This window comes from Nyctereutes procyonoides, unplaced genomic scaffold (genome assembly GCF_905146905.1).
Source record: "Nyctereutes procyonoides isolate TBG_1078 unplaced genomic scaffold, NYPRO_anot_genome, whole genome shotgun sequence".
Taxonomy (NCBI): Eukaryota; Metazoa; Chordata; class Mammalia; order Carnivora; family Canidae; genus Nyctereutes; species Nyctereutes procyonoides.
In genome coordinates this window covers 3,188,080-3,332,258 of record NW_026575118.1, presented here as the reverse complement: position 1 = coordinate 3,332,258, position 144,179 = coordinate 3,188,080, and the positions used below count along the sequence as shown (strand labels likewise).

Genomic DNA, 144,179 nt, shown 5'->3' with positions numbered 1-144,179 from the left:
GCATGGTAGGTGGTCAGCTTTTCTTGCAGGCTGTAGTTTCAACACTTTAAAAAGTTTTGTATAAAGGCAAACTTCTCCATGCCCTCCATTACTTGCAGCCTGGGGGAAGAGGGGCTTTCAACGTAAAAGCTTATAGTAAGAGAGCATTCCAACTAATTTAAATATTTTTCTTTATAGCTCAACAGTGATGTCACAACCCCACCTTTAGAATGCATTTACTAGCAGCCAATTCCTTCCAGTCATCAACTCTTTGTCACAGATAGAGCAGATATACTCATTCCATTTTACAAATAAAGGGGAAGCCCAAAGAGATCCAGTGACCTAAATCACATAGCCATGTTATTGAGTGGAGGTGAGATTTATATTTGGGTCCCTCCAGCTTCTGTGGCCAAGAGCATAACCATTGCTCTACTGAGCTCTTTCTTAATCAGTGAGATCAGAACTTGGTATAAGCTATTTATCAGCAGCAGAGCAAGGACTAAGGAAAAATCAGAAAGCATCACAGTTCCACTGGGATAAAGGGAGAATGCATTTAAATGCATATTCCCAGATCTCATGCACATTCCCAGATAACATTCCATGGTAGAGCCAAAGAACTTGAGGAGCCACAAGCCAGGCATTGGTGGTAGCAGCCCATAACACAAAGCCCCATGGTACTGGGGTAGAGAGAAGTGGGAATTCCAAAGGAGGAGTCAAGGGCAACTGTGAAGGTGTGTTTTCATTATTCTTAACCCTCACTCTCTCCTAGGCCAGATGAACCTAGACCAAAGCATGGTTCTTGAGCTTTAAAGTAAGATTTCAGGGGTGGGGTGGGTGGGTGATGCTTATTAAAACACAGATTCCATGTTCTACCTATTCCTATGAATCAAAATCCATGAAAGTGAGATCTAGGAATGTGCATTTAACAAGCTTCCCAGAGAGTCTGACCACTCTTGGAGAAGTATGGGCCAGATTGCAGGGGAAGGTCTGCAGGTGTGTGTGGCTTCCTGCAACTGAGACAACTCTGCATTGAATGAGAGTAGAAGAGCAAGAGAAAGTTTTTGCATGAACTGAAATAGGAAAAGACAGTTATTATAAGAAGTGTGCAAATCCAATGGTAAAATGTCCCAACCTTTCCCGGAGAAGCTCTAGCACTGCAGAGGCATAAGCATGTGAGATTAGAGGGAAGACTTGGCTACCTGGACATCTACTACCAAACCCAGGCTGTGGACCAATGGACAAGATCCTGCTGTATGGGGAGGAGAAAAGACTTTTTAAAATTTAAATTCAATTAATTAACATAAAGTGTATTATTAGTTTCAGAGGTAGAGGTCAGCGATTCATCAGTTTTATATAACACCCAGTGCTCATTACATCACATGCCCTCCTTAAACATCCATCATTCAGTTACCCTATCTCCCCACCCCTCTCTCGTTGAGCAACCCTAGGTTTGTTTCCTATGATTAAGAGTCTCTTATGGTTTGTCTCCCTCTCCAATTTCATCTTGTTTTAGTTTTCTCTCCCTTCCCCTATCATCCTGTTTTGTTTTTTAAATTCCACATAAGTAAGATCATATGATAATTGTCTTTCTCTGATTGATTTATTTCACTTAGCATAATACCTTCTAGTTCCATCTATGTCATCGCAAATGGCAAGATTTCTTTTCTTTTCTTTTTTTTTTTTTTGATGGCTGAGCAGTATTTCACTGTATAAATATGACACCTTCTTTATCCATTCATTTGTTGATGGATATCTGGGCTCTTCCCATAGTTTGGCTATTGTGAACATTGCTGCTGATAAACATTGGGGTGCAGGTGGCCCTTCAGATCACTACATTTGTATCTTTGGGGTAAGTCCCTAGTAGTGCAATTGCTGGATCATAGGATAGCTCTATTTTCAACTTTTTGAGGAACCTCCATACTGTTTTCCAGAGTGGCTGCACCAGCTTGCATTCCCACCAATAGTATAAGAGGATTCCCCTTTCTCTGCATCCTTGCCAACATCTGTCATTTCCTGGATGTTAATCTTTGCCATTCTGACACATGTGAGGTGGTATTTCATTGTAGTTTTGATTTGTATTTCCTTGATGCCAATTGATGTTGACCATTTTTTTCATGTCTGCTAGCCATTGGTATGTCTTCTCCGGAGAAATATCTAGTCATGTGTTCTGCCCATTTCTCAATTGGGTTATTTGTTCTTTGGGTGTTGAGTTTGATAAGTTCTTTATAGATTGTGAATACTAGCCCTTTATCTGATAAGACATTTACAAATATCTTCTCCCATTCTATCAGTTGTCTTTTGGTTTTGTCAGCTATTTCCCTTGCTGTGCAAAAACTTTTTTTTTTTTTTTAAGATTTTATTTACTTATCCATGAGAGACACAGAGAGAGAGGCAGAGACACAGGCAGAGGGAGAAGTGGGCTCCCTGCAAGGAGCCGGATGCGGGACTCAATCCTGGACCCCGGGGATCACACCCTGAGCCAAAGGCAGATGCTCAACCACTGAGACACCCAGGCATCCCTGGGAAAAAGCTTTTTATCTTGATGAAGTCCCAATAGTTCATTTTTGCCTTTGTTTCCCTTGCATTTGGAGATGTGTCTAGCAAGAAGTTGTTGTGGCAGAGGTCGCAGACGTTGGTGCCTGTGTTCTCTAGGATTTTGGTAGATTCCTGTTTCACATTTAGGTCTTTTATCCATTTTGTATCTATTTTTGTGTATGGTGTAAGAAAGGGGTCCAGTTTCATACTTCTGCATGTGGCTGTCCAGTTTTCTCAACACCATTTGTTGAAGAGATTGTCTTTTTTTCCATTGGATATTCTTTCTTGCTTTGTCAAAGTTTAGTTGACCATAGAGTTGAGGGTCCATTTCAGGGTTCTCTATTCTATTCCATTGATTTATATGTCTGTTTTTGTGCCAGTGCCATATTGTCATGATAATTACATCCTTGTAATAGAGCTTGAAGACCAGAATTGTGATGCCACCAACTTTGGTTTTCTTTTTCGACATTCCTTTGGCTATCCGGGGTGTTTTCTGGTTTCATACAAATTTTAGGATTATTTGTTCTAGCTCTTTGAAAAAAGCTGACGGTATTTTGATAGGGATTGTATTGAATGTATAGACTGCTCTCGGTAGCATAGACATTTTAACAATATTTGTTCCTCCAATCCATGAGCATAGAACGTTTTTCCATTTCTTTGTGTCTTCCTTAATTTCTTTCATAAGTGTTCTGAGTGCAAATCTTTGCTTCTTGGTTAGTTTATTCCGAGGTATCCTATGGTTTTGGTGCAATTGTAAATGTAATTGACTCCTTAATTTCTCTTTCTTATGTCTCAGTGTATAGAAATGCAATTGATTTCCGTGCATTGATTTTATATCCTGCCACATTGCTGAATTCCTGTATGAGTTCTAACAATTTTGGGGTGGAGTCTTTTGAGTTTTCCACATAGAGTATCATGTCATCTGCAAAGAGTGAGAGTTTGACTTCTTTGCCAATTCAGATGCCTTTTATTCCTTTTTGTTGTCTGATTGCTGAGGCTATGACTTCTAGTACTATGTTGAACAACAGTGGTGATAGTGGACATTGTGTTCCTAACCTTAGGGGAAAAACTCTCAGTTTTTACCCATTGAGAATGATATTTGCTGTGGGTTTTTATGGCTTTTATGATATTGATGTATGTTCCCTCTATCCCTACACTGTGAAGAGTTTAAATCAAGAAAGGATGCTGTACTTTGTCAGATGCTTTTTCTACATCTGTTGAAAGGATCATATGGTTCTTGTCCTTTCCTTTATTAATGTAGTGTATCACACTGATTGATTTGTGGATATTCAACCACTCTTGTAGCCCAGGAATAAATCCCACTTGGTCATGGTGAATAATCTTTTTAATGTACTGTTGGATCCTATTGGCTAGTATCTTAGTGAGAAATTCTGCATCCATGTTCATCATGGATATCGGTCTGTATTCTCCTTTTTGGTAATGTTGGTCTCATAGAAAGATTTTGGAAGTCTTCCTTCCATTTCTATTTTTTGCAACAGTTTCAGAAGAATAAGTATTAAGTTCTCTTTAAATGTTTGGATGAATTCCCCTGGGAAACCATACATTTGTCGTGAGATTTTTAATTACTGCTTCAATTTCCTTGCTGGTTATAGGTTTGTTCAGGTTTTCTATTTCTTTCTGTTTCAGTTCTGGTAGTTTATACATTTCTAGGAATGCATTCATTTCTTCCGGATTGCCTAAATTTTTGACATATAGTTGCTCATAATATATTCTTAAAATTATTTGTATTTCCTTGGTGTTGCTTATGATCTCTCCTCTTTCATTCATGATTTTATCTGGGTCCCTTCTCTCTCTCTCTCTCTCTCTCTCTTTTTGATTCATCTGGCCAGTTTATTAATCTAATCAATTCTTTCAAAGAACCAGCTCCTAGTTTTGTTGGATCTGTTCTACAGTTCTTTTGGTTTCTATCTCATTGATTTCTGCTCTAATCTTTATTAATTCTCTTCTCCTGCTGGGTTTAGGCTTTATTTGCTGTTCTTTCCCTAGCTCTTTTAGGTGTAAGATTAGGTTGTATATTTGAGATCTCTCTTGTTTCTTGAGAAAGACTTGTATTGCTATATAATTTCCCCTTAAGACCCCCTTTGCTGTATCTCAAAGGTTTTAAACAGTTGTGTTTTCATTTTCATTCATTGCCATGAAAATTTTAAAATCCTCTTTAATTTCCTGGTTGACCCATTCATTCTTTGTAGAATGTTCTTTAACCATCATGTATTTGAGTTCTTTCCAAATTTCCTCTTGTGATTAAGTTCAAGTTTCAAAGCATTATGGTCTGAAAATGTGCAGGGAATGATCCCATCTTTTGGTACCAGTTGAGATCTGATTTATGACCCAGTATGTGATCTATTCGGGAGAATGTTCCATGTGCACTTGAGAAGAATGTGCATTCTGTTGCTTTAGGATGTAACTCTCTGAATATATCTGAAGTCTATCTGGTGCAGTATATCATTCAAAGACCTTGTTTCCTTGTTGATCTTCTGCTTAAATTATCTGTCCATTGCAGCAAGTGGGGTGTTAAAGTCCCCTACTATTATTGTATTATTATCGATGTGTTTCTTTAATTGGTTTATACAATTGGCTACTCCCATGTTAGGGGCATAAATATTTACAATTGTTAGATTTTCTTGTTTGATAGACCCTTTGATTATGATATAGTGTCCTTCTTCATATCTTATTATAGTCTTTGGTTTAAAATCTAATTTGTCTGATACAAAGATTGCTACCCCAGCTTTCTTTTGCTGCCCCTTAACGTGATAAATGGTTTTCCACCCCTTCATTTTCAATCAGGAGGTGTCTTTGAGTCTAAAATGAGTCTCTTGCAGACAGCATATCAGTGGGTCTTGCTTTTTTATCTAATCTGATACCCTGTGTCTTTTGATTGGGGCATTTAGCCCATTTATATTCAGAGTAACTATATGAATTTAGTGCCCTTGGATTTCCTGTGAAGTCACTGTTTCTGTATATTGTCTCTCTTCCTTTCTGGTCTATGTTATTTTTGGGATCTCTCTTTGCTTAAAGGATCCCCTTTAATATTTCTTGCAGGACTCATTTAGTGGTTACAAATTCTTTCAGTTTCTGTTTGTCTTATAAACTTTTTATTTCTCCTATTTTGAATGACAACCTTTCTGGATAAAATAGTCTTGGCTGCATATTTTTCTTACTTAGCACCCTGAATATATCATGCCAGCACTTTCTGGCCTGCCAGGTCTCTGTGGATAGGTCTGCGGCCAGTCTAATGTTTCTACCTTTCAAGACCTCTTGTCCTGAGCTCCTTTCAGGATTTTCTCTTTGTATCTGAGATTTGTAAATTGCACTGTTATATGTCAATGTGTTGACTAATTTTTTATTAATCTTGATGGGAGTTCTCTGTACGTTCTGGACCTGAATGCCTGTTTCCTTCCTCAGATTAGAGAACTTCTCTGTTATAATTTGCTCCAATATACCTTCTGCCCTCTTCTCTCTTTTTCCTCTACTTCTGGGATCCCAATTATTCTAATACGGTTTAATTTTATGGTGTCACATATCTCTTGAATTCTCCCCTCATGATCCAATAGTTGTTGATCTCTTTCTCTCAGCCTCTTTATTCTCTGTCATTTTGTCTTCTATATTACTAATCTCACTTCTTTTTTATCCTAGCAGTTAGAGACTCCATTTTTTATTGCATCTCATTAATAGCCTTTTTAAAATTTCAATTCCATTAAATTTCAGTTCTTTTATTTCTCCAGAAAGGGATTCTCTAGTGTCTCCTATGTTTTCAAGCCCAGCTAGTATCTTTATAATCATTATTCTGAACTCTAGTTCCCAACTGAGTTCCCATACTGATTAGATCTCTGGCAGTCAGTACTGCCTCTTGTCCTCTTTTTTGAGGTGAATTTTTCCATCTTGTCATTCTAATATTCTGCCCCATTTTGTTACTTAAGACCCTTTCAGGCAGGGATGTTCCTCACCCAAGCAGACTTCTAAAAGTTCCAATTTTGCAATCTGATTCTATATCACTTTCAGGTAGCCAGCTTATGGAGAGACTCCCTTCCCCCACAGTTTATCTTCTGATATATTGCCTCGGATTCACTTCTCCATACCTCCTGCCTTGCAGAAAGTGGTCACTTTTCTATCTGTAGAATTGCAGCAATTCTTTTCTTAGCTCTCCGGTTGAGTTCATGGGTGTTCAGAATGATTTGATAGCTATCTAGCTGAATTCCTCTGACTAGACAACACTAAAGTTTCCTACTCCTCTACCATCTTGTAAAGTCCTCCAAGAAAGAGACTTTTTATGTATTTCATACCTCAGCTTTCATTCTAACTGCTACTCACACAAACACACAAATCATTTAAAAAAAAACTTAACAGGAGCAACAGAAGCCTTCACACTTTAGGAAAGAATAAGCAAATTCAAAGAAAGGATATACATGTGTTATTTTTTGTTGAAACAGGTAAGCAATGACAAAGCTCAGCCTTAGGAAGTAAAGAAAGATGTTTGTAAGGCAGGATGAAGACAGTAGGGATTATTTTGGAAAATTAAAAGAAGATAAGACTAAAATTGATATCTTACATGCCCTCAATAAACCTCAGATCCCTCATCTGTAAAATGAGAATAATAATAACTTTTGACATAGCGTTGTTGAAAGAATTAAATGAGATAATGACAAGTTTAACAGCTTAGTAGACATATAGTGAGTGCTGGCTATTATAGCTTATATCATAGGATTGTTAAGTGGACTAAGTAAGAAAATGAAAGCAAAACTCATGGCACAACACCTGCATATAGTAAGTAAAGTATAACTAAAAACACTATTGTAAATTGTAAAATAACATTAGATAATGGAAGACAAAAATAGGAACAAAGAATAAGGGCAATTAGTATAAAATAGTAATAAATAAAATAATGTAACTATATCAGTAATCAATTTAAACATCAATGCTATAAATATATAAATGGAAAGACAGAGACCATCAGAGTAAATCGAAATACAAGACCCAACTAAGTGTTGTCTACAAGAAACCCACTTTAAATATAAAGACACAAATAGAGTTAGAATAAATGGATCAAGAAAAATATACTTCACTAACACTAATAAGCAGAAGTAGCTATATTAATTTCAGACAGAGCAGACTTCAATGCAAGAAAATTTATCAGAGATAAAGAAGGGTATTTATAATACCCTTATTATTCTGTAATATTACTTTATTTTTTTTTTTAAATTTTTTTTTATTATTATTTATGATAGTCACAGAGAGAGAGAGAGAGAGAGAGAGAGAGAGAGAGAGGCAGAGACACAGGCAGAGGGAGAAGCAGGCTCCATGCACCGGGAGCCTGACGTGGGACTCGATCCCTGGTCTCCAGGATCGCGCCCTGGGCCAAAGGCAGGCGCTAAACCGCTGCGCCATCCAGGGATCCCCTGTAATATTACTTTAATATTCTGTAATATTATTTTTACATAAGAGGGTCAATTCTCAAAGACATAAAAATCCTTAATGTGTATGCATCTAACACCCTAACATCCATTTAAATGAGACAAAAATTAATAGAATTGCATGAAGAAACAGATAAATCCACTACCATAATTACAGAGTTTAATACTCCTCTATCAGAAATGGACAGACTCAGCAGGCAGAAAATCAATATGGACATTGTGAACTTAACATCATCAATCAACTGTATATAAAAAACATCTATAGACTACCTCACTGAATAACAGCAGAATACACATTCTTCTCAAGATCATATAGAACATTCACCAAAATAGACCACATTCTGGGCCATAAAGCATACTTTAACAGATTTCAAAGAAGAGAAATCATACAATGTCTGCTCTCAGATGATGGAACTAAACTAGAAAAGAACAACAGAAAGATAATTGAAAAATCCAAAATACTTGCAGATTAAACAACACAATTCTAAATAACACACGGGTCAAAAAATCTGATGAGAAATTAAAATAATTTTTCTAACTGAATAAAAATGAAAATACATTTTATTAAAATTTGTAGGATGAGGGGCAGCCCAGGGGCTCAGTGGTTTTGCGCAGCCTTCGGCCCAGGGCATGATCCTGGAGACTCGGGATGGAGTCCCACGTTGGGCTCCCTGCATGGAGCCTGCTTCTCCCTCTGCCTGTGTCTCTGCCTCTCTCTCTCTCTCTCTGTGTGTCTCATGAATAAATAAATAAAATCTTTAAAAAAAATTTGTGGGATGTAGTGAAAGCAGTGCTTGATGGGAAATTTATAGCATTGAATGCACATATTTAAAAAGAATATTAGAAAATCAATAATCTAAGTTTCCACTTAAGGAAACTAGGAAAAGAAGAGCAAATTGAATCCAAGTTAATCAGAAGAAAATAAATAATAAGAATTAGAACAGAAATCAGTGAAATAGAAAATAGGAAATCAACGGAGAAAATCAATGAACCCAAAAGCTAGTTCTTTGAAAAGATCAAAACCCCCTAAGCCTTTAGCCAGACTAACTAAAAGAAAAAGAAAGGACACAAATTACTAATGCCACAAATGAAAGAGAGGACATTGCTACAGATTCCATGGGAATTAAAAAGATAATAAAAGAATATTATAAACAATTCTATGCCCACACATTTGATAGCCTAGATGAAATGAATCAATTCCTTGAAAAACACAACCTGATAAAACTCACACAAGAAAAAATAGTCAATCTGAACAGGTCTATATCTATTTTTTAAAGTGAATAAATAGTTAATAATATTCCAAAACAAAGTGCCAAGCTCAGATGGGCCCACTGGTGAATTCTACCAAAAATTTAACAAAGAAATTATATCAATTTTCTATCCTCTTTCAAAGAACATCATCCTTCAGAGGATGGAAACAGAGAGAATACTTCTGAACTCGCTCTATGAAGCTGATATTTCCCTAATATCAGATAAAAATACCACAAGAAAAGAAAACATCAGATCAGTATGTCTCATGAACATGGATGCAAAACTCCTCAAGAAAATTTACGAAATTGAATCCAACAATAAAAGGAATTATACATCATAACCAAGTGAGATTTGTCCCAGGTATTCCAGACTGGGTCACCATTCAAAAATCAACTTAAAAAATCAATTAATATAATCTATCACAACAACAGGCTAAAGAGGAAAAATCACATGATCATATCAATAGATACAGGAAAAGCATTTGACAAAATTCAACACCAATTCATGATAAAAAAAAATCTCTTAGTAAAGTAGGAGGATAACTTCCTCAACTTAATAAAGAATAAGCACAAAAAACTTACAACAAACATCATACTTAATGGTAAGAAACTTAAAGGTCTCCCACTAATCAAGAACAAGGCAAAAATGTCCCCTATCACCATTTTTTTTAAACATCATACTAGACGTTCTAGATAATGCAATAAGACAAGAAAATGAAATGAAAGATATACTGACTGGGAAGGAAGAAATAAAATTATTTTTGTTCAAAGATGATATGATCATCATAGAAAATCTGAAAGGACTGACAAAAATCTCCCATAAATAATAAGTGATTATAGCAAGATTGCAGAATTTAAGTTTAATATACAAAACCAATCACTTCCCTATATATCATCAGTGAATAATTTGGGATTTGAAATTTTTTTTTAATTTTTATTTATTTATGATAGTCACACAGAATGAGAGAGAGAGGCAGAGACACAGGCAGAGGGAGAAGCAGGCTCCATGCACCGGGAGCCCGATGTGGGACTTGATCCCGGGTCTCCAGGATCACGCCCCGGGCCAAAGACAGGCGCCAAACCGCTGCGCCACCCAGGGATCCCGGGATTTGAAATTTTAAAAACATAATACCATTTACATTATCACCCCCTAAAATGAAATGTTTAGGTATAAATCTAACAAAATATGTACAAGATATATACAAGAGGAAAACTACAAAACTCTTATGAATATCAAAGAATTAAATGAATGGAGAAATATTTCAGGTTCATTCATAGACTTGGAATTGTTAAGATGTCAGTTCTTCTCAACCTTATTTATAAACTTAAAAAAAATAAAAATAATAAATAAATAAACTTAAGTCATTCTTCATCAAAATCCCAGTAGGTTATTTTGTGGATTTTGATACACTGATATTAAAGTTATATGTAGAGGCAAAAGACCCAAAATAGCCAACACAATACCAAAGGAGAAGAACAAAGTTGGAGAACTGGCAATAGCCAACTTTAAGTATTACTATAAAGCTGCTGTAATCAAGACAGTGTAGTATTGACAAAATAGCAGACAAATAAATCAATGGAGAGAATAGAATCAAGAAATAGACCCCCCAAAAATAAATAAATAAAATAAAAAATAAAAAAAGAAATAAGCTTACATAAATATAGTGAACAATCTTTAACAAAGAAGGCAAGAAAATACAATGGAGCAAAAATAGTCCTTTCAATAAATGCTGATGGAACAATTGGACTTCCAACCACATGCAAAATAATGACTCTAGACACAGATATTATACCCTTTGAATTAACTTAAAGTGCATCATAGACCCAAATGTAAAACATAAAACTTGGAAAATAACATAGGAGAAAACCTAGATGATTTTGGGTATGATTATAACTTTTTAGGTACAACTCTAAAGGCGTGATCCAGGGCACGTAGGTGGCTCAGTCAGTTAAATGACTATCTTCAGTTGGGTCATGATCTCCAGGTCCTTATGATCTTCAAGACCTGGGATCAAGCTCCTCACATGCTGGCTACCTGCTTCTCCTTTTGCCTCTGCCCCTCCCCCACGCTGGTACTTTTTCTCACTCTCTCTCTCAAAAAAATACATAAAATCTTAAAAAAAAAAATAAAGGTGTGATCCATGAAAGAAAGAATTTATAAACTGGACTTCATTAAAAGTAAAAAGTTTTGCTCTATGAAAGACAACATCAAGAGAATGAGAAAACAAGTCACAAAGTGGAAGAAAATATTTGCAAAAGACATATGTGACAAAGAACTGTTGGGACACCTGGGTGGCTCAGAGGTTGAGCATCTGCCTTCGGCCCAGGGCGTGATCCTGGAGTCCCTGGATGGAGTCCCTGCATGGAGCCTGCTTCTCCCTCTGCCTATGTCTTTGCATCTCTCTCTGTGACTTTCATGAATAAATAAATAAAATCTTTTAAAAAAGAACTGTTGTCCAGGGGCAGCTGGGGGCTCAGTGGTTGAGCGTCTGCCTTTGGCTTAAGTCCTGATTCCAGGGTCTTGGGAGCCTGGATCGAGCTTGCCACAGAGAGCCTGCTTATCCATCTGCCTAGTCTCTGCCTCATTCTCTGTGTCTTTCATGAATAAGTAAATAAAATCTTAAAAAAAAAAAAAACTGTTGTCCAAAATAACACAAAGAACTTTTAAAACTCAACAGCAATAAATTAACAATCTTACACTGTGAAGAGCATAGCATAATGTATTGAAAAGTTAAATCACTGTTTTACCTGTGAAACTAATGTAACATCATGTGTCAACTATACTCAAATTTTCAAAAATTAACAACTTGATTAATAAATGGGCAAAAGATCTGAACACATCATTAGAGAAGATATACAGATGGCAAATAAGCATATGAAAAGATACTCAGTATCTTAGGTCATTAGGGAATTGCAAATTAAAACAATGAGACACCACTACATACCTTTTTGAATGGTCAGAATCCAAAACACTAATACTACCAAATGCTGGCAAGGACATGGAGCAAAAGGAACTCTTGGACACCTGGCTGGCTCAGACAGTAGAGCATGTGACTCTTGATCTCAAGGTTGTGAGTTCAAGCCCTGTGTTGGGTGTAGAGATTACTTAAAAATAAAAAAAATAAAAAACAACTTTAGGGTGTCTGGATGGCTCAGTCAAAGTGTCCAACTCTTGATCTCAGCTCAGATCTCAATCTCAGGGTCATTGATTTGAGCCCTGCATTGGGCTGCATGCTGGGCATGGAGCCTACTTTAAAAATAAATAAATAGGGGATCCCTGGGTGGCGCAGCGGTTTGGCGCCTGCCTTTGGCCCAGGGCACGATCCTGGAGACCTGGGATCGAATCCCACGTCGGGCTCCCGGTGCATGGGGCCTGCTTCTCCCTCTGCCTGTGTCTCTGCCTCTCTCTCTCTCTCTGTGACTATCATAAATAAATAAATTGAAAATAATAATAATAATAAATAAATAAATAAATATTTAAGAAAAAAAACAACAACAGGAACTCTCATTCATTGCTAGTGGAAATGCAAAATGATACAGACACTTTGGAAGACAGTTTGGCAGTTTCTTACAAAACGAAACATGTTTCTACCACATGATCCAGCCATTGTGTTCCTTGGTATTTACCCAGATAAGTTGAAAACGTATGTCCACACAAAAACCTGCATATGAATGTTTATAGCAGCTTTATTCATAACTGCCAAAACTTGGAAGCCACTGAGATTTCCTTCACTAGGTGAATGGATAAACTGTGGTACATGCAGGCAATGAAATAGTATTCAGCACTAAAAAGAAATAAGCAATTGGGGAGGTTATGCCTGTGTGGGGGTAAGGGGTTTACTTGAGATCTCAGTACCTTCCATTCAATTTTTCTATGAACCAAAAATTGATCTACAAAATAAAGTCTTTTTATAAATAGATAAAATGTCATAATTATTACACCATACCTGGTCTCCCAAAATGCTTTCAAATTTATACTGAAGATTTTTAAATATCCACATGGTGACCATGTTATTAAAGGGACATTAAAAGACCAGTAATCTTAACTTTAGTGCCCAAGAAAAAAATGAGGAAAAAATTAATAAACCAATTTTCAAACCCCAAAAGAGAACAAAGTACACAATACTCATTTTATTAAGAAAATTCTGGTCAGGGGTACCTTGGTGGTTCAATCAGGTAAGCATCCAACTCTTGGTTTCAGCTCAGATCATGATCTCAGGGTCATGAGATAAGCCCCAAATCAGGCTCTGCACTCAGCACAGAGTCTGCTTGAGTCTCTCTCTTCTCCCTCTCCCTCTCCTTTGCCCCTCCCCTACTCATGCATGTATGCACTCTCTTTCTCTCTCTTAAAATAAATAAATAAATAATAAAATATTTTTAAAAAAGGAAAAAATTCAGGTCAGGCAAAGAAGTCATATTACAGCATAGCAGCAGAGCAGAATTGATCTGACTAATTATAGTGAGACTTTTGTCCCACATCCTTAGGCTTCCTAAAAGGTTAGGAAATAGGAGTTTGGTGACATTGTTCTCGGTTGGAAAGGCAAATATTCTCGTTGAATTAAACTGAGGAGAGTTTGGAGAGGTCAGTCGTGGATCTAACGGCATTTAAAGGGTCCATGGGGAAGAGTCCTTAATACAGGAAGAAGGAAGAACACTGCCAAGGTTGTGAGTTAGAGGGAACAGATATGCTAACAGGCACCTCACTTTGGCAGATCTTAAGCAGAAGTCCATGAGAATTTCTTCTGAGAAGCTTGTCCCAGCTGGAGAAACACTGGTCTGGAATGTTCTGACCTTGTTGAAGGTTCTGACCATATGAAGCAGAAACAAAGACCAGATATGTACTTCTCTTGCTTCCCCAAATAGTCATTCATTTACCCTTCCCTTTTTTAATATATATTGATAGAGTACCTCCCATATTCTAGGCTGTATACTAGATGTTGAGGATGCAGAGTAACTAAAACAGAGTCCTTGCTTTCATGGAGGGAGATGCAGACAATAAAAAAATAAAAATGTAATAACATGTCAGTATATGAGAGGTGCTAGGAAGAAAAATGAGGCAGGTAAAGGAACAGAGTGACAAAGTATTGGGGTATTATTTTTATTATTTTTTAAAAGCTTTGATTTATTTATTTGATAGGGAGCACATGAGAGAACAAGAGAGAGCATGATCAGCGGTAGGTACAGAGGGAGAGGGAGAAGCAGCCTCCCTGCTGAGCAGGGAGCCCTACACAGGGCTTGATCCCAGAACCCTGGGTCATGACCTGAGCCAAAGTCAGATGCTTAACCGTCTGAGCCACCCAAGCACCCCTGGAGTTTATTTTAGATGAGGCTTCTCTGATGGGGTGATTTCTGGGCAGAGACTGACTGAAGGGGTTTTTAAAGAAATCCACAGGAACATGATGAAATGTTTCTGTAGGTTTCTCAAATATGAACCAAAAAGGTGAAAATGTGGTACCCAACTGAAAACAAGACGCTGGGACAAGGAGATTAGAATGACATGCAGAAGAGGATGGTGAATTTTGGAATCAGACAAACCTGGCTGGGTTTAATCCCTGCCCTGCTATGACCTTTATGAAGTTATTTAATATCTTCAAGTCAACCCCAATTTTGCTGTCTGTAAAACAAGGACCAACTAAAGTATCAACTTTCCTGGGTTATAATAAGACTTATAAAAATTCAATGAGATGATATATTTAAGACTATCAAGCCCAATGCCATATTGTACCGTAGGAGTTTTTTAAATGATAGCTATTATTATTTACCAGAATGTGACAAATTGGTTAGTTTCACTTTCTTGTCAAAAGAATTTTGTTTTATTTATTTTATTTTATTTTTTAAAGATTTATTTACTTATTTATGATAGACATAGAGAGAGAGGCAGAGATACAGGCAGAGGGAGAAGCAGGCTCCATGCCGGGAGCCCGACACGGGACTCGATCCCAGGACTCCAGGACACCCTGGGCCAAAGGCAGGCGCCAAACCGCTGAGCCACCCAGGGATCCCCACCAAAAGAATTTTAAAACAAAGACTAACATGCTTAAAAGAAAACAGGGGTTTTAATCTAGAATCCATGGATCTGTATATTGAGGATGGAGTGTCCATGGATTGGTTTTTAAGATGTCTATAAATCCCAGAAACTGTGTGCAAAATATGTGTATTTTTCTGAGAAGACGGCAGTTAGCTTTCGTCATATTCTCAAAGTAGACAATGACCTCGGCAGTTAAGAGCTACTGCTTTTCAAGCCAGCATTTCACTGTCTTTGTTGTTTGCTCATTTTTTTTTCCATTTCCGGTTATTCTGGTTTTCTGATCACAGAGTATCCAGAACAATGGAAGTTTAAAAATGAATAAAAATATTTAAAGTTCTTGCTTTCCCGTTACCATCTTATTAAAGACATTATCTATTGGTGATAGCATTCTCTTTTATTCTTTTTTTTTATGATAGTCACACACAGAGAGAGAGGCAGAGACACAGGCAGAGGGAGAAACAGGCTCCATGCACGGGGAGCCTGACGTGGGATTCGATCCCGGGTCTCCAGGATCGCGCCCTGGGCCAAAGGCAGGCGCCAAACCGCTGCGCCACCCAGGGACCCCTCTTTTATTCTTTTCATTTGCTAGAGCTAGAAAGTGAGTTCTTATTCACTTTAATATTCTCCTTGGGTTGACTTTCTGATTCTATGCTTAAAAGAGAGTGGTGTTTTGTCATACTCCTTACTTATGTAGCCTAATTTCCATTTATTCCAATGTAATTTTATTTATCATTTGTGAGTACAGCTGAAACCCAAGTTGTATGAGCGATACACTCCTTTAAAAGAATAGAGAAAGGGGGATCCCTGGGTGGCGCAGCGGTTTGGCGCCTGCCTTTGGCCCAGGGCGCGATCCTGGAGACCCGGGATCGAATCCCACATCGGGCTCCCGGTGCATGGAGCCTGCTTCTGCCTCTGCCTATGTCTCTGCCTCTCTCTCTTTCTCTCTCTGTGACTATCATAAATAAATAAAAATTAAAAAAAAAAAAAGAAAAGAATAGAGAAAGGAAAAGAAAAGAAAAGGAAAAAATTATTCAATCTGAGTCTATGTAATAGAAAGCTTCACAATTATGGATAGATTTGGGATGCCTGGATGGCTCAGCAGTTGAGTGTCTGCCTTCGGCTCAGGGCATGATCCCGGGAGTCTGTTTCTCTCTTTGCCTGTGTCCCTGCCTGTGTCTCTGCCTCTCTCTCTCTCTCTCTCTCTCTCTCTCTCTCTCATAAATAAATAAATAAATCTTTTAAAAAATTATGGACTAGATTTAGAATGCACAATTATATTACAGTGAAATTTACAAATTTATCAAAAACTAATACATATCAATTGCAACTTGAGGAAATGGCACATTGTTTTTATACTTGTGTACAGTTTGCTAGGTCATTTGCTACACTGGCTATATAATAGACTGTCATGGGCTCCCTCAGGTTGCCTGGTTAATTCTTTAGTGAGAAGTTAACAATATCTGAAAAGTCTGGGCCTCCTGAGAGAAGAGACTCTCTGAGTATACTATTTGTTGAGACTCTTGATGGCAAAATCCACATCCTGTGTGCATATGTGGACTAGGCACACAGAAGGAATTCATGGGCTGGAGCAACTAAAAAGTCTATTCTAGTCAAATTCTAGATATAAACTTAACTTGACCAGAGTCCCATACTATCAAGCCCTCTCTCCATCTGACCTCTGTATCTTAAAAAACAAACAAACAAAAAAAAAAACACAACCCATGCCTGCAGGGGTCCTGGTAGATCAAGACTTAAGTTGCCTTACAGCCAGTGCTCCCAGCAAGAAGGCTTCACTTCCTCAATAACTCCAGTGGAGCTTCTTCCAGGAATTAGGGGCATCCTGCCTGTCCTCCCTACACATGGCTTGTGAATGGGAATGCTCCATCTGATCCACATGGGCTGAACATGAGAGAAAGTGGGTTCCCCAAAGGAAAATGGAGGTTCCATAGCAGATACTGTCCACTGCCACTCAACATACATTTCCCCCTTTCCCTGCACAGAATTCTAATGATTCAGGTAGAACAGAGATCTTGATCAAAAGGAGAGTTTGCTCTTATCCTCACCGCCAGGATGAATTATTAGAAATTTTATTCCTGGACCTGGGGAGCCCCGCGCTGCAGCAAGCCAGGCCCTCCGCCGACATGAAGCCATGGGGCGAGTGCAGGAGCTTCCTGGCTCCCGGCTTGCTGCAGCACCAGCTGGCCATCGTCACTGGCAGGGCCACGGGCATCGAGAAGGCCATCGCCACTGAGCTCCTGCACCTGGGATGTAATGTGGTCATTGCATCTCGTAATTTTGATCGATTAAAATCTACTGCAGATGAACTGAGGGCCAGCCTACCCCCGACCAACCAGGCTCAGGTCACTCCCATAAAATGCAACATTTGCAAAGAAGAGGTGAACAATTTGGTCAGATCCACCTTAGAGATTTATGGTAAAATCAACTTTTTGGTAAACAATGGAGGAGGCCAGTTCATGGCTTCTATGGAAAACATTAATGCAAAGGGATGGCATGCTGTGATTGAAACCAACCTGACAGGCACCTTCTACATGTGCAAAGCAGTTTACAACTCCTGGATGAAAGAGCATGGAGGATCTATTATCAATATTATTATCCTTACTAGAAATGGATATCCAGGATTTACGCATAGTGAAGCTGCCAGAGCAGGGGTTTACAAGCTCACCAAATCCATAGGGGTGGAATGGGCCAACAGTGGAATAAGGATCAACTGTGTTGCCCCTGGAACCATTTATTCCCCGAGTGCTGTTGACAACTATGGTCCTTTGGCAGAAAACGTATTTGCAGGGTACTTTGAGAAAATCCCAGCTAAGTGAATTGGAGTGCCTGAGGAGATCTCCTTGGTGGTCTGCTTCCTGCTGTCCCCTGCAGCTTCCTTCATCACTGGACAGTTGGTGAACGTGGACGGGGGCCAATCTCTGTATACGCACATATTTGACGTACCAGATCATGACAACTGGCCTGATGGAGCAGGGGACATTTCCTTTGTCAAACATTTGAAGAATACTTTCATGAGTAAAAGCAAGCTCTAAGATAAGGAAACTATAGAGGTGTCTCTTGTCTCCAAATGCCTTAATATATCAAGAATGCACCTTGGTACTTTACAGGAGCTAATAATTTGTATGCAGCAATCACTATCTGCCTTTTTAACATTATCAAATTGTGCTTATGCAAAAACTATTCCCAAAATAAGTGCATTTTTAAGCCCCAACCAACACCATGTGATTAAAGATTTCTTTTTTAGGAATGGTGCTTAGCATACATTGTGATTGTGTCTTTTATTTCTAAGAAAGATATTTGAAAAATGAAAAATGAAACAATTTCAAATTGATAATAGAGGTATCATGATCTCCCAAAAGGTTTTAGTATTTAATTGTAGAGGTGGGAAGTAAATCTAAATTGTGGCATCATGATGATTCTTCAAACTAAAGATATACAGTGACTCATATTTCATAGTAGATATTATGCTTTTGGATCCATAAAACTTTATGGTAATTATCAATGTGTGATTTGTTTTGTTCATGAAATCAACTTCGTATAAAGCCTCTTAATTCAAAAGAAAAATGAAGTTATATGTAGTATTTCTTGGTAGTACTTGATTTGTGTCTTAAGTTCCAATCTAAAGTATTCCCTTTTCTTCATGTTTCTTTTTTATATGCAAAACAATTGTTAAATGTCATGCAAATGTATTAGGCTTCAGTATTCTGCTTTCAACTGATTTTTTTGGGCAATGATCCTGACTTCCGAAATGCCATTTATAAATTATGTACATTCATCTTTTTATTAAACCTCTTTCAATTGAAAAAAAAAAGAAATTTTATTCCTTCAGCCCTATAATATTGGTCTAGAAGTGGTCATGTGATACAGCCCCAGCTAATAAGAAATAAGCATTAGTTTGCTAAGTAGAGCCTTTTAGAAAGATATGCTTTGCTAGAAAAAAGATCTGGCATGGTTCTTTTGCTCTTTTACCCTCTACCTCCTTTCTACTTGGAATATGAATGTGATGCCAGGAAGGCAGCAGCCATCTTGTCACTATGAAGCAAAAAGCATGAGGCTGCATATGAACACCTCCCAAAGCTGGTAGACCAGAAAAATAGAAATTTTCTGGGTACCTGATAGCTCCAATGAGCCTCTGCACTAGCCCTGACTCTCAACCTCCAGACTTATCATGCGATACAAGAAACCCTTATTTGTTAAAGCCGTTGTTAGTTGTGTTTTCTGTTACTTGTAGCCAAATACAATTCTGACTGCTACAGATGCTATTACCAGAAGATTAGAAAATGGACACTGGGCAGTCAAAAACAACCAATTTTCACCAGAGATACTGAAATACAGTAGTTTCCACCTTATCCGGGAAAGATACATTCCAAGACCCCAAGTAGATGCTTAAAACCACGGATAGTACTGAAACCTATATATTATGTTCTTTCCTATACATACTTGCCAAAGATAAAGTTTAACTTATAAATTAAGCACAGTAAGAGATTACCAACAATAACTAATATAAAACAATTATAACAATATACTATCATGAACTGTATGTAAATGTCTCTCTCTCAAAATATTTTATTGTACTGTACTCACACTTCTTGTAATGATGTGAGATGATAAAATGCCTACATGATGAGTTGAGTGAGGTGAGTGACACAAGTACTGTGACGTGACATCAGGCTACTACTGACCTGACAACACATCAGAAGGAGGATCATCATCTTCTGGACCACAGCTGACCATGGGTAACTGAGACTATGGAAAGCAAAACTGTGGACAAGGGGAGATACTTTACTAATAACCCAACGCTAGAGTTTTCCATTTCTTCAATTATGTACCCGGAAATCACCTTCTAAATAAAAGAAGGGAAGAGAAGGAAGAAGTGGAAAGAGGATGCAGAATGGAATGTGAAAGGGTATCTCAGACTGATTTAGTTCACTTTCCTTCCTTACTGAGAACAGACGGGGTGACAAATATCAAACCTATTAATTAAAGATGAGTTTGAATGAACAAGTTCTTCTTTTCAAATGTTAACACCATGCTTCCAAGGAAGCTTACACCCAAAACAATCAAAACAGAATGGACTTTAGAACTTCATTCAAATCTATCCCTGGCACTTATTAGCTGTGAGATCTAGAGCAAATTATATTTAACTGAGAGCCTCAGTTTCCTTCTATGAAGGATGAGGATAATGACTTCTATCTTGTAGGGTTAGGGTTTTTTTTCCTTTCCTCCTTTAATTACTTTTAAAAAAGTTTTATTAAAGCATAATATAGATCACTGGATTAAAGGTTGTTATAAAACATATATCCATGAACTAGGGCACCTAGCTGGCTCAGTCAGTGAAGCATGAAACTCTTGTTCTCAAGGTTGAGCTCAAGCCCCATGTTGGGTGTAGAAATCAACTTAAAAAATTTTTTTTAATCTGGGGCAGCCTGGGTAGCTCAGCAGTTTAGCACCACCTTCGGCCCAGGGCATGATCCTGGAGATCCAGCGTCGAGTCCCACATTGGGCTCCTTGCATGGAGCCTGCTTCTGTCTCTGCCTCTCTCTCTGTTTCTCATGAATAAATAAATAAAATTTTTTTAAAAATGTTTTTTAATCTAAATAAATAAATAAATAAAGTATATACCCATGAACCAGTGCAATCTGAACCTTTACACCTACAAACCACACTCTCTCTTGAGTTTCACTATTCTTTCAGTTTTTCACATTCATTTACTCATGCCTCATTTATTGGACCCCTCTTATAGGCAAAGTACATGTACATCTAACATATGTAATTTTATATTCTTGTGTGCAATTTGATCACTGGTTCAACAGCAGGAAACTTACCATATATTTCCTTCTCATTATGCATACTCCATAAACAACACCTACCAGATGCCCCACATGAATGTAACTTTCATTCCCAAGCTTGGATTTTGGTCATTTTTGTCTATTGCTATATCCCCGTCATATAGAATAGAGCTTGCCATATACTGGCATGCAATAAATATTTATTGACTAGATGACTTTACCTCTGTTGGGTTTTTATGACAGGTGGACCTTCTTCCTACTTGAACCTTCCTATTTCCCTAAGCATGTTGAAATCTGTTTATATCCTGAAGTTCACATGAGGCTTAAAATTGTGAAATAAAGGGAAGGATGCCTGCTGACTTTAGTCACCTTAAGAGAAGTGGTACCACACTGAAAATGACACAAATGATAGTTCAGCCCAGGTCATGTCAAGTGGACATAAGCCAAAGATTTAGTCACTCTGAATTGCCACATCTTTTTAAGACAACGTAATAACAATGGCCAGGCATTGTGCCAAGTACATTATATATATGATCTCATTTACTCCTTCCAACAATCTCAAAGACAGATGTCATTACCCCCATGTTACAGATGAAGAAAGTATTTAGAGAAGACAATGTATCTAAGATTAAGCACCCAGATAGTAATTAGTGGAGCCAGCATTCCAATTCAGGTCTGTTGACTCTAGAAAACTGCTCTGAACCACTTTCCCACATTGGTTTATATGAAAACCAAAGCCCCTGAATAGGAAATGGATCTGTATAGATGGGTCATAAGGTACATAAGCAACCAAATTTAATCTTGAAATAATCTTGACCCATGTAGAACAGATGGTCAAAATCCAAATATCAGATTATTACTTATAGGCATTCAACACCATTAGTATCAGGCTCCTGCTCAGAAAAGGGGCAGAACTTCCCCACTGGCCAGCTATGACTTATTTTAAATACCACCTCTCTGAATGATTCCTATTCACATAATGTCAAAGTAGCTCATTGGAGATCAATAATATTGTACATGAAAGCCTGCTCACCAGAAGTATTTTTTAACATTTTTGAAGTTTTTATTATAGAAAATTTCAAACATATCCAAAGAGAAAAGTACAGCTATCCTTCACTCAGTGAGTTTAATCCATTCCTAAAAATGTTTCCTCTAAATGAACAAGGAAAACAAACTTAAGTAAGTGTATTAGTTTGCTAAGGCTGCCATAACAAAGTACCACAAATTACATGGATGGAACAATAAAAATTTATTCTCTCAGAGTTCTGGTATAATGACAAAAAGTCATTACACCAAAAGCAAAGAAGTCGCTGCTTAAAATGTGGTATAGGGATCCCTGGGTGGCGCAGCGGTTTAGCGCCTGCCTTTGGCCCAGGGCGCGATCCTGGAGACCCGGGATCGAATCCCACATCAGGCTCCCAGTGCATGGAGCCTGCTTCTCCCTCTGCCTGTGTCTCTGCCTCTCTCTTTCTCTCTCTCTCTCTCTCTCTCTGTGTGTGTGACTATCATAAATAAGTAAAAATTAAAAAAATTAAAAATAAATAAAATAAAATGTGGTATAAATTTCAAGAGCCCCACTATGAAAAGTCATTAATTGAACAATTATTATTTACGTCTGTACAATGAGCCTCCACGCGTCAAGTCACCCAGCTTCACTCATTAACCTATGGTTAATCTTGTTTCATCCATTCCCTCACCCAGTGTCCCCTCCCCTGCCCAGATCATTTTGAAGCAAGTCTATATCATAGTTCATCAATAAATTAGAATTACTTTTGGAAAAGAAACATTGCTCAGCTTTTAATAGATTACATGCAAACCACAGTGGAGCAAGGTTCTACAAGTATTTCCCAACAATACATCAATTTTCCTGATAAAAGAATCTTTCCGGGCAGCCCAGGTGGCTCAGCGGTTTAGCGCCACCTTCAGCCCAGAGTGTGACCCTGGAGACCCGGGATCTAGTCGAATGTCGGGCTCCCTACATGGAGCCTGCTTCTCCCTGTGCCTGTGTCTCTGCCTCTCTCTGTGTGTGTCTCTCACGAATAAGTAAATAAAATCTTAAAAAAAAAAAAAAATCTTTCCATACTAAACATTTATGGCTTAGACATGGTTCCAAAGCTCAGCTCTGGGGATCCCTGGGTGGCGCAGCAGTTTGGCGCCTGCCTTTGGCCCAGGGCGCGATCCTGGAGACCCGGGATCGAATCCCACATCAGGCTCCCGGTGCATGGAGCCTGCTTCTCCCTCTGCCTGTGTCTCTGCCTCTCTCTCTCTCTCTGTGTGACTATCATAAAAAAAAAAAAAAAAAAAAAAAACTCAGCTCTGTCATTATTAGCTGTATGACTTGTAGCAGATTATGTAGCTTCTCTAAGCCTGAGCTCCCTCATTCAAAAAATGGTGGCTGGTAAAGGTATTTCCATATTGTATTGAATAAATAAAATAATACATAATGCACTTAGCACAGGACTGGCATCTTAAACACATAACAAAGGTAGCAAATTATTTCTTCCAATGTCTGGTACAGAGTAAATGCTCAATAAAGTGTTACTTACCACACAGTTATTTCATTATGGTAGGGAACTCCTGTGATGTCTTATGGACTTTGCTGGTATGGTTACACATGCTTGGTACTGCTGATGAGACTATCTGACTCTAAATCTAGAATTTTCTCCCAGGGATGGATCTTCCCTGGGCACAGCTCAGCTGAGCAGTCCCTCCCCTTCTCCTCACACCTTCAAGCTAGTTAAAAGTAGCCCTCAGATTGATACTTGAAGAAAAGAAAAATAGGTAAAGAAGAAGGAAGAATTAACCAAGCTGTATGTGAGCAAGTGGAAGGTCTGGAAATAGCTCCACATATTAAGCATGAGAGGATTTTCAAAAGTAGCATGGCAGCTATGCAAATATGCTGCAACAAAAAAAATGAAGAAAATGATAAGACACTAAAACAGCAGAAAGAGATGAAAAGGGAGACAGAAGTTAAGGAAACAAATCAAGGGCCAAGGCAATACTACTGAAGAACTATTAAGAAAATATAAACTAAAGGAGAAATAATACATATTTGCTGAAAATTGAATCATTAATGCAATAAATAGGTTTTAGTTTTGCTTTTTAACAAATGCAAGGAAAAATTCAAAGACATTAAAATAAGTAGAGAGAGGATAATAGGAATGGAAAACAGACACAAACACTCTGACATAATGACAACAGACATCCCTGAAGCAGCAAACCTAACAAATCATATAGAAAATTGTTTAAAGTTCTAAAAGACAATTTCCCTGACATTAGAAAAGAACTAAAGCTACATATTAAAGGAGCACACACTTTGTAAACAAAAAAAAATGTCATAGCACAAATAATTGAGATACATTCCAGTTGTAACTGGACTCTAAGGATAAACAATTCTTTAGGAAAACAAGCAATAAAGTAAGTCATTTACAAAGGTTTTTGTTTAGTTTTTTTTGTTTGTTTGTTTTGTTTTATTTTGTTTTTTTTGCAAGCCAAACAGGCTTCAAACTCTCCCTGGTCTCTCTCTTTTTTTTTTTTAAGATTATTTATTTATTTATTCATGAGAGACACAAAGAGACAGATGCAGAGACATAGGCAGAGGGAGAAGCAGGCTCCCTACAAGGGAATCCAGGATCATGCCCTGGGCTGAAGGCAGTGCTAAACCACTGAGCCATCAGGACTGCCCAATCTCTCCATGGTCTTATTCCATGCCAGAGGTACTGGAACATCCATAAAGACAAGTTGTCATTCATCTATAACCGTAACAAGCAAACATCTCAAATATGAAAATAAACAAACTCAGGAAAAATAACACACATGAACCCTCCTTAGAAAAAACATCCACTGATGACTCAACCAAAAGGAGATAAATGGCCATGGTAAAAGACCACATTCAGTACCTTTTGTCAAAAGACAAAAGAGCAATATCTACCACGTTCTGAGGGGGGAAAAAGTGTAACTCAAGATTTTATATCCAGCTAGGCTATTTTTTCAAGGTCATCAAAGATATTCTCAAGTCAACACATACTCCAGGAATATAGCTACTATAAGCTGTTCTTGGGGACAGGGGACTACTTGATGATGAAATTCACACAAATCAGAGAGGAATTAAAGCAAAGAACTCAAGAATGAAGAGGAGATGATTTAAAAAAAAAAAAACTGGTGCAGAACACTGAATTCACTTAAATATAGAACAAAGATTAACCAACTGTGGAAATTATGGTTATGAAACAGAATGTAAATATTAAAAACCATAACCACATAAAAATGAAATGAACCAACTAGACTCAGCAGAGAAAAGAGGAGACAGGACTGTTTAGTGTACTGATGTTCCTAGCTCTCCTAGGAGAGCATGAAAGACACTCTCTAGAAGTGTAATGTGAAAGTGAAAAAGAAAAAAAACCCTTGATGACTCAAAGCTTTCAATGCTTACTACAATTTCTTTTCTAAATCTTAGGAGTATCTTAAAAGAACTAATGTTCCTTGTTTTTTGGCTTTTTAAAAAGACTTTATTATTTTAGAGAGAAGGAGAGTGTGAGAAGGAGCATGATGGGGGGATGGGAGGAGGCAGAGGGAGAAGCAGACTCTCCCCACTGAGCAAGATGCCCAATGCAGGGCTTGATCCCAGGACCCTGGTACTAAGCCACCCAGGTACCTCAGATCTAATGTTCCTTGTAATAAACATTTAAAGTTCAATTCCCTCAGTTTCACTTTTGTTAACAGCTTCACTTTAGTTCCTTTTTCTTTTGTCAAATTTAAATAGGATTAAACTAGCACATCAAGAATGATCCCATTTCTGACTAGCAATCTTTTTTTTCTGTACGTACATAGGGTATTGGAAGCAATGTTTTCTTATGACAAGGATTAAATGGTGTTTAGGTGTTTAGGGGTAATTTTTCTTTTTCTTTTCTTTCTTTCTTTTTTTTTTTTTTTTTAGAGACAGAGTGTAAGGGAGTGGGAGAGGAGAGAGAGTGGGAAAGAATCTCAAGCAGACTCTGCACTGAGTTTGGAGCCTGCTGCAGGGCTCAATCTCAATCATGACCTGAGCTAAAACCAAGAGTCTGATGCTCAAATGACTGAGCCACCCAGGTGCCCCAGGAGTAGTTTTTCGCTTTTCCCATCCCTTTGCTATATTCTTCTCCTCCTTCTCCTCCTCCTCCTCCTTCTTTAAAGTGGATCCCCATTGTGTTTACAAAAACAGCAATCAGTATTCTAAAAAGTAAAAGCAAACATGGAAAAGAGTTAGGTCAATGCCTAGAATCTTTGCCATGACTCACCTAGTTATGAGCCCATAGATAGGATTTTAACAACCGTGGGTCACATATACTTTATAAAGAGAAAACACCAGTTCCAAAGAAAATGCCAAGCAAGCTATGGTTGTAAAGATGATCATGGATGAGGCAATAAGAGGGCAACTTGAAAAAGTGGCACAAGCTTTGGTTTGGGAGTCCCAAGACCTGAGTTCTTGTTCTGGTTCAGGTACTTATGCTTGGTGTAACCTTGGATAATCTCATGTCACATTGGACACATCACTGAATTTTTCTGAGCACCTGATCCAATATTGCAATATATTCCCATTTCTCATGAAAAAGTAGGAAAATGTGTTTTTAGGCAAAATATCATAATATTTAAATTCTGGCAACTAACCTCCCAAAATCTAAACACTTGTAAACTAAACAGAGCACATCTGAAGTCATATTTAGCCGGTGGGCTTACCATTTGGTGACCAACACCATTTACATACCCCATCAGTGGATGAAGTTTGGCCTAATGGATGCTTTCCAGTAAACTGCTAGAGCCAGCTCCTAAACACTTACAAGAGTCAGTTGTATGATTCTATGACATCACATTGGTAGCTTGAAATTAGCTATGGTCACAATATTTACACCATGGAAATCAGAGCCAGTTGTGGAACATTTACTATAATCTGTCCCAGCTGATCCTTTGTCAGAACCAGAAGAAATCTAAGATATTCTGTAAGAAATGAAAAGTTAACTGATCAAGCTAAAGCAAAAAGGGGTCAATTTAATTGAAGAAAAAAAAAAAAAGAACTGAATCACCAAGCCTTAGGGAAACCAGGAATATGGCCTTCTGATTAAGACAGTAAAAGACAGTAGCACCTGGGTGGTTCAGTCGGTTAAACATCAGACTCTTCAAGAACTCAAGTCATGGGCAGCCCTGGTGGCTCAGTGGTTTAGTGCTGCCTTTAGCCCAGGGCCTGATCCTGGTGACCTGGGATCAAGTCCCACATCAGGCTCCCTGCATGGGGCCTGCTTCTCCCTCTGACTGTGTCTCTGCCTCTCTCTCACTGCATCTCTCATGAATAAATAAATAAAATCTTTTTTTAAAAAAAAATCAGCTTTTTTTAAAAAAAGAACTCAAGTCATGATCTCAGGGTCATGAGATCAAACTCCTCCCCTTGGAGCTATGTGTTCAGTGCAAAGTCTGATTGTCCCTCTCCCTCTGCTCTTCCCCCTCTTCCCCAGCTCACATGCTTGCTGTCTCTCAAATAAATAAATTTTAAAAATCTTAAAAAAAAAAAAGACAAGAAAAGACATAGGACTGTTTGCCACCTAGAATCCCTCTCTCTCCATCAGTAGTGTTGGCGCCTCCCTGGGTCTTAGCTTCCTTTTCTCTTACAGCTTCTCCTCTGTGGCAAGATCAAGACTAGGGGTAGCAAAGAGAAGTGATTGCTCCCTAAGAGCACAGGTCTGCTGCTGGCACAAATGTACCTTCTTCCTCTGGGCTGGGGGAGCCACAAGCCAGGGTACACAGCAGCTTAGTAGGAAACATAGGCTTGGTTTCAGCACTTACAGGCTTCCCATCTGGGCACCCAGGTACAGTGCACAAATTGCAGAACTATACACAATGACACGATATGAACACCTTCTCCAAAAGTGGTACTTTTCAATAAGCTTTATTTAAGATGTTAAGAGTGTGAAGAAAATACAATTAGGAAGGAAGAGTTAATTGGTTCAAATTAGAGCTGAAAGTATCCATAGTTAAGCTTGGAAATCCAAGAGAAGGGGACTCCCCTCTCCCTCCCCCATTTTATAAACATTGCATTTGGGAATAATTTTAGATTTAATAAAAATTGCAAAGATAGAGTCCCCATCCCAAGGAATGTAATGACTAGATGTAACCTTATTGAAACTTGCAAAATTATAAACATATGATTTCACTTTCTATTTAGTTGATTAGTCAAAAAAAAGGAGGTGAAGGTTGACTTTAAAGTTCAGAATCTTTTGCTAAATTTGTTCAAAATTGTTTTGAAAGTCAACAAGTGGTTACTTCCCCATACTTATCTCCATATAGTATCTTATATTGAAAATAAAGCCAAAGGAAGGAAAAGACTGTTAATAATTATGACAAGGGCAGTTCATTCATTGCCTTCATTCATTTGACAAGATTTCCACAGCTTCTGATATGCCCCAAGGATATTAAGGTAGAGGGCAAAGAGTGATGTGGAAGCACCATCTTTACCCTAATGGAGCTTCCAGTTTAATGGAGACAGGCCAAAGATACTAAGGCCTAGAGGATGATGGAAAGAAACATAAGTTTTTGAATTGGAAATGACTGGGTAGGACCTGTGACAAACTGAAAAGAAGATGTACTAACTAAAGTTCTTCATTTAATTTTAAGAAAACCAAAAACCAAAAGTCTATGTGCGCCATGGAATATATCTATAGGTACATTAGGCCTATGCACTATTCGAAATATTAAATGAATAATTGCACAAATAATTATGTAAGTGGGAGTAAAGACTATTTTTTAAAGTCTATGATGCCATGAGGAAGTATAGTAATGGCCCCTGACTGCAATTCCTGAAGAAATTACATTTTCTCAGAGACCTGAAAGATTAGAAGTTAGTTAGGCAATAAGGATTGGGAAAAGAAGACTTAAGATAAATATAACAATAGAGGGCATAGGATATTTAAGGCTTTGATATGATTGAAGGCCAGAGAATTGGGGGAAAAGTACCAAGAGATAAGCTGAAGTTTCAGAGGCCAGATAATGAAAGATTGCACAGGCTATGTTGAGAATTTCCAACTTACTTTACAACTAATGAATATTCATTAAAGGTTTACAAACAAGGGAGTGATTTGCTCCTTCATGTGTAGTCACAAAACTATTCTGGTTGGAATGTGTAGAATTGAATGGAGAGAGAGGTCAAGATTGGATGTGGCTGGAACAGTCAAGATGCTAATGCAATAGTTCAGGTGGATGTGTTGGGCTTGGACCAAGGGGTTGATGGTCAAAATGGAGAGATATTTTATCATTTGTAATTAGGAATAGCTGTGACAGAAAACTCTAAACTACAGTGACTTGGAAAGACAGATGTTTGTGTCCCTCTCATATAACAGAAGTCTGTGTAATTGGGTGATGGGCATCAAGGAGGGCACTGAGTGTTATATGCAACTGATGAATCACTAAATTCTACACCTGAAACTAATAATACATTATATGGTAACTAATTGAATTTCAATAAAAGACTTTTTATTTTTTTTTAAAGATTTTATTTATTTATTCATGAGACACACACAGAGAGAGGCAGAGACAGAGGCAGAGGGAGAAGCAGGCTCCATGCAGGGAGCCTGACATGGGACTCGATCCCAGGACTCCAGGATAACACCCTGGGCTGAAGGCAGCACTAAACTGCTGAGCCACCCAGGCTGCCCAATAGAAGACTTTAAAAAAAAACAAAAACAAAAAACTGAAGTCTGCACATAGTCCACCTAGAATTAGATTAGTGGCTCCACAATCACCAAGGACTAGATTCCCTCTTCTCAATATGTGACTACCACCTCCTAGTCCAAGATAGCTGCTCTAACTCCAGCCATTCTGTTTTTATTCCAGCCAACATGAATGAGAAAAGAAGGAGAAAAGGCACGTCCAGTCCCTTTAAAAGCATTTTTAGAAATGAAACTCGATACTTTTAGTGAAAACTCATTGGCTATAACTTACTCACATGGCCCCATCTACTTGCAAGGAGTGTGTTGAGAAATAAAATTGTCACTCTAGAGACTACATATCCTGTGAAAACTCAAGAGTTCTGTGATCAAGGATGAAAAGAACAATAAACATTTGGGGACAGTCAACATCTTGTGAATAGAAGTAGCAAGGTTGAGATATGTTTTAAAGATAAAATTAACAGGATTTAATGATCAATTTATCAATTTAATGGGGGCTGGGTGAGGAAAAGGGAAGAAACAAACCTGTTTCCACTATTCTGTCATCAACTGGATAAGTGGTATTACCTTTTTGGAAATGGAGAAATGAAAAAAGTAGCAGATTTGAGACAATAAATAAGAGTTAGCTGCCTGGAGTATGTTCATCTAGCTGGAGAATTATAAGAGAAACAACTGATTAGTGTTCTTGTATATCCCTTCAGCGATGTTCTATGCCCATAGATGCTCTATAACATACAGGCACGTGTGCGTATGTGTGATCTGTTTGCATGCACACATGTATATACACACACTTTTTTTTTTTTACAAAACTGATAGTTTTTCACTTCATGTGCCAACGACATAGTTTTTTTTTTCTTAGCATTTGTCTTTTAAATCAATAGGAAATTAAAAGTAGAGTTACAAATTTAAAAATGCAATAATATTGATTTTTTATTTACCTCTGTAATTACATTCATCTAAGATTTTTTATTTCTCCATATGGCCTAAATTTGGACCTGAGAACTCCCTTTAACACTTCTTATACTACAGGTCTATCCTTAACAAACTATCTCAGCTTTTGCTTATCTGGTAATATCTTAATTTCTCCTTCATTCTTGAAAGATAGTTTTGCCAGATGTAGAATTCTTGACTTTCCCCAACATTTGTTTTTTAAAGATCCATTTGCTTATTTGAGAGAGAGTGAGAGAGCTTCCATGCACATGAGCAGGGCAAGGGGGAGGGAGAGGGGGAGAGAGAATCTTCAAGCAGACCCCCCATGGAGTCTGACTTTAGGGCTTGATCCAAGGACTCAGAAATCATGACTGGAGCCAAAATCAAAAGCCAGCCACTTAACCACCTGAGCCATCTAGGGCCCTCTCACCAACATTTTAAACATTGCCTTCTGTCTAAGAATTTGGCTGTTAGTCTTATCCCTTGAACATAACGAGTTTTTTTTCTCTTAGTGCTTTTAAGATTCTGTCTTTGTCTTTTGATAATCTAATTATATGTCTCAGTATGAATGTCTTTGAAATTATCATACATGGAGTTTGCTGAGCTTCCTGGACATATAGAGTCATCAAATTGGGAAGTTTTTTGGTCACTATTTCTTTAAGTAATCCCTTTGGCCACTTTCTCTGTCTCCTCCTTCTGGGACTCCCAAAATACATATGTTGGTTGGTTGGTTTGACGATACCCCCAAATATCCTGGGATCTGTTCACTTTCCTTTTTTTAATTTCTGCTCCTCAGTATGGATAGTTTCAATTGTCCTATCAAGTTCACTGATTTGTCTCTTCTCTCTGCTCAATCCACTGTTGAACCCCTCTAGTGAACTTTTTATTTCAGTTACTGTATTTTCAGCTCCAGAATTTCTATTTGGTGCCATCTTACAATTTCTATTTCTTTATTGATATTTTTATTGTGTTCATACATTATTTTTTCGATTTCCTTTAGCTATTTGAGCATATTTAAGATGTCAATTTAAAGTCTTTGTCCAGTAACTCCAATATCCGGTCTTCTTTGTATATATTTTCTGTCATTTTATTTTTATCTCTTAAATAGGCCATACTTTCTTGTATCTTTGCATAATTTTGTGATTTTTTTATAATTTATTTATTCATGAGAGACACAGAGAAACAGAGAGAGAGGCAGAGGCAGAGACAGAGGGAGAAGCAGGCTCTCTGCAGGGAGCCTGATGTGGGACTCGATCCCGGAACTCCACGACCCCACGACCTGGGCCAAAGGCAGGTGCTAAACCACGAAGCCACCCAGGTGTCCCGTGATTTTTTAATTGAAAAGTGTACATTTGAATATTATAATATGGTAACTCTGGAAGTCAGACTTTCTTTCTTTTCCAGAGTTTGCTGTTCTTGATTGTTGAAGGCCACAGCTGTCCATTTGTCTGTGATTTTTTTTTCCAAACTATTTTTTGTAGAGACTGTATTCCTTGTATACGGTCACTGAAGTCTCTGTTTTCTTACCTGTATTCAGCTAGTCCTTTAAAAGATATTTCCTTGATGCCAGGAGTTAAGACACCAATCAAACAAAAAACAAATATTTCTTCCATTCTTCACAGACTGGCTATGTTGGGGTATTCTTTTTTTTTATTTTTTATTTATTTATGATAGTCACAGAGAGAGAGAGAGAGAGAGAGAGAGAGAGAGAGGCAGAGACACAGGCAGAGGGAGAAGCAGGCTCCATGCACCGGGAGCCCGACGTGGGATTCGATCCCGGGTCTCCAGGATCGCGCCCTGGGCCAAAGGCAGGCGCTAAACCGCTGCGCCACCCAGGGATCCCCTGTTGGGGTATTCTTAACGCTTAGCCAGACTTCTTACAATTCTGCCTTAGCCCCCACCTGCTACTTGCACCAAGCCTAGAGATAATCTGGAGTGGAAAGCTAGGGTCTTCTTGGGTCTTTTCTGAGAATGTGTCCTGTCTTGGGCATGTATATGGCTTTCTAAACTCCCTAGTATATATGCGGGCCTTCATGTATGTCTTAATTAAAAAAAAAAAAACAAAAAACAAACAAAAAAAAGCCCCAGCTTTATTCCCAAACTGTAGGCAGTCTATTGTATGTCTCAATTGTAGTCTTTTTGCCCCAGGCATCTACAGAGGTTGTTGTTTTTTTTGTTTTTTTTTGTTTTTTTCCTACCTTACAATGTCTGAGCTATGTCTACTTTGCTTCTGTGAGTAATTTCTGAGTTAGGTGAAACACAGATACACCTTGTGTGAATCCTTCAGGTAGCCTTCAGACAGAGTAGAACAAACAAACACAATGACTTGCTAATAGGTCTGCTCTGCTCTCTCTGGAGCCAAGGCCAAGGCCCCACATTGGGAACTTAGGCGGCTAAATTCAAGACTGCCACTTCACCAGGAAGGGGTGGAGCAAGGGCAAGGAAAAAATGGCATGGAGATTTCCTATGTCTTTTAGGTTCTTTTTCTTGATTCAGCATTTGCTCGGTGGCTCTAAATTTTTTACTATTTTCCAGAGTTCCAAAGTTGGCTTTAACAGTTTCTGGGGTTTCTTTCTAATGTTTCTGTGGAGGTATGGGTGTTTGGAGCTGTCTACACTATACCAATATCACCTTTTGGTAAGCTTTTTAACTTTGAATTTTGAAATAATTTCAGACTTTAAAAAAATGCAAAAACAGGAGAAAGAATTCCTATACTATTTCTATTTTGCAAATGTTAGTATCTTTTATGACCAAAAAAAAATTCATCAAAACCAAGAATTAGTATTAGCAAATATACACACCTTATTCAAATGTTTCCAATTACCTACTAATGATCTTTTTTGGGTCCAGAATGGAATTCAGGATCATTCATTTCATTTTAGTTGTCATGTCTCCTAAGTTTCCCCAATATGGGAGAAATCCTTTGTCTTTCATGACCTTGACAGTTTTGAAGGGCACCATCTAGTCATTTAAGGAATGTCTCTCAATGCTATTTCCTAATGGCTAAATTCAGGTATACGTTTTTTTTAAAGAGTACCGTATAAGTGATATTGTACCCTTCTCATTGCATCATATCAGGAAGCATATGATATTGAGATTGCAAAGATAGTTTAGAGAGTTTTCAGCCTGTTTCCCCTAATGTCATATATAAATATGACATCTTTGTTAAAACTAAAAAACTAACATGGGTTATTAGCAATAGTAATAACTATAGACTTTACTTGGATTACCAGTTTTTCTCCTGTCCCTTTTCTGTTCCAAGACACAATTCACGACCTCCTTTTTTTATGTGATTATTCTCTCACTAACCCATAGCACAGGAGTCCCACCCCTTCCCTCTCCATGTTGGAACCTAGATTCACTAATAATATGGTTACCAATGGCTACCAAGTTTCACTTCTCACATCTCCCCACCACAAGAGAGGAACTGCCCATACATTCTGTGGTTCACATTCAAAAATCCTAAAGAAGGATTTTGTTTGGATTGACTTGTGACGAATGCTTTCTGCTAGAACAATCAGATATGGCTGAGAAGGGAGGGTCTTATAATATGGCATAGCTACTTGGGGCCTACCCTAAGGAAGCAGAGGTATTCCTGCAGGAGGAGAATTATTATAAACTGGGCAGTAATCTTGTTGATTTTAACCAACTAGCCTATTCACCTCATTTCACAGATTAAGAAACTGAAATCTGAAGAGGTAAGTAACTTTCCAAAGGCCCAGAGCTAGTCTTTAGCAAAAAGAAGGCTAAACCCACACCTCCTAATTAATTCCCAGTCCTAGACATTTGCCACTATGTCCCTAGAACTACCATGATGGTGGTACTAATCCCAAGAATTAAAGAATCTGAAATTAGAGCCAACCCAAAGTTTATCTACCTCTTACTGCTGTATGAATTTTCCAGTGTAACCAAGCTGTCTTCAGAGTAATGGAAGCTATTCATTTCTCTCCAATACTGGGATTCCAAAATAATGTGCATTCAGCAGGTTAAGGTACAAACTGTTCCACTTAGCAAAGAATTGGGTGGGGAGAAAGATATCCAACAGCAGGTTTGTTAAACAGCCCAGACTAACCATATAATAAAATAACATACAAAGTATAAAGAGAATGAAGAGATCTGTATGTGTGTTGACACAGGAAACTGTTTCACAAGTCTTAAGTGAAAAACCAAATTCAAGTAAAAGGTGTGAATAGTGTAAACCCATTTATGTGGGAGACAATGGTAACAGCAACAATCACCACACTGTTAACAGTCTTCATCAAAGGTAGGTGAGATTACAGAATATTTTTTTAGTTTCTTCATTATACTGTCCTTAATGTTTGAATTTTTAAACAATGAGTATGAATTGAAGACGTTATACTGAGTAAAAGAGATCAGACACAAAAGATCACAGAGTATATGATTCTATTTGCATGAAATGTCCAGAATAAGCAAGTCCATAGAAACAGAAAGCAGATTAGTGATTACCAGGGGCTGGTATGAGGGAGGATGGGGGGGGTGACTGCTTAATGAACATGGGGTGATGAAAATGTTTTGGAAATAGATAAAGGTGAGGGCTGCACATTGTAAATGTACTGTTTGCCACTGAATTGTACATTTTTAAATGGTTAACTTATGTTTTATGAATTTTGTCTTAATTAAAATAAAGTCTTTTCCTAAGTGGGGAAATCTCAGTATCTACATATGCTCTTCCATGGGCTTTGGGCAAATTGCTTATCTTTGCTATGTCAGCTTGTTCATCTATAAAATAAAAAGAGTTGAAGCAGCTGGTCTCTAAAATCCATCAAGGCTCTAGTACTCTGATTCTGGACACATTCAACTTTTATTCATTCTCTTGTAATTCAGGCTGACTGCATAAGCTGTTTTTCTGAAAGAAAGAAGGTAAACCACTACTTTCAGAGATCACAAATGTATAGATTCATCTAAGCCCAATAATAAATGGCAAGTGATCACAGAAAAAATGCAGGGCAAGAAAGTCAGAGTAGCAAAGTTAATAATCACAGGTAACATATGTCTTCCATGGGCCAGGCACTGTGCTAGATGCCTTATGAATATTATTCGTATTTTCACAGGCAATCCTTAGAAGAAAACAGTAGAGTTCCAAAGGGTAAATAACTCACCCAAGGGATCCCTGGGTGGCGCAGCGGTTTGGCGCCTGCCTTTGGCCCAGGGCGCGATCCTGGAGACCCGGGATCGAATCCCACGTCGGGCTCCCGGTGCATGGAGCCTGCTTCTCTCTCTGCCTGTGTCTCTGCCTCTCTCTGTGTGTGTGTGTGTGACTATCATAAATAAAAATAAAAAAAAAATAACTTACCCAAGAATGCACATCTAGTAACAGGCAAAGTTGTATTGAAACTCAGGTCTATTTATACTCCAAAATTCGTGTTCCTTCCACTTATTCATGCTGTTTTCCAAAAAGAAGGAATTAAGGAAAATGACCTGGTAATGAAGGTAAGGAAATACAAAAGCAAACTGGAAAGAAAAGACAAAGAAAAATGAAAAGGGAATGATCAATGAAAATCCAAGATTATCCCTATGGTTGAGAGTAGATCCTCCCTGAGCCAATGTTCATCTTGATCCTCTGGTATGCCTTCTGTAAAATTATGACAAACTGTTCTTTCACCATAATCTGCCAAAAAAAAAAAAAAAAGTTTCATTGAGTTTAAAGAATCTTAAGCCTATATTTCCAGAAAGAAGGTCTAAAAAATCATTGGATTGAATATTACTGAGTGGGTATTATTTTGTCCTTTCATTTTAACAAAGAAAGGAGCTAAAAAAGAAAAAGAAGTATCTTCCAAAATAGATAAAGGAGAGATATATAAAAATAATTAGAATCAATTGAAAGAATAAGAAATATTTGGAGGATAGAATATTTAAAGAAAGCAAGTGTACAAGTCATTAAGATAGGGCAGCCCTGGTTTAGCACTGGTTTAGCATTAAGATAGGGCTAAGCCCAGCGGTTTAGCACTGCCTTCAGCCTGGGGCATGATCCTGGAGACCCAGGATTGGGATGGAGTCCCACGTCAAGCTCCCTGCATGGGGCCTGCTTCTCCCTCTGCCTGTGTCTCTGCCTCTATCTCTCTCTCTGTGTCTCTCGTGAATAAATAAATAAAATCTTAAAAAAAAAAGTCATTAAGATAAGGAATCAAAGAATCAGATACAATTACTATCCAGTAATGTTAAAGCAGTTAAAACTGTGAGGGAGCAGTAGAGACCAGTTATGGTTTTCCCAGCATGACAAGTTGCTTAATAAAGGACATTTAAAGTTTTGGGAACTGAGGGCAAAGTATGTCCCAGACCTTCATTTGCAAAAGACACCAGACCACTGGTTAGTGAAAGTCACTTGCAAAAATCATGTAAGAGCCAGTGGATAAGCTAGCTGGTGAGTCTGGAGGGAATGATTACTTCATTATGGAACCAAAGAAGGTAATGGAAAAGGGAAGGTGGTCAATAGTCTAAGAATGGCAGGTTTGACCATTAGCCAGAGTAAAAATCCTTTAGAAATAAGGTAGACCTAAAAACTGTCTATCAGTGAACCACTTTTCAAATCGAACACATCAAATAAGGAAGGGAATCCTCAAATAGGAGGAAAAGAAAAAAACAAGCAGCATGCATAGAACCAAAGAGCCAGAAAAGGCCACTACATTGATTGGACAGGTTTTCATTGCTTGAGGCAGCCCAGTCAAGGAACTACCAGATCTGAAATCCAAACCACATGATTGCTCATCAAGCTGGCTGCCTATAGGGCTACACCCTGGAGCCTTTCCATCCAGATTGGAAAGGAAGAAGTAAAATTATCTGTATCCACAAACAGTACGATCAGCTACGTGGAAAAGACTAAGGAATCTACCAAAAAATCTAGTAAAACTAACAGCAAGATCACAGAATACTAAGTCAACATACAAAAATCAATTATAGGGGCACCTGTTTGGCTCAGTGGTTGAGCCTCTGCCTTCAGCTCAGGTCATGATCCCAGGGTCCAGGGATCAAGTCCTGCATCAGGCTCCACAGAGGGAGCCTGCTTCTCCCTTCTGTCTCTGCTTCTCTCTCTGTATCTCTCACGAATAAATAGATAAAATCTTTTTAAAAAATCAATTATATTTCTATATACAAGCAACAAAAAATTGGAAATGAAATTTTTTTAAGTCCATGTATAATAGCATCCAAAAACATAAAATAAGAGCTGTCCGGGGGGACTTGGGTGGTTCAGTCAGTTGGACACCCAACTCTTGATTTTGGCTCAGGTCATGGGATCAAGCCCCACACCAGGCTCTGTGCTCAGTGGAGAGAGTCCACTTGGGAAGTTTTCCTTCATGATCAAAAAAGAAGCTTGAGGATTTGGGGTAAGAGAGCCTTCTTTGGACCTTTAGAGATAGTTGTCTAAAATGTGATGACTGTAACTATGGTAGCCATCTTGAAACCACAAAAAAAAGACAAGTTGAATAAAACGTAGCAGAGAAAGTATCCATGCCCAAGACTGCTAAATCACTGCCCAACCTGGGAATACCCTATCTTTAGATATTTTTAGATATCTTTAGATATTTTAGAATAGTAAACAATAAATATAAGCCATCTTTCAGTAAGCATTCTGAAAACATCCTGTTACATAGGTCAGTAAGAAACAGACAACTCCACAGAAAATTGGATAAAAGATACAAACAAAACTTACATAAAATGAAATGCAGATAGGTAAAAAAAAAATCCCAAAGATGCTCAACTTTGCTAACAATTTAAAAAAAACACACCAATAAACAAAGGTTGTTTTTTTTTTTTTTTTTTGCCTAGTAGACTTATAAAGTTTAGTAATACTAGAGTTGATAAGTATTTGAGGAAACAGGGCTTCTCAGGTTTCTGAGTAGATTGCGACTGGTATACTAGGACACAATTTAGCATAGTTTATTAAAATTTAAAATGTGCATACCCTCCAACCCAACAATTCTACAGAAATACTCACACATCCACACAAAGACGTTTACACAAGGATGTTCAGTTAAGCCAAAAACAAAAACAAAACCTCAAATCGTCCAAAGTCCATGAATAAGGAATTGAGTAAATAATTTATAATCTATGCTACAGTGCAATAGCCACAGTCATACAAAATAATGGGGTAAATCTGTGTACATTAGCATTTGAATCTATTCAATATATACTTAAGGAAAACATGCAAGTTGAGGAAGACTAGGTATCATTCCATTCTCTCTTTCGTCTTTTTTATTTTTGGTGAAGAAAAATACTTTTATATGTACTGAAATAAATATGGTACAGCATATAACAAAGAATTACCACTAGGAAGTTGATATGGAGCCCTTCAACTTTAAACTTTATATATTTATGTGTTTAGGAGTATGTATACGCACATGTTTATGTATCTACTGCTTTTGCAATTAGAAAAAAAATTATTTTAAGCTAATCAAGCAACAGAAAGAGCTGGTCTTCCATTGGCATTGACTGCTGTTCTAAGAGAGTTGTAGCCAAATATCTCAACTCTTCCCAGATAACATGAAGCCCAAGATGCTAGATCCAGCCTGGGAACCTGTCTCTTGTACAGAGCTTGAGACTGGCCTAGTGGCTGCTAAATGAAGTTCCAAGAGACAGCATCCAGGGACAAAAGCTAAAGAGATAGGCAAAGACCTCACCCAAAGGGGCCAGGCAAAGAGGCAAAATCCACTGGATGAGAACCTCTGACACCAACTCAATGCCAGCTGGCACTGAATGGAGGGTGGTTGTGGCTCTGAAGAGATCTGAACAGCTGAGGTGAAGTGTCGTTCACAGGGCATCTGCCACCTCAGAAGCCAGAAGGGAGGAAACCAAGAGGTAGGAAGCCATCAGTGAATAACTCGAGTATAAAGAAGCAATAAAGCATTATGCTTGTTTCAATTTCCTATTTAGAATGGTTTCAGGTTTTAAAAAAGGAAAAAAGAAAACATTTACCTTCTTAAATTATACAGTTTTTTAGGTGTAACTTAATTTCTTTCCAGTCAGAGATCTGTGAAGATTTGCATACTGCCTTGATGCAAATAATTTTTTTAAGAGTATCTCATTATACCCCACTGGCTTGGAGGGATTTTATAGAATCAAGCCCATCCGTCTTCCTTTGACATTTGATTTTGGTAAATGATCATCATATGGGAGAGTTGCAGCAAGATGGCACCCCCAACTCCTGAAGCATTGGGCTGGGAGAAAGAAGATCCCTTCACCCTTTCTATCCCCAAAAGCTATTTGTCTGAGCCCTCTAGGGCAATCAGCCATTACCCAGTCCGCAGAGCTGAGTGAGAAGTCCTTTTTAGGCAAGACATTAAAAGAAGTTGGCTGAGCAGATCTAAAACCCTTGGTCAACAGGGCGGAGCCAGCCCTGGGGCAGAAGTATTACTTCACAGTTGCATCGGCTTCCTGTGGCTGCCAATAGAGGCAGCATCTGGCAGCCAGCCCACCGCAGAGAAGAGGGAACTCCGCGGAGAAGAAACTAGCACTGAGGCCCCAAAGGTGGAAGTGCAGCCTGAGAAACTTGAGCCAGCCTGGAACTGCAAGGCTGCCAGCTTGCCCTGCCCCTCTGCAGAGCATGGTGGGGCCTTCAGTAGCCCTCGGGCTTTACAAGCCTGGTGGGCCTCCCATACATTATTTAATCCCTATTGTTTATTTTATAAGGCTATGAGGCAGGTGCTATTATTTTTCCATTTTTCAGACAGAGAAACTGAAGCTCACAGAGGTGAAACAACTTGCCCCAGGGCAGACAGAGGAGCCAGGATTCAAACCCCCTGTGTGGTCTGTCCAGAGCCGGACTAGGACCACAGCAACTTCAGCTTTCAAGTGAAAATCCAGATGATGAGGTAAAGGTTTGTACTGCCTCCAACTGACCCTGGGGATTGGACCAATCTTGTCTCCTCCCTCGTAGGTAATATTTTGGTTTTCCTTCCTTGCACACAACCAGGCAAATGACTGCAATTCTAAAAAGAGATAAATATAAAAACAAGAAGTGAAACACTGCAGACACCTGAAACCCGACCATTTCTGCAAGCTCGAGCTAGCAGAGCCGCCACACAACAGAAATAGTTCTGTCCTGTTTAGATAGGCTTTGTTTTGCTACATGGCTGCATATGCAGTGAAGTGATATCAAGTCCTGAGGGTCCACTCCTTTGATGAGTTAAACACACAAAGGCCTACATTTTGATGTAATCTGATAGCATGTAGTTAAGTCCTAGACAAACTGCAACTGTGAGGAAGTGATAAACCCAACTTCCTGCACAGAGCTGCCTGAGATAACACTTTCCATGGACTGGAAGAAAAAAAAGAGAGAGAGAGAGAGAGAGAGAGAGAAAGAGATATGATTGCTACCGAATTTGAAAAGAACGATTTCATTCTTAATAAATAAGCGCTTTTCCGTGGGGCTCCAGCAACAGCTAAGAAAACCGACTGCAGTCGGGTGAGGATGTAGCATTTCCACAGATGACTTAATTCTGACTTTTATTCATAGCCAATATCAGTCACGGGAGATTCACTTGATTTTTCTCTTAAGGATCCTTTAGCTCAAACTCGAAATCTCAGGAATCTTCTTGGCCAGGAGACCATCCCCACAGTCAACCAAGAACTCACACTGGGGCCACTGAGGTTGCGTTCCCACTGAGTCATTAAAGAGGTTGATTCAGCCTGAGTAAACACATGTTGGAAATGTTGCCAACTTACTGAAGGACCAATTGCTATTTCCACAATGCCAGAACAAGGTCAGAGGGACAGTTTCACTAAGTGGTCTCATAAATTGTGTCATATACAAACAACCAATAAGAGCTGCCTGTGTTGGGAATTTTCTAGGACTCCATTCATTCATTCACTAATTTAGCAAGTAGTTGTTGAGTGCGTACTAAATGCTGGGAAATACAAGAGCGAACAAAGAATCAGCCCCTTCCCTCAAGGACGACTTGGGGAGACAGATATGAAAGGAAACATACAAATGTGTGTAAACCACAAATTATATTGAGTGCTCTGAAAAGAGAAGGACAGGGTGGCCTGATTTTGGTCTTGGATGGGGTGGTCACTTCCCCGATCGCATATGTAATGTTTAGGCCTGAGTCATCCAAGCAGACCAAGAGTGAGGGAAGAGAGTTTCAGCAGAGACAATTGGCCCTATCGAGGTCTTGAGTGGGGAAAGAGGTTGGTGCTTTCAGGAGCTAAAGGAAGGCCATGTGCGTGTCAGAATAAATTGAATGAGGAGGAGAGAGGCTTATGACATAAGCCTGGAAAGTACAGAGGTGCCAGATTGGGTAGGGACCTTGCAGGCCATGGAAAGGAGTCTGGCCCTATTCTAAGCACATTGAGGATCATTCCAGAAAACACTGCTAAACCTCTAATAGTGTTTTGCTTTTTTTTTTTTTTTTTAAAGATGTTATTTATTTATTCATGAGAGACACACAGAGAGAGGCAGAGACATAAGCAGAGGGAGAAGCAGGCTCCCCGTAGGGAGCCTGATGCAGGACTCAATCCCAGGACCCTGGGATCATGACCCCAGCCAAAGGCAGATGCCCAACTCCTGAGCCACCCAGGCGTTCCTAATGTTCTGCTTCTAGATTGTTTTCTAGGCAAGGATCTCTGAGAAATGCAGCAGCTCTAACATTCTTTGGGAGAAATTGTGAAATAAAGTCTCTACAAGTAATTTAGACCTTCAAAGGTATTCCCCTCATTTTAAGCTGGTTCAGCCAAGGCCCAAACTAGGATGGAAAAAAATAAAATCAGAATGATAAAAAATTAATGAATCAGATGTTATTTTATTATTTTAATATGATTATAGAGTCACATGGTAGTACTTTATAGATAGACTGGCCATTTGGACCAATCCTCTTGTTTAACAAAAGGAGAAAACAAGGCCCAGAAATGACTTTGGAGGTTCCTTTGCTGCAGTCATTAGGATGTTAAGTGAAGGTCCTGGTGCTGAACACCTCACCAGCCTGTCACTGAAGGCAATGGATCTGAAATACTGGACTTCCAATGTGAAAACCAGTTTCAAGTTTTCCCTCCTTAGGGCTTCTTAATGTGTTGGTTTTATTCCACAGTCTAGTGATTTAAAGAGCCTTAAGGCACAGGTTAATAAAAGTCATTTTTTCCCCTTGTGGCTTTCCCAAGTCCTGACCCTCGTATTTCTGAGAACCTAATCTGTGTAAGCCCCACTGGCTACATGGCCCTCAACTCTAGGGATTTTGAAGTACTGAGTATCATTAGATACTTGCTTTTCATTCTGAGGCTCCTGACAAGGGATCCTTCCTTCAAATGAAGAAAGGGAACTTGCTGGTTTGAGATTGAATCATGTTATTTTAAAAAATATTGACACCTCCAGAACCAATGAGACATTACCTTTGCTATTCTGATGGCTTTCCACTTGGGGCTGACTGGATTCTAGCTATGTAGTAGCATTCTGACGTCAGTACAGTTTCATTTAGTTGACCTCAGATAAAATCCCCTACCTCCCTGAGTCTCCGCTTTTCTTCAGATGATGCCTAAGACCCTTGCATGTCCAACATTCTTTATGTCCAAGACAAATCAAAACAGGTTTAGAATCTCAGCAGAAAATGCCCTTAGGGGATCCCTGGGTGGCGCAGCGGTTTGGCGCCTGCCTTTGGCCCAGGGCGCGATCCTGGAGACCCGGGATCGAATCCCACATCGGGCTTCAGGTGCATGGAGCCTGCTTCTCCCTCTGCCTGTGTCTCTGCCTCTCTCTCTCTCTGTGACTATCATAAATAAATAAAAAAAATTAAAAAAAAAAGAAAATGCCTTTAGTATCATCACTTTAGGATGGAAGGAAGAAAGAAGAGAGGGGGAGAAAAGGAAAAAGTGGGGGAGAGAGGGAGGAAGGGAAGGTGGGAGGGAGGAAAGATAAAAAGGCAGGAAAAGAGGGAAGAAGTCATTAGTGAACAAACTAAAGGAAGGAAAAGGGGAAAAAAGCTGTGCTTTCCAAACCTCTCTGCAACCTTAGTAGAAATATATTAGGCTTGAGTTGTGCATAAGTTATTGTTTATTTAGCCATCAAAACACAGCCCAGTGGAGTATACCTAAGTATCCGTTGCAGACTCTGACTCTGGCTACCTTATGCGTCAGCAACTTCTGTTTAAGAAAACAAATGAAGTTTCAAGAAAAAAATCATTAGAGAAGAGTGATGCTTTTTATCTTTTAAATGTGAAATGCTTTATATTGCAAAGATTATGTGAATCATTGACATCTATGAAAATCACTTAGGGGCTCCTGGGTGGCTCAGTCAGTTAAGCACCTGCCTTCACTCAGGTCATGATTCCAGGGTCCTGGGATGGAGCCCCACATTGGGCTCCCTGCCTTCTTCTCCCTCTCCTTCTTCCTCTCCCTCTGTTCCTGCTTCTACTCTCTCTCTTTCTCTCTCTAAAAAATAAATAAAATATTTAATTTTTTTAAAAAAGAAAGAAAATCACTTAGTAAGTGCTCAGTAATTGTTATATAATGCTATAATTCATACTCCAGAGAACCAGAACGCCCAAAATCCAGACCTCTGAATTGCTATATGATTTAAGCAGGTGTCTCCACCTTTTTGAGTTTGTTTTCTAAATTTGTAAGAGGAATGGATTGGATTGAATTGAATGAGGTAGTATTTACGGCTTTTCCACTTGCTGTTCTCCAAGTCCATTTCTAATGTGTTAGGGCTCCCATGTTTTTTTTTTTTCCCATGTTTGAATTGAACATTAATATCATTTTAATGAAAATAATTTTGGGGTGCTTGGGTGGCTCAGTTGGTTAAGCGTCTGACTCTTGATTTCAGCTCAGGTCATGATCTCCAGATCGTGAGATCAAGCTCCATGTGGGGTTCTGCACTGAGCATAGAGCCTGCGTAAGATTCTCTCTCTCTCTCTTTCTTCCTCTGCCTCTCCCCTACTCCCCTCCAAAAAAAGAAAATAAAAGAATTTCTTTCTCACCTCATATTATAAAGCACCTACATAAATGTGCAGAGCATTATTCTTTCCTTCCCTAAAGTAGATTTTGGAACATTAAAATTAAAGATAAATAAATGAGATTAACACTTGCTTAAAGGGCCAATTATAAGGCTAAATTTTGGGCAACTAATTGAAATGTAAACCCTCTTCAGAAATGTCAAGTTAGGGAGCCTGGTCCTAATATTGCATTGTGGTATTTGGAGGACTGTCAGAATTTGCCCAAGTTCTGCTGGTTCTTAATTCAATCACAACACCTGCTCAAGACTCAGGACTTCCTACAACTAGATTTTAAACACTCCTAGGAGACTGCCATTCCCCTGAGGGCTTCTCTTCAAGTAAAAATGTTTTTGCCTCCCAAATTGAGTCAACACATCTGTTCCTACCTATCTTAAAAGCTTCATCAATTCAATAGTTGTCCAAAAGGAAGAGGGGGGAAAAAAGCTATTGTGTGATGAAAAATTTTGGCAAATGTTATGAAAACACATTCTTAAAACATCTCTCATTTCTGAGAAACAAAGTAAAATGTATGAATTGTTTTTTTGTTTTATGACTAACAAAATGATTCATTGCTACAATGAGGTATTTTGACCATATCTACATAAAACAAGTACCAACATTCAATTGAAAAAATAAAAATAACTCAATTAGAAAAATAAACTTTGAGTACCTCCTCTCTAAAAGGCACTGAACATGGCCTCAAAACACTAGGCAAGTTGTCATGCTCAAGTTTAAGCTATTTAAGTGTTAACTGTAGCTTCTATGCACTGAGAAGTTTCTTTACAACTAGTCCCCTAACAGTAGCCACCAGCTACATGTGCCTATTGAGCACTTGAAATGTGGCTAGTCAAATTGAGATGTTTTGTAAGAGTAAAATACACACTAGATTTAGAAGACTTAGGACAAAAAGAGAATGTAAAATATTTTGTTAATAATTTCATATCAATTGTATATTAAAATGACACTATTTTGAATATGTTGAGTTAAAAACATATTGTTGACTTAAATTCATGTTTCCTCACACCTTTTTAATGTAGCTATTAGAAAATCTAAAATTACATATATAACTTGAATTTGGTTCACATTATATGTTTTTGGGGAACATCTGGCTTAGACTCTTGGTTTTTTGTTTATTCTAAGACTTAGAATCCACCTAAGTGTTCTTCATAACAAATACTTCATTCTTATTTCAAGAAAGATTTCTGCCTGGTGTGGTCTTATAGATTTGTAAGTACAAACTAAACTTATAAAAGTACATTTGGAGTGATGAATATCTATTTGAATGAAAAGACATTCATATAAAACTTGGTAGGAAAATAAAGGTTTAAAAACAGTATATAATGAAAAAAATACTCACCCTCAATTAAAGAAATATAATTAAGACAAAATAAGGTGAGGCAACTGGGTGGGCCAGTTGGGTAAGCATCTACCTTTGGCTTAGGTCATGATCCCAGGGTTCTGGGATTGAGCCCGGCATCGCTTGCATCTCCCCCCTCCTGCCATTCTCCCTGCTTATGCTTTCTCTCTCAAATAAATAAATAAAATCTTATTTAAAAAAAAGACAAAATAAGGCAAGTACTCAAAAGTTTCATAATACCCACTATTGATGTGCCCCCCAGGGATCCCGGACTAAACATTTATTATACCTGCTACATTTGTGTTTATAGGGGTCTTTCTGGAATCAGAACAGATTGAAGAGTAGGACTAGAAGGCATCTTATGTAAGGGCCTGGCACACAATAAGCACTCTATAAATGCTTGTTGTCATTATTAGACATAATAATTCAAGCTAAAAGAGATGCAAACTAAACCAAAGTAGTGACAGCAAGAAAAAAAAAAAGAGAGAAATGAGCCATGTGATAGCTATCAAAAAAGCATAATGGACAGGAACTTGAGACTAAAATCAGGTAGGAGCTTACAAGCTGGAGCAAGCTCCAGGATAATTTCCAAGGTGAGATGGAGAAGCCAGTGGATGATGGAGCCCATCTCTGAGTCAGGACACTCAGGAGAAGATGCAACTTTGAGGAAAAGATAAATTCAGTTTGGGACATTATAAATTTTTTAAATTTTATTTATTTATATATTTATTTGAGAGAGCACAAGCAAGGGGGTGGTGGGTAAAGGAGCTGAGGGAGAGGGAGAGCATAGAGCCTACTTCTCCCTCCTCCTGTGTCTCTGCCTCTCTCTCTCTCTCTATGTCGATCATAAATAAATAAATAAATAAATAAATAAATAAATAAATCTTTAAAAAAATAAGATGTGAGGAAGAAAATAGATTTTTCTGAAGTTCAGAAAAAGATTGAAAAGAAGTTAAAGAGAGATACTTGGGTCACAGATTTCTTTAATGAGGAAGATTTAGTACAGCTACTTGACAAGGACAATGATCCAGTGAAAGGGGAAAGGTTGAAGGACAGAGATAGAGATGATGGAAATGGAGATAGAGATAGAGATGAGAAATGGAGATGACAGATAGACATAGAGATGGAAAAGAGAGATGGAAATGGAGACAGAGATGAGAGATTAAGACATGGTGATAGAGATGGAGATGAGAGATGAGAAATGGAGATAACAGGGATCCCTGGGTGGCACAGCGGTTTAGCACCTGCCTTTGGCCCAGGGCGCGATCCTGGAGACCCCGGATCGAATCCCACGTTGGGCTCCCGGTGCATGGAGCCTGCTTCTCCCTCTGCCTGTGTCTCTGCCTCTCTCTCTCTCTCTCTCTCTGTGTGTGTGTGTGTGTGTGTGACTATCATAAATAAAAAAAAAAAGAAATGGAGATAACAGATGGAAGCAGAAATGGATATGGAAATGAAGACAGAGATGGAGACAAGCAGATGACAAATGGATATAGAGATGGAGAGGAGAGATGAGAACTGGAGATGACAGATGGATAGGGATGGAAATGGAGATGGAGACAGAGATGGAGATGGAGACAAAGATGAGAGATGGAGATAGATTTAGAGATGGAAACAGAGACAGAGATGAGGGATGGAGATGAAACTATGAAACTATGAGATGGAGATAAAGATGGAGATGAGAGATGGAGACAAAGGTGAGAGATGGAGATGAAAAGGGAGATGTGAAATGGAGCTGGAGATGGATATGAGAGATGGAAATGAAAATAAGAGATGGTGATGGAGATGAGAGAGGAAAGACGAGAGATGGAGACAGAGATGAGAGAGAAAAGATGAGAGACAGAGAGGAGAGATGGAGAAGTGGGAGGTTGGGGATAATGGAGATGGACACAGAGATGAGAGAGAGACAGAGATGGAGAAAGAAGGAGAAAAAAGGGAAGGAGAAGTGGAGAAGGGTGAGGGAGGTGAAAGAAGAAGTAGAAGGTGATGAGTGGAGCAGAAGGGAAAGGAGGAAGGATCTTGAGGACTGCAGAGAAGCCATTCTGATGGCCGGGTGAATGTGATCAGGGACAGCCACAACACATTTCCAGCAGTAGTGGCAGTAAAGCTTGGGTCAGGGTCTGTGGCCCACCCCTGAGAATGACAGTGACAGAGGCAATGAGACACACTGAAGCATTCAGTGATTGAAGATCTCAGTATGGAGCTTTCAGGTACAAAGACTGCTCATCCAAGAAGACCCACATTAGACAGGAAGCTAACCTTGCCCTCACCATGTTCTGTCATAGACTCGGGGCTGCCAAGGAAGAGCATAGCCTTCACTTCAAATCAGTGGTGGATGCCATAGGTGTTGCAACTAAGTGTGCTCCTCCCAGGTTCTTTCTTGAAGGGAGAGCTGTGTGGCACACATCCACCTCTGCCACATCTACTATTCACCTTCTTTTCTCTTGGAAGAAAAGGGATTTAAAAAAACTATTAGGGGGCACCTGGGTGGTTCAGTGGGTCAAGCATCCAACTCTTGATTTCAGCTCAGGTCATGATCTTAAGGTTGTGAAATCAAGCCCTACGTAAGGCTCCACGTTCAGTGGGGAATCTGCCTCTGTCCTTCCTTCTCTCCCTCTCCTCTGCCCCTCCCCCTGCTCGAGTATGCACATGCACTCTCTCTCTCAAATATAAATACATCTTTAAAAAAAAACCATTAGATAATTCCATTCTGCTCTCCCTCGACCATAGTTTGTATGGGATTTGTGTTCCCACTGTACCCACTCTGATTTGACTCTACTTAGTCTTACACACATCAGTGATTCCAAGTCTTCAAAAAAAAAAATATAAAGGAGCTGCTCCTCAAATAACAACACCAACAACAATTATACTAGAGATCTAGTTCACTAGCAAAAATTAACTTTTATGTACCTCTGAGACTTCATATTTCTTTTCCCAGTTTTGTACAGATACTTGAAGGAATCCCAGCAGCTCGCATGCTGTGAAAATGGCCAGGCAACTTCTCAAAATGGCTGAACACTTGTTGGTGGGACAACATCACAGAATACATTAAACCCGAGTGAAGCCTCAAATGGCCATTCCTTAGTGTGGCTGCTTGCCTTAATGCCACTGTTTCTCAGTGCTAGTGAATCCAGGTTTGGAAGAGAGAATAACCATTCTTTTCACAAACCTTTACTAAGCACCCACTATGTGTCAGACACTGTACTGGGTGCTGAAGTTATAGCGGTTATGGGATTTTAAAATATGTCTACAAAATCGTTTACAATTATTTCCTCAAATGTTAAAACTAACCCTTCTCCCTTGAGTGTGGGCAAGACTTAGTGACTTGCTTTTAACAAACAAAATGTGGCAAAAGTGACACTATGACTTCTTAGACTAGGTCGTAAAAGGCAATGTGGCTTCTTCCTTGATCTCTCTTGGATCACTCACTCTGGGGAAAACCAGATGCCCTGTTATGAGGACACTTGAGCAGCCCTACATAAAAGTCCATGTGGTGAGGAACTTAGGCCTTCCTCCAACAGCCACCTTGCAAGAGAGCCACTTTGAAAGGGGATCATCCAGTTTCAATCAAGCCTTCAGATGACTGCAAGCCCAGCAACATTTTGACTGCAAATTCATGAAAGACCCCAAGCACAGCCACCTGGCCAAGCTTCTCCAAAATTCCCAACCCACAGAAAGTGTGAGATGATTAATATCTATTTTTGCTTTAAGCCAGCAAGTTTTGGGGTAATTTTTTACATAGCAATAGATACAGTGGTGGACAAGACAAACATGGTTCCTTCTCTCATTCCGGGAGCAGGAAATAATGTATCGTTGCACAAATGTAGAAACAATGTGAGTCAAATCATGCCAACAAATATGTACAAATGCTATGGTGTCCCATCAATAGGAAATGTGAAAAGATCTGTTATATTATTACATTGATTGTGACTAGGATTTCAATTTGGAGTCTGCTTTGTCACCCAAAGGTACAGCATATCTTTATGCCATGATCACTGTAGAGCTGGTGGCAAATGATAGTGTGATCTGGGGCTATAAGATCTAGAAGTGGATTCAGGTCAGAGCAAATGTCACGGCAACCCAACCCCCATGCAAACCATGGTAAAGGGAGAGCAGGAGCCAAGAGCCTCTCAGAAAAAACTGGTCTGCAAAGAATACAGTGCTGAGAAAAGCAAAGGCAAGAGATCATGTGTCTACAAGGAGAGAGACACACAAAGAAAGCCTGATGACTGTCCATCTCCTGTGAACCAATTTGAATTCCAGGATTATTTTAAGACAATGGAAAGGCTCAAGATTGTCATTTTTTTTTAACTAAATCTCCTTTTTACTGTGCTAACTAGCTAAGTGGGCTAAGTTGTGGCATTTAAACAATCTCTGAGATACTTCACCCCAGCCTCCCTTGGTCTCCCTGCCTCCAGTATTGACACTCTCCAGTGCAATTCATGTGGGAAACCAGAGGAGTCTTCTTCAATCACTGCATCATTATGTCACCTTCTCCTCCATTTACATACAAACCTTACCTTGGCTCCCACTTGTACAGGTAAAGTATCCCAGCCTGGCATTTACAGCTCTCTTCAATCTGGCTCCAGCTCACCTTTTCATGACTCCCCTACTTACACACCATCTTTAAACAAACTGAAAACCCTGAAGTTCCCCCAATGTGTCTTGCTTTTCAGCTTTTGAAACTTTCTTCAAGTCTCAACCTGGAAGCCCATTCCTCCCCTCATCTACCTCACTTTATTTTAGCTATCAAACAGAGATGTTCTTAAATGCTTCTCCATTAAATAGTCTCTGATCCCCTTAGCTGGTATAGTATTTCCCTCTTCTGGGTGCATCATTAATGGCACTGGTAGGATATAAGTCCTTTACTGTCTGTACTATAATTACATATATATATATATATATATATATATATATATATATACACTTACGTATATTGCATTATTATCTATTGTATATATAATTATATATACAATTATATATATAATTACTTACATATATATATATATATATATATATATATAGTTCATCACTTCTACCAAGCTTCTTAGAAGCTTCTTGAATATGAGAACAAGGTTACTCATCTTTGTATCAACTTGGTCCTAAGCCTCCTTCTCTTTTCACTCTCTCTTCTCCCCTTAAATGATTCATGATTTATAACTTCGTCCACCATCTACACACTGATACCTCTAGCCCTGACCTCTTTGCTGTGTGCCAGACCTCTACATATACCTGCTATGTGACATATTCATGTGGGTGTCTCAAAGGCTCTTCATTGTCAACATGGTCAGCAGAAACTTCTTATAGTGTCCCCACCCAACTCAGGACTCCTCCATGTTTCCTTTCTCAGTAAATGCCACCCAACCAGCCATCCAGTTCTACAAGCCAAAATCTAGAGGTCCTCCTTGAACTCTCCCACCTGTCAACCACTGTCTAACCCACCACCAAGTCTTGTTGATTTTACTAAATAGTATTCAAATACCACAACTTGCCTCTATCTCCACTGTTACCTCCTGAATCCAAGCTATCATTAGCTCTCACTTTGCCTACCATATTCTATCTGGTATCCTAATCAGCCTCCCCACATCAACTCTAGCCTCATATCTCCAATTCATTCTGGGTCATAAGGATAGAATGGCAATTGAGTTTTAAAACTCAAATCTGACCAGGTCATTGCTAAAGGTTTAAAATCTTCAATGACTTTCCATTGTTCTTAAGACAAACACCCAAGTTCTTAATATAAACTGACCACAGGGCCTTCCATCATCTGGCCCATTTACCTCTCCAGCCTAATTTTGTGCTCAATATTTCAGTCACAAAGGACTACTTTCAGTTCCTCAAAAGTGCCCTGCTCTCTACAGTCCTGAGGTCTTTACACGTGCTGTTTCTTCTCATTCTATCTACTACCTTTGCCTATTAAACTCCTGTTCATCCTTCTAGGCTTAGCTCAGACCTCAGCTCCTCAATAGAAACCTTCCCAGACCAGATCAGGTCCCTTATTTACAAGAAGTCAGCAAATTCCCAGGCTCCTTCTAACTTCTTCCTCTGCCACTCTCAATGCCTGACTTTCTTCCTCAGAATTAAAAGTTGGGCTGTTACCCCTCCAAAATGGTATTCATACTCCAGACAGAAAGACAGGGAAAGGTAAAGAGCAAAATTCATGTGCCAATTGGACCCATCTCTTTTTATCAGAAAAGAAAAAAATGTCTTTCTTAGAAGCCCCACATAAGAAACTTTATCCCCCCCACATAGGAAACTTTTACCTATATCTTTGTTCAGACTGAGGTTGTAGCCACTCTAGCTTCAAAGGAGTCCTGGAAGGTATATGTTCTTAAAGAGTTGTCTTCAGCACAATTTTAAGTCTGATAGAAATAAGGGGATACTGGAGATAGGGAGGCCAACCAAGAGTGTCTGCCACACTACTGCCACAACTAACTAGATTAATTGGATTTCAAGGCTCTGACTCAATCTCAGAAGCCTAAATGAAAGTGATCTTTTTCAAGTTGGAATTTTGAACAAATAAATTCAGCCTCTGCATGTATGGTGCTAAGCTATATGGACGAAGAGTGAAAAATTCTATCAAATACATGATTCTCGGGCAGCCTCGGTGGCACAGCGGTTTAGAGCTGCCTGCAGCCCAGGGTGTGATCCTGGAGACCCAGGATCGAGTCCCATGTCGGGCTCCCTGCATGGAGCCTGCTTCTCCCTCTGCCTGTGACTCTGCCTCTTTCTCTCTCTCTCTCTCTCTCCCAATGAATAAATAAATAAAATCTTTTTTAAAAAAAATACGATTGTTTTATCTGTATAATACTAAATTTATCTGTTTAAACCAAACATGTGGAATGATCTTCCTTCTTGAAATGCTATTCTTATCACTGTATACTCTTTCTTTCTTTTCTTTCTTTCTTTCTTTCTTTCTTTTGGGAGGGGTGAGGGGAGAGAGAGAGAGAGACCATGTGGGTCCAGGAGCAGGGGGCAGGGAGGCAGAGAGAGAGGGAGAAAGAGAATTTTAAGTAGGCTCCACACTCAGTGCAGAGCCCAACACAAGGTTCAATCTCATGACCCTAAGATCATGATCTGAGCCAAAATCAAGAGTTGGATGCTTAATCAACTGAGTCAGCCAGGAATCCTTATCACTGTATATTCTTCATTAAAAAATTAACTTTAGGGGATCCCTGGGTGGCTCAGCAGTTTAGCGCCTGCCTTTGGCCGAGGGCATGATCCTGTAGTCCCAGGATCGAGTCCCACGTCAAGCTCCCTGCATGGAGCCTGCTTCTCCCTCTGCCTGTGTCTATTCCTCTTTCTCCCTCTCTCTGTGTATCTCATGAATAAATAAATAAAATCTTTTTTTAAAAAATTAACTTTAAAGAAATAGTCACTATTAAAACTTAACCCTGCAATTGAAGCCACTGCCCAAGGTATTACTCCTTCAATCATGTGGTTACATTCATGCCTCTCATGGAGACATTTGTTCAGGTACAGAAGGAGTAAATGAGACTCTCCACATATCCATTAAATTCAAAATGTGTGGGATGCCTGGGTGGCTCAGCGGTTGAGCATCTGCCTTAGGCCCAGGGCATGAGTCCCACATTGGGCTCCCTGCATGGAGCCTGCTTCTCTCTCTGCCTCTCTCTCTGTGTCTCTCATGAATAAATAAATGAAATCTTTTTTAAAAAATTCAAAATGTAGAATAAGTATGTAGCCAATTTAGCTGTAGTTAAAAACTAGGAAATCAGAAAACTATGTAAGAAGAATTAAGAATGCAAAGGATTTATGGAGTGATTGAGCCCATTCTAGACAGAGTTTAGAAAGAAGGAAGCAGTGTGATCTGGGGGAGAGGTTTCATCTACAGGGAAATGCCAAGTTTGTTAATTGAGAGCCAGAAGTGATGAAGTATGGAACACAGGCACAAGAATATAGCAAACAGGACGTGCTTACTATGCAAGGGAATCTGTTTTTCAGTTAGTATCATTGTCTCTAATTAGTTCAATTCAACTAACATTTATTGATCATCATCCATGTACCAGAAATTCTGGGGAAAACTGGTATTCTTCCCTGTCCTGATGAAGAGGAAAAAAAAAATATTATTGCTAGATGGAATTTCAGAGGGCACATATTCTTTCCCCATTTTATTTATTTATTTATTTAAAAGATTTTATTCATTCATTCATGAGAGACACAGAGAAAGAGAGAGAGAGAGAGAGAGAGAGAGAGGCAGAGACACAGGCCGAGGGAGAAGCAGGCACCATGCAGGGAGCCCAATGTGGGACTCAATCCCGGATCTCCAGGATCACGCCCTGGGCCAAACTGCTGAGCTACCCAGGAATCCCCTCTTTCCCCATTTTAAAGATAAGAATATTAAGGTCCAGAAAAATTAAATAACTCCCCATTGTCATGACTTAGTTAACAGAAAGCCATGGCAAAATCTAGGGTCTTTGTAGTCTCATCCAAACAAAATCCTTAAAACCTAGAGAGAGGCAATCTTCATGTTAGGGCAGTTCCTCAATTTCAGAGACAGTGGGGTTTTGTTGTTGCTGCTTTTGTTTTGTTTCTTTCTTACAAATGATTTACCACATACAAACACAGGCCATTCAAAAATTCTCCCTGATTTTCAAAGTCGCCATGATATTTTTCCTCATTGTCATCAAGCATATATCAGCAAGCTTGGGTGAGCCTACCCAAAGCTGATGACTCTACTGTCCTCCCCATTCTTCCCATACCCCTCAGCACCTCCATGCACACCCAGCAGGTTGATCTACACTTGTTAATTAATGGTTTCAAAATGCTCTAATATTATATCAGAGGCATAAGTCTCACAATGGGATCCCAAAAACTTGCTCCCAAAAACTTTTGTAAGCTCCAGAAAAACAAACTTCTCAGGAACTCAACGTTTGGAATGAGAAGAAGCTGGGTTACAACTCTACCATTTACTGTGTAGCCTTTGGAAAACTATTTAACATCATTAAACCTCAGGCTCTACATGTGTTCAATGAGGAAAAACATACCTACTTTATAAGGGTGATGCCAGGATTTAATGAGATAATGCCCCACAAGCATTGAATGGTATAAAGTTACACACTGATATAACATCGGGGCTCAAGACACATTTATTATCACTTTTTTTAACTTGTTCCCACCCTCCCTTCTGTTTTAGATATGCTTAACCTGGGTCATTGATCAGAGCTGGATTCAAATCTTAGCTCCTTCACTGACCAGCTATACAACCTTGAGCAATGCTCATTACCTCTCCAAGCCTCCTAAAACAAAGCCTGGCATGAGAGGAGCACTGGGCGTTATACTATATGTTGGCAAAACTTAAAATAAAAAAAATTTTTGAAGGAAAAAAAATAAAAATAAAACAAATCCTGGCTTGTGGGCCACATCCAATATTTTCTGAGTGAAGAGAATGTAAATTTCTTATAAGTAATAGAGATAATAAGCCTCAGCTCACATGATTGTTAAAGGATCATGTAAGTGAAATACCTGCTCTGTTCCCTTTTTTTTAGCTTAATTGATGAACTGATCACCTTGGATTCATTGAATGCTAGATCGAGTCTTTAATTCATATGATATCTTAATTATTTATCTATAATTCTTTATTTCCCTCAATAGTTCTTGGGGGAGGGTGTGATAAGGATACACATAACACCTCCATCTGAGTTGAAGATCAACTGAGAAATAAGACAAAGGACAATCAGGTAAGGTTCAAAAGTATCCTCTCTATTAAGCTGATATGGAGATGGGGTTTAAGTGAAGCAAGAGGCCTCCCAGCACTGAACCTGTTAGGCAGCCTTACTTACTCTGGAGCACTGGACCACCCAAGGCTTCCCCATCCTCACCCCACAGGGGAGACCTGCCCCTGGAGGAGCAGATCAAAATGTATAGTCTCTACAAGAAGACTGCAACCCAAAGAAAGAACAAGAGAAAGAAGATAGATAGGTCATGCAGGCCCCTTTCCCCATTCAGGTAACACTCCATCTCCCCAGGGGAGGAGTGAATGTGGGACACAGGCCAAGAGTGTTTGGGGAAAACCCCTAGTCTTGGAAACAAAAAAGGTGGCAAGAAGCATCCCAGGCATTTGCAGCCTAACAAGCTCTATATGCGAAATGGATTGGATAGGCATCCTTATTCCCTCTGCCCCCACTGCAAGAATTCGAGAGTACAGGGAATAGAGGTTAAGAGCCCAGCCCGGAGGCTGGCTGCCTAGGTTGAATCCAGTCTCTTCCACTTACTAGCTGTTCCCTTAAGCAAGTTATTTGCCCTACCTGGACCTCCCTCTTGTCATCTATAAAATGAAAGGTATTGACAGAATGTTTCTAAGAATTAAATGAAATGAAATTAAAGCGTCCAAAATAGCAAAGGGTAAAAGTAATACAAATAGGAGTTATTATTACTGGTGAATTTGCCTTACAAAAGCTGTGGGCTCCCAAGAGTTAAAGGTGAAATAAAATACCATGCCACTCAAGAACTGCAAACCAATTACCTAATTAATCTCCCTTGAACCCAAAGCAAAAAATAATTATAATCAACTCCCAATCCCACTTGTGATCTTAGAACCATGGAAACCATCTCTCAGTGACACCACCTCCTGCCCCAAATGCCCACAACTTCATTCTTCATGTTCAGCTGAAGTCTCTCTTATCCCCTCTGAACTGAATCACACACAACTTTCTTGTCTTGGTCCTTTTAAATGATTGCCCTCCCTATGGACGTCTGTGAGGATACTACCAAGGAGAAAAATCCTGTTAGATTTTGTATATCTCAGTTTAGAGCTTTGGCTGAGGTTGACACAGATAAAAGGCCAGGGTTGGTTTGGGGTTTGTGAGTTGTGGTTATACTAGAAAGAGTGGTCAGTTAGCTGCACTCCCCAAGGATTCCTGGGCACCAGTGCTACATTATGAGGGTAGCAGATATTTAAGGAAGGAAAGCTGAGAAAGATTCCAAATTGAAGTAGACTGGAAATACTTTATAGAAGTCTGAAATTTGTGTGGTGGGTACTCTGGTCAAGATAGGGACCTGAAAGCTTAGTCAATAGATCTCTTCTCCTAAAACAGAGGAGCATACGATGGTGGTGACATGTGCAGGTTTTGGAGTCAAATAGACCACGTTCAAGCCCCATTTTTAGCCACTTCTTTGTTATATGACCATGGGTAACTCAAATGTCAGTGTCTCTCTATATAAAACCGAGATAAAACACTCTCTTATGGGACTATGAAGAGAATTAAATAAAGCAACGTGTGGAAAATTCTTAGTACAAGGCCCTCCACGTATCTGTGTTCACTAAATTAATTAATACTTTTATACACAATAATAAAAACAGAGAGGAGTTAATATCCAAAATATATAAAGAACTCCTATAAGCCAATAATAAACTCAATTTAAACTCAATTTAAAAATGGGCAGAGGGGGATCCCTGGGTGGCTCAGTGGTTTGGCGCCTGCCTTTGGCCCAGGGTGCGATCCTGGAGTCTCAGGATCAAGTCCCACGTTGGGGTCCCGGCATGGAGCCTGCTTCTCCCTCCTCCTGTGTCTCTGCCCCCCCCCTCTGTGTCTATCATAAATAAATAAATAAATCTTAAAAAAAAAAAAAAGAAGTACCATATGATGCAGCAATTCCACTTCTGGGTATATATCCAAAGGAAACAAAAACAGGGTATTGAAGAGTTACATGTAGTGTTATTCACAATTGTCAGCATATGGAAATAGCCCAAGTATCTGTCAAAGGATGAATGGATAAAAAAAAGTGGTATAGCACATACACATACACACATACACATACACATACACAATGGAATATTATTCACCAATGAGAAAGAAGGAAATCCTGCCATTTATGCCAACATGGATAGAACTTGAGTACATTATACTAAGTGAGATAAGTCGGAAATACTGTATGGTATCATTTACATGAGGAATCTAAACAAGCCAAACTTAAAAACAGATTAGAATGGTTGTCACCAGAGCCTGAGGGGTGAGGAAATAGGAGAGAAGTTGTTTAAGGGTACAACCTAGCAGCTAATAGATAAATAAGTCCTGAAGATGTAATGCACAGTATACTGATTATAGAGAAAAACACTGCATTATAAATAACACATTTGCTAAGAGACTAGATCTTAATTATTCTCATCAGAAAGAAAGAAATGACAATTATATGATGTCCTAGAAGTTTTAGCTAACACTACAATGGCAACTATATTGCAATATATAAAATTAACATGCATACCTTAAACTCATGCAATGTTACATTTCATTTAAATCTCAATTTTTTTAATGGAAAACTTCTGGGTTAATTCATAGACAGCTTTGTAATTATTATTTTCTTCATCATTATGATGAGATGATCCACTCAACTTTAGAAATTAAGTCTAAGAAATGAACCAATTGAAAGCTATTACTAATTCTTCCCATTATTTCCAGTTACATGTTGGCAGGAAGTTTTTTTTTTTTCTTAAAGATTTTGTTTGTTTATTAGAGAGAGAAAGAGAGCACAACCAGAGGGAGCAGCAGAGGGAGAGGGAAAAACAGGCTCTCCACTGGGCAGGGAGGGAGCCCAGTGTGGGGCTTGATCCCAGGGCTCTGGCATCACAACCTAAGCCCAAGGCAGATGCTTAACCAACTGAGCCACCCAGGTGCCCCATGGTGGGAAGTTTCTTTTTTTTTTTCCTTCTCTCTCTTTTTTTTTAAGTAATCTCTACCCTCAATATGGGATTCAAATTCACAACCCTGAGATCAAGAGTCACATGTTCTACTGACTGAGTCAGTCAGGCACATCCCACAGGAAGTTTCTTAAGTCATAATGTATACCCTTTACATCTTATGCTTTTAACCACTATGCATTCTTTCTATGTTGAACCAGTACTTGATTCTTATTGTCATCAAAACCTTAAGGCCTTTGGCCTTTTTTGTTATAACTGGTGAACTTACATTGGCATATGATTATTATCCTCTGTTGGGGGATGTTGATAATGAGGGAAGCAACACATGTGCTGGGGCAAAAGATATATATATATATATATATATACAGAAAATCTCTGTACCTTCAACCCAATTTTGCTGTCAACCTAAAACAGCTCTAAGAAATAATGTCTGGGAGCCTGGGTGGCTCAGTCAGTTGTCTGACTCTTGGTTTCAGCTCAGGTCATGATCTCAGGGCCATGAGATTGAGCCCCACATCGGTCTCTGAGCTCAGCTCAGAATCCACTTGGGATTCTTTCTCTCCCTCCCCCTTGGGCCCTCCCCCACTTCCGTAGTAACTCTATTTCTCCCTCTGTCTCTCTAAAATAAATAAATAAAAATTTTTTTAAAAAAAGAAAAGAAATAATGTCTGGGGTTTTAAAAAAATATTTTATTTATTTATCCATGAGAGACACAGAGAGAAAGAGGTAGAGACATAAGCAGAGAGAGAAGCAGGCTCCATGCAGGGAGCCCGATGTAGGACTCGATCCTGGGTGTCCAGGATCAGGCCCTGAGCCAAAGGCAGATGCTCACCGGCTGAGCCACCCAGGTGACCCAGAAATAACATCTGTTGAACATAAACGAAAATCTGAAGTCCCTTCAAATTTCATCATCAAAGTCAATGGGAGACATGAAGAGCACAAATGGTAAATTTCATGAAACTTCAATTTGACAGGGCAGTTTTGCTCTCTCCTTTCCATTCTTTTCCTAGCTCTACCAAAAAGGCCACCTTGGCCTATGTAATGCCTCTGTGGGTCTGCAGTGGGAAGGGGGGAGGTGTTGAGAATGCACCTCTTCCTCAGGAATGTGTAGCCTCAGGTCAGGGTCTCAGCTTGGCAAATGGGGCTCAGGTTGGAACCAGCTCCAACTGGCCTCCTCAACCAGGTGTTTTTGTGCAGTGCACTAACTGCATAACAGTACACAGCAGCCCTGTTTTGAATTACATATCTTTATCCTTCCTCTGCCCAATCAGAAATGAAAGTAGTATTGCTTCAGATAGTTGTGAAGCAGAAGGAAAGAAAAAAGTAGATGAGGGTCTGGACTCGACTCTGCTCCACTAGAGCAAGGATGGTATTTATTTTTTTCTCACTATTGTTTTCCCAGCTCTAAAACCCAGTGCTTGGTAAATAAAAAAGGCTGAGTTGGTGTTTTTATAGGAGAATAATAAAGCCAATTGCCATGCTCCTTTCACAGACTTGAGAATATATTCCCTTACAGCCTAGGCACAATAAAAATGCTTCAAACATTTTTAAAGTCTGTAGGTATCAAGAAGGAAGGCAGGTGATAGAGATGTGTATTTGATTAAGTCTGCAACAAGCAGGTTGGTGGTTGAGAATCTGGACTCTGGAGTCAGAGACCTGGATTCTCAGCCTAGCTTTTCCATCCACTGAGTGGAGGACACTGCACAAAGTGACTTAAACTGTCTCAGTTTCCTCATCTCCAAAATGGGAATAATAATGCCCACTTAGGGCTCTCTGCTACTCCCCATTCGACAGACAGCTGCATCTTCTGGCACAGTGCCAGCCGCGTCCTGGAGACACGATGGTGAAGGTCGGAGTGAACAGATTTGGCCAAATTGGGTGCCTGGTCACCAGGGCTGCTTTTAACTCTGGTGAAGTGGATATTGTCACCATCAATGACCCCTTCATTGACATTAACTCCATGGTGTACATGTTCCAGTATGATTCTACCCATGGCAAATTCCACGGCACAGTCAAGGCTGAGAACGGGAATCTTGTCATTAATGGGAAGTCTATCTCCATCTTCCAGGAGTGAGATCCCACCAACATCAAATGGGGTGATGCTGGTGCTGAGTATGTTGTGGAGTCCACTGGGGTCTTCACCACCATGGAGAAGGCTGGGGCTCACTTGAAGGATGGGGCCTAGAGAGTCATCATCTCTGCTCCTTCTGCTGATGCCCCGATGTTTGTGATGGGTGTGAACCACAAGAAGTATGACAACTCCCTCAAGATTGTCAGCAATGCCTCCTGTACCACCAACTGCTTGGCTCCTCTAGCCAGTCACTCATGACAACTTCGGCATCGTGGAGGGTTCTCATGACCATTGTCCATGCCATCACTGCCACCCAGAAGACTAGGGATGGCCCCTCTGGGAACCTGTGACGTGACAGCTGAGGGGCTGGCCAGAACATCATCCCTGCTTCCACTGGTGCCACCAAGGCTGTGGGCAAGGTCATCCCTGAGCTGAAAGGGAAACTCACTGGCATAGCCTTCCATGTCCCCACCCCCAATGTGTCAGTTGTGGATCTGACCTGCTGCCTGGAGAAAGCTGCCAAATATGACGACATTAAGAAGGTGGTGAAGCAGGCATCGGATGGCCCCCTCGAGGGCATCCTGGGCTACACTGAGGACCAGGTTGTCTCCTGCAACTTCAACAGTGACACCCACTCTTCCACCTTCAATACCAGGGCTGGCATTGCCCTCAATGACCACTTTGTCAAGCTCATTTCCTGGTATGACAATGAATTTGGCTACAGCAACCAAGTGGTGGACCTCATGGTCCACATGGCCTCCAAGGAGTAAGAGTCTCCTGGACCACCAGCCCCAGTGAGAACAAGAGGAAGAGAGAGGCCCTCAGCTGCTGGGGAGTCCCTGCCACAACTTAATCTCCCAACACCCTGAGAATCTCCTGACCTCCAATTTACATCCCAGACCCCTGAGGAAGGGGAGGTGCTTGGGGAGCCCTACCTTGTCATGTACCATCAATAAAGTATACTGTACCCAGCAAATAAATAAATAAATAAATAAATAAATAAATAAAGCCCATTCAGCAGAGTTGCTGAGAGGATTAAAAAATACTACCCATTAGAAACATTTAACACAGTTACCAGCACATAGTAAACACTCAATAAATGGCAGCTATCATTAATGTTTCTGTACCTTCAGCAGGCTAAAAAAAAAAGTAAAGTAAAAGAGTGTAAAATTATACAAATTGGCAGAATCTTGACAGCTGGTGAGTCAAGGTAATGTGTATAGGGGTTCAATGCACTGCTACTTTGATATACATTGGAGATGTTCCATAAATTTTTTTAAGTTAAAAATCAGAAAATCCACAAAAACACAATTGCCTTCCACTAACCAAATATTCAATCAAGACAACATTTATTCCCCCAGTAAGTCAAACACTGTGTTCAGGACACCCCATCCGTGTGGGATGCTGGAGCCCCTGCCCTCAGAGAGCTTATAGCCTAGTTGGAGACAGACATTAAACACATAGTCACTCAAATAAATATAAAACAAGTTGAGAAGATGCTCCACAGGAAATGATCCAGCTGCAGGCAGGTTAGAGATGGCCTTAGTTGAGAGAAGGAGGTCAGGAAGGCCCCTCTGAGGAAGTTGTATGTAAGCCAAGACCTGCGGAGCCTAGCTGGACACAGGAAGTGGGGACAGCACCCAGGTGGAGCAGCCACCATGGGCAAAGGTCCCAAGGTAGGAATGGAGGGAAGGCCAGTACAGTTGGAGCACAGTGCAAGGAAAAATGTGGCTCCAGAAAAGCCTGGATGGCTGGGCAGGGCTTTGGAGACCCTGCTGGAGCTTTGGGTGTTGGTCCTCTGTGTACTGGGAAGACTCAAAAGGGACTGAGACAGCTGTTTAGTCACTCAGTAGTCATGGCTGCTTCTGGGGAAGAGAACTGGGAGATAAGATGAGAGGTTAAAGGAAAAACAATTTTCGCTATATATGCTCTTCTGTACTGTTGATGGTTTTCTTCTCTTTTTAAAAAGTTTTGTTTGTTTGTTTGTTTGTTTGTTTGTTTGAGAGAAAGAGAGAGAGCATGAGGAGGAGGGAGGGGCAGAGGGAGAGGGAGAAGCAGAGCTAGAAACACGTCGAAATCAACACAGGGCTTGATCCCAGGATCCTGAGATCATGACCTGAGCCAAAGGCAGATGGTTAACAGACTGAGCCACCCAAGTGCCCCTATTTTTTTTTTTAAGTTTTTTTTTATTTATTCATGAGCAACACCGAGAGAGACAGAGACACAGACACAGACACAAACACAAGTTCCATGCAGGGAGCCCAATGCGGGACTTGATCCTGGGACTCCAGGATCATGCCCTGCGCCAAACGCAGACACTCAACTGCTGAGCCACCCAGGCATCCCCAGGTGCCCCCTATTGATGGTTTTCTATTACAAACAAATCAAGGGGTGCCTGGGTGGCTCAGTAGGTTAGGCTGCAGACTCTCAATCTTGGCTCAGGTCATGATCTCAGGGTTTTTAAGATCTAATCCTGTGCGGAGCACTGAGCCTGCTTAAAATTCTCCCTCTCCCTTTGCCCCTCCCACACACCACCCACCCCTCCACCCCACCACAGGCTCTCTCTCTGTAACAAAAACAAAGAAACAAATCAAACCATCAATATAAGAGGTAAACATCCCCCACCCTCAAAGGAAAAAATATCTAAATCACACAGGATGAGGGACACCTGGGGATCAACTCCCACATAGGGCTCCCTGCTCAGTGGGGAGTCTGCTTCTCCCTCTCCCCCTTCCTCTCCCTCTCTCTCAAATAAATAAATAAAATCTTTTTAAAAAATCACACGTGATGAACACATACAACATTGGGTTACACAGCATTAGAAGAGAAGACAGTCTGACAACAGACTTCAGTGCAAAAAAAGTTTTCCCAATGATTCTGTGACTCGGGCTTTCCTCCTGTTTTCCAGTGGTCTAGTGTGGTGCAGCATTTCAGAAGGCCCAGGTGGGGTGATTTCCAGAGAGAACCCTGAAGCTTTGAGAGCCCTTTAAGGGCTACCCAGGAGAGAGCACTGGAAGACTATGTTCCAGCACTCACAGCATGGGTGACTGGCTCCGATGGTTGGGGGCAGGTGGAGGAGGGGGGATGCAGTGTTTTCCAAAGCCCTTGAGAGGCCTTGCTCCACCTTTGGGAGGAGGGCGTTTAGAGCAAGGCAGAGATGATACCTATGGTCAGTGGTCAAGGGTGACCACCCTCATGGGTGCCCTGTACTTAGGAACTGACACGCTGCTCCCTGCAGAATGTAGGAGCTTATTAAAGCAGTCAGATGGCAGCTAATACGGGTTGATCTTGTTAATTTTGGCCTTCACTGTGGCCTCTCCTTTCCTCCCCCCTTCCCATCTTGTTCAACCAATCATTTGATGACAATTCTCTTGAAGATTCTGTGACCTGCAAGAGTCTGGTTTACAATGTATAAGCAGCGGATTTTGCTATGCAGTGGGGTTGTCAGTTATATTGTTACTTTTTCCTTCGTTTTTAGTTTTTCTCCAGTAAACATGTTTACTATTGTAGTACAGAAGGGGATGTGGAAATCTTCTACAATGTCTGCAGACAATTTTGCCACCAAGAAATTGGAAACTACAACTATCTCCTTTGTGCTTTTGTATTAGAAATACAAAATGAACAAAAACAGAGTTTTTAGGATAGGTCCAGGTACAGCCGAGGCTTTGGACCTATGTCCATCCTTTTTTTCTTCCCACATTCCTCAAGGATCAAAGGCTTAACTTATTTCTCCATCCTCCAGCCCTACATTCCCCACCCCCACCCTATTCTCCCAACACCTGCAAGCTGGGGCACCCTCTTGAACCATATTCTTCACTTCAGCTGCCTTTATAAATGCACTTTCTAAACTAAGAAAGCAATACTCCACACCGCTAAGCAGAGGCAGTTTCACTAAGGCAGATGGAAACAAAGAAATGGGACCACACTCACTTGCAGATTTGCATAGGCCCAGACACTGAAAGCTGGGGCCTCTAGAATTCAGCCAAGTTGTTCTTACAACTCCTGAAAAGTCATCTCTCCCCTTGGTCCCCAGCCCCACTCAGAGATCCTCTACCCCTTTAGGACTGTAGCTGGCTGCATTAAGGGCTGAGGGCCCACCCCAGGGTAAGATGGCCTGCGATCAAATTCACATGCTTCCAGTTCAGCTCTGGGGACTTGAACAAATCACTTCATTAAACTTCTATTTCCTCATCTGATAAATGTGGGTAACATGTGAATTAAATAAGATAATGGGTGTGGTGCCAAGCAAGCACTTAGTAGATGTGAGCTTTTTTTTATATACTATATTCCTTCTGTTGTACTTTTCATCTCCATGACTTATTTATTTTACAATTGGAAGGTTGTACCTCTTACTGCCCTGTGCCTATTTCACCCATCCCCCACCACCACCTCCCCTCTGCTGTTCTCTATTTAAGAGTCTGTTTGGTTTTATATTTGTTCATTTGTTTTGTTTTTTAGATTTCACATATAAATGAAATGATATGTGTCTTTCTCTGCTTTATTTCACTTATTCACTTATTACCCTCTAGGTCCATTCATGTTGTCACAAACGGCAAAATCTCATTTTTTTATGGCTGACTAATATTCCATTGTATATATACCACATCTTTATCCATTCATCCATGGATGGACACTTAGGTTGCTTCCCTATCTTGGCTATTGTAAATCACTCTGCATAAACACAAGGGTGCTTGTATCTTTTCAAATTGGTGCTTTTGTTTTCTTTGAGTACTCGGTAGTGGAATTACTGGATCATATATTAGTTCTATTTTTATTTTTTCTGAGGAAACTCCATACTGTTTTCCACAGTGTTTGCACCAATTTATCTTCCTACCAGTAGTACACAAGGGTTCCCTTTACTCCACACCCTTGCCAACACTTATGAGTTTTTGTCTTTTTTGATACTAGCCCTTCTGACAGGTGTGAGGTGAAATCTCATTGTGGTTTTCATTTGCATTTCCCTGATGATGAGTGATGTTGAGCATCTTTTCATGTTGGCCATCTGTATGTCTTCTTTGGCAAAATGTCTATTCAGGTCCTCTGCCTATAGACATGAGCTATTTTAAATTCCAGTAATTGGGCTACATCTTGCTGCCTCTTGTCTCATTTAAGTTGCTATTATTTAGACATTTATTTTTGTAAAGATTGTATTTATTTATTTATTTATGAGAGACAGAGAGAGAGAGAGAGGCAGAGACAAAGGCAGAGGGAGAAGTAGGCTCCGTGCAGGAAGCCCAATGTGGGACTCGATCCTGGGTCTCTAGGATCATGCCCTGGGCCAAAGGCAGGTGCCAAACTGCTGAGCCAACCAGGGATCCGCTAGACATTTATCTTAAATTAAAGAATATCGGGATCCCTGGGTGGTGCAGCGGTTTGGCGCCTGCCTTTGGCCCAGGGCGCGATCCTGGAGACCCAGGATCGAATCCCACATCGGACTCCCGGTGCATGGAGCCTGCTTCTCCCTCTGCCTGTGTCTCTGCCTCTCTCTCTCTCTATCATAAATAAATAAAAATTAAAAAAAATAAAGAATATTCATTTTATCTCTGAATAATTTGAGGAATTTTGTCTAGACTGCCTCTGAGGTGTCACAAACTTAAGGGAGAAGGAGTTCCCTTTAGCAAGCTGTTATTGATCAATTGTTTAGTACAGTGTAGTGTGTAGAAGGAGGAGCAGGAGGAAACAGTGTAGACATGTAGACTGAAGGTCTCTATGTAGAGAGATCAGGAAAAGAGACGTCCAGGTGAGAAAGGGGCCGCTGGAAGAACTAAATGTTTCATTTTTGTCTTAAAAAATATGATGGAATGGGATCAGCAGAGAGTCATAACAGGTTATTTGAGATTTCAGAACTATACATCTAGAACAGTGTTTCTCAACTGAGGGCAATTTTGTACCCCATGGGACACCCGGCAATGTCTGAAGATCTTTTTGGTTGTCACAGAGGGATCAGAGGAAGCAACAGGCTCTACTAGGTAGAGGCTAAGCATCCTATAATACATGGATAGCTCCCCACAATAAACAATTATCCTATTCACAACATCATAGTGCCAAAGCTGAGAAACCTGAATCAAGATTTCTACTTATTGGGCAGCCCCGGTGGCACAGTGGTTTAGTGCTGCCTACAGCCCAGGGTGTGATCCTGGGGATTGAGTCCCGTGTTGGGCTCCTTGCATGGAGCCTGCTTCTCCCTCTGCCTGTGTCTCTGCCTCTCTCTCTCTCTCTCTCTCTCTCTCTCTCTGTCTCTCATGAATAAATAAATAAAAATCTTTTAAAAAAAAGATTTCTACTTATTTTTTGAGAGATAAATGCGCATACTTATCTTCCTTTGCCTTTAAAAGATGAGTGTTCATTGAAGTTATTTATTATTAGTGTTTTCAAATATTTTCATCCCTGACAATAAGACAGTGTTTTCAGTTTCAGCTAATAACAGCATCTTCCTTTCCTTGCACTGTTTCTGGGGCTCATCTTTCCTTACTTTCTTCCCTCACCCTACAAACATTTCCTTCATTTTAAGAAAGAAATCAAAATGCAGGGAAGCAATATCCGCAAATGTTAATGATTACATGACATCCCAATAAAATTCCAGGTCTGGTAGCCTTCTCAGCAATGCCTCTTTAGATAAGTCAAGACACTTCACCAGTATGGGCTGCTGTCCAAGCAGATTAAATTAGAAGGGCTTGTAACACACTACAAAAAAAAAAAAAAAAAAAACTTATCAACATGATTAATCAGAAAGAGTTTTACTGGGTTTGTTAATGCATTTCACCAATCCAACAACTAAGGAATGTGACTGCTGGCTGTTGACTCCAGTAACCCAACACCACTATGCTGTGTAAAATTGATAAATTAGTTTAAAAGAATGTTTACCTCCCTTTACTGTATGACTCTCTTCTTGGTGTCCTTTTATAAGAGGCTGAATCTGGCTTCCAGGAACCTAGTGTCTTTGCCTTAGTCTAGTAAGGCAAAGAAAAGCTCACACAAAGAAACTGAACTTACAATGAATGTATTACCCAATACTCTGGAGAACCTGGCCACTCCAAAGCCCCTTCAGGGCTAAAGGCCATATCCCTTCTCAGAAGCTATCCCTTCTACTCCTATCAACTAAGCGAGAAAAAACAAAGGTCTCTTCAGAAAGCCATGTGCCTCTCAGGTGGGACCACTAGAACATGCTCTCCAATCACACTCTTCTTCCAAACTACTTGACCCTAGTGGCTAATTCAGATCAGAGACATACCATGCAAACACAAATGGCATTCCAGACAATCAACCATCACTGACCAGGAATTTAAGTGAAACAATCATGTATTGGCATTGGCAAGAGCCACTGAATGCAGGCAGCAAGGGCTAAGGGGGTGGCTTAAGAGCTGAGTGTTTGAAAGGAGCTGGCACTGGAGTCAGACCTAATGTCTTAATGACTAACGACAATTGCTACTGCTCATTGAGCTCTTATTATGGCCATTGTGCAAGGCACTCTCTTCACTGGATCATTTAATCCTTGCAGCCAGTATTATACTTCCTTGATTTGCAGATGAGGAAATGGAGGCTCTGAAAGACTGCACTGTCAGCTTTCCTTGAAAGTATTTGGAGGCAGGGGTTAAGAGACTGCTCCCTGGGCAAAATTTGCCAGTGTGCAGACTTGAATGAGGGTGGGTAAGGGAAGGCCCAAAAGACTTATTGAGCCCTGGGGGAGAATGTAAGACACCCAAAGCTAACAAGTGTGGAGATGCCTTGGGCATTCAAAGTAAAGCCAGGATAGAATCAGGTAGACTGGATTAGAAGACTATCTGTAAGGGTCCAGAGCTCTAAAGTGTGGAATATAACTACTCACAAGATAAGGAATTGCTTTAGGCATTAAATAACAGTAAGTCACTTAAAGAGAAAGATGTTAGCTTTTCAGCTCAGGACTCGTTGTGTGGATTTTTTTTTTTTTAAGATTTTATTTATTTATTCATGAAAGACACACACACACACACAGAGAGAGAGAGAGAGAGAGAGAGAGAGAGAAAGGCAGAGACACAGACAGAGGGAGAAGCAGGCTCCACGCAGGGAGCCCGATGTGGGACTCGATCCCAGGACTCCAGGATCATACCCCCAGATGAAGGCAGGCGTTAAACTGCTGAGGCACCCAGGGCACCCCTGACTCTTGGTTTTGTCTCAGGTCATGGTATTAGGGTCGTGAGATTGAGTCCACCTTTGGCTCTGCACTTAGCATGGAGTCCACTCAGGACTCTGTCTCTCTCCCTCTGCCCCTCCCACCTGCTCGCTCTCTCCCAATCTCTCTCTCAAATAAATAAATAAATCTTAAAAAAGAAGGAAAAAAACAGGTCTTGGACTGAGATGGTTAATAGGGAAGTCAGCTAAAATTTAGGGACATTGTTTTGTTTTCTATTATATTTATTTTTATAGTTACCTCTCATTTAGGTCAAGTAAGAGTGATTTCCTACTTAAAGAAATAATTTAAAGTTCTCTGTGTTGGGGGGATGGAGTAACTGGGGGATGGGCATTAAGGAGGGCACTTTATGTAACTGGGTGTTACATGCAACTGATGCATCATTAAATTCTACCTCTGAAACTAATAATACACTATATGTTAATAAATTGAATTGAAATAAAATATAAATAAACAAAAGCTAAAAATTGAAAAATATAAACTTATCTCTGATGATGATTCTATTTTATAAATGACTAGATGTAAAGAAAACTGGCTAAGTGATAGGAAGGGTGATACATGAATATGGCAAAAAGTAGGAGACTGGTCAGGGAATGATTGAGTTTAGGTAACACTGCAGATATACAAGATATATTTTATGCTTAGTGTAGAATTAAGACCAAGAAAATCAAAGGACTCACCAGGAGGAGTGAAGGAAGAAGAGAAAGATTGAGTATCAGATTAGATATTCACAGGGAAGCAAAGAAACAAAAGAAAGTCCCACTTTGAATTTGTATTTGTTTGGGTACTATCCTGCAAAGCAATTTAGCTAAAGTTTTCTTTGTCTAAGAGTGTACAATGCAATAATGACTAGTTAAGAAGGGAAAAATCTTCCAATAAAGCGGCTATTTTGTTTACATACAGGCAACTAATTGACAGCAAAACACACACAGGCAGGCATGCACCCAGATGCCTGAGGTGAGTAGCTGTTTTGGTATCATTCTGAATTGCTCTGTGCAGGAACACTGTAACATGGAGACAAAACTGATCTTTTCCCTGCAACAAGGGAGCAGCTTTGCACATGGTGGAGTTGGAGGGGTAGCATGCGACCTTCATCCTCCAACAAAACTCCTCACCAGCCTCCCCACTCATAGCCGCAGGTCTGACACACATGACATTTGGTGTAGAAGTAGAAGTAGGAATTGAAATTAAGCCACCATCAGCTGTTCGTACCTCAAATCAAACCAGTCCCAAGATGAGACCAGGAACTCTGGAAAAATGAGTCAAGTCCTTGCCGAAGGGAGGCTGAGGAGGGCTAAAGAACTTGAGAAGGAGTGTGGATCTCTGAGGGAAGAATGGGTACGGTCACACAGCTGAAGGGCCACTGCAGGCCATTTTGCCTGCTTCCCTATTTCGACCAGGGTCATACCAGCTGGGATTAACATGAACCAATCAGCTGGCATTTGTAAACGATAGCTGAGTTTGTTATTGTTAAATATTTCAAAAGTATAGGAAATTAAAGAAATATCCTAACAGGCATTTCTTTATTCATCACCCAGATTGAATAAATGTGAATATTTTTTAGCCTCATGGACTAATGGACTTGAACCATCTTTGTAAAAAGTGTTGGAAATATAGCAAAGGAGACCTCAGTTATCATTCCAGGCAATCCCACTCTACAAATGAGTGGGGGGAAAGAAGGCTGGGAGTGGTCCAGTGACTCACCAGGAGTCTGATGTCTGCACAGAGCCAAGCTACCCCTTGCCCCCAGCGCTCCCCACTCCACGGGCAGCCCACAGTTTTCCAGTTCTCTGCCTGCACCTCGCTCTGCTCTTCCAAATCCCCAGGCTCTGCCCCAAAGCTAGCTACTCTTTCTCTTTCCTTTTCTTTATTTCCTTTTTTTTTTTTTAAAGTCAGATTAGGATTTACTGGCCTCCTCTCAGGAAGACTCCTTAGAATAGGGCTGGCTCCTGACATGCCGTCAGAGAGCCATTGTGCTTCTTTAGAAGTCATGACAATGACAACAATAATAATGACAATAACTAGTATTTACTCAATGCTCACTCTGTGCTGAGCCCTCTGCCAAGAGCTCTGTGGGCACTGTCTATTTAAACTCTACATGAGGGATGCCTGGGTGGCTCAGTGGTTTAGCACCTGCCTTCTGCTCGGTGTGATCCTGGAGTCCCGGAATCAAGTCCCATATCAGGCCACCTACGTGAAGTCTGCTTCTCCCTCTGCCTGTGTCTCTGCCTCTCTCTGTGTGTCTCTCATGAATAAATAAATAAATAAAATCTTAAGAAAAAATAAAATAAGCTCCACATGAATAAGCAGGGGTCATCACCAGGATCCCCACTTGAGAGATGAGATAACCAAGACTTTGAGATGTTAAGACTCACACATGGACACAGCTAGAAAGCCCTTTCCACATACTGCAAACCCCACGGGGGCATAGGTGGAGCTGATAGGAATCTAGCTGGCAAAGTCTTTTGCCAAATAGACTCCTCTAGTCTCCTCTATCTCCTCGTGACCTGAATCAATAGGATCCCTAAGCCCAGCTGTGCACAAAAAGGCCCTGGGGAATTGGTTACAATAAGATGCTCAAGGCCATGTTCACCTACTGAAGCAGAGTGTTCTAGTCTATAGCCCACGAATCTGTCTTAAAACAACGTCCTCCAGTGTGCTGCTAGTGCACGCTGGGCCTGGGAGCCCCTGTTTAAGGCTGTTGACTTTTCTGGACAACTGGAGCCAAAGAGTCTAAGCTTTAAGAGCTCCTGCCCTTCTCTTGTCTTCCATGTGGGCTGCTAATGCAGTTCCATGAGAGCGAGGGTGCTGTGCTGGGGCTAGGGTCCTGTACGAAAATTCAGACTTCTAGGCTTGCTTGCCACTTGCCTGCTGCCCAGAGGAAGAGCATTACACGCAAGCAGAGGCCAGGAGGCTGGAAGCCAGGGGAAGACACAGCCATTGCCAGCTGCCCTACCCTTTCCTTTCTGAGGAGTCACCCAGACCCCTGTCAGGCAGCTGTCCTCCTGCTGGAAGAGAGACATTCTTCCATGTGTGGCCATCAATGATTCTGGTCAGTTGGTGTCCCATAGAGCCTGAGGTCGGAAATTCCCCAATAGGTTGGTCAATATAATTGAACTGACTTCACAGCATCCCAGGGAAGGCAGAGCCATGGAAGCTTAGCCAGAGGCAGGTCTGAGAGTCTTCCTGGTCATTTGATGGAACGGAAAGTGAAGCCCAGAGGGGGAAACACGGGTCAGTATTTTGACCCATATTTATCCACAAGAAGATTCAGGCTCAGAGGTGTTGAGACTTACCCTGAATCAGTGTTAAATAGGCAATTAGGTTAGTTAGTTAGCTCTCTGGAACAGAATGGCCTTCGGCTTTACCAAATTAGCTTTCTGTACTGTGTGAACATCTGTCTGTCTTTCTGGGACACAATGATTAGGTAAGTTCAGGAAGTACAACACCTGTGTCAGTGGGTACAGAATTATTTGGAAAATCATTCTCAGGAATCATTACACATGTTGCCTACAGTTCTTGACACATCCACTTGTAGGACTGGAAGTGAAGAACACAGTGCTCAGGCCAAGCCCATGATGAATCCAGGGCTTGCCAACGCCTGGGCCTTCTTAATCATTTCTCGCTCCACAATCGTATCTGATTAGCCATCATTAAATGATTCTTCGGCTTTATCACCATTACTCAATCCAATCCTCCTTTTTTAAAAAAAAGTTTTAAAATTATAATTATAGGGATCCCTGGGTGGCGCAGCGGTTTAGTGCCTGCCTTTGGCCCAGGGCGCGATCCTGGAGACCCGGGATCGAATCCCACGTCGGGCTCCCAGTGCATGGAGCCTGCTTCTCCCTCTGCCTGTGTCGCTGCCTCTCTCTCTCTCTGTGACTATCATAAATAAATAAATAAATAAAAATTAAAAAAAAATTATAATTATAGACAAATCAAGTGCCACATACTTTCTTGCCTATGCTGTAAAATCTCTAGTTTTCAGGAAAATGATAGCCAATATTCATTGAACATTTTCTACATACCAGGCACAGTTCCAAGCATCATACATGCCTTATCTTATTGAGCTTTTGCAACAACCTTTTGATGTAGGTACTATTATTATCCCTACTTTATACAGTAAGGAATCTGAAACTCAGAGAAGCTCAATAACTTGCCTAAGGTCCTACAGCTGCCCAGATTCAAATCTGGGCAGACTTCCTCCAACCTGCTTCCTTCGCTGTCGTGTCTCTCATAATTCTGGAAATAGGGTTTCAGATATTGAGAACCATCTATCTACCTTACAAAAATTTCAATGAACACTTTGTAAGTACCTTTGGTAGGAAAGGTCCTATAGTGTTTATATATATTTTTTTAATAATAAATTTATTTTTTATTGGTGTTCAATTTGCCAATATACAGAATAACACCCAGTGCTCATCCTGTCAAGTGCCCCCCTCAATGCCCATCACCCATCCGCCCCCACCCCCTGCCCTCCTCCCCTTCCACCACCCCTAGTTCATTTCCCAGAGTTAGGAGTCTTTATGTTCTGTCTCCCTTTCTGATATTTCCTACCCATTTCTTCTCCCTTCCCTTCTATTCCCTTTCACTATTATTTATATTCCCCAAATGAATGAGAACATACACTCTTTGTCCTTCTCCAACTGACTTATTTCACTCAGCATAATACCCTCCAGTTCCATTCACGTTGAAGCAAATGGTGGGTATTTGTCGTTTCTAATGGCTGAGTAATATCCCATTGTATACATAAACCACATCTTCTTTATCCATTCATCTTTCGATGGAAACCGAAGCTCCTTCCACAGTTTGGCTACTGTGGACATTGCTGCTATAAACATTGGGGTGCAGGTGTCCTGGCATTTCATTGCATCTGTATCTTTGGGGTAAATCCCCAGCAGTGCAATTGCTGGGTCATAGGACAGGTCTATTTTTAACTCTTTGAGGAACCTCCACACAGTTTTCCAGAGTGGCTGCACCATTTCACATTCCCACCAACAGTGCAAGAGGGTTTCCTTTTCTCCGCATCCTCTCCAACATTTGTGGTTTCCTGTCTTGTTAATTTTCCCCATTCTCACTGGTGTGAGGTGGTATCTCATTGTGGTTTTGATTTGTATTTCCCTGATGGCAAGTGATGCAGAGCATTTTCTCATGTGCGTGTTGGCCATGTCTAGGTCTTCCTCTGTGAGATTTCTGTTCATGTCTTTTGCCCATTTCATGATTGGGTTGTTTGTTTCTTTGGTGTTGAGTTTACTAAGTTCTTTATAGATCTTGGAAACTAGCCCTTTATCAGATACGTCATTTGCAAATGTCTTCTCCCATTCTGTAGGTTGTCTTTGAGTTTTGTTGACTGTATCCTTTGCTGTGCAAAAGCTTCTTATCTTGATGAAGTCCCAATAGTTCATTTTTGCTTTTGTTTCTTTTGCCTTCATGGATGTATCTTGCAAGAAGTTACTGTGGCCAAGTTCAAAAAGGGTGTTGCCTGTGTTCTCCTCTAGGATTTTGATGGAATCTTGTCTCACATTTAGATCTTTCATCCATTTTGAGTTTATCTTTGTGTATAGCGCAAGGGAGTGGTCTAGTTTCATTCTTCTGCTTGTGGATGCCCAATTTTCCCAGCACCATTTATTGAAGAGACTGTCTTTCTTCCAGTGGATAGTCTTTCCTCCTTTATTGAGTATTAGTTGACCATAAAGTTCAGGGTCCACTTCTGGGTTCTCTATTCTGTTCCATTGATCTATGTGTCTGTTTTTGTGCCAGTACCACACTGTCTTGATGACCAAAGCTTTGTAGTACAACCTGAAATCTGGCATTGTGATGCCCCCAGCTATGGTTTTCTTTTTTAAAATTCCCCTGGCTATTTGGGGTCTTTTCTGATTCCACACAAATCTTAAAATGATTTGCTCTAACTCTCTGAAGAAAGTCCATGGTATTTTGATAGGGATTGCATTAAACGTGTAAATTGCCCTTGGTAACATTGACATTTTCACAATATTAATTCTGCCAATCCATGAGCATGGAATATTTTTCCATCTCTTTGTGTCTTCCTCAGTTTCTTTCAGAAGTGTTCTATAGTTTTTAGGGTATAGATCCTTTACCTCTTTGGTTAGGTTTATTCCTAGGTATCTTATGCTTTTGGGTGCAATTGTAAATGGGATGGACTCCTTAATTTCTCTTTCTTCAGTCTCATTGTTAGTGTATAGAAATGCCACTGACTTCTGGGCATTGATTTTGTATCCTGCCACGCTGCCAAATTGCTGTATGAGTTCTAGCAATCTTGGGGTGGAGGCTTTTGGGTTTTCCATGTAGAGTATCATGTCATCGGCAAAGAGGGAGAGTTTGATTTCTTTGCCAATTTGAATGCCTTTAATGTCTTTTTGTTGTCTAATTGCTGAGGCTAGGACTTCCAGTACTGTGTTGAATAGCAGTGGTGAGAGTGGACATCCCTGTCTTGTTCCTTCCTATAGTGTTTATAAAGGTGATTTAAGAGATAGCCTTTCCTCTTGGAGTCAAACAAGTAATCAATTAATATAATAAAAGTCAGACTATTCCTAAGGGCTACACTGGAGGCACTGAGAAAGTGTGATAAAAATGCATAAAAAGGATAGTCAACAAGCAAGATCGCAGCAATGACTTCCTGGAGGAGGTAACCTCCTCTGTAACCTCTGTGAATGACAAATGCTACTGGTAGAGATGGGGTGGGGGGTGCAGGTCCTATCTGGCAGGCAGTGTGGCATAGTGAGTGAGCTCAAATCTAGATGTCATCACTTACTACCTGTGCAGCTTCATCTCTGAGCCCTGGGTTCCTCATCAGGCCAAGTGGAGGTATCACATGGACCTTTCAGGACTGTGATGATTGTTGTGGGCATAATGCATATGAAAATCTAGAACAGCACACAGGAGGGCCCTCCGATGTGCTGTTCTCTTTTGGGTTCACTGAGTCATTTCAGAACCCATGACTCTAGGGCCACTGTCCAACAAAGCGCAGTCTGTGTTCCTCTGAAAAAGCACTCTTGTCAAGACTGCTTCAGTCAAATATTCAAAAGCAGACCACTTCAACTCACAACAGAGTTTGTAAAGGAAATGAGCACTGAGGCTTAACTTCAGTGGTGTGGTTAGGAGCTACTGTAATAGAACAAATGGATTGTTTATCAGCTTTCTATCTGTCCCTAACAAAACCGTGTGAAATGAGGCATTAAACTCCCAGTTTTTTTAAAAGATGACAAACATTGGCTAATTTACTGGAGTAGAATGTAGTAAGCCAAATGTTTAGTTTTGCATTACATCTATATCTAGCATTTTCATTAAAAGGGGCAAAATGTAGACTTTATTGATGCTTCAGTGCCCATTTCAGATTAATGCCTAACATTTAAAACTGTGCATGAAATTGCAAATGTATCAGCAAACACATAAGAAGGACCAGACTAAGTGCTGTGTGCTTATTCACAGCCAGCCATTTCTGCGGCTGCCAATGTGTTATTGCAGGGGTTATTTGCCTACACTTGCCTAGACTGTGAATAGTTAATATTTCTGATTGCTTAGTTAAATACCTTTTTACACACAGAGAGAGAGGACATGAAAGAAATAGGGATCATATAATTTTTGTGTAATGAACAATTAAGTCATGATAGCCTTCTTGATTTATAGTTGATATTTCCAGGGTAATTAGGATAGTATCCTTCTGAAAAAAGCTGTTAGCTTCCTTAATCATCATTCATGGCCACAGTTCAGCTGAAGTAGCTAAGGATTAAAAAGGACTTTAGACTAAAAATAATTATTTTTCAAAAAGAACCTAATTTATGCCACCACCAAAACAAGAAAATGAAAATTTCCCCCATTTTGAGATGAGAACCACCTTTTTCATTTTTTGAGAACTTTTTTTTAAATAATATTAAGTCTTGATTCAGTTATGTCTTATATGTGGTTATCCAAATGGCTGGGGAGAAGCCTTGTAATAGAAGATATTTCACTACACAAAGTAATAAAAAGTAAATGTTATATAAATGAAAAGTGACACAATTTAGAACTGGGAATCAGGCTAGTGTAATTTTTATGGAAGTAGGTTTTGGGATCAGACTCCTTGGGTTCAAACCTCAGATCTGGCCCTTACCAAGCAATTACCAGTTGGCAGACCCACCTGAATATGGAGTGGAGGAGGGTTAGTTCTTCAAAGGGAGAGAGGTGGAGTCCCAAGATGAGAAACAAAAGGGCTACAAGGAGATGGAAACAACAGGTGTCCAGGCTACTTCAAAGAATGATAATGTAGCTAGGAGGTGAAGGGCACGGACCACAGGCCACTCTCAAATCTACAGGTCAGACCAGGGCCCAAAAGCTAAAACTTTTAAATTGAGGCTGAAGACTCATTTCAAACTTACATGAGGGTCCATAGAATAGGTTCACATCCAGCCTTACTATACAACAGCAGCTTCATATTTGGGGTGTGCCTCATGGATAGTGACCACTAGCTATCAGAGCGAGTTGTATAAACATAGTGTCCAGGAAGAGATTTATGACTGATTTTGGAGAAAGCGATAGGGTGGGTCAGAGCTGAGAGCCAGTGGAATGATCTATAGACACTTTATTTTGACCTTGTGTTTAATCTTATGTCTCATTCATTCAGGTGTTCTCTCTGACATCATAGCCTACAAGATGAGCCACCAACTACTGACTAGGGCCATTGCTGAGTGCCTCAGTACCACCCAGCACCCCTAACCAATCTGCAGGATGGCTTGCTTCTTGGAATACCCACAGGGATTCTGATACTATTTTGAGGGATTTCCAGGTTTGCAGAGAATAAAGCATCAATATGTAGTCCTCTATTTTCCAGACAGACTCCATAGAACAGTAATTCTAAGGGAAATAAAGGGTGCTACACAAGAGGTGTTCTTTTTTTTTTTAAAGATTTTTTTTTAGATTTATTTATTTATTTATTTTTTAATTTATGATAGACATATATATATATAGAGAGAAGCAGAGACACAGGAGGAGGGAGAAGCAGGCTCCGTGTCAGGGGCCCGATGTGGGACTCGATCCCGGAACTCCAGGATCGCGCCCCGGGCCAAAGGCAGGCGCCAAACCACTTAGCCACCCAGGGATCCCCACAAGAGGTGTTCTATGACCAAATTTTTTAAAGTAATTTCTACACCCAACATTGGGCTCGAAATCATGACCTCAAGATCAAGAGTCAGAAGCTCCACTGACTGAGGCAGCCAGGTGCTGCTATACAAATTTTTAAGATACATTGTTAAAGTTAAATTTATTGGGACACCTGGGTAGCAAAACTTTCACTTTGTTGAGCTCATTAGAGAACTAAGCTGCAAAGCAAACAGGGAACGGAATTCTAAAAGATGATAAACCCTCCTGAGCAGGGACACAAGACACACCAACTATTTCTCTTATAGCAAAGAATGAGAAGAATAGGTAATTACTATAGAACTGGGGAAGAAGAAAAATTCTTAAAGGCTGAGTGTAAGCTAGCATGACAGCTTAAAATCCCTAAGCACTCTAGACACAAGAGGCATCTCTAGCTGTTTGCCCTCTCTCTTCCATTGGCCTCCACTTGATATTCATATGAAAGACTAGAAACAGGCAATAGACCAAAAAGATCTTCTCTCTTGGCAGTACAGTCCTGCAGCATCTGCTCAGGTTTGAAGGCAAAGCAGGAGTATCTGATGAAGCCCATTCATCCTCTGAGCTCTGTATGAGGACAAGGTGGTAGCTGTCTGCCCTGGCCCAGGGGCCAGAGACACATTTGTGCCCAAGATTCAGCTCTGACACCAAATCGAGGTCTGCTACTGCTGGGTGAGAGACAGGAAACTCTGTCCGGGAGAAGATCCCTCACCATTTCAAAGCAGAGTTTAATTTAGCTGGAGAGAGATAACAGGATATCATAGTGGTTGTTAGGATGGACACTGAAGTCAGAGAGGCCTGGCTTGGATCCAGGATCCACCACCTAAGAGCCATGTGACCTTCGACGCATTAGCAAAGTCATTGAACCTTAGTTTTCTTATGTAAAATAAGAACAAGAGCAATAAATCTTTCCGAGAGAATTACTAGGAAAACTGGAGTCATGTAAAACACAGCACAGTCCAAGGCACGTGGGAAGCAATCGGCAAAGGGCAGTTTTTGCTTTGATTACAGCAGTTGTTAGAAACTGATAAAAAGCAGTTGAGAATTAGTCTGCTAGGACTGTCATAACAAAATACTATAGCCAGGGTGGCCAAAACAACAAAAATGCATTTTCTCACAATTCTGGAAGCCAAAAATCTGAGATGCGGATGGCAGCAGGGCTGGGTTCTGGTGAGAGCTATGATCCTGATTTGCAGATGGCCACCATCTCACCATGTCTTCACATGGCTGAGAGGGCAGAGAGATAACTAGATCTTTGATGTCTCTCCTTACAGGATCAGTAATACCATTATGAGGGCCCCACTCTCATGACCTCATCTAAACCTAATTATTTCCCAACCACCCCAGCTCAAAATACCATTAGGGGTTAGGGCTTCAAAATACAAATTTGGGGAGGGGACACAATTCAGTCCATAGCAAGTTACTTTGGAAAGAGCACTTTCCCAATCATAGTAAAAATTAGTTGTTTTTACCTGACAATTTTTGGTTCCTCTTTTTTCTGTTAACATCTGCTTATTTTTCTTCTAGGAATCCTACTCTCAATTCACCTGTTTCAGGTGGAGCTAACTCCTCCCACACCTACCTTTAGAGGTGGGGATATGACCAAGGCCTGGCCAACAAGCATATTCCATATGCAGGTTAAAGTAATCAGTTCAGAGATAAATTCATGTTCTCCAAGATAGTTCAGTGAGAAATCAGACACCATCACACACCTATTAGAATGGCTTAGGAAAAACCCCCAAAACTTGATGATAAGGGATCCCTGGGTGGCGCAGCGGTTTGGTGCCTGCCTTTGGCCCAGGGCGCGATCCTGGAGACCCGGGATCGAATCCCACATCGGGCTTCCGGTGCATGGAGCCTGCTTCTCCCTCTGCCTGTGTCTCTGCCTCTCTCTCTCTCTGTGACTATCATAAATAAATAAAAATTAAAAAAAAAACCTTGATGATAAGAAGTACTGATAAGAATTAGGAGCAACTGGAACTCTCACATACTGCTGATGGGAATGCAATATGGTAGGGCCATTGTGGTAGATAGAGTATGTACCCTCCCTCAAAATTCCTATCCACTGTGAACATTAGAATATGATCTTATTTGGAACTAGGATCTTTGCAGATAATAATTAGTTAAGATGACATACTTCATTAGGGTGAGCTCTAAATCCAATGACTGGTGCCCACAAAAGATGAGGAAAGGACACAAGAAGACCCATGAGAGAAGACCAGGTGAAGACTGAGACACAAATCGAAGTAATACAGTTGCAAGCCAAGATATGCTATGGATTGCCAGGAGCCACCAAAAGTAGGAAGAGTCAAGAAAGATTCTCTCCTAGAGCCTTTGAAGGGAGTTTAACCTGCTCACACCTCGACTCCAGACTTCTAGCCCCTACAACTATGAGGGAATGGAGTGCTGGGTTTTGGTGTTTTGTTTTGTTTTGTTTTTGTTTTGTTTTGTTTTGTTTTGTTTTGTGTGTGTGTGTGTGTTTTAAATTTAAATTCAAGTAACATATAGTATATTATTAGTTTCAGAGGTAGAATTTAGTGATTCATCGGTTGCATACAACACCCAGTGCTCATTCCTCAAGTGCCCTCCTTAATGCCCATCACCTATTTACCCCATCTCCCACCCATTTCCCCTCCAGCATCTCTCAGTTGGTGTCCTTTTATTTTTTAAGATTTTATTTATTTGAGAGAGAGAGAGAGAGCGCATGTGCGCACACATGCACCCACATGACAAGCAGGGGAGAGGCAAGGGGAGAAGGAGAAGCAGACTCTCCTCTGAGCAAAGAGCCCAATGTGGGGCTCAATCCCAGAGAATCATGACCTGAGCCAAAGACAGACACTTAACCGACTGAGCCACCAAGGGTTGGTGCCCCAACCCTCAGCTAGTTTCCTATAGTTAAGAGTCTCTTGTGGTTTGTCTCCCTCTCTGTTTTCAATTTATTTTATTTTTCCTTCCATTTCCCTATGTTCATGTGTTTTGTTCCTTAAATTCCATATATGGGAGCACCTAGGTGGCTCAGTGGTTGAGCGTCTGCCTTTGGCTCAGGGTGTGATCCTGGGCTCCTAGGATCGAGTCTCGCATTGGGCTCCCTGCAGGCAGCCTGCTTCTCCCTCTGCCTATGGCTCTGCCTTTCTCTTTGTGTCTCTCATGAATAAATGAATAAAAGCTTTAAAAAATAAATAAATTCCACATATGAGTGAAACCATATGATTTTTATCTTTCTCTGACTTATTTCACGTAGCATAATACCCTCTAGTTTCAAGAGTGCTGTTGTTTTAAGCCATCAAGTTTGTATTAATTTGTTACTATAGAGCTCTAAGAAACTGAAAAAAAAAAAAAAAAACAGTTTGGCAGTTTCTCATTAAATTAAACATGCATTTATCCTAACTCAGAAATCCCACTCCTAGATATCTACCCAAGAGAAACAAAAACTTACATTCACACAAAAATGTTTATACAAGCTGTTTATAGCAGCTATATTTGTAATCACCAAAAACTGGAAACAATCCAAATGTCCTTCAAATGGTGAACAGGTAAACAAAGTATGGCATGTGCATACTATGGAATAATACTCAGCAATAAAAAGAACTAACTATTGCTAAACATAAGAACATGGATAAATATCAAATGTTTTATGCTAAGTGAAAAAAGCCATACTCAAAGGGCAATACACTGTATGATTCTATCTATATGACATTCTAGAAAATGCAAAACTGTAGGGACAGAGAACAGATTAGTTATCAGGGATTGGAGGTCAAAAGAGGGACTGACTACCGGGGGCAGCATGAGGAGGGAATTTCTTGAGTGGCAAAACTATTTTTTAACCCGAGGGTGCATTTATCAAACCCATGGAAGTTTATACAGCAAAAAGTGAATTTTACTGAATGTAAATTAAATAAATATATAAATAAATCTACATCAGAGATGTAGAAGCTCCTTGCCAATATTATATGTTTATGTATTTGCTTTTAAAGCCATACACACTTATGATGGCAAAATCTTCATTTGCATATTGGTTTGATACACCTAAAGTCACTGAAATTTCTTTCAACAACAATTTAGTTGAAAACATCAAGCATTACCCACACTCATAGTTTCCTGTCCAGTGAAGGAGGCTAAGGGGAGCTCAGTGTTGACAATGTGGAAGACTTCAACAGGAACCACTTTTGAGCTGTTGTGCTAATAAATCAGATTTGTGTAATTTTCTCAAAATAGAAAATAACCTCAAAACATCCATCTGAAGAAATAAGATCACAAAAAGAGGAAGGTAGAGGAGGATGCAAAACTGTCTGAATAGTAACAAACCTTAGAAAAATTAAGTACTAAATGTGAAAGGAAAAAATGGGTTTCAGTATATCTATTACCAGATCAGTCTGACTGTGGGTTACCCATTGAGAAATATTTACTAGGAAAGATTTCTAACCTTTTACCTAAAAGAAAATAGTGTGATTAAGCTCCAGCGGCCCCTCCTCTTTGACAGAGACAGGTATATCATTTTTAAGAAAGTGGGCTCTAGGGTTAGATAATCTTAATCTTAGATATACTACCAGATTTGTAACCTTGGCCAAATCACTTAACCTGTAAAATGTGGATATTAATATGTATATTACAGAGTTGTCACATGAATAACATAATGTGTAGAAGTATCTGTAAGATAGTAGGAGTATCTGCAAGATAATAAACCCTCAGCCAAAACAACCTTGAAAAAGAACAAAGTTGAAAGACTCACATGTTGTGATTTCAAAACTTACCACAAAGCTACAGTAAGCAAAATAGTGCGGTATTAGCATAAGGACAGCTATCTAGAACAATGGAATAGAACTAAGAGTCCAGAAATGAACCCATATATCTATGGCCAAGTGCTCTTCAATGGGGGTACTAATAGATGGGGATTGAATAGTCTCTTCAACAAATGGTGCTGAGACAACAGGATACCTGCCTGCAAATAATGAGGTTGGACCCCTACCTCATCCCATATACAAAAATTAACTCAAATGTATCAGTGACCCAGATATAAGAGCTAAAATCATAAAACTCTTAGAAGAAAACATAGGGTTAAATCTTTATGAACATGGACTTGGCAGTACATGCTTAGATATGACACCAAAAGCATGAACAAGAAGAGAAAAAATATACAGGTTGGGCTTCAACAAAATTTAAAATTTTTGTATGTTCAAGGACATTATCAAGAAAGTAAAAAAGACAACCTACAGTATAGAAAAAAATAACTGCAGATCATATATCTCATAAGGGTCAGTAAATTATATAATTAGCTTACCCAGAAAATGTAAAGAACTCTTACAACTCAACAACAAAAAGGCAAACAACCCAATTTAAGAATGGACAAAAAAACTTGAATAGACATTTCTCCAAAGAAGATACACAAATTGCAAATAAGCAGATGGGAAAAATGTTCAACATCATTAGCCACTAGAGAAATGCAAATCAAAACCACAATGAAATAGCACTCACATCAACAATGATGCCTATAATCCAAAGGTGGGGAAAAATAAAAAGGAAAATAACAAGTGTTGGCGAGGATGGAGAAATTAGAATCCTTGCACATTGTTGGTGGGAATGTAAAATGATACAGCTCCTATGGAAAACAATTTGACAGTTCCTCAAATTGTTAAACACAGAATTACCATGTGACCTAGCAATTCCACTCCTAGGGACACACCAAAAAGAATTGAAAACAGATATCAAATACTTGTATATATGTTCATAGCACTATTCACAATAGCCAAAAGGCGGAACCAATCCAACTATCTATCAACTGATAAATGAATAAACAAAGTGTATATGCATACAATAGAATATTATTCAGCCACAAAAAGGAATGATGTACTTCAAAAACATTATGCTAATGTTTTAGAAGCTAAACAAAAAAAGACCACACCTTGTATTAACCCATTTATGTGAAATATCTAGAATAGATGAACCCATAGAGACAGAAAGTAGCTTGGTGGTTTCCAGGAACTGGGCAAAAGAGGGAATGGGGAAGTGCCTACTTAATGGGTACAGGGTTTTATTTTGGAACAACGGAAATGTTTTGGAACAGAATAAAAGTGGTGGTTGCACAACATTGTGACTGCACTAAATGCTATTGAATTGTTGTTTACTTTTAAATGGTTAACTTTATATGAATTTCACCTAAATAAATAAAAATGTTATTAATAAGTATAAATTATATCCAGAAAATATTTGCTTTTACTGTAAATATTAAGAGATTTGAAAAAATATAAGCTTCCAATAAATTCACTATTCTTTTAATCTAAGGTTTTGCCTAATACATACATTGAAGTATTGTAATTTAAAATATGGATGGACTGCAGGGAAATACAAATCAAAACTACAATGAGGTGCCACCTCATACCAGTGAATTGGTGAAAATTAACAAGACAGGAAACAACAAATGTTGGGGAGTATGTCGAGAAAGGGGAACCCTCTTGCACTGTTGGTGGGAATGCAAACTGGTATAGTCATTCTGGAAAACAGTGTGGATGTTCCTCAAGAAGTTAAAAATAGAGCTACCCTACGACCCAGCAATTGCACTACTGGGATTTACACCAAAGATACTGATGTAGTGAAATGCCAGGATACCTGCACCCGATGTTTCCAGCAGCATTGTCCACAATAGCCAAACTGTGGAAGGAGCCTCGGTGTCCATTGAAAGATGAATAGGTAAAGAAGATGTGGTCTATGTATACAATGGAATATTACTCAGCCATCAGAAGAGACGAATACCCACCATTTGCTTTGATGTGGATGGAACTGGATGGTATTGTGCTGACTGAAATAAGTCAATTGAAGAGAAAGACCATCATCATATTGTTTCACTCATATGTGGAATGTAAGAAATAGTGAAAGGAATTATAAGGAAAGGAGGGGAACTGAGTGGGAAAAATTAGAGAGGGAAACAGACGATGAGAGACTCCTAACTCTGGGGAACAAACAAAAGGTAGTGGAAGGGGAAGTGGGCAGGGGGTGGGGTAACTGGGTGACGGGCAATGAGGAGGACACTTGATGGGATGAGCACTGGGTGTTATACTATATGTTGGCAAATAGAATTTAAATTAAAAAATGTAAAAAAAAATATGGATGGACTGGAGGGAGGCAGGGTACATGCTTCTCCATGTCAGATGATTCAGACAGTGAAATACATAAAGCTTCCTAAGTTCTGTGCTTCTTAAATTCATGCTTTGTATTCTGATAGCCTCTTCAGCTGTGGTACAAAAGTTATGAGTGGGAAGACCCAGATATGGTAGACTCTGATGTGAAGGCTAGCTCTTTACTTAAAAAGCTAGCCCAGGGCAGTCTGGGTGGCTCAGCGGTTTAGCATCGTCTTCTGCCCAGGTCGTGATCCTGGAGACCCCGGATTGAGTCCCACATCACACTCCTTGCATGAAGCCTGCTTCTCCCTCTACCTGTGTCTCCCCTCTCTCTCTGTGTGTGTCTCTCGTGAATAAATAAATAAAATCTTTTTTAAAAAAATTAAAAAAAAAAAAAGCTAGCCCATGCCTTGGAAGAAGTAGAAAGTTGATTTTATCTAAGGATAAGCAGGCACTCTCATCCATGTGCTGCAGAAAGCAAATTTTAGTCCTCAAACTCAGCTACAGATGTATAAAATACAGAAACCAAATTGTAAGAGCATTATAATTAACCCCAAAGCCAACACATTTTTAGACATTTAATATAATAAAAGGGCCATAAAGTAAAAGGGCCATTATTGAGTAAATGGGATACTTGGTTAGATACTTTAAGGAAAAATTTTACCTGGTCCTTCACTTCATACTGTGGGGCAAAATAAATTCCAGATAGATTAAGAGTTAAATGTATAAAGAAGGGGGATTGGGAAGGGAGAGTCTTAGGGAGATATTTTTTTAAGGCAGGCAGATGCTCATTTGTTCTCTGAATGAGGAAATATTTTCTAAGCTTAAGAAAAATAAAAGAAATTATCATAAAGAAGATATTGCTACATATGGCTACATAAAATTTCTCACATACAAATTATAAGCATCTTTTTTAGAAACTGAGAAATATTTCTGTAATAAATAAGATAAAAAGTCATATCCTCCAATATAAAAAACTCAAATTCCTATAAAAAGGACTGAGACATGAAACACTAAAGAAGAAAAAGAAATAGCATATAAAATAATTCAATTTTTTATTAAAAACTACACATAAAAGTCTATCATTCTCCTCCTATGCAATTAAGAAAGGTTAGGTGGATAAACAGTCTTCCACATTGGTGAATGTATGGTGAAATGAGTCTTGTTCTCCAGTGATGTAAACTAATAGAACTTTCCTAGGAATAGTTTCACAATATTTATCAAATATCCATCCTTTTGACTCGAATCATTTTCTATGAATGTACTCTAGAAGGAATAAAACTGAAATGGAAGTAAACTGTGCTCATTTTAGAAAAGTTTGTAACAGGAACACCTGGTTGGCTCAGTGGTTGAGCGTCTGTCTTCAGTTCAGGGTGTGGTCCTGTGGTCCCGGGATTGGGTCCTATATGCGGCTCCCCTCAAGGAGCCTGCTTCCCCCTCTGCCTAGGTCTCTGCCTCTCTCTGTCTCTCATGAATAAATAAATAAAATCTTTAAAAAATAAAAAAAGTTTGTAACAACAAAACAATGTTATATAACCCAATAATAAAAGAATTAAGAAATTATGGCATCATTACATAAGAAATACATTATGTAATCATTGACATGATATTTATAAAGGAAAATATTTATTTATATAAAATATTTTGGGCAGCCTGGGTGGCTCAGTGGTTTAGCGCCGTCTTCAGCCGAGGGTGTGATCCTGGTGACCTGGGATCGAGTCCCGCATCAGGCTCCCTGCATAAAGCCTGCTTCTCCCTTTGCCTTTGTCTCTGCCTCTGTGTGTGTGTGTGTGTGTGTGTGTGTCTCATGAATAAAAAAACAAAATCTTTTTTAAAAAATAAATAAAATAAAATATTTCAAGGGGTGCCTTGCTGGCTCAGTCCATAGAGCATGCAATTCCTGATCTTGGGGTATGAGTCCAAGTCTCACATTAGGTGTAAGGCTCACTAAAATATATATATATATATATATATATATATATATTTTTTTTTTAAACACAGGAATCAAAATTGCATGTTCAGTATAATCAGAATTATGATAAAACATAGGGACCGAATTGTCTATCTCTCTAGATGAAAAATGCGCATACCACTTGATCCAGCAGTTCCAATTCCAGGAATTTGTCCTAGATATGCTAAAGCAGAAATGACAGAAATGTTTGTTGAGTGAATGGTTGAATTAATAATTTGATAGAAGAATGGTAATCAACATTTGAGTTCACTTAAATACTCTATTATTTGGATGGATAGTCTGGGGGATGCTTTCCTGAGAACTCCTCCCTAGGGTGAGCTTGTGATAGGCTTTTAGAGAAACTGAGCCTTGACTCAACTCTAGAACTAAGAGCAAGCAGAAGAGGGGCACCTGGGTAGCTCAGTGGTTGAGCGTCTGCCTTTGGCTCAGGTGGTAATCGTGGGGTCCTGGGATCATATGCCCCATCAGGTTCCCGCTATGTCTCTGCCTTTCTCTCTGTGTCTCTCATGAATAAATAAATAAAATCTTAAAAAAAAAAAAAAGTAAGAGCAAGTAGAAGAGGCAGCCCAACACTGGATCTTACCAGAGGGTCCGTGCAATGAGAGATTCCTTGCATCCTTCAACACCTCAAATGCATAACCACTGAAATACAAGAGATAAATGTGTTCTTTAGGAAGTTAAGAACAGAAATACACAGCATCTTAGCACTAAATGAAACATTAAAGATGACCCAGTTCAAGCCCCACATTTTATGATGAAGTAAAAGACTCAGAGAAGGTAAGTGACACATCCAAAGTCACACTGCAACTTAACAGCAAACCCAGGGCACCTTTCATAGTACTTTCATAATCATAAACTGCAAAGTAACAGGAACATAAAAGTGGAGTAGGATGCAAACTAATTTCCTAAAATTACTACATAAAAATACTCTAAGAACAGAGAGATTTTATGTTGAGACTTAAAATAAATTTGAGGTTCTGTTTCACTCACTTGGCTCCTTATTTAGCTTTCTTATCACAAACGACTATGTGTAACAACTTAAACAAATTAATCTTGGAAAATTGTCTTTAAAAGAAATTTTTTTTATGTGAGGAGATAGGTTTTTATTCATTAAAAGTTAAAGCAACAGGCACATTTTAGAAGAATTTTTAAATTTTAATCTACCTGAGGGGCACCTGAGTGGCACAGTGGGTTAGATTGATGAGTCTTGATTTCAGCTCGGGTTGTGATCTCAGGGTCATAAAATTAAGGAACTTGTCAGACTCCATGTTCAGCACAGAGTCTGCTTAAGATTCTCTCCCAGGGACACCTGGGTGGCTCAATGGTTGAGCGTCTGCCTTTGGCTCAGGCTGTGATGCTGGAGTCCTGGGATCAAGTCCCACATCAGGCTCCCTGCAGGGATCCTGCTTCTCCCTCTGCTTGTGTCTCTGCCTTTCTCTTTGTGTCTCTCATGAATAAATAAATAAAATCTTAAAAAAAAAGACTCTCCCAAATAAAAGGCATCCAAATCAGCAAAGAGGTCAAACTCTCTCTTCTCAGATGACATGATACTCTACGTGGAAAATCCAAAAGACTCCACCCCAAAATTGCTAGAACTCAGACAGGAATACTGCAGTGTGGCAGGATACAAATCAATGCACAGAAATCAGTTTCATTTCTATACACTAACAATGAGACAGAAGAAAGAGAAATTAAGGGGTCAATGCCATTTATAATTTCACCAAAAACTATAAGATACCTAGGAATAAACCTAACCAAAGAGGCAAAGGATCTGTACTCAGGGGCAGCCCCCGTGGCCCAGCAGTTTAGCGCCGCCTGCAGCCTGGGGTGTTATCCTGGAGTCCCAGAATTGAGTCCCACATCACGCTCCCTGCATGAAGCCTGCTTCTCCCTCTACCTGTGTCTCTGCCTCTCTCTCTCTCTCTTTCTCTCTCTCTCTGTGTGTCTCACATGAATAAATAAATAAAATCTTAAAAAAAAAAGGATCTGTACTCAGAAAACTATAGAACACTCATGAAAGAAACTGAGGAAGACACAAAGAAATGGAAAAACATTCCCTGTTCTGGATTGGAGCAACAAATATTGTTAAAATGTCTATGCTACTTTGAGCAATCTATACATTCAATGTAATCCCTATCAAAATACCATCGACTTTTTTTTCACAGAGCTGGAACAAATAATCCTAAAATTTGTATGGAACCAGAAAACACCCCAAATAGCCAAAGGAACATTGAAGAAGAAAACCAAAGTTGGTGGCATCACAATTCTGGACTTCAAGCTCTATTACAAAGCTATAATCACCAAGACACTATGGTACTGGCACAAAAACAGACACATAGGTCAATGAAACAGAATAGAGAACCCAGAAATGGACCCTCAATTCTATGGTCAACCAACAAATCATGAAAGAATATCTTATGGAAAAAAGACAATCTCTTCAACAAATGGTGTTTGGAAAATTGGACAGCCATATGCAAAAGAATGAAACTGGACGCCTTTCTTACACCATACGCAAAAAGAAACTCTAAATGGGTGAAAGACCTAAATGTGAGACAGGAATCCACCAAAATCCTAGAGAAAAACACAGGCACCAACCTCTGCGACCTCTGCCATAGCACCTTCTTGCTAGACACATCTCCAAAGGCAAGGGAAACAAAGGCAAAAATGAAATATTGGGACTTCATCAAGATAAAAAGCTTTTGTACAGCATAGGAAACAGTAGATAAAACCAAAAGACAACCGACAGAATGGGAGAAGATATTTGCAAATGTCTTATCAGATAAAGGGCTAATATCCACAATCTATAAAGAATGTATCAAACTCAGCACCCAAAGAACAAATAATCCAATCAAGAAATGAGCAGAAGACATGAACAGACATTTCTCCAGAGAAGACACATAAATGGCCAACAGACACATGAAAAAATGCTCAACATCACTCAACATCAGGGAAATACAAATCAAAACCACAATGAGATACCACCTCACACTGGTCAGAATGGCTAAAATTAACTAGCTAGCAAATGACATGTGTTGGCAAAGATGCAGAGAAAGGGGAACTCTCCTACATTGTTGGTGGGAATGCAAACTGCTGCAGCCACTCTGGAAAACAGTATGAAAGTTCCCCCAAAAGTTAAAAATAGAGCTACCCTACGATCCAGTGATTGCACTACTGGGTATTTACCCCAAAGATACAAATGTAGTGATCTGAAGGGGCACTTGCACCCCAATGTTTATCAGCAGCAATGTCCACAATAGCCAAACTATGGAAAGACCCAAGCTGTCCATCAACAGATGAATGGATAAAGAAGGTGTGGTGTATATATACAATGGAATACTGCTCAGCCATCAGAAAAAAGAAATCTTGCCATTTGCAATGACATGGATGGAACTAGAGGGTATTATGCTAAGTGAAATAAGTCAGAGAAAGACAATTATCCTATGATCTTACTCATATGTGGAATTTAAGAAACAAAACAGAGGATCATAGGGGAAGGAAGGTAAAAATAAAACAAGACATAATCATAGTGGGAGACAAACCCTAAGAGACCCTTAATCATAGGAAACAAACTGAGGGTCGATGGAGGAGAGGAGGGTGGGAGGATGGGGTAACTGGGTGATGGACATTAAGGAGGGCATGTGATGTAATGAGCACTGGGTGTTATTAAAGACTGATGAATCACTGACCTCTACCTCCAAAACTAATAATGCATTATAATTTAAAAATTTTAAAAAGATTTTTTTTTCCTCTCCCTCTGTCCCACTTCCTCTCTCATAAATAAATAGGAGCACCTGGGTGGCTGAGTTAGTTAAGCATCTGCCTTTAGCTGGGGTCATGATCTCAGTGTCCCAGGACTGAGCCTTGCATTGGGCTTCCTGTCCCAGGGGGAGCCTGCTTCTCCCTCTTCCTGCTGCTCCTCCTGCTTGTGCTCTCTTGCTCTCTCTCTCTCTTTCTCTGTCAAATAAATAAATAAATAAACAAATAAACAAAGTCCTTTTATAAATAAATAAATAAATAAATAATAAATCTTTTTTTAAAATTCCTTAAATTTAATTTTCCTGAGTGGAAAAGCTAGGAAGTAGGAAGTAGCTTAGCTACTGGTATTCTCAGTTCTGATATGTGACAGTTTGCAGTCATTTGTTTCCTGAAGATACCTCCTGGTCTTTCTGCCATCTTTCCTTCTGTGCACCTAGAAATCTTAGAATTACATACGGATGGTCCCTTTTGAAAAATAAGTGTCTGGTTATAATACGTGAACAGTGATATATTTTTTTAATGTTTGTAAACTTTGCAGTACAGCTTTTTATGTTCAGATGGATTACTTAAAGTAGCATGAAAATTCATACAGTGAACTACTACACAGAAGTTGGAATGAACAAATAACATCACACGATAATATGGATGAATTTTACCAACAAAAAAGTAAACTAGGGGCAGCCCGGGTGGCTTAGTGGTTTAGTGCCTGCCTTGGGCCCAGGGCCTGAATCTGGAGACCAAGGATGGAGTCCCACATCAGGCTCCCTGCATGGAGCCTGCTTCTCCCTCTGCCTATGTCTCTGCCTCTCTTTGTGTGTGTGTGTCTCTCATGAATAAATAAATAAAATCTTTTTTTAAAAAAGAAGTAAACTAAAGAAGCCAAAGATTGAAGAAAACATACTGTAGAATTCTGTTTATATAAAGTTCAAAAATCAGCGAATGAGTCCATGTTACTTGGAATCAGGATTGTGAAGGGGCACCTGGATAGCTCAGTTGGAAGAGTATAGACTTTTGATCTCGAGGTTGTGAGTTTGAGCCCATGTTTAAAAAAAAAAAATTAGAATCAGGATAATGGTTTCCCTTGGGATGGCCTTGTGGACAGTAACCCAGAGAGGAGGGACAAAAAGGAAATTTCTAGAGATCCAGAAGTTCCATATTCTGTGTCAACAAATGTATTCATTTTGTGAGCCATACACCCATGATTATGAACTTTTTTGTATGTAAGCTATACTTTAACAAGAAGTTTCCTTAAAAATTAAAATAAAGCTGACACTGTTTTCAAAAACAATTTCATTTGCTAAAAATACATATTTTGTAAACATGATACTTCAAAAAAACTGTCTGAAAAGAAATACCATACAAATGTAAACAAATTTTAGTGTCTCATGTTCGGACAGGATAGATAATAATGAATAATGGCTAAGATTCAGAACAATATATTCCAGAAATTGCAGGCTTATATTCCCTGGTTACCACTAGCATTGTGCTTTTCTTAATGCCTGAAACAACATCCAAACAAGGAGCAGCTGCTTCAGCCAAAATGGCTTTTTGGGCGATTTTAAAGACCTTAATGAGGTCAGGTAATTGCTTGGTGAAACTAAAAATTTCGCCTCCGATTAACTAATCAACAGCACTATAGATCATTATAACTATCTCACTTCCACCTACATACCATCGAGTCAATATATGGGAGGCAGGTGTCTAAGAAACCACTTCCTCTAGACCTCTGAACCTGCACTCAGGGGCCATTTTTTAAACATTTATTGAATTAGTCTGGTCTAGTTTACAATTAATGGAAAGTCTGCAGTATTGCAGATTCCATGAGCAGCTAAGGAAGGCTAAAACTTTGAACTAGGGTGTGACATTGAAGCAGACACATTTTATGTTCCTTCTACAATCATTTCTTTGCAATTCATAAAATACTTGAAGAAAAACACTTGGGTTTTCCTGCTTCCAATTGCTAAATGGATGATGTCAATACAAATAATAGTAATAACCACAAATGGTGTCTTTTTTCAGCAAAATAGGTATATTTTAACTAACGTTGAAATTGAGAAGTGTAAATGTCAAATTGAATGAAATTGCCAAATCTGAAGGGAAAAGAACCAATATAAACCCACAAAAGCACTTCCTCTTCATATTCATGTCAGTAAGAAGAGGGGAAAGAACATCTCCTTGTAGTGCCTGTAGGCTTGAATAGTCTTAATCACACACCCCACCCCCACACCACCCCACCCATGCCCCAGCCCCTCAGACTCTCCTCCACTTGCAGTCCTATCATGCATTCTGCTGAGCTCCTGGAGCCATCCAGGAAAGCTGTGTTTTTGTGGCCAATGAACAGGAAGCATAAAGGGTGCAGAGCTCATTATGGAAGAGAAATATTTCTTCTCTCCACTGCAGAAGGCGTAGGGTTTTCACTCTCATTCTGTAGTACAACATGTATTAACAGCTTACCACATGCCAAACACAGAGCTAGATGTATTTTAGACCCTATAGAAGCCATGGCACTGCTCTATGTTCAGAGGCCTTTTGTGGAACATTCATCAGTAAGTCAGATGAAGAATAAATGCAATGATACCAAACAGTGTATACAAGAGGAACACCAAACAACATCGACCAGTGGCAGACTTTTTTTTAACACCTTGAAAAGTAGAAAGCATATTTTATAACGCTCATGTCCTCAGAAAATAGGAATAGTGCTCCAGTTTATTGGTTTCCTAGGGTGATAGAATAATGGGCTACACAGACAGAAACTGCATATCTCCTATACTGTATTGTAATCCCTTCTAAATTTTAAAAACATTTTTATTTAAGTCCAATTTACCAACATATAGTATAACACCCTGTGCTCATCTCATCATGTGCCCTCCGTAACGCCCATCACCCACCCCTTCCAGATATAATGCTAGACTTGAATGAAGGCAAAAAGATTACATAAAATGAACCTTATAGCTAGAATTATACTCTGCTTGATACATTCTCAAGGTCACGAGATTCCACAAAGAAAGTCACATTACAACATTAGTATAGTAATTGAGGTTTTGGGCTTAACTTCTTGGTGACAGTTTCCTTATCTAGAAAATGGGCTAATCTACCTCATAGAATTTTTGTGAGGATTAAATGATAGAGGACTTCTATAATGTTAATATGTTAATACATAGTAAATGTTCAATATACATTCATTAATTCATTCATTTAATGCACACTTATGGAGTACCTATTATGTGTCAGATACAGATGCTGGAGATACACAGCAGTAGATAAAACACAAATACCCTTGCCCTCATGGCATTCCCATTTCAATGAGGAGAGGTAAATAATAAATAAGTAAAAATATGATATACAATTATAGTAAGTGAAATAAAGGAAAGCAGATTGTGGGAGGGGATGAGGGAAGAGGGGTTATGATTTTAAATAGGGTGGCTAAGGAAGTCCAAGCCTGTGGGAGGTAAGGGAGCCAGCTCGGAGGCTGTCTAGGGGAAGAGAATTCCAGAGGGAGGAAACTGCAAACCTAAAAGCCAAGAGATCTATGTGACTGGAGGAGGAGAATACCAGTCCATAATCCCATTTCCAAAATTCTGGAATCAAAAACCTCTGGAGATTCTTGTCATACTTATTCCTTGACCTCTTTCAACTCCAGGTCTCTGAACATGATCATCCCCCTCCCTGGGACTACAATCCCATCTCCTTTTCTCTGCCAAGAGCCCCTGGAGGCCTCTGCCATGACTTCCTGATCTGAGATCAAGAGTGGGACACTTAACCAGCTGAGCCACCCAGCCGTTCCAGAGGGACAAATATTATTACTTTTCTATTACTCTCACTATTATCACTTATCCTGGTCTAAAAAAGAAAACAAAAACAAAAAAGCTAAACTAAAGAACTGTTTAGAGGGATGAGGGCAGTGTTCTAGGACTCCAGCAACATCTTCCTCAAGCCTAGAATTTCCACCTGAAAGTTGAACATTTCTATATATTTGTCACTATTAGGGCCAAGAAAATCTTGGCCCTAATTGTGACATCTAAAGAACTGAGACTAGTCATTTTTTATTCTTAATGGGGAAATAAAATCAATGAGGAAGAGAAATCCTGAAAGGGGGGTGGTAGTACGGGTAGGTGGAGTGGAGAAAGGAAATGAATAAAAAGAAGTAGAGAGGTAAGGAAGGATGAGGAGGTAGAATTAAATTACAAAAGAAAAATATAAACAAGTTTCATGGACAAAACTCAATAGGCATTTCTCTTCCTGCAAGTATCTTGGTGTGGAGGGGTTGTGGGGATGGGTACCGTTAACTTTTCCCTGTAGTTGTCTTTGGAGAGTGATGAGAATTTTGAATGTTTAAGATTTTTAATGATCCCAAACTTCCCTTTCAAATTAGAAAAAATTCAAATGGTTAGAAAATAAGCTTTAATATATATATTTTTAATGAGAATATGTCTCATTGGCTTCCATCTGGAAAAATTACTTGAAATTGGCAGTGACCCCCTCCCCTTTTTCCTTTTTCTTCTCTTCTTTTTTTTTTTTTTTTTTTAAGTAGCTACTTGGAAAAGTGTTTGGCTGCCTCAAAAACCTCGAGGCAACCCCCGGATGCTCCAAAGTTGAGATCCTTTGCAGACAGGAAATGCCTTTGCCAGCTCCAAGGTCTCCTCCCCACAGCCCTTTCCATTGTCTGCAGAGATTTGTGTACATCAGACAGAGGAGATTTACCCTGCTACAGCGTATCAAAGAGCCACCTTAAAAGAAGGGAGTTAGTGAGGCCTTTCTAGTTTTTCTAGCTAACGCTTGGCACCCACTGGGTGCCAGGTCTGATGCTTCCTCTCAGGTAAGCAGCCCACCTCTCTAGAAGCTGGGCTGAGAATTCACAGTTCCCAAGGCCCACAACCAACAAGAGAGCCATTCTGCAAGCCCTTCTTTTATCCACAATGGCATAGCATAATTCCTGACATTGGTGTCCCCTCAGCTAGATCTGAAGATATCTTGGATCGCAGATATTTTGGTAGGTGGTAAGAATCTCCAAAGTGGTTGTCATTTGGATTTAACAACACCAAAAAAAAAGTATCAAAGGACAGAATTTGATTGGACAAATACAGAATCCAGCTGGAATTTCATGAAATCCAAAGTGATGGAAATGTGGGTACAACATCTGATTATTTTTACAAGAGACCAAACTCCTAACCATTCAGAAGCATCCCGGGTGACTGTTTCGTTCTCCACATTCTGTCCCATGTTGCCAGGAGTCACAAAATTCTCACCTCCAAGCACAGATTTAAAGGATCATTGATTACTGGATTTTAAAGAAAGATCAAAAGGGTGAGCTTCTGAGCTTGAGTTACACAAGGCAGTATAACTAGAATAGGAATTTTAGTAAGGGCAGTCTGTTCCCAACGAAGTGCACTTCCCCCACGTCCAAATACATTTTCTTGAATCCTTGCCCTGCCTCCATTAAGTAAAATGAATATTCACAGCAATGAAACCACAAAAAAAAAGTTGTCAGAAATGTTGAAAGAGAATAGGTACTTTCACTATCAGAGATGGTTTCCTCTTTTCCCACAAGATGTTTTATCAGCTTTCACCCTGAGAAAACCATAAAAAGTAAGAAAAAGAAACCTTATGCAATAGTTCTCTAAATAAAATACTACACAGCAGGCTAGTCATCCCTAAAAGTGATGTTGTTTAAAGAGTCAAAGTACATCATCCAACAAAATCAATATCCTATTAAGTTAGAAAGGGTTCTGAATATCAAAGACCAACGAACTGAATAACTTAAAGTATAAGTACATGACCCAGGGGATTAATCACACACTGTCATGGTGAAATTAGGGCAATTCTTCCAATCATTAACGTTTTGCTTACAAAAATGTGCTTTTCTGTTTGTCTTTCTGCTAAATGATAACCGTTTTCAAGTTGAATCTCCTGATAAAAAGAGTTAAAAACAAGACAGGAGTTGTGCTGTAAAGGTCATACATGCTGCTTCAACATGAAATAGCCAAAAGACAAACAAATGAAAAATGCCTGGATTGTAGGAAGAATTTGTAAATATTCATTGGCGATCTGCAATGGGACATTTTGAAAACAGTTAATGCCAACCCATGCCCTGAGAATACTGTACTTCTCCACTGAACATGCTCTTGATCCTTAAGACTATGTTAAGATTCAGAATATGAGCAATTTGAGGAGGGTCAGGAATAGCTTTAAACTAGAAAACATTCTGGATTCAGGAAACTCTACTTTAAAACAAGATTTCGCCCTTCAACTTTTCTAGTGTCAATCAATACATAAGGCTGTATTTCTCTGCTTGATCATCATGATAGTTATTCTCAAGAATAAACATTAACCAGAGGTTATCTCCAGGAGTGAAACACACACTAACTTGATTTCAGGATTGCTTTAATTCAATATTAGCCCCACAAGCCTCCCATTCTCCAAAACTCTGATGCAGACAGCCCCATTTTCAAGTGAGACTGATGATGACCCTTGAAACCTAGATGTAACCTGTCAGGCAGGGTCTGGGAGTTTGGAGCCTGCAGCCAACGGAGGTTTCCGTTGGGCTCCAACACTGAGTAGAGGCAGAGAATAGGGGAAACCATAAAGATAAAGATCTTGAGCTGAGTTGGGAATTTGGCAGCTGGAGAGGATCACGTAGATCAATGAGACCATCTCCATTCCACAGATGAGAGAACTGAGGCCAACAACTAAAACTCCCAGCCCAAATGATTAAACTTCCAGGCCTATTCACACTTCTCTGTTTAAGCACCTGGTGCTAATTTTCTCAGAAATTTAAATTCACAGGCAATTCCAGGTGCCTTCTTGGAATCTAAGGAGACAGACTGTAACAGCTCCCTAAAAGCAGAAAACCTTTCACTATGACTTCACTGGAGGGCCTAGGTCTGGGGAACCATAGCCCCCATCAGCAATGCAGGGGACAGTGTCATTCCTTCGGGTACCCTCAGTCAGGCAGCTCCACAAACAACTAGAGGCTTCCATGGAGGCCCAGGCTAGAGGAAGAGGTTTCTGGACCTCTCCCCCAACAGGCCTCTCATCACTTTCCTGGAATGTCAGGGACCTGATGGTTCCTGGCTCCGCTAGGCAAGCAGCTGGATGCAATCCCTGGGCCAATCAGAAACATCAGGCTGCCCTTGCACTCACCCCCACATCCCGCCTTACCTGGGGCTTCCATTCTCTCATCTCACAGTACCCCTTCCTCGGCCCTGCCAGGCCCCCATAGCCATCACTCTTGCTCCCACAGGCCTAGATAGGCCCGGTTTGCCTCTTCCTCCCTTACAGTCCTCTCCGCCACCTGCTCCCACACTGAGAGGAGTGACTGGGAGAAGGGAAGCAGGTGAGAAAGGAGGGGGTATGCGGGGCCCCACCTGCTTCCACCGGAGGAGCACCTTAGAACAGTGGTTCTTGGAGCTCGGTCCTCCTACCAGCAGCTTTGCCATCACTTGATCACTTGCTGAAGTGCAAATTCCCGGTGCCATTCTAGACCTACCAAATCAGAAACTCTGGCGACAGGGCTGGCCAAGAGTTTCGAGAAGCTCTGCAGGTGCTTCTGAAGCTGGCTGTAGCTTGAGACTCGCGGTCTCACACCACCTCCCGGCTCTTCCCGGGCAGGCTCCCTCCACCCCCTCCGCGGACACCCCCCCCCCCACCCCCCCCCCGGCCGCCCCGGGCTCCGCCGCCAAGGGATGAGGCCGCCAAGGGATGACGCAGTGTTGACTCACGCCGGTCAAGGACGGCGGCCCGGGCCAGCCTGGGAGCCGGGGCGAATCGATGGGGTTCGGCGGCCTCGCGGCTCCCCGCGCAGCGGGCCTCGGCCCCCGGCTCTTGCAGCCACCTGGCGCGCCGGGGTCTCAGACCTGCCGCACCCCGGGTCCGCGGCGGGGACCTCCCCCGGCCGCGACACGCACACGTCCAGACCCTCGCCTGCCCCCAGCCTCCCTCCTCCGTAAGGGAAAGGCCCGGGTCTACCACCCCGCGCCCCAGCCCCGCGCCGGGACCCGAGTGGCGCTTGTAGGAAAGGTAATGAGAGGTGTGCGTTTGTTTCGTTGGAAGAATGAGAGGTCCCTCGAGGTCAGTCGTCTTGCCGACGGGTTTATTTTATACACAAGTTACAAATTTAAAAAAAAAACAACACCATTTCGGTCATTTTTTTTTACACTGAACAATTATATATACATACACACATTATAAACAGTTTGATATAAAACACAAATATCTACAGTCTACTTACATTTAGTTAACCTACTTCTAGTTCATCCGTGATTAATTTTAGCCACCGACAAGTCAGTTTCTCTGCTTGAATTGGACTGTACTATTCCCTTAACAACTTGGTCGTACAAGGTACTAAGTGATAGTGCAAAACAAGCATTTAAGATTCTTATCAACTATATCTGACAAAAAGAACACACACATCCCCGAGACACGATCTCTGAGATCATATTGGATTTAAGGCAGCAGTGTAAGAATGTAATATGAAAGTAAAAGATGTTTCTTCCTTTTAAAATATTCCAAGGCTGTCTGAAATGTGGCCCCCACCCCTTTCCACGGCATACCTCTGGAATCTGGGGTGCCCTTTTGGTTTTCCAGTAAGTGGGATGTAGATACAGATTAAAAAGTTATTCAAGATCTTATTAAAATCTTTAAAGTTATAACTTAAAAATTTAACGAAAAAAGTTCAAAATTACTTTTTATAAATAGAAAAAAAATTTACTTTTTTAAAAAGGGGGTGAATTCAATCAGTGAAGAGTCCCTTCATCATACAATCTACAATCAGTACATAAGCCATTTAAGTAAAAATTAAAGGTTTCAATGTAAGTTTGCTGCTTAGCCAGTGCACCAAATATTTCAGGTTTCCAGAAAATTGATTCCCTCTCTCATAGCTTTCCAGTATGTCTACAGAGATTTTCTGTAGCAAATGTTACTCCCGAGTCTAGTTTTCTGAACTTTCTGAATGTCAGTGGTCATCATCCAGCATTAAAATAGCCTTTATCGCCCTCAATGTCCACTTCCTGATCAGAATCCTCTGAAATCTCTGATTCAAGGTCTTCCTGGGAGGCAGGGGAGGGTGAACATTGAGAGCTGTCCAAGGCACCTTTATTTTGCTCACTGGACAAGTCTTGCCTCTGGTCACAGGGATTGTCCAAACTTTCTAGTTCTTCTTTTTTATTGCTTTGAGGGTTCTCCTGAATGGAAGGAATGAAGATGGAAATTGGTAGGCTCATGAAATATGGAGACATAAGAGACATATATCAAAATGTGTTTTCATTCTCTATCACCTTTAAGATTTTTAGTTATACCTAGTGCTTTCAACTTTCAAGATTCTTAAAAGTTTAGGGGAGAGGAGAGAATAGATCACTACAGATACACACTATCTTCATTTTTCAAGCTTTTTTTTTTTTTAAAGATTTTATTTATTTATTCATGAGAGACACAGAGAAAGAGGTAGAGACAAAGGCAGAGGGAGAAGCAGGCTCCATGCGGGGAGCCCCATGTGGGACTCGATCCTGGGCCTCCAGGATCACGCACGCCTCGGGCCAAAGGCAGATGCTCAACCACTGAGCCACCCAGGCGTCCCTCTTCAAGCATTTTTAAACCTTGCCAATTAACAGGGTCTTCCAGACATTTAAGAAATATGAATGCTAAATAGTAAATTCAGGGAAGTTTCAAAATGGAATACTTTTTCATCCATTTGCTGGAGTAAATCTATAAACTTACGAATACTCATTATAGTCACAAAATCATGGCAAAGGTAAAAATGCAGAACTGGAAGAATATTGCCAACTGTAAAGGGAGACAATTACAATTTACTTAAAATCCGGGGGAAGTTTCTGGAAAATATATTCCCACGTTACATAGGAACCACTATTTAAAAAATCCCTGGTAAACTGCAGTCAAGCCTTTGAACAAGAACTAAATATATGAGTGAATTTTTAATCCTGTTTGTCTAAAGCAGACGTAAACACTACAAAGAAATACGATATATTGCTAAAGGCTTTTTTAAAGTAAGACTATAGAATAATATATTCACTAGGCTTGTAACTAAGCAACCAAGAGATGCACAAGGTCAGAGATTGAGAGAGAATCTACAAATTTTTAAATGTTAGAATAATGAAATTATGGACAATTTATTTTCTGTCTCAAATTACTCTTTGTGACACCATATTATTTCTAATGAAAAAGTTAGGATCACTAAATTTAAAAATGCTCACTGCTTTCAATCCCCCCCAATACTGTTTCAAAGATATTTTATTCTAAACTGTACATACACTGGCATATGAACAGTTCAACAATTGTTAGAAAACTCTGGAGAAGATATCCAGACTGGAACATCAGGAACATCAAAAACAAATCTTTAGGTTTAAGTCAAAAGAGGTTTTTCAAAAACTGAATTAGCCTTTACTTTTTATCACATACTGCATAATAGTATTTATGCAGTATTTTTCATTGGAAAAAAAGACTGTTAGTAAGTTTAAGCTACTTTCCAAATAAGCTTGTATATTCTCTTACCTGTCTTATATTCATCTTAAGAGCTGGCATTAGATGGGAAATAATTTTAAACTCTTTGATATTTAATTCTTCTTTAAAAAAAAAAAACAGTGCAAACAAGACTTAAAGGTGTTTATTTCCTTATATTTACCCTTGAGCTCTGCCTGGTTTTATTATGGCTGTGTAAATAAAAGAAACAATTTTCTCCCAAAGATAACTGCTTAAGTCATTTACTGTCAATTACTTTATCTTTCCTGCGTTAATTAGATAAACAACATATGGGGTTTATAAAACAATTAGCCCAGAGTTTTACTAGCCAGTGTGTGAAAACCCAAGCATAATTGATATAGGAACTGCATTAGGTGCTTTTAGCATTACTGCCACCTGAGCAACTCATCCTGAATTTCAGCAGGACTATTTGCCCTTTTAATCAAGGTGAAGAGGTTAAATAGTCTCTCAAATGACTTTTGCATACAACCCATAACAGGCCTCGCATTGAGATAACATGATAAAAATATTTATTTCCATAGAAACGGAACCTTGTCGATACCTGTTTTAGTCTTCTCCATTTAGCACGTCGATTCTGAAACCAGGTTTTAACCTACAGGAAAGAGAAAGAAAACTTGCCACAAACCCAAGCGACCTGGGGAGTACCGGAGCTGATCTGGGGCTGTGGAGCTGGCAAGAGCTCCAGGCATTAGGGGGCGACGAGGTACGCCTGAGCCCACGGTGGCTCGCCCCCCCTCCCCAGGTCTCCCGCCCCGAGCTCCCTGCCCCAGGAATCTGCCCCCAACCCGCAGGCGCGCTCACCTGTCTCTCACTGAGCTGCAGCATCTTGGCCAGACGCTTCCTCTCGGGAGGAGAGAGGTACTTTTGGGTCTCAAACTTCTTCTCCAACTCGATGGTCTGGTCGTTGGAGAACCTCACCTGGCCGCCTTTCCTTTTATGCAGAGGCCTCTGCAAGAAAGGGCTCCAGAGCAGGGGTTTGCCTACAGGGCAGCGAGAGCAGAGGTTAGTGACAGCCCTGGAGCCGTCAGGCCCTGGGTGTGACAAAGGGGAGGAGGGAACTAGAGGGACCCTCAGCCGGACTTGTTCACACACACCCATACAAGGACCCAATGCATTCCCTCCAAGGCACATGCATACCCGGAGACAGAAACACCCAAAGGCACACACATCTACATTGCATGTGCACACAGACCACCCTTGTACACTCACAGATGCAAACTGCCATCACACCCACAGATGATTTCAAACGCACAAGTCTTTTGATCCCCAAAAGAACACACACTATAAGTGGAGTTTAAAATACCACGACACTCCTTAACAGGTCTCTCTGGAATTCATACACAACTTTTTGCACCTCTAGGCCCTCTCTCTTGGTGAGCTGCACTTTCCAAACACCCGAGTGTGTGTATGTTGAGGGGGGGACGTGGACTGCTACACTACCCGAGGTGTTCTGGCCAGGTGCCGCCGCGGGGAGCCCACTTGGGAAGCCCTGGAGCCCGGGTTCGTGGAGCTTCCAATCCTGGCTCCAGGGCGCTGCGGCCTCCTCCTCTGATTTCACACCCGGCGGCGGGGGCGGCCAGTTAAAGCTACCCCGTGGGCTATGGCAACATTTCCGTCAATGTGTTTCCTGTTGGTCTATCTCGAAAAGCCCTTTGCTTCCTCCTGCGCGGTCCCAGCAGTAACCCAAGGAAACCCGGGGCGCGCTCTGTGAAAACGTTCGCCCCCGGCGCGGCCCGACTGAGGGTCCGGCTCCCGCCCCAGCAGGCGAACGGAACCACGCCGGACAGGAGCCACCGCACCAAACCCTCGAAACTGGGATCAAAAATACGATTAAAAAAAATACGATAACTTTTTTTTTTAAGGAGTTAAAATATAATCCCCTCCAAATCTTAACGATGAGAAAAGAGGGTGGAGGGCTGAGCTAAAGGCCTCATCATAAACGTGAAGACATTAAAATTTTAATTAAAATGTTACTTTGTCTCTAGGGTCCCCAAAGAAGCTGCCAATAGCAGAGAGTAAATCTAAAACCCTGGCGGCCCAAGACAAGGAGCCCCGTTTCTTTATGCCCCCGGGGCTTCCGATGCCCCCGTTTCTTTATGCCCCCGGGGCTTCCGATGCGGATCACCGTTGGCTTATTTCTTGGGCCGTGCGCTGAGGGCACGAGCCCCGCGAATACCGTAAGTCCTAGGTGTCTTCTCTGCCTTTCCTACTCCGAAGACCTATCAGTCCGTCCGTCCGTCCGTCCGTCCGTGGGTCTGCAGGCCTGCCCCCAAACACTTTGAAAGCTGGCATTGTTTTTTTTTTTCTCCCAGATTTTGCTTACGTCAGGCTTCAGACTAGTGCAAAACAGCTTCGGGGGCGGGGGAAAAAAGGAAGCAACTGGTTATTTTAGCTGCCATAAAGTCACATCCCACACAGAGGAAATGAACAATATCAGAAAAACGGATCCCGGCTATCAGAAGTCGAGTGTTTCCTGAATTTGTCTGTATTGAGGATGTCGATAAAATAATCAGCAGCGTGCACTGCTCCGGGGGAAGGGTCTGCTTCATGCAGCCAGGAAAACACTTAACAGCTTCTGAAACCAGATTTACTCCTATCGAGAACTCAAGATTTCCTGTATGAACGGAAAGGGTCAGGCTCTTTCACTGCACAAGCTTGTTGAACCAGGTTCAGCCTCGTAGCCACCCGGACCCAGCAGCTATCCCCGTCCCGCAGGGCCGGCCCGGGCGCCCTGGCACTCCCTACCCCCTCCCTCCAGCTACGGGGACCCCACCCCGAGCGACACGCGCGCCCCGGGGCTGCCTTCGGCCGCCGGCCCCCGCGGCAGTGCCAGAGGTCTCGCCCGGGCCCGCGCGCCCCGACGCCTGCAAGGTGCAGGAAAACCAATCTGAGTCATGGTGCGGTCAGCCCCGGCAGCGCGCCACTGGGGCACGCGCCTCCTGTCCCTGCGCGCGCCCGAGGGCCGCTTTTCGATCGCTTTTGCCACAACTTTCTATTGCCTCCCCCTCCGCCCCCGCCGCCTCCTGGACGCTGCCACCTGCCGGGTGGCGCCTTCCTCGCCGCTGCCGCGGCTCGGCCCCGCCATGACCCCGGCCGCCTTACCCAGGGGGTCGTGGCGGAGCAGGGCGTGCGTGTAGTCGTTCACCGTCCTTGGGAAGGGGTACAGAGGGCCCCCGAAGCCGCCGGGTCCGTAGGCGGCGGCCAGCGCGGCGGCGGAGTGGTGCGAGAAGGCGGGATGGATCGGCGTGGGCTCGTACACCGGGGTCCGGTAGGAAGACACGAGGCTGGTGAAGGAGGAGTTGGGGGACGGCAGCGTGGGGGCGGGGGTGGGCGCGGCGGGCCCGCGGCCCAGGATGTCCTCGATGTAGAACGGCGTCGGGTGCGCGGGCTGCAGCAACGGCGTGGGCGCGTACAGCGGCACCCCCACGGCGCCCGCCGCCGCCTGCCCGGGGTGTGGGTACTGCATGGCTCCGCTGCGCTCCGGCCCCTCGCAGAGCTGGCGGCCCGCGCCCCGGCGCTACATTTATCCGCGCTCCGCGCTCCCGGCGATAGGCTCCGCCGGCCACGGGGTGGGGCCGCGCTCTCTGGCCCCTTCCTGCCGCCTGTCCCCGCGGCCAATGGCGCGGAGCCCCGGGAGCCGCCTCCCGCCCCCACCCTCGGCCCGCCCCCGCCGGCCGAGCTCCCGCCCCCCGGGACGCGCTGGCTCGCCGGCTCCCAGGACCGACCCTGCGCCCCGGTCCCCGGCCCCCGCCGCCGCCGCCGCCGCCGCCGCCGCCGCCGCCGTCGCTCCGGGCGGCGGGCGCCCTGGCCCCGGGAGCCCTCGAAGGGAAGGAAGCCCAGGGCCACGTCCGTCGAGGGGAGACTCGAGGAAAGTGGCGCCTGGAACACGGACTCCAGTGGTCCCGGCTCGTGCCGGGAGGCAGCCCTGCCGAAACTCGAGGGGCACCGGCCCAGGTCCGGCCCCAGGGTGGCAGCAGTGGGCCCCAGGCGCAGGGCAGCTGGACTCGAGCCTGGCAGGCGTGGGGGCCCCTGGCAGAGCCGCGCCGTCGCGGGCCGAGGGTATCCCCCTGTCGGCGCGCGCCCTGGAGTGCCGGTGGCGCTGGCTGTTGGCCGCGGCGTCTCCGGAGCTCGGAGCCGGAGAGTAGGCCGGCTTCCCGGGCGGCAGCTCCGAGGAGAGAAACCCGACCCTTAGCTAAGGCCCAGTCGGGGTGAGGACGGCTAGGCTTGAGGCGCTCCGCACTCGTGGCCGCTCCATCCCGTTTCTTTGGTGGGCCCCCGGCCCTCAGCCGCTCCCGCGAGGACGCCTTCGGGGAGGAATCCAGGGGAAGCCCGCGTCTTACGATGCCAGGTAGAAGTTGTGCGGTCTTCTCCCACCCAAAGGGGGTTGCTCTAGGTCCCCTGTCCCCGGGCCCCGGGGGTCGCAGCTGCGCGCAGCGCCGCTCTCGCGTTCACACGTGTTTTCTATTGAATCCGTGGCGCTGCGCCTTGCGGCCTCGGCTCTGTGCAGCTCCCCTCGCCTGCGGGGCACCGGGGCGTTTTCTTGATTGACGCCCTCCTGCGGTCGTCACACCTCGCGGTGAGCAGTTTCTGCTAAGGTCCTCCCTTAATCGTGGAAATGCACATTTCCCAGCTTTTTCTATTGAGGTTTTTAATTTACGTCTAGGAACTATTTCTCCGACTAAAGCGGGGTCGCACACGAAAGAAGAGTGGGCTGGAAGCTGGGGGGCCCGAGTTCGAGTTTCACTGCGCACATTTCTGTTGAGCAACTACTGTGTGTCAGCAGTGAACAAGACAGATGTAGTAGTTCCTGTCCTCACGGAGACAGGAAACAAATTTTAATGCTGTGACTTATGTGTGTGCTATGAAGGAGAAGTACATAATGATCTGAAACCTAATAACCAGCGGACGTCATCTAGTTGGGGAGGGAAGGTGTGTTAAGGAACGGAAAGTGTTCTCCAAGGAAGTGATGTTTGAAGAAGGAGTAGTTGTCAAAAAACCTAGAGAGGGATGAATAGTCAAAGAATAGCAAGTGAGTGTGGTCAGTGCAACTTTGGTCAAGTCATCCTCCCTGAGCTTTCCAAAACATTTGAAACTTAGCCTAAAGCCTCCCAATATTTGGGGGGTGGAGTCCTGTGCATCTTTCAGAACCTGATAGACAAGCGCTACAAGCACAAACACAGTGAGTGTAATATGCTGTCATTTGAGTTAAAATCTTAGGAAAAGGGGACTCCTGGGTGGCTCAGCGGTTGGGCGCCCGCCTTCTGCTCAGGTCGTGATCCTGGAACCTGGGATGGAGTCCCTCACTGGGCTCCCCATGAGGAGCCTGCTTCTCCCTCTGCCTGTGTCTCTGCCTCTCTCTCTCAGCCTGTGTTTTTCATGAATACATAAATACATATTTTAAAAAAAAACGTAGGAAAGGGTAAGGATATTTATCTGTGACCTTGTTCTATTAGGTAAGCTATCTCTGGAAGACTACACAAAAAACTAATAACATTAGCTGTCTATGAAGAGAGAGGTGGAGTTGAAGGGAGAACATGCTGTATACTTAGTGAATATTTAGAGAATTGAACCATGTGGATGTGTGGCTGATCCTAGGGGCAGGGAAAGTACAAGGTGAGCTCAAGGCATTTTGTGCTAGAAAACACAGAAAGGAGACAGACATACCTGTTGAGTCTTCCACTGGCCAAATTTGGGGTGGTTTAAGCATCAAAAGCACATTTTGGATTATAACACAGTGAATATAACAGTTCATAGTATCACTCTCCTTAGTCTCTCTTAGCAGAGACAGAGGGATGGTGGATAGTAAAGCTGGAAGGATGCCAGCTAACAAATGTAAAAAAAAAAAAGAGCTTGAGAAAATAAAAAATGTGATAACTCATTCAAGAAATAATCATCTTTGGGATCCCTGGGTGGCGCAGCCGTTTGGCGCCTGCCTTTGGCCCAGGGCACGATCCTGGAGACCCGGGATCGAGTCCCACGTCGGCTCCCGGTGCATGGAGCCTGCTTCTCCCTCTGCCTGTGTCTCTGCCTCTCTCTCATCTCTCTCTGTGTGACTATCATAAATCAATAAATTAAAATAAAATAAAAGAAAGAATCATCTTTGGACCAGAACCATCAAGTGAAACATTGCTGAGGATGAGGATTTTCACAATGTCTCATAGTATCACACCAATTTGATTAGATTCTGGCTTAAAAAAAAAAGAAGAAAAAGAAGCTATAAAAGACATTTGAGGAGCTAATAGAGAAAAATTGAAAATTAACTGTATGTTAGATGACATTAGTAAATTAATATTCATTCTGTTACATGTGATACTGGTATTGTGGGTAAAATGTCCTTATTCTTGTAAGGTGCAGGCTAAAGTATTTAGAGATGAAGGGTCTTGACATCTGCAACTTTCAAATAGTTCAATATGTATACACACAACATATATATATACACAAAACATTATACACACACATATAGATAAATGGAAATAAAGCAAATTAGAATTCATTGGTGAATTTAGGTGAAGACTTTACTTATGTTCATTGTGCTAGTCTCAGCTTCTCTGTAGATTTGAAATTTCCCAATTTTAAAGTATGATTTAAGTGTTAACGAAAGCCATCTCATTTTTTTAAGGTAAAAAAATTATTTGAATTATTTGTGAAGTCTGCATACAAGTTCAGGTAGTATATTACCCCTGGAAACCATCCACAGAGGACTATTGGCAAATCATTGGATCTGCAGATGGATCTGATGATGTGCCCATTCCACCAGTGATAATTCTCATCACATGGCCTGATGAAGAAGTCAGGCAGGCAGGTGCTGGAAGACTGTGAAAGTCAAGTGTGCCCTTCTGTGTACCAAGGACAGAGACAGGATTTGGGGACAAAGAACAGACAGTTATTATCTGAAGCTCAAAGGAGACTTCAGCAGTTATGTTTGGGTCTTCAAAGATTGGGGCCTCAGTGAACTAAGCAGGTAACTGTGATTATTGTTTTTTCACAAAATGTTCTCCCTCATCTTTTTCTTCTTTTCCTGCCTCTTCTACCTAGCAAGCGATTGGAATGATTACTCCAATCATAGAATGCCTTTACAGTAAATCACTAGCCAGCTGTTATTCTCCGTCTTCAAAAACAGTATGAGTTTATAGTTTATTTTGTGCATGACTCAGCCACCAGCCAAAAAGATCTTAAATATACAAACCTTCCAAAAATAATTATTAAAATGCTAGGAAAATAATCACTAATATAGGAAGAGGAAGGATCTCTTTCTTTGATTGCCACAGACCCTATGAGGTAGATGGAGATCTTAAAAGGCATTGATAGAACATTCCAGCTCTGCTGCATAATGCTCACCAGCAAATTGAAGCACTTAATTCTCTTAAGCTATATAACACCACCTCTTCTAAATCCAATCGTCAGATCCATGTTCATTTTGCTATAGTTAAAAAAAAATTACAACCACATTTGTGAATGTCACATTTATTGAACTACATAATTTTTAATATCACTTGTGTAGGTTTTATAGTTTGTTTTATTGTTTTAAAAGTCATTTGGGGCTCTAAAAGAACTAGATTTTTCCGAAGTTGTCCTTATAATTTTTTTTTCACACAGTCAGAACTAATAAAACAAAACTGTTGTAGCTATTTAATTCAAAATCTCTTGGAGTTTCAATATTTTTTCTCTGCTGGATACTAAAACCAATAAAGCTACATGAGATTTTAATTATATTCTGAATTAAACAAGACTCTCTCCAAAAATTTGGCACCATTTATTTTAGTCACTGCTATTATAAAAGAGACCAACCTTTGTAGGAAGAGAAGGTAGGTGGGTCTCACCTTTAATTTATCTAGTAAGAACTTTGGTAATTGTTTTGCAACTTCTTTTTTTCTTAACAAATAAAAAGTATGTTTACTAAATGAGTTAAGACAAACTTTACAAATAGACAAATCAACTTCTTTTCAATAATTAAATATGCATAGAGGTAAAACTTCAAATTAGCTGTAGCTTGAAAGCATCAATGGACTTTATTATAGCAATTTGGTTCTATTTTTACTTGTAGTAAAAGGTTTATTACCTTCAAGTTTTGGGCTGACTAAATCATTTATTAATTCACATATCAAATCATTGTATTATGTTTAAAACTTGACAAAACCTAATTACTTAATGTTTTAGGACTTTCCTAGCTTGCAAAATGCTAATGTGATGAGATAGAAATGTCTCATCTGTTTTATGGATGGGATCACATCTATGGAACACACGGGCAATAATCACCATGACATTGCTTCAGTGATGTCCATGCTTCATATACTATAATGTACTTAGCACTGTAATGTGGGTGTACTGATCATGGAAGTTTTGGTTTTGCCCAACTAAAAAAGGGATGAACTCAATTACAAAAAGAGAACCTAATTTTTTTAATGGCAGAAGATCTGAATAGACATTTCTCCAAAGAAGATATACAAATGGCCAATAAGCACATGAAAAGATGTTCTATATCAATACGTATGCGGGTAATGCAAATCAAAACCACAATAAGGTACTACTTCATACCCACTAGCATAGCTATAATAATTCTTTTTAAATCGGAAAAAAATGTTGGTAAGGCTGTGGAGATTTAGTCTTCATACATTGCTGGTAGCAATGTAAAATGAAGCAGCTTCTCCAGAAAACAACTGACAGTTCCTGAAAAGTGTAGAGTTACTATATGACCCAGTAGTAGTTCCACTCCTAGGCACATACCTAAGAAATGAAAAACATATGTCCATATAAAAACTTGTGCACAAATATTCATAGCAGAATTATAATACCCAACGTGGAAACAACCCAAATGTTCATCAACCAATGAATGGATAAATAAAGTGTGGGGCATCCTAGCAATGGAATATTATTTGGCAATAAAAAGGAATGAAGTACTGACACAAGCTGTAACGTGAATGAACACTGAAAACACTTTCCCTGTCAGGCAACCTTATTAACTTTAGTATGATATATTTTTTAAAGATTTTATTTGTTTATTCATGAGAGACACAGAGGCAAAGACATAGGCAGAGGGAGAAGCGGGCTCCATGTAGGGACCCCAATGTGGGACTCAATCTTGGAACTCCAGGATCACGCCCTGAGCCAAAGGCAGACACTCAACCGCTGAGCCATCCAGGTTTCCCCTGTACGTTATTTTTTTCACCAGTGTTATTGAGAAACAATTGACATACATCACTATATAACGTTAAAGCCTACAGTACGCTGATATACATATATTGTGAAATGATTACCAGGTTCAGGTAACATCCATCTTCTTACAGACACAATAAAAATAAAAAAAAGGAAAGAAATTTTTCTCCTTGTGATGAGAACTCTTGGGATTTACCCTATAATGACTTTCCTATATCATAAGCAGTGTTAGCTGTAGTCATTACATTGTACATTGCATCCCTAGTACTTATCTTCTAACTAGAATTTTGTACCTTTTAACCATCTTCCTCATTTTCCTACCCTCCCCTTTCTACCCCTTATAGGCACAAGTCTGATCTCCTTCTCTTGGATATGTTTTGTTTTGTTTAGACTCCACATGTGAGATTATACTATTTGTCTATTATAGTATTTGTCTTTCCCTGTCTGACTTATTTCTCTTAGCATAATGCCTTCAGGGTCCATTCATGTTCTCACAAAACTAGGGTTCCCTTATTTTTTTGTGGCTGAGTCATAGTCCAGATATTTATCCATCCATCCATTGATGGACATGTGAGTTGTTTCCATGTCTTTCTTGGCTGTTGTAAATAATGCTGCTGTGAACATCATGAAGGTACAGATATCTTTTTGAGTTAGGGTTTTTATTATCTTTGGATATATTCCCAGAAGTGGAATTGCTGGATCATATAGTAGTTTTATTTTAATTTTTTTGAGGATCCTTCATACAATTTTCCATAGTGGCCTTACAATCCTTCCAACAAGCATTCCCTTCTCTCCATATCTACACAAGCATTTGTTGTCTCTTGTCCTTTTAATGATGGTCATTCTAACAAGTATGAGGTGATCTCATTGTGGTTTGAATTTGCATTCCCTAATGACAAATGTTGAGCATCTTTCCTTGTACCTGTTAGCCTTTCATATATCTTTTTTTGTGGAAATGTCTGTTGAGGTACTTTGCTCATTTTTAAAGTGGGTTATTTGGGATGCTTGGATGGCTCAGCAGTTAAGTGTCTGCCTTCAGCTCAAGATGTGATCCCAGGATCCAGGATCGAGTACCATATCTGGCTCCTTATGGGAAGCCTGCTTTTCCCTCTGCCTGTGTCTCTGCCTCTCTCTCTCTCTCTCTCTCTCTGTCTGTCTTTCATGAATAAATAAATTAAAATCTTAAAAAAAATAAGGTGGGTTGTTTTTTGGTATTGAATTATGTGAATTCTTTATATGTTTTGAATATTAACCCTAATCAGATATATGATTTACAAGCGTATTTTTCCCATTATGCAGGTTGTTCTTTCACTTTGTTGATGATTTATTTTGCTGTGCAGAAGCTTTTTGGTTTGATGTCAAGTCCCACTTGTTTATTTTTTATTTGGTTTCTTTGAAAACATTTTGCTATGTTAAAGAAGTCAGACACAAATATCCCTGATAAACACAGATGCAATAATTCTCAATAGTGGGCACCTTGGTGGCTCAGTCAGTTAAGTGTCTGACTCTTGATTTTGCCTCAGGTCATAATCTCAGGGTCATGAGACCAAGCCCAGCGTTAGGTTCTGTGCTCGGCATGAAGCCTACTTAAGATTCTCTCTCCCTCTCCCTCTGCCCCTCCTACACCCCCCCCAAAAAAATAATTAATTAATTAAATCCTCAATAAAATACTAGAAAACCAAATTCAACAATATATTTTTCAAAAATCATTCACCACAATCAAGTGGAATTTATTCCTGTGTTGCAAGTAATGGTTCAGTATTCATAAATCAATCAACATGATAAATCATATCAATAAGAGAAAGGATGAGGATTATCACTTTAATAGATGCAGAAAAAGCATTTGTACAACTATTCATGATAAAAAAAAAAACCTTCCACAAAGTAAGTTTAGAGGGAATATACTGCAACATAATAAAAGCCATATATGAAAAACCCACAACTAACATCATTCACAATAGGGAAAATTGAGAGCTTTTCCCTTAAGATCAGAAACAAGACAAGGATGTCCACTCTCAACACTTTCATTCAGCATAGCACTGGAAGTCCTAGCCACAGCAGGCAACGAAAAGAAATAAAAAGATTCCAAATCGGTAAGGAAGAAATAAAACATTATTTGCAGATGACATGATAGTATATGTAGAAAAAAAAAACAAAAAAATCCATCAAGAAACTGCTATAATTGATTCAGTGAAGTTACAGGATACAAAAATCAACGTACAGAAATCTGTTACATCTGTTACAATCTATACACCAATAATAAAACAGCAGAAAGAAATTAAGAACACAGGGGCAAAAAAAAAAAAAAAAAAGAACACAGGGGCAGGGGTTGGTGCTGGCCGACTCAGCTGATGGAGCATACAACTCTTAATCTTGCGCTTGTGGGTTCGAACACCATGTTGGGTGTAGAGTTTGCTTAAAAAATTCTTAAGGGGCACCCAGGTTCAGTTGGTGAAGTGTCCAACTCTTAATTTCGGCTCAGGTCATGATTTCAAGGTCATGGAATGTACTCTTAGCTCTACGTTCAGCTAAGAGTCTGCTTGTCCCTATCCCTACCCACTGCCACTCCCCTCCACTTGTGCATGCATATGCTCACTCTTTACCTCCAAAATAAATAAATCTTTTTTAAAATAAAATTTAAAAAGTCTTAAAAAAAAGAAAACAAACCCATTTACAATTGCACCAAAAATAATAAGATACCTAGGATTAAACCTAAGCAAAAAGGTGAAAGATTTGTACTCTGAAAACTATAAAACACTGAGGAAAAGAAACTGAAGATGACACAAACAAATGCAAAGACATTGCATACTCATAGATTGGAAGAACAAATATTGTTAAAATGTCTATACTACTCAAAGCAATTTACAGATTTAATGCAATCCCTATAAAATACCACCAGCATTTTTCACAGAACTAAAACAAACAATACTAAAACTTGTATGGAACCACAAAAGACCCCAAGTAGCCAAAGTAATCTTGAAAAAGAAGAACAAAACTGGGGATATCACAATCTCAGATTTCAAGCTATACTACCAAGCTATAGTAATCAAAACAGTATGGTACTGGCACAAAAATAGACACAAAATCAGTAGAACAGAATAGAAAACCCAGAAACAAATTCACAACTATATGATCAATTAATCTTTGACAAAGCAGGAAAGAATATCCAATGGGAAAAACATAGTGTCTGCTACAAATGGTGTTGGGAAAACTGGACAGCAACATGCAAAAGAAACTGAATCCCTTTCATACATATACAAAAATAAATTCAAAATGCATTAGACCTAAATGTGAGATCTAAAACCATTAAAATCCTAGAGAATACAGGCAGTAACCTTTTTGGCATTGGCTGTAGAAACTTTTTCCTACATGTATCTTCTAAGGCAAGGGGAACCAAAGTAAAAATAAACTATTGGGAATACAAAAGCTTCTGCACAGCAAAGGAAACAATAAACTAGACAGCAACCTATGGCATGGGAGAAGATATTTGCAAATGACATATCCAATAAAGGTTTAGTATCCAAAATACATAAAGAACTTACAAAACCTAACACCCAAAAGACAAATACTCTCCAAAGAAGACATACAGATGGCCAACACATGAAAAGATCTTCATCAATCACTTACCATCAGGAAAATGCAAATCAAAGCTACACTGAAATATCTTAGAACTGTCAGAATAGCTAACATCAAAACACAAGAAATGACAAGAGTTGACAAGGATGTGAAGAAAAGGGAACCCTTGTGCACTGTTGGTGAGAATGCAAACTGGTGCAGCCACTTTGGAAAACAGTATGGAGGTTCCTCAAAAACTGAAAAATAGAACTACCCTATGATCCAGTAATTGCACTACTGGTTTATTTACCTGAAGAATACAAAAACACTAATTGGAAAGGATACATGTAACCCTATGTTTATCGCAGAATTTTTTACAATAGCCAAATTATGGAAGCAGCACAAGTGTCCATAGATAGATGCATGGATAAAGAAGTGGTGTACATATATATATACAATGGAATATTATTCAAACACTAAAAAAAGAATGAAATCCTGCCATTTGCAACAACATGGTTGGAGCTAGATAGTTCAATGCTAAGTGAAATGTTAGAGAAAGACAAATACCATATGATTTCACTCATATGTGGAATTTAGAAAACAAAACAAATGAACAAAGAGACAGCAAAGGCAGAGAGAAACCAAGAAACAGACTCTTAAATATACAGAACAAACTGATGGTTACAAGAGGGGTGGTGGTGGTGGTGGATGAAATAGGTGAAGGGGATTAAGAGTATACTTATGAGTGCTGAGTAATGTATAGAATTGTTGAATCACTATATTGTATACCTGAAACTAATACAACACTATACATTAACTATATTGGAATTAAAAACTTAGCAAAATTAAAAAAAAGAAATAGCAAGCAAGATGAAAAAGAATTTTCATAGGAATGAGGATAAAAGTAGCAATCATAGTGGCAATATCAGTGGCCTTGTGTAGTGACAGCAGCTGTGAAAGTGACAGGGGTAGGAATGAAAAGAAAAGAAAAGAAAAGAAAAGAAAGAAAGAAAAAGAAAGAAAGAGAAAGAAAGAAAGAAAAAGAAAGAGAGAGAAAGACAAAGAGAAAGAAAGAGAAAGAAAGAGAGAAAGAAAGAAAGAGAAAGAAGAAAGAAAAGAAGAAAGAAAGAAAAAAAAAAGAAAAGCAGCATCTCCTATACTTGGTGGCTCAGAGCACTGAGCCATAGTTTGGCACCCTTCTCTTTCATGGTCTTCAGGAGCAATGACTGTGGAAAGGGAGCAGGTGAGTGTCACATGTGTGGAGTTACAGCCTTGGAGATGACAGAAGGCCAGTCACACAATGGCTATCAGTTCATTATTTTCCACTTTATTAGACTGGAAGCCTGAAACACTTCTGGTACACTTTGTTAGTCCAGCAGATAGATAATAGCTCCATTTTATACTTGAAGTAGACTCATAGAAGTTAAACAAGTTATACAAAGGCACAGAGCTAATGAACAACAAAGCAAGGACTTAATCTCAGATAGGAATCTTTAACAAGAACTCTCTATGATCTGGGTGGCTCAGTCAGTTAAGGGTCTGCCTTTGGTCCCAGGGTCCGGGGATCAAGCCCCACCTTCGACTCCCTGCCCAGCGGGGAGTCTGCTTCTTCCTCTCCTTCTGCTCCCCCTGCTTGCTCTCTCTCAAAATCTTTAAAAAAAAAGAAAAAAAAAAAAGAACTTTCTGTGATTCAATAAAGCCTTGCTATTGGCTAAGCAATGATAACATGTGCAAGTTACCCATTCCTTGGTGATCGAGGATATTAAAGTGAAGAACAAGAAGTCTCCATGAAAGAAAGAAAAGAGCAAAATTATTGTATTAAATCTAAACGTATAAACAAGTATATACGTTCCGTTATGATAAGGCATATACGTAAGTAGATATAGTATATGTAAATTTATTAACCAGTTAGCACATTTAAAATAAATTTGAGGGCACCCCGGGTGGCTCAGCGGTTTAGCGCCGCCTGCAGCCCAGGGCGTGATCCTGGAGACCCGAGATCTAGGCCCGCGTCGGGCTCACTGCATGGAGCCTGCTTCTCCCTCTGCCTGTGTCTCTGCCTCTCTCTCTCTCTCTCTCTGTATCTCTCATGAATAAGTAAAATCTTTAAAAAAATTTTGATTTCTATCCCCTTTACTTGAAAATTATAATTGCACTATATTATTTCAAGCTCCATATATTAAAAAAAATATTTCAACTGGGTGCATGGGTAGCTCAGTTGGTTAAATGTCTGCCTTCTGTTCAGGTCATGATTCTAGTGTCCTGGGATCGAGTCCCACATTGAGCTCCCTACTCAGTGGGGAGTATGCAAGTCTGCCCGCCCCCCCCCACGTGCTCTCTCTCTCTCTCTCTCTCATGCTCTCTCTGTAAAATAAATATTTTAAAAAAATAAAAAAAATATTTCGGGGATCCCTGGGTGGCGCAGCGGTTTGGCGCCTGCCTTTGGCCCAGTGCGCAATCCTGGAGTCCCCGGATCGAGTCCCACGTCGGGCTCCACCCCATGGAGCCTGCTTCTCCCTCCTCCTGTGTCTCTGCCTCTGCCTCTCTCTCTGTCTCTCACTCTATCATAAATAAATAAATAAATAAATAAATAAATAAATAAATAAATAAATCTCAAAAAAAATAAAAATAAAAAATAAAAAAATATTTCTTTTTTTTTTAAATTTTTATTTACTTGTGATACTCACACAGAGAGAGAGAGAGAGAGAGAGAGAGAGGCAGAGGGAGAAGCAGGCTCCATGCACCGGGAGCCCGATGTGGGATTCGATCCCCGGTCTCCAGGATCGTGCCCTGGGCCAAAGGCAGGCGCCAAACCGCTGCGCCACCCAGGAATCCCAAAATATTTCAATTATAGTTTAATTATCCAATATTTTATTTTAAATAGGTCGTAAATGCTTTTCACATGAAGAATAGGAGATAGGCCTATTATTTGTCTTTACCAAAAATTTAGGAAAAGATTTTTAGGTTCATCAATTCTATTTCTACTGATAAAAAGAAAAATCAGAGTGATTCTAAAAGGGTAGTTTGATTTTGTTTTCATTATCTTAATTTTGAGTTATTCAACCAAGTGATGTATATAATTCCATGAGAAAAGAACAACAGCCATTTAAAATCATATTTTAAAAAAAATTTTTTTTTAATTTATTTATGATAGTCACACAGAGAGAGAGAGAGAGAGGCAGAGACACAGGCAGAGGGAGAAGCAGGCTCCATGCACCGGGAGCCCGACGTGGGATTCGATCCCAGGTCTCCAGGATTGCGCCCTGGGCCAAAGGCAGGCACCAAACCGCTGCGCCACCCAGGGATCCCCTAAAATCATATTTTTAATAGAATATCAATGAAGTGGTTTTGCCAGTTTCTTTTCTTTCTCTTCCTCTTTGGCGGAAAATGTCCCATCTGCTACTGATACTCTTGCTGAACAAAAGCCACTTACTTCATCAGATAATACCCAAGTCAAGTTATGGCAACAAAGTTTTAAGTTTCCTTCAAAACAAAAGCTTTTGAATAAGGGGGTTAGATTAAATCAAACAAGATATCAGATCAAATTCTTATTTTCAAAAAAAAAAATTCTTATTTTCCTAGGTCTCTTCAAGTACACACTGGGAAAGTATCTTGAAGGCATAGAAGGTGACCAGAAAACTGGGAAAGGCTTTTGGCCTCTAGGGGCAAGAAGCAAGTAAACATAACAATCTTGTTTAAAAAGAGTAGAATAGGACAAAATAGACACACATTTGAAAAGGAAGTCTCTCTTGAACTCAGTTCCACTATTTGACAAGTTAGACAATGTTTTTTTTTAAAGATTTTATTTATTAAAATTTATTTATTTATTTATTTATTTATTTATTTATTTATTTATTTGAGACACAGAGAGAGGCAGAGACACAGGCAGAGGGAGAAGCAGGCTCCATGCAGGGAGCCTGATGCAGAACTCAATCCCGGAACTCCAGGATCACGCCCTGAGCCAATGTTCTAAACCACTGAGCCACCCAGGGATCCCCAAGTTAGACAATGTTAATGCAAGATGACACACTGATTCTGCTCCCACCTAGGACATAGAAAGCTCTACAAGAAAAAACGAGATAAACTACATAACTTTTCTTGAACACTTCAGAGAGCTGTGGTCTCAGGGCAGCCAAGTACTCTCAGGAAAGACAGGCCTTCTCAGAGAGATAGATGAGCAGTAGCTGACCTGTGGCAGTCTGGGAGGAGGAGACACCAGATACTATGTAAACATGTAAGAAAAATTCAGCTAAAATTTTAACAAATTGCCAAAGGCTTACTATGAGCTAACAAGAAAGTGTAGAATCCTTAGGAAGTGCAGACACAATGGGAATTTGCACCCACTAGCAAGCTCTTCACAGACCTTATCAGATGCTCAGGACAGACTGGAGGCAGTGATGCAGGCTTGGGAAGGGAGCAGCCATCAATACAAAAAAGGCATGGAGCTCTGCCCAGACCTTTCTTCCTTACAGACAAAAGCCACAAGGGAGAAGGGCAGCACCCTTGCAGGGAATAGGTGAAGACCACCACCATTGAGATAAAGGTAAGACCAACAAACAAAACTTCTACTCCTAGAGGAGGGCAGGACACTCTTCCCTGCAAAGAACCTGCCGAAGATTTGGGCAGTTTGGCTAATCCAGGGAGGGACAGAATCACTGAAAAAGTCCAGCTCCTCTAAAACTTAGGGCACAGGGCCTGCTTAGGAGGAAAGCTGGACCTGCACAGCAGAAAACCCTCCTCAATCTCCACCCTTAGACCAGAAAACCCCAATCAAGCATAACATCCTTCCATATAGAAAGGCAAACATCCTTCCATAGAGAAAGGCAAAAACATAACAGCATAACATCCTTCCATATAGAAAGGCAAAAGTGTGGGCTTAGAGGTCCTTCCAGTGCTCAGGCACACAGGTAAGGCTGAAAGCAGAGGATGGAGCAGAAATGTTGAGAAAAGCCATCCAGTCACCTAGCTCCCTGCCACCCATTACAACTACTGAAAACCAAAGTCATAAAGAAAATTTTGAAAGCAGCCAAAGAAAACATTATTTTTTTCATGGTATTAAAAAAAAACTTTTTTAGAGTTTTTAAAATTTAAATTCAATTAACATATAATGTATCATTGGTTTCAGAAGCAGAGGTTAGTGATTCATCAGTCTTATATAACACCCAGTGCTCATTACATCACATGTCCTCCTTAAGGTTCATCACCCAAATACCCCATCCCCGCATCCCCCTCAGTTTGTTTCCTATGATTAAGGGTCTCTTATGGTTTGTCTCCCTCTCTGATTTTTGTCTTTTTTCCCCTCCCTTCCCCTATGATCCTCTGTTTTGTTTCTTAAATTCCACATATGAGTAAGATCATAGGATAATTGTCTTTCTCTGACTTATTTCACTTAGCATAATACCCTCTAGTTCCATCCATGTCATTGCAAATGGCAAGATTTCTTTTTTCTGATGGCTGAGCAGTATTCCATTGTATATATACACCACACCTTCTTTATCCATTCATCTGTTGATGGACAGCTTGGGTCTTTCCATAGTTTGGCTATTGTGGACATTGCTGCTGATAAACATTGGGGTGCAAGTGCCCCTTCAGATCACTACATTTGTATCTTTGGGGTAAATACCCAGTAGTGCAATCACTGGATCGTAGGGTAGCTCTATTTTTAACTTTTGGGGGAACTTTCATACTGTTTTCCAGAGTGGCTGCAGCAGTTTGCATTCCCACCAACAATGTAGGAGAGTTCCCCTTTCTCTGCATCTTTGCCAACACATGTCGTTTGCTGGCTGGATAATTTTAGCCATTCTGACCAGTGTGAGGTGGTCTCATTGTGGTTTTGATTTGTATTTCCCTGATGTTGAGTGATGTTGAGCATTTTTTCATGTGTTTCTTGGCCATTCGTGTGTCTTCTCTGGAGAAATGTCTGTTCATGTCTTCTCATTTCTTGATTGGATTATTTGTTTTTTGGGTATTAAGTTTGATAAGTTGAGAAAAGACATTATATGCAGAATAGCAAGGATGGAAATTACATAACAGCCTTCTTGTTAGAAACTGCAAACCAGAAGGCAACGAGTGACATCTTTAAAGTGCTGAAAGAAAATAATGGTCTAATGATAGAGAACAAACTGAGGGTTGCTGGAAGGGTGGTGGGCAGGGGGGAAGGGCTACATGGCTGATGGGAATTAAGGTGTGCACTTGTGATGAGCACTGGCTGTTGTATGTAAGTAATGAATCAATAATTCTATTCCTGAAACTAATATTACACTGTATTTTAATGAACTAGAATTTAAGTAAAAACTTGAAACAAAAAAAGAAACTGTCAAACCAGAATTCTACACTCAATGAAACAGCTTTCAAAAATGAAGACAAACTAGAGAATTATTTAGAAAACAAAAACTGGGATGCCTGGGAGGCTCGCGGCTTAGCGTCGCCTTCAGCCCAGGGCGTGATCCTAGAGACTTGGAATCGAGTCCCACATCGGGCTCTGTGCATGAACCTGCCTCTCCCTCTGCCTGTGTCTCTGCCTCTCTCTTTCTCTCTGTGTCTTTCATGAATAAATAAAATCTTGAAGAAAAAAAAAAGAATCAGTAAACATTAAAAAAAAGAAAACAAAATTCTTCACCAGCAGTCCTGCACTATAAGAAATGTTAAAGGAATTTCCTTAAGCAAGAACATATCAGAGAATCTGGCATTGTAAACAAAGAAATGATCTCTGAAATGGTTAAAATGAGAATAAATAAGACACTCTCTTATTTCTGATGCCTCTAAAAGATCACTATCATAAAAAATATGATAGCAATGTATTGTGGTTTTATTGCAAATATAAAAATAAAATGACAACCACAGAAAAGATGAGAAATGATTAGAAGTGTGTTTGGTTCTTAAACTATACAAGCATCAGTATAATTTTTCTGAAGATAATCTATGCTTAATTCACAATGTATATTGCAAGCCTTGGGCAATGACTAAACAAAATTTTTAATGGCAATAAAATGGATTCATAACAATATTCAATTAATTCTAAAGGAGGCAGAAAAAGGAGAAAAGAACAAAGAATGGAGGAAATAAAACAACTAGAAGACTATATATTTAAGACCAATGTTAAATGTAAAGTCTAAATAAGCTAATTAGAAGATTGTCATTGTTAGACAAAAAAACAATTATGATCTATTTACCAAAAAGTGACTTCAAATAGAAAAGACATAGATAATTAAAAGTAAAATGATCTACCATGCAATGATCTACTAATCAAAAGATGGCTGGATGGGTGGCTCAAGGCAACTGAGCATCAGACTCTTGGTTTCATATTAGGTCATGATCTCAGGGTCGTGAGATCAAGCCTCCAGTTGGGCTCCACACTGGCATGAAACCTGCTTTACATTCTTTCTCTCTCTCCCTCTCCCTCTGCCCCTCCCTTCCCATGTGCATTCTTCTCTTTAAAAAAATTAAATTAAATAAAATTCAAAAAAGATGGCCAGAGCATCTACATTAATATAAAAGTTGACTTTAGAATAAGAAATACCACCAAAGATAAAGAAGAACACTATATACTGATAAAGGGTTCAATTTACCAAGAAGTATAACAATTCTAAATATGTATGTACCTTACAATGGAGGTACTAGAAACTGAAAGAACAAATAAACACATTTACACTTATAGGGACTTCAACATTTTAATTAATAGAACTAGACAGAAAAGTCAGTAAGATGAGAGACCTGACAACCTTATCAACCAACTTGACCTAACTGACATTTATAGAACAATCCATTCCGTGATAAGAGAATATATTCTTTGCAAGTTTAATATTTTACTTACACTTTACTCATCAAAGTCTGATATTAATTGGAACCTTTACAATAAAAGGATCTTAGAACCCTTTAACACGGAGCACTTGGATGGCTTAGTCCGTTAAGCATCTGACTTTGGCTCAGGTCATGATCATGGGGGTTCTGTGATGGAGCCTGGGCTGGCTCTATGCTCAGTGGGGAATCTGCTTCACCCTCTGCCCCTCCTCCCCCTGCTCATGCTCTCTTTCTCATATAAATAAATAAAATCTTTTTTTTTTAAAGAGCCCCTTAATGCCTCTTACCCTTCTTCCATCTCATGTGCTATTCTTGAGAACTTTATATTTATGCCCTACAAAACAGTTATTGTTTCACAGTGATTATTTACCTTTTCCAATGTTTTTATATTTTCCATTGCTCTGTATTCTTTCCTATATCTCTGAGATGCCACTTGGTATCACTTTCTCTTTGCGTAAAGAATACCCTTTAATATTTCCTTTAATGCCAGTTTGGTGGTGACAAAAATCAATCTTCATTTTTTTTTAGACACATAAGATGCCTTTAATGCACCATCATTCCTAAAAAAATATTTTTATTAGGTATAGAATTTGATAACAGTTATTTTCTCTATTGTTTTTTATTTCACTTATCTCCACTCTAATGTTTATTATTTCCTTCCTTGTTTGTTTTGGGTTTAGCTTGCACTTCTTTTTCAACTTTTTTTTTTTAAGATTTTTTTTTATTTGAGAAAGAGACAAGAGCATGAGCAAGAGGAGGGACAGAGGCAGAGGGAGAAGGACAAGCCAACTCCTGACCAAGTGGGGAGCCCAACTTGGGACTCAAATCCAGACTGCAAGATCATGACCTGAGCCGAAGTCAGAGGCTCAAACAACTGAGCCACCGGGGCACCCTTCTTTTTCAACTCTCTTAAGGTGGAAGATCACTAATTAGGCAGGTGCAATTCGAACCATGGCTGTGGCTTAGTTTCAACAAATGCCCCCAGAAAAAGGCTGTTCACACTGAGCAAGGTCAGAGTCAGTTCAAAGAAAGACTGGCCTTTGAATGCAGCATTTCCAGAGAATTTCCAGATAGGTCAAATAATTACAGTTATCTAAGAATGGTGTTTTCAGGGAGCTCCAAACCTGATAGACCCCAGGCATTGGCTACTAGGCTACTGGTTTTCTCTGTGATTGTGGGACTGTTAGTTTTCAAGGCTAACAAGGCGCTGGGGAGAGTGATGAGAATAGGTCAATTTAAAATACCAAAGAACTAATTATTCTAACCAAAATACAATCTTTAAAAAATATATGTTTCTTGGATTATTCCAATGCTTTGGTTAATTATGAGAATTCTGAAAAATTTTATCTTGACAAATTTTGTGTCTCCTTGCTTTTATGGAGGACCTTACTCCACTATTCCTGCTGACTTTACCTTCATTAGTTTGAAGCTATCTTTCCGTTGTCTGCTTCCTTTCTTTTATTGCAAAGTCAGCTGTCGCCCTAATTGTTTTTCGTATGAAAGTAATGTCTTAACTTTTAAGGTTTTTTCTTTCTTACTGGCTTTTAGCAGTTTAACTATGGTGTACCTGGGTGTGACATTATATTCATCCTGCTGATTGAGATTAACAGAGCTTCAGTCATTCTCTCTTTTTCCTTCGGAGGCTCTAATTACATGTATGTTAGACCTTTTCACCATATTGTTTGTTTCCTATTCTTGTGTCTTGTTATGCTTCAGTGTATTATTTTCTTCTACCCTATCACCCACTTTGTAAAAATCCCTTTAACTATATTCAATAACTAAGCCCACTCTGTTTATAATTTGTTGTATTTTTCAGTCCTAGAATTTCCATCTTTTTATAATTTCCAGTTATCTGCAGTATTTCATGTCTTTAAATTCTTTAAATGTCTGATTTCAAAGGATCTTGTTTTGCAACTCTCTTTGCTGAAATTTCTGTGATTTGTTTCCATTATCTTTTTCTTTTTGGCCCAGGTCTATATCCTTGTACACTGTTATTTTTCAAAGGAGTATTAAACAGCTGTGTTTATGACTACACAATGTACACATTTTTATTTATTACTTTTTTAGAGAGCCGGGGGGGGGGGTAGAGAGAGAGAGAGAATGTGGGCAGGGGTGGGAGATGGGTAGAGGGAGAAAGAGAATATATATATTTTTAAATATTTTATTTATTTATTCATGAGAGACAGAGAGAGAGAGAGAGAGAGAGAGAGAGAGAGAGGCAGAGAGAGGCAGAGACACAGGAGAAGCAGGCTCCATGCAGGGAGCCTGATGTGGGCCTCAATCCCAGGGCTCCAAGATCACGCCCTGGGCTGAAGGCAGGCGCTAAACCGCTGAGCTATCCAGGAATCCCAAGAGAGAGAATCTTAAGCAGGCTCCATGCCCAGCATAGAGCCTGACACGGGGCTCAATCTCATGATCCTGAGTTGGATGCTTAAACTGACTGAGCCACCTAAGAACCCCTTCACATTTTTTTAATTATTATTATTTTTTAATTTTTATTTATTTATGACAGTCACACACACAGAGAGAGAGAGAGAGGCAGAGACACAGGCAGAGGAAGAAGCAGGCTCCATGCACCGGGAGCCCGATGTGGGATTCAATCCCAGGTCTCCAGGATCGCGCCCTGGGCCAAAGGCAGGCGCTAAACCGCTGCACCACCCAGGGATTCCCCCTTTCACATTTTTAAACTGTAGCATTCGTTTAAGAACTCTTTTCCTATCTGCTAATTAATTCTCCCTACAATCAATGCCACTGGGATTTAATTACCTCTTCTTTAATAAATAGGGCCCTGTTTTGAATGGATATTTATGTCAAAAATCACAAAACATAAATCATTTTAAGGTTTACTCATCATTTCTCAATGAATAATTATGTTGTATACCTGAAACTGTTATGTCAATTAGAACTCAATTTAAAAATAAAGTACATAATCCAGTAGCATTTAATATATTCACAATATTATATATTATTATATTAATATTCACAACTATCACATCTATCTAGTTCCAATATATTCCCAGTATCTTAAAACTGCATACTTATTAAGCAAGTCACTCCTCTTTTCCCTCTCAACCAACCTTGGCAATCACAAATCTATGAATTTATCTATTCTGGATACTTTGTATAAAAGGAATCATACAATATGTGAACTTCTGCATCTGACTTCTTTCACTTATTACTCCACCCACACAGTAGCATGTATCAGTACTTCATTTCTGCAGCCAGGTAATAATCCATTGTATGCATATAGTTTTTTTATGCATTCATATGTTGGTGGATGTTTATACTATTTGGCTATTGTGATAGTGCTATGAACATTTGTGTACCTATTTTTTTGAGTGAATGATTTTTTTTAAAGATGGAGTTTTTTTTTTTTTTTTTTTAAGACTCACTTGAGAGTGAATGGCAACATCTTCACCAGTACTCGTTCTTTTCTGTTTTTACTATAGCTATCCTTGTGGATGTAAACTGGTACTTCACTATGGTTTTGATGCACATTTCCTTGAAAGCTACACTCTCATGCTTTCATGATTCTGTCTTCAGCTTTATTGACAGTTTGAATATATAATGTGTATATAATATATAATTGTTGGGGATCTCTTTCGAGTTTCTCCTGTTTGGATTTGTTGAGCTTCTTGTATGTAAAGATTCAAGTGTTATAATGAATTTGAGAAGTTTTCAGCTATTATTTCTTCAAGTATTCTTTCTGCCCATTTCTCTTTTCTGGTACTCTCATTTTGTGAATGTTTGCATGATTTGTGCTCCACAGGTCTCTTAAACTGTTTATTTTCCTTCATTCTTCTTTCTGAAATTTGGATTAGACAGATTCAATGATCTAGCTTCAAGTTCACTGGTTCTTTCTACTGCCTGCTCACATCTGCTATTGAAACTCTCTAGTGTTTTGTGTGTGTGCATGTTTTCATTTCAGTTTTGATACTTTTCAGTTCAAAATATATATGGCTCTTTTTTAGTTTCTGTAGTGATATTCTCTATTTGTTGAGACATTGTCCTCCTGAATTCCTTTAGTTCTATGAGCATATTTGAGACGGTTCATTTAAAGTCCAATGCTTGTACTTCATAAGGGACGGTTTGTGTCAATTTCTTCTGTAAATGGCCCGTACTTTGTTTCTTTGCATACTTTAGTTTTTTTGTCAAAATTTTTAATATTGGTGCACCTGGGTGGCTCAGTGTCCCACTCTTGATTTCAGCTCAGGTCTTGATCTCAGGGTCATGGGATCAAGCCTAGCATCAGGCCCATGCTCAGCGATGAGTCTGCTTGAGATTCTTTCCCTCTTCTTCTGCCTCTCCCCTGCTTGCGTCCACACATGCTCTTTCTCAAATAAATAAAATCTTAAAATGCTCTTAGCATTATGTGATATTCTGGAAATCAGATTCTTCATGCCTTGGGGTTTGTTTTTGTTGCTTGCTATAGGCTCTCATGGTTTGTTTTCTCAACTATTTTTGTCTCAATTCTTTGACTTATAGTTCCTGAAGTCTTTTTGCTTTGCATTCAGCTAGTAGGCTGACAGATTTCCTTGAATGCCAATAACCAAAAAATAAAACAGTGAGTTAAGAAAACATCCTCTCAGTCTTTGCAGACTGTTGGAGCACACCTTCAGTACTTAGCTAGGCTATTTAAAATCTGTCTTAGCTCTCACTTTCTGCTGTGCTGAACCTAGAGATCAGACAGCAGTGAAAGCTTAGGGTCCTCTCTAACTATATAAATTGACCTGGACATGAGTGGCTTTCTCAATTCCCCAATATACATGGTCTTTGAATGACCTCATTTCCCTAAACGATTGTTTTTTTTTCCCCTCAGGCTTTAGACACTCCTTTATTGTTACCTCAACTGTTATCTTTTGCCGCAGGTAGCAGCAGGTTGTTCATTTGCCTTATCATATTTTTGAGAAATGCCTGCCACTTTTCCACAGAGGTGCGAATTAGATGAAACAAAGGCAAATGCCTTGTCAGCCCTTCAGAATGCCCCAGACAGAAAAGTTTTTTGAGGTTAAGAGATCCTCTGCTCCCTCAGGACCAGTGGGCAGAGTTCGCCTGCTCAGAGAATATGGGTTGCTGTCTTCAAGACCACTGTGGAGCCGGGGAGGGGTAATGGAGCAAGAGCAAGTAAAACACCTAGTTTTTAGTTTGCCTTCTCTTGACTATTTGCTTGGTTGCTATAAACCTGGTTCTGGGATGCCTGGGTGGCTCAACGGTTGAGCATCTGCCTTTGGCTCAGGGCATGATCCCATGGTCCCAGGATTGAGTCCCGCGTCAGGTTCCCTGCATGGATCCTGCTTCTCCCTCTGCCTACATCTCTGCCTCTGTGTGTCTCTCATGAATAAATAAATAAAATCTTTAAAAAAAACAAACAAAAAAACCCCCAAAACCTGGTTCTGACCAAGTTGTTTCTGAACATTTTTGCCGTAGGAAGAATAAGTCCTTGAAGCTACCTATTCCATTTTTGCTGATGGTTATTTTTAAAGTGCTTGATATTGTATATGAAAAATTGTTGAATTAACTTAAGGCTTGGGATGTTAAAATTCTCTAGTGATTTGGGGCACCTTGTTGGCTCAGTCAGTGGAGTATGTGACTCTTCATCTTGGGGTTGTGAGTTTGAGCCCCATTAAAATTTTATTTTAATAATTTTTTTTAAAATTCTCCAGTGATTTATTTTTGTCAGTTGTATTAGCATTCCTAGGTACCTTTAATATGTCAGGAAACAGATGACTTACAGCTGGACATCAGGCCCTGTGAAGACCCATCTGTTTTTCATCAATCTTATACTAAGGTATAGCCCCTTAGAATGCAATTGAAAGAGCCTAGGATTATCAAGGTCCTTCATCTTGGGTGATTATCTGTGTGGAAGTGTATTTTAGGAATTTTAGAACAACTTGCTGGAACTCTATAAACAGATCCATTGCCAAATAAATAATAGAGCAAGTAAGTTAATGCAGAAACCAAATTTATTGGGACAACTGAGTGGCTCAGTGGTTTAGCTTCTCCCTTTGGCTCAGATCATGATCCAAGTCCTGGGATCGAGTCCTGCAGCAGGCTCGCTGCCTTCTCCCTCTGCCTATGTTTCTGCCTCTCATGAATACGTAAATAAAATCTTTAAAAAGAAAAAAAGAATCCAAATTTATTAATGGATTTCCTGAGGGCAGTTTATTAGATATTATCCATAGCTTATGTTGACATCTGATTTTGCAGAGAAATTGCAGCATTATTTTCATTAAGGTAATTAATACTTTTGCAAGGTAAATTTAGTTCCTTGAAGTAGCCATTTTCTAATTCTCCAGTTGGGTTTGGCTTTACTTAGCTATCACAGTCAAATCTCTCTAAAATTTATACACTTAACTTGATGTAGGCACAAATTTTTTTCTTTGCCTATATTCCTTCTAAGTGTGCTTGTTCTTCATGCTGAAAAATCCAGCTTCCAGAAATTTGGCTGCTAGATCAAAACTGTTAGGACCTTTCTAAGGGTTAAGATTTCACTAAGGAAAAACATACATATACATATTTTTATTATATACAAAGTACAAAAAGTTTCAAGTAAGCAAGCAAAAGGATATAAATTATAGTCATAATTAATAGTTTCAAAAAGCCCTTAAATCACTGAGACCTTCTGCACAAGATATAGGGCACACAGCCATTAATCAGAGATCTTATGGTAGTTCTTCCATAAGAGTAATCTACATTCTAGAGAAGAGAAGCTGGCTTTTTATGAACTCTGTGGGGGCTAATGTGTTAGGCCTCATAAAGAATGCTTTTCGTCTAGGGAGAAACAAACTAAAAATATTGAAGGAAGGAATACTTCTAGAATTGTTTATTGTTGACAGTAATCTTAATAGCACCACAGAAAGTGTTCAAGACTTCTAGGTAAAATTCAGGATACCTTATAATATGAATAGATACCATTTTGTAGCTCTACAAATGGTTTGGACACAAATGAAAAAGGAGAAAGCAAGCTAAGAATGCAGAATGGAAAAGTCTAGGGAAGGAAGTAAGCAGATATAGACATAATTCAATTACACCAAGAAAAGTAAGAGATGTGCCTTCCCAAGACTGAGTTGGCAATATTTACCTATGTAAGTTAAAGCCTAGAAAACGGTGCAACTTCTCTATATGTGCTGCCTAGTGATATATAAGAAAAATATTTTTCATTTGTTAGGAAAGGGCTATTTTATGTTGAAAGCTAAAAATACATATTTACTCAATGTAAATCCCAAATAAAACCCAACTTAATACACAGTGTACTACAGGGATGATAGAAAAATGAGTATACATTTTAAATTCAACTAAATATACAGTATTGCCTTGATATTTTCCATTTGTTTTTTGTCTATACATAAGGCTCAAGTTCTGGAGTTCTAGGTTTATTTTTCATTTTTCTTAAAAATAGAATTACCGATCCTCAAGTTAACTAAAGATTTATCTAGGCTCGTAGAGGTAATCTGCTCCTTGTAACAGAATGCTCTGTAGTTTCTTCCACTTTAGGCCTCTCCACTGAATTAATGCCTCTGTTTTCTTTGTCTTTTCCATGTGGTTTTTTATGCTGTGGACATCAAGGGAGAAATTAAATCAATATAAAGTAACATTTGATACATATTAGCTATACTCTATTTTCAAAGTTCTCTGAGTTATCAGCAAGAAATTAAGTGTGGAAAAGGCTCAGCACAAATTGGAGCCAACAATTTGTATGTCAAGTAGAAATGAATGCCTTCTTCAACTAACCATCAATGGAAGGAGTGAAGTGAATGAAATATTAACTTTATGCATGATTTTTCAAGGCAAAATTATGGATTTTACTGTAGGGAAGTAGTTCTCAAGAGAGAGCAATTTTACCTCCCCCCCCCCCGAGTATATTTGGTAGTATCTGGAGACATTTTTGGTTGTTAAAACTAGGAACTGCTACTGGCTTCTAGTGGATAGAAGCCACGGATGCTGTTAAACATACAAGTTAGTCCACCACAACAAAGGATTTTTCAGCTCAAACAGTCAATAGTGCTGCTATTAAGAAATCCTGCTCTAGGAAAACAAAGATTTGATATCATGCAAAAAAAAGGAATTCTATCTTAAGCAGAGAATCTGATGGCTACCTCAAAACATTTTAACTGTCTTTTACCCTTTCTTTTAAAACTTACTTCATATTTCTCACTTAGGAATTATTTTTCACTAGAATTCTCATACTTGCCCATAGAAGGCTTTAAGAGACTAATGACATTCATTGCAGAATCCAGTCATCTATGATAAGACAAATCATAAACCACCTCCAGAATTTCAAACCCAGAAAATTTCTCCATGAGACTGCTAGCAGGGAAAAAAAAATTTCAGACTTCAGCTGAAGGTGTAAAATCCAATCCCAAGTCTTTTCTGATACTGTAGGGCCTTCCCTGCCATAGATCAACCACTAAGCCTAGTCTTCAAAATGCCATAAACAGTAATAATGAAAGGATTTCCAACCGGGGATTCAGTAGTAACTAAGGTTCTCTGTTCTTAACTTTCCTTCTTTCCTTACCTTTAAAGATAGAAGAGAGGATTGAAAAATGGAAAGAAATATATTTAGAGTTCTCTAGTAGTAAAGAATAAAGCAAAAGGCAGGGATGATTTGGGGATAAAATTATCTTGACAAAGAGAGAGGAATTTAACAGAAATTAAGCTAGAAGTTTTAACAGCTTAAATCATGGATGGAGGATCTTTAGGCCTTGCTGGGAAGACCTGCCAGTCTAAGAGGTATAAAAACATAGGCTTATCAGAAGCAGCCCTTCAACAGTAAAATGTAGATATCAATGTCTCATGTGAGAAAATCCTTCCATCACAGACTATATTTAGGCTCATGTATTCAAAATAAAGGGAAAAATGCTGGGCAGTTTATAGTGCCATGCTGCCAACAGTGTTGAAAAAGGGTTAGGATGGGCAGCCCTGGTGGCGCAGCGGTTTGGCGCCGCCTGCAGTCTGGGGTGGGATCCTGGAGACCCGGGATCGAGTCCCACATCGGGCTCCCTGCATGGAGCCTGCTTCTCCCTCTCCCTGTCTCTGCCTCTCTCCCTCTGTGTCTATAAATAAACAAACAAACAAACAAACAAACAAATAAATAAATAAAATCCTTTAAAAAAAAGGGGGGGTTAGGAAAGGTCACAGGATTTAACTGCACAAGATCAAGGGAAGTGAGATCAGGAAACATGGGGGAATTCTTAACAAGAGAAAAGCCTCTACGGTAGGAGAAATTAATATAACCTGAGAGACCTTCAGTCTCTGTCTTTTAAACTTCTTAGCTTTTGGGATCCCTGGGTGGCGCAGCGGTTTGGCGCCTGCCTTTGGCCCAGGGCGCGATCCTGGAGACCTGGGATCGAATCCCACGTCGGGCTCCCGGTGCATGGAGCCTGCTTCTCCCTCTGCCTGTGTCTCTGCCTCTCTCTCTCTGTGTGACTATCATAACTAAGTAAAAAAATTAAAAAAAAAAATAAACTTCTTAGCTTTCAAAGTCTGAGTATGGGAGACACAAACTCCAGGACTTCCATGTAAAAGGTAAAGGGAAGAGAGAAATGACTGCTCTCAATATCCATTCTGAGTATGGAGGAAGTAGAAAGAGATTAATTGTAATAGCTGAGGAGTGCTGAGGATGGAGATTAACTCAAACTTTGCATTTAATTTTCCTAAAGAAAACCCCTGATCAATTATCATATTTGTGTAAATAATTTAAATCAGAAAAATTAACAAGCCATCCCAAAGGAATGACAAAATATCTTGCTGTTCTACCTACCAGAGTAATGCCTTCACACTGAATAGCCAATGACTGATTTACATCAGATGTGGAAGGGTTATGTGACAGGATATAATCACATACCTGGAAAAATGGAATCCCACCACTTGATGAACAATCCGCACTAGCATCTTTAGATGACTCCTGACTTACAGGTTCTTCAATAGAGTGCCCTAGAACAGACTTTTCTTCATCCAAGTCCTAAAATAAGAAGGCAGATGTGTGATTAAGTCCAAGAATTTAGAAATCTTCACAAAAGTAAGTGCAGCTTTCTTCTTTGAAAATTACACAATGTCCACTGTATAAAAATTAAACCTCAACAAAATTAGTAGAAAGTCTAAAAGAGGGCAGCCCAGGTGGCTCAGTGGTTTAGCACCGCCTTCAGCCCCAGGCGTGATTCTGGAGACCTGGAATAGAGTCCCACATTGGGTTCCCTGCGTGGGGCCTACTTCTCCCTCTGCCTATGTCTCTGCCTCTCTCTCTTTCTGTGTCTCTCATGAATAAATAAATAAAATCTTAAAAAAAAAAAAAAGTCTAAAAGATAATGAGGGAGGGGTGCCTGGTTGGCTGCTGGCTCAGTTGGAAGAGTATGGGACTCTTGATCTTGGGGACATAAGTCCGAGCCCTATGTTGGGTGCAGAGATTACTTAAAGTAAAAAAATAAAAAAATAAAAAAAATTACTTAAATTAAAAAGTTAACTACTTAAATTAAAAAAATATTTTTAATTAAAAAAATAATGAAAATAATCCCAAATATCTTTTCTCATAGAGAAGTAAAATGTAAAAAGTAGTAAAGTAAAATGTTAAAAGTAGTAATCTCAGAATAATGGGATTACAGTTATTTTCTACTTCCCAACTTCTCTATAATCACTACAGTTAAGAGCACAGATTGTGGAGAACTCTTCTAGGTTCTAGTTCGAACTCCATCCTGTGACTTGGGACAAAGTAATTCTTAGTTTCCTCACCTATAAAATGGGGATAGTACTAGCATCCACTCCATAGGGCTACTGAGAGTATTAACTGAGTAATTATATATGTAAAATGCTTAGAATAGGTTCTTGTACATAATAAGTACAACATAAATACTGGTTGTCATTATTATTATTATTACCTTAATAATAAAAAAATGGCCAGATTAAAAGAAATAAGCTTAAGGGTCAGACAACTACCATTAGTGAGGCAGGATAGGATCAAAGGACAAAAAATGAAGTTCTTCATAGAATGAAATCGATGACATAGGAGTTTATGTGAGTTTTAAAATGATGATGCTTTAAATTTTACCTGATTGATCTCTTCTTTGTTATTTTCTGAACACTTTAACATCATTAACAGTTCAGGTTGTTTCCTTTTCAACTGGTCCAGAAGCTGTTCACGTGGTTCGGTTCTCACCAGTGTTGATGGGTATAAGTAATTTTTCCTTTGTGGTGTCATACCTTTAGTGGACATTATATAAATGGTAAAAAATTGAAGGGTGGGATAGAAACAAGATTTTTTTTTTTATGCTAGAATATATACTTCTCAGTTGAGTCTGTCTACCGAAGACATAACCATTGCCACACATGGGTATCAATCTTGTTACCTGTCAGGCATATATTGCTTACAACTACTATTTCCTTATCAGAAAGGGAGACAGAACATAAAGACTCCTAACTCTGGGAAACGAACTAGGGGTGGTGGAAGGGGAGGAGGGCGGGGGGTGGGGGTGAATGGGTGACGGGCACTGAGGGGACACTTGACGGGATGAGCACTGGGTGTTATTCCGTATGTTGGTAAATTGAACACCAATAAAAATTAATTTATTAAAAAAAAAAACAAAAACAAAAAACTACTATTTCCTAACTTGACAAATGACCTTAGATAGATTCAGCTATTTTCAAGATTCAACCTACCCCCAAACATGAAATTATCCATCTCTATGGATGTACAAAAGATGTATTATAGGTTCTAAAAGGAATCAGAGTGTTCTGAGAAATGGCAGCATTACTGGGAAAAGAGTCTAGTTTTCCCAACGAGATCATTTTGATAGGAAAATCATTTCACTGTAAATTTGGTGGCAGCTAAATATTAACCATTTACATTTCTTTCTTTTTTAAAGATTATATTTATTTGAGAGAGAGAGAGAGAGAGAGAATAAGCATATAAGCAGGGGGAGGAACAAAGGGAGAGGGAGAAGCAGACTCCCCGCTGAGCAGGGACTCTGATGAGGCTCGATACCAGGACCCTGTGACCATGACCTGAGCTGAAGACAGACACTTAACCAACTGAGACTTCCAGATGCCCCCCAATTACATTTCTTTATAATGAAATCGTGCTCTCATATTTTACACAAGCACTTGTTTTTTGCTTAACATTTATATTCCTTATTTCTTGGAAAGTGTAATTACCAGACTCCTGTGGAAAAAAAAAAAACTAACATTCTTTAGCATCATCTCCTTTTATAATTGATATATATGTATATATACTTATTTTTTTTTAAAAGTTTTAAAAGTGGTTAAGCATTTGCCTTTGGCTCAGGTCATGATCCCAGAGCTCTGGGATCAAGCCCCACATTGGGTTCCCTGATCAGCAGGGAGTCTGCTTCTCCCTCTGCCCCTCCCCGACTCATGCTCTTTTTCTCTCAAATAAATAAAATCTCTAAAAATAATAATAATACATAAATAAATTATTAAACGTAAAGATAAATAAATAAAAATCTTCTCTTAACAAAGCCAGTTCCCTAAATGTTTGTAAAATTTATTAGATGGCAATGCCCAAATTTCTACAAGTACATATCACCTATATCATGACATCTAATCTTGATAAATTCCTACCAGAAAATGACAGGACCTGGTTTTTTTGAAAATCTGCCACAGTAGAAGGTTGACTTCAACTTCAAAAATTTAAAGAGTTCTCTTTGACTTTAAAGTACCTGTTGGGATATCCAGTTTCAGATCCTGTTGTAGAAAGCAATTAAGCTTAGCTAAACCAATTTTTATGGTTTCATTAAGTTCTAGACTTTGTGCCATTAATTTTTCTTCATCAGTAGTTATCTGACCAAAAATAATGTTACGCTGGTTCTCATTAGCTGCTTTATGTTCAGTTAATTTTTCAGTAATCTCTGAACTTGAAGCCTCACAATCTTGGTTTACAACCTGTAAATGATACAAATGAGCTTTCATCATTAAAATCAAAGTTGTCAGTGTTTTATTCAATATATTATTTCCCCGCATCTTGAAATTTTCCATAGTAAAAAGTTTTAAAAACACAAGCCAAAATAGAATAGTATAATTAATCCCCTTGAATTGACTATCCATTCTCAACATCAATCAACACATGGGGTATAGATCAAACAAGATTAATCACCTACTCCTCCTCCCATAGAATTTTTTTTCCTTAGAATTATTTTAAAGCAAATCCTGTATCATTCCATTTATTTCAGCATACATCACTAAGAGTAAGAGCTTAAGACTACTCTCACATCTAAAAAATTTAACTTTGGGTTAAGTGGTTGAGCATCAGCCTTCAGCTCAGGGTGTGATCCTGGAGACCCAGGATCGAGTCCCACATTGGGCTCCCTACATGGAGCCTGCTTCTCCCTCTGCTTGTGTCTCTGCCTCTCTCTCTCATGAATAAATAAATAAAATATTTTTAAAAATAAAAAAAAATAATTTAACTTTGATTTCTTTATACCAAATGTCTAATCAGTATGCAAACTTCACCAATTATCTCAAATGTTTTTTACAATTTGTTTGAATTTATCATAGATTTGGTTGATATATATCTTACCTAGATGACTATATAATTTATCACCCAAAATGGGATACTTTTCAGAATGAAAAGCGCCACTCTTAGCCAACAATTACCTCCAAACAATAGATGTAAACAAGGCTATCCCAGGCAAACTAAGATTTAAGACCTTCTGGCCTTAAATCTCTTATGATATAGTATATCTTTCCTCACACTTTTCTCCTTGAAAAGAATTTTTACTGTTGAAAAAACCAGGTTTTTGCTTTGCTGGGAATCTCAAATTATGGATCTGGTCAATTGTATCTCTACACCATATTTCCATATGTTCATCTGTACTCTCTATTTTCTACAAAGTAAATAGATCCAAATGCTTGATCTAAAATCAGGTTTAACTGTTTGGCAAAAATATTCTATAGGTGGTGCTAAAAGCACTTAATGTTTGGTTTTATCTCTCATGTTAAGACTAATCAGTTGGGGGACCTGGCTGGCTCAGTCAGTGCAGCGTGCAGCTCTTGATCTCAGGTTTGTGAATTCAAGCCCCACGTTGGGAGTAAAGTTTACTTAAAAAAATAAAAAATATGGGCAGCCCCGGTGGCGCAGCGGTTTAGCGCTGCCTGCAGCCCAGGGTGTGATCCTGGAGACCGGGGATCGAGTCCCAGGTCGGGCTCCCTGCATGAAGCCTGCTTCTCCCTCTGCCTGTGTCTTAGCCTCTCTCTCTCTGTCTGTGTCTCTCATGAATAAATAAATAAAATCTTAAAAAAATAAAATAAAATAAAATACTAGTAGAAAGAAAAAAAGATGATTGAGTTTGAATGTGATCATTCTATTAATTATAAAGTTCTCCATCAAAGGGTGAGTGGCTGGCTCAGTCAGCATTGAGCCTCTTGATCTTGGGGTCATGAGCTTAAGCCCCATTTTGGGTATACAAACTACTAAAAAATAATAATAAACTTAAAAAAATTAACAAACAAAAAAATTCTCCATCAGTTTTTCTCAAGTGGTGTAGACAGTCATGTCCACAGGGGTTATCTCACTAGGACTGCAAAATGATGACTTTCAAATTCTGTCACTTCTTTTGCATTAGCTGGGGTTCTTTTACTAATCCACTATCCTGCTAAACCAAGATAAAATTCATTCGGCAAAGACACACACATATGGATGCTCAACTGTTTCCCTTTATTTACCAGTTTTCAGAATAATACCCTGTTTCCCTAGCATGACCCAAAAGAGACCTATGAAATTTTTATAAATTCTAAGCTTAATATATTTAATGTATCTTAATTATAGCAATTATTCTTTTTGATACTCAAGTTATACCATCTTTAAACAAAGGAGTGTCATCAAGTGGGTTTCTATGTCTTTTTGATACAACTCCACTAATCTTTTTAATAGCTCCCTTACTTTCTGGTATGACAAGATCTCTAGGCTTATCTGGTATATTTCCTGTTTCAAACTTGAAATCAGCTACTTCTCAGTCCTGGTTCCTTTTGGTAAAAATGGCTTAAATGGCTTAAAATACTTATGTTCTTTTTTTTCTTTTTCTTAACTTACATGCTTTTACCTAGTTCCTGAGAATATTAGTAAAATTCTTTAATAGCACAGGAAGAAAAACCAACCCACAAAGGGCTTATGCAAGTATTAAGATCAAGCAAACTCACAACCTATCAAGTATCCTTTGAACAATCAGAACAATATCCTACATAGTTAAAGCAATAACAGGTTTGAATTATATTCAAAAAACAGGGTGCCCTTAACTGAAAGAACAAGTAAAAAACCATGGATAGATACAAGACAGATCAGACACAAGTATTAAATAATTTCAAGCTCTAGCAAATGTATGTGAAATTAGATCATATATAAGCATACAATTATTATGCTTAAAAATTTAATTCATTCATCATTTTAAAATATCAATTTTGAAACCAATTCTTAGCTAAGAATATTTAATTTTTTGATTATCACTATTCTATCCAAAGTAGGTTCCAATTACAAAGTTATTACCTCCAATAAGTTCTGAAGTTCTTCATCCCTTTTATTTAAGCAAGATACCCATTGTTCAGAAAAAGAAAGTGTGCTTGTGTTCAGGGCCTCACATCTCTGTTCAGTCTCTTGAGATACTACTTTAAGGTTGCTATTAAGTTTATCACAGTGTTTCATAGACTCTTCAACCAATTTTGTACCCTCTTGGTTAAAGTGTCTGAGTTCCTGTGATAAGCCATCACAATCAGCACAAAACTGTGTACCATAAGAGGCTGTTTTGCTGATTATATCCTTAGATTTCCTATAGAAAAAGAGAACAACACTGTTAAAATGGAAAACTAGACTCAAAAGATACATAACTTGCCCAAGATTACACAATTTAAAAATGGCATATTTGAACCCAGGCAGGCTCCAGGGCCCATGTTTTTAATTCATCTTCTTCATTGAGAATGGATGCTTTGGCCAGTGTCTTTTCACAGCAGACTGATACTGTATCTGCCATTAAATACCTTTGGAAATGTCTCTTTTCCAATAAAACCTTTCCCAGCTCTCCTCCAGATAGGATGCTCTACTTTGTACCTCTAAGAGTAATGACTATACAGTTACTAAAATAAAATCTGTCCATGTGTTTTATTCCTCCTACTAGAATATATTATTTTAAGGGCATCACCTACCGCCTCTAGTCTAGTCCCTAAACTGTGCAGAATCAGTCTAGCCTTCTGTTCTTAGGCAGGTTTGCCTTGCCTGTGACCTTAAATAAATCATAAAAATTATAAATATTATAAAACAAAGTCAACTATAAAGTTTTCTAATAATTAAAAGACGATTATATTAGGGTGTGACAAACTATATACCTAACACACACAGTACCCTGTAATATAACCCTGATATAAAACTAAAGTCCTCTCAAGACTTTAAATTTTGGTGAATGAAAGTTACCCTCTATTACCACTAGATGGTACAGCTGTGAGAAAACCAAATGAAGAAGTATGTTGAAAACCAAAGTTCAACTACAGGTTAAATAGAAATGATTGAAAAAGGAAAAGAAATTCAACTGATAAGCTTAGAGACTATCAACACAAATCTAGTCCTTCAAGGAATCACAATCTAGGACTCCTGGGTGGGTCAGTGGTTGAGCATCTGCCTTTGGCTCAGGTCATAATCCCAGGGTCCTGGGATCGAGTTCCGCATCTGGCTCTCCGCAGGAAGCATGCTTCTTTCTCTGCCTAGGTCTCTGTGTCTCTCATGAATAAATAAATAAAATCTTAAAAAAAAAAAAAAAGGAATCATAATCTAGTAGGAAGATGAAATTTATTCATGAGTGACTATAATCCATGACAATAAATGCCAAAGGCAGTAAGTGGGTCTTGAACTTCAGTATACATAAACCTCACCTAGATTCCTGGGCCCTACTCCTGGCTGACACAGTCCCTGGACCACACTGAAAAACACTGGTATAGGCAATCTCAGGAAGATAGGAAAAATGCCTCGCAGAGGCCTTAAAAAGAGTATATCATAGTTCCCTTTCCACTTCAATCCTATTCTAGTTTTCCCTTCAGAGATATTGAAAAAAAAAAAAAAAACAGAAATCCTTCAGTCTAGACACTAGGACAAAAAAGTGGGGAAACACTTTCTAGACTCAAAGTCTAGAAAGAAGAGTTGAGAATGGGGCATGATATAACGAATAGGATCAACAACAGAATTGGAAAACCAATGATAGGAGTTAGTAAAATAGATGATAGCTAGAATTCTAGAACAGTATTGTTCAATAGACTATAATGTGAGCCATGTAAGTAATTAAAAAGTTTCTAGTAGCAAAAAAAAAAAAAAAAAAAAATTCTAGGGATGCCTGGGTAGTTCAGTGGTTGAGTGTCTGTCTGCCTTTGGCTCAGGGCGTGATCCTGGAGTTCTAGGATCGAGCCCCACATCGGGCTGCCTGCATGGACCCTGCTTCTCCCTCTCTGTGCCTCTCATGAATAAATAAAAATCTTAAAAAAAAAATTCTAGTAGCCACATTAAAAAAGAAAATAGATAAAGCAATCAGAGTACAATGTCCTGGGTTTCTATAGCATATGCAAAAGCAAAATATATGAAAACAATGCATAAGAGATGGGAAGAAGGAATTGGGACTATACTGTTATAAGGTCCTTTTAACACACATGAAACATCAAATTACTTGAAAGTGGATTAACATTATTTAAATATGCATGTCATGAATCCCAGAAAAAACTACTTGAAAAGATAATTTAAAAGTATAAATGGGGCAGCCCCGGTGGCTCAGCGGTTTAGCGCCACCTTCAGCTTGGGGTGTGATCAGGGAGACCTGGGATAGAGTCCCGCATCAGGCTCCCTGCATGGAGCCTGCTTCTCCCTCTGCCTGTGTCTCTGCCTCTCTCTCTCTGTCATGAATAAATAAATAAAACCTAAAAAAAAAAAAAAAAAGTGTAAATGATAGGGGACACCTCAGTGGCTCAGTCAGTTAAGTGTCTAACTCTTGATTTCAGCTCAGGTGATGATCTCAGGGCCTGCTTAGGATTTTCTCTCTCCCTCTCCTTCTGCCCACTGCACCCCTCCACCCCCAAGCTCTCTCTCTTTAAAAAAAAAAAAAAGGAAGAACAAAAAGTATAAATGAGAAATCTATGGAAGAGATAAAATGAACACAGAAAAACATTCAACTAAAATTAAGAACGTAATAAAAGGAAACAAAGCACAAAAGATGCAACAGAGAGAAAACAGCAAAATGGTACAATTTAATCCAACTATACCAATACTTTACATGAGAATGGTCTAAACACACCAGTTAAAATTTATACACTGTTATATGTGATGAAAAAGCAAGACCCAATTACTTGTTACCTGTAAGAAATCTACTTTAAATATAAAGACTTGGCCAAAAGTAAAGGGATGGAAATACATTATATGCAAATAGCAATCAAAGGAAAGCTAAGTACTTATATTAGTTTCAGACAAAGGAGACTTCAGGACACAGGAAGATTACCAGGGATAAAACGGTACATTACATGATGATAAAGTGGTCATATCAAATGTGAATGCATCTAATATGTATGCATCTAATAACAGAGCATCACATTTATGCAGCAAAAATTGATAAAACTGATGAGAAAGAGAGAAATCTAAAATTATAATTGGAGATTTCAACACTCCTCTCTTAGTTATTGATAGAATAGGCAGAAACTCAGTAAGCATACAAATGATCCAAATAACACTATCAACCAATTAGACCTAATTGACCTGTACAGAAGATTTCATCTATCAAGAGCAGAATACAAATTTTTCTCATATGGGTAGCACCAAATGAAGCATATCAGAATTCAAGGGCTCTGCAAATAAAACGGTCTTTGGAACCAAAGCTGGCAAAACTGGACCAAGGCCTTCACATTAAAACTAAACAAAAGTGAATGCCTGCTAAAAAAGAACACTTAAATAGGATTCTGAATCTTCTAACACAGTAATCAAAATGTTCAAGATACAATCAAAACCATTCTGGAAAATCACAACTTGAATGAGAAAAGACAACAGGGGCTAACACTGAGATAATTCAGGTTGTTGGAATAACCTGTCACGGATTTTAAAGCAGCCATATAAAAATGTTTCAATGAGCAATTAAAACACTTTTGGAAAAAATAAAACCATAGCAAAGAAACAGAAGAGATTAAAAAAAAAGAAGGAAATGAAAATTATAAAGCTGAAAAATCCAATAACTGAAATAATGTTCAAATGATGGATGAAAGTTTCTACAATTGGTGATAGGCATAAGCGTACAGATTCAAGAAGCTGAGCAAATCCAAACAGGATAACCTAAAGGAAATGTATAAGATGACACAATATAATCAAACCTTCAAAAACTAAAAGTAAAAAAAAAATTATCTTGAAAGGAGCTACAGAAGGGATGCCTGGGTTGCTCAGCAGTTGAGCATCTGCCTTTGGCTCAGGGCATGATCCTGTACTTCCAAGATCGAGTCTCGCATTGGGCTTCCTGCATGGAGCCTGCTTCTATTCTGTCTGCCTGTGTCTCTGCCTCTCATTTTCTGTGTCTCTCATGAATAAATAAATAAAACCTTTAAATCAATCAATCAATCAATCAATCAATCTTTAAAAAAAAGAAAGAGCTACAGAGAAATTCCAATTGTGGTGTTCTTGACAACTACAATTAATCATGAAGGCCAACTCAAACTGAAGGGACCCTGTACTGAATATTCTACACTGTTGAAAAAGGAAAGGTCATAAAAGACAAACACTAAGAAACTACTGCAAATTCAAGACTCAAGAGATGACAATCAAATGTAGTGTGTGATCCTAGATTAAATCCTAGAACAGGAAGAAAATCTTTTTCTTTTCCCATAAAGAGTATCAGTGAGACAACTGGCAAAACTTGAATTAGGTCTGTAATACTAGATAATAGGAGTTACCAATATTAATTTTCTAATTTAAAATAATTGTATTATGGTAATAAAAGAGAGTATCCTTATTTTTAGGAAATACAAACTGAAGTATTTAGAGAAAAGTGAGCATTATGGCTGCAACCTATGCATAGCTAGTTCAGAAAAGATATCTATATACAAAATATTAGAGGGGGCAGGGAAGTGAGAAAGGGAATGAGAATGAGAAAGTAAACATAATAAAATGTTAAATGAGAAATTGGGTTGATAGTATTTGTACTGTTTGAAGCCTTAGATTCTGAAATAATTTCAGGCAGAGAAAATTAAAGAGAATTAAAAACTGCTTACTGTTGTGCATTTTCTTGGATGCTACTAAGTGGTTTCTGGATATTGTCACACTTTTCCTCCAAGGCACAGAATCGTTCTGCCCAAAGATTGATTAACTGGCAAAGTTCCTGTAAGAAAGGTGTGGGAGAGGAAGAAGTTGAAATTATCACACCTGAATTTTTCTTCTATATTGACATGAAATATTTTCCCATAGTTGAGAATTATATAAATTCTTGACATGAGGTCTTTAATTCTACTTCTCACCCACAGAGGAAAGCAGTGTAAATAATTTTTAAAAGGATAATATTAAAGGAATTTTTCTGAAAGTAAATAATTAGTGAACTTTGCTATCTTTACTATTAATTAGTAACAAATTAATTTCAGTGTACCTCAAAACTAAGCAAATATACCAAGATGTCACATTATGCTAGAACCACTGTGACAGGTATACAGCATCAGCTGCTTCTTAACTGATAAGACTATTAGAAGAGAAAAGTAATGCTGATTACGTGATGGGTCAAGCAGTCCAAAAATAGTATTAATTACTTAAACTGAAACATTTTACAGAATCTAGTTGGATCATATTAGTAAAATATAATTTTATTTTTGCTCATACTTGGCATCTTTGAAAACAAGCTCTTATAAGGCACACAATGTGATAAGGATTTAACCTTATAAAATGAAGAAGCTACACTACAGACCAAGAAAGAGCTAAACATGCACCCAGCATTCTTATTCACTGTTCAGCCCATTGGTTGAACACCTCTAAAATACACATCAGCTGACAATACATATCCAATACTGATCGTGAATAAAGCCTGTCAGTATTTTTACTAGTCTCAAAGTAGAGGAAAATGCAGGTATTATCAGATTTATCTACATTTAGATAGGTGTTTAGAGTTTTACATTATTGTCTTGTAACTTTAAGTTCTAGAATATCTGAGAAACAGCTCACTTAATAAATTTAACTTCCCTAAAGCAAGGGAAGTCAAATCATTCAAGTTAAAATACTTTTAGGATCATAGTGTTTGTTTTTAAGCAGTTGCTTATCAATTTTAAACATTTCAAAACAGCTAATCTATGAAAGCTGATCCATTTTAGAAGTATACTTAAAAAGTTATAGACAGGTTGATGCAGAAGTATGAGAAACTGCAGCAATTTCAAATTGCAAGAATATGTTCTAGAGACACACACAGAAGAGCCACTCAAAAGTGGATGCTTCCAGGCCTATAATCACCACTAACCCTATTAGAGGATCTAAATACTCCTGCTTTCAAGGCCTTGGTTTCCTCATTAGAAAACTAGGCTAGTAATAAAACCTGTTGCTATACTGATGACAGGAATAAGCACATGGTGAGTGGCTCAAGAAATGTTAACTATTATTTTTACTAATTTCTGATGTTAAGCTTTCCTCCAAAAAGTTTCATGCTTATCAGTTAGGGAAACAAATACTCGTAATTCAAAGTTGCTTTAACTCTTGCCTAAAAATCTTGGGATGTGGGATCCCTGGGTGGCGCAGCGGTTTGGCACGCCTTTGGCCCAGAGCGCAATCCTGGAGACCCGGGATGGAATCCCACGTCGGGCTCCCGGTGCATGGAGCCTGCTTCTCCCTCTGCCTGTGTCTCTGCCTCTCTCTCTCTCTGTGTGACTATCATAAATAAATAAAAATTAAAAAAAAAAAAAAAAGTAAAAATCTTGGGATGTGCTTCCTTTCTCCTTTTAGGTGACATGGATATGAATTCCCCTCTCCTTACTTCCAAAGAAAAAGAAAGTTTTATTACTCACTAAATTATGTCAATTGTTTTATTGACCAAAGAGTTTTGTCATGTAATAATTAGCCTCATTTAATAAAAGTGTGCACATTCATTACTCAGGCCTTAGGAATACCAGTTGTTTTCTATACATCTGATCGTTACAGATTACGATTTCCCTGGTTTGGAGGTTTGGTTTTAGTTTAAAACCTCATGCATTGAGAAAAAGCTTACATGGAAGAGGAAGGAAAGTCATGAATTACATTTACAATCAATCAATAAAAATTATGAATTGTATTAACTGTGGTGCCTCAGTGGCTCAGTTAAGTGTCCAATTCCTGATTCTGGCTCTGGTCATGATCTCAGGGTTATGAGTTTAAACCCCATGTCAGGCTCTGCACTCAGAGTCTGCTTGAGATTTTCTGCCTCTCACTT

The 144,179-nt window shown here is 39.7% G+C and overlaps 3 protein-coding genes and 1 long non-coding RNA gene across 5 annotated transcripts in view; 1 reads left to right on the top strand and 3 right to left on the bottom strand.

Moving 5' to 3' along the window:
- The first annotated feature begins 17,362 nt into the window (after positions 1-17,362).
- Positions 17,363-18,271, top strand: LOC129515531 (peroxisomal trans-2-enoyl-CoA reductase-like). Its single transcript, XM_055334425.1, is given in 1 exon segment — positions 17,363-18,271. A coding segment is annotated over 1 exon segment (909 nt).
- Positions 18,272-35,989: 17,718 nt separating this feature from the next.
- On the bottom strand, positions 35,990-98,352 carry LOC129515530 (uncharacterized). Its single transcript, XR_008665594.1, has 3 exons — positions 98,166-98,352; positions 87,629-87,687; positions 35,990-36,277 (listed from the first exon to the last, which is right to left on the bottom strand). It is a non-coding gene; the product is annotated as an uncharacterized LOC129515530 (long non-coding RNA).
- Positions 98,353-98,874: 522 nt separating this feature from the next.
- Positions 98,875-104,826, bottom strand: HHEX (hematopoietically expressed homeobox). Its single transcript, XM_055334384.1, has 4 exons — positions 104,395-104,826; positions 102,094-102,272; positions 101,834-101,884; positions 98,875-99,980 (listed from the first exon to the last, which is right to left on the bottom strand). Exons 1-4 carry the CDS (start codon positions 104,756-104,758, stop codon positions 99,762-99,764), a joined length of 813 nt encoding a protein of 270 aa, XP_055190359.1. The 5' UTR covers positions 104,759-104,826; the 3' UTR covers positions 98,875-99,761.
- Positions 104,827-127,947: 23,121 nt separating this feature from the next.
- Positions 127,948-144,179, bottom strand: part of KIF11 (kinesin family member 11) — a 49,660-nt gene continuing 33,428 nt past the window's right edge. For both annotated transcript variants that reach the window (XM_055334442.1, XM_055334443.1), the window contains exons 17-22: positions 142,015-142,121; positions 137,288-137,567; positions 134,469-134,691; positions 132,842-132,993; positions 131,645-131,761; positions 127,948-129,352 (exon numbers count right to left, since the gene is read on the bottom strand). In XM_055334442.1, the coding sequence (XP_055190417.1) occupies positions 129,233-129,352; positions 131,645-131,761; positions 132,842-132,993; positions 134,469-134,691; positions 137,288-137,567; positions 142,015-142,121 (999 nt within the window). In that variant the 3' untranslated portion in view covers positions 127,948-129,232. The remainder of the gene's footprint in view (positions 129,353-131,644; positions 131,762-132,841; positions 132,994-134,468; positions 134,692-137,287; positions 137,568-142,014; positions 142,122-144,179) is intronic.

Bases quoted from the DNA above. Each gene is read 5' to 3' on its own strand.
- HHEX (XM_055334384.1), bottom strand. From the start codon at position 104,758: ATGCAGTACCCACACCCCGGGCAGGCGGCGGCGGGCGCCGTGGGGGTG. The intron at 102,273-104,394 runs GTAAGGCGGCCG...GCTGCCCTGTAG, and splicing joins GCTCCGCCACGACCCCCTGG to GCAAACCCCTGCTCTGGAGC. The intron at 101,885-102,093 runs GTGAGCGCGCCT...TCTTTCCTGTAG, and splicing joins TGCAGCTCAGTGAGAGACAG to GTTAAAACCTGGTTTCAGAA.